The following is a 144179-nucleotide window of genomic DNA, read 5'->3' on the forward strand; positions in this document are numbered from 1 at the left end:
GCGCTAGCCGTTCTTAATTTTACCGTGTAAGATTAGAGGGAAGGCAGCTAGTCATCACCACCCACTCTTGTGGTACTCTTTTACCAACTAATAGTGGGATTGCTCGAAACATTATAACGTCTCCCCGGCTAAAAGGGCGAGCATGTTTGGTGCGACGGGGATTCAAACCCGCAACCCTCAGATCACAAGTAGAGGGCTCTAACCACCTGGCTATGCCGGGGCCATAATCTATCGTGGATTACTTGCTACCCTAGGTATGAAAAAGCTCATTCTAACGAATTATGAATGTGTTCAGATATGTGGGCTGTCGAGCACATTGGTTTAGCAGTTGCAGCTAATGTAGAAAAAGAAAAATAGATATTTCTGTGGTCCACTTTTTAAACGTCAAGACACTTTTGTACTCGATTACTGAACGTTTTTTTTCTTACTTATATCTCCTTTATCATGCTACCATACGCAATGGACAGGTCGCCATTTGCTGAAATATAATATTTAAGTTGATTTTTTTTAATTTTTTCCTTACCGAAGAAAATGTAGTGCGGAAGCTATTTACTTTTTAGTAATAAAAATAATGTCTCTTATAATTACCTGTAGTAACTGGGAAAATACAAAAAAAGCTTCATTTGTTATTAATTCCTTTTCTTTTAGGCCATGCATGACCAGGTGGTTAAGGCGTTAGACTCGTAATCCGATGGTCGAGGGTTCCAATCCCCGTCACACCAAACATGCTTGCCCTTTCAGCCGTGAGGGCGTTATAATGTGATGGTCAATCCCAGTATTCGTTGGTTTAAGAGTAGCCCAAGAGTTGGCGGTGGGTGGTGATGACTAACTGCCTTCCCTCTAGACTTACACTGCTAAATTAGGGATGACTCGCGCAAATAGCCCTCGTGTAGCTTTGCACGAAATTCACAAAGAAACAAACAATCCTTTTCTTTTTTCCTTCTTTCTCACAACCATCAAAACAAGGTAAGGTTTTACAGCATTCAAACTGAAAGACAATGTAATGAGATTATCACACAAAGAACAATGTAAGTATACTCTGTGAACGCTTCCCCGCTTGTAATGAGATTATCACACAAAGAACAATGTGAGTATACTCTGTGAGCGCACCCCCCGCTAGTACAGCGGTAAGTCTACGGATTTGCAACGCTAAAATCAGGGGGTTCGATACCCCTTTTTGGCTCGGCATGGCCAAGCGTGTAAAAGCGTGCGACTCGTAATATGAGGGTCGCGGGTTCACATCCCCGTCGCGGCAAACATGCTCGCCCTCCCAGCCGTGGGGACGTTATAAAGTGAGGTTAATCCCACTATTCGTTGGTAAAAGAGTAGCTCAAGAGTTGGCAGTGGGTAGTGATGACTAGCTGCCTTCCCTCTAGTCTTACACTGCTAAATTAGCACAGATAGCCCTCAAGTAGCTTTGTGCGAAATTTAAACAAACAAACAAACGATACCCCTCGGTGGGCTCAGCAGATAGCTCGATGTGGCTTTCCTATAAGAAAACACAAACTCTGTGAACACAGAAGTACTGCAACCTAAATAAAAACAAACAAACAGGAAGACATAAGAGAGATTCCGTTTCAGGTTACGGCAGAGACTGATTAACAATAGCTTGAAATAAAAACTGAATCAATCATGATACACTGAAATATAGTGCAATAATATCACTCGATGGTTTTGAAACCAAAACTAAAACTTAAATGAATGGGTTTTAAAAGACATAAAATCTGCGTGTCTAATACAATTTTTATTGTCATTTTTATTCTTCTGGACCAATGAAGAATGTCATGGGCGGATCTCACGAAAGGACTATAGACCATGTGCTAGCTTTTACATTTTGATTTCATCGAGAATCGTTTAAACTCCGGAATGGTTACAGTAGATTTAGTAAAGTTTATTAGATTTAGTCACGATTTCTGTATTGAACAGTCTAAAGACGAAACAAAACTTGTAGAGTCTAAGCAACATTAGTTGGTTTGTTTTTAATTTCGTGCAAAGCTACGCGAGGGCTATCTGTGCTAGCCGTCCCTAATTTAGAAGTGTAAGACTAGAGGGAAAACGGCTAGTCATCACCACCCACCGCCAATTGTTAGGCTACTCTTTTATCAACGAATGGTGGAATTGACCGTCACATTATAACGCCCCAAAGCTGAAAGGGCAAGCATGTTTGGTGTGACAAGGATTCGAACCCTAGACTTTCCGATTAGGAGTCGAGTGCTTTAACCACCTTGCCATGCCGAGTCCGCAACATCAGTTCTCACGAAGTCTGTTTTTTAAACGCAGATGTGGCTATATAGAGGAATTATACCTATTACCAAAGAGACGACATGAACAGGCGCATTTAAATTAAATCCGTGCATTTTAACTCGACAGTTAATAATAGGATAGAGGTAAACATATAAAAAGAAAACATCCTTATGAAAATTACATATTATATTTATATAATATTTATACATTATTTTCAATAACCTTGATACTGAAAAATTGACTGATTATGAGAGTAACAAACGATTTGCTGTTCGAGTGTGTGTTTTCCTCATAGCAAAGCCACATTGGGCTATCTGCTGAGTCCACCGTTGTAAGTACGTAGACTTACAGTTGTACCAGCGTGGACAATTTTTACTGCTCAAAATCTCCAGTTATTAATTGTTTTAGTCAATACCATCACTTCTTTTGTTTTAGTTTTTACTAAAATCTGGTGGACCCCGGCATGACCCTCGTAATCTGAGGGTCGCGGGTTCAATTCCCCGTCGCGCGAAACATGCTCGCCCCCCAGCCGTGGGGGTGTTATAAAGTGAGGTCAATCCCACTATTCGTCGGTAAAAGAAGCCCAGGAGTTGGCGGTAAGTAGTGATGACTAGCTGCCTTCCCTCTAGTCTTACACTGATAAATTAGGGACGGCTAGCACAGATAACTCTCGTGTAGTTTTGCGCGAAATTCAATCCATACCAAACCTATCGATCGTTCTAGGATCCATGAGAAACACACTGCTGGTATATAAACGGTTAGGGCCCGGCATGGCCAAGCGCGTAAGGCGCGCGACTCGTAATCCGAGGGTCGCGGGTTCGTGCCCGCGTCGCGCCAGACATGCTCGCCATCCCAGCCCTGGGGGCGTTATAATGTGACGGTCAATCCCACTATTCGTTGGTACAAGAGTAGCCCAAGAGTTGGTGGTGGGTGGTGATGACTAGCTGCCTTCCCTCTAGTCTTACACTGCTAAATTAGGGACGGCTAGCACAGATAGCCCTCGAGTAGCTTTTTGCTAAATTCCAAAACAAACAAATATAAACGGTTAACAGGCTACATGGCGTGTCATTTCTAGATGGTATTTGTTTGTACGTGAGCTTTGATATTGTTTGTGTTTTTCAGTATGATTTATTCGTCGCTATGACAATAAAAAGTTATGTAAATGATTCAGCATATTCTGTTATATTTGTGGTAAATCTTTTTGGGGCCTTATTTTAATACAAATAGGAAAGTTGATGTTTTTGTTTTGTTTGTTTGTTTTTGGAATTTCGCACAAAGCTACTCGAGTGCTATCTATGCTAGCCGTCCCTAATTTAGCAGTGTAAGACTAGAGGGAAGGCAACTAGTCATCACCACCCACCACCAACTCTTGGGCTACTCTTGTACCAACGAATAGTGGAATTGACCGTCACACTATAACGCCCCCACGGCTGTGAGGGCGAGCATGTTTAGCACGACGCGGGCGCGAACCCGCGATCCTCAAATTACGAGTCGCACGCCTTACGCGCTTGGCCATGCCAGGCCATGCATGGGGATGATTACAAGAAACAGTTAATCTAAATTCTATGGCGTTGATATAAAGGAAACTGTTAACATTATTTTAGAGACGGAAAACTACCACCTTATATTTTAAAGAATCCGATTGATTCTATAAAATAAGAATCTGTTTCAAATAACAGAGTTATGATCCTATAGCTGACGTGGGTTACAATAGAGGTTACTTTCTTATTTGTTGTGGTTTTTGGTGTGTATTAACAAAAAGCCATGTTATATATTTTGTTTTACCCACCATCATTCCCTAAGTTGAGTAAAAAAAATGTGCTGGCTAACTAACTAATGAATATTTGCTATAGAATTATTATCAGTGCCATAAGTGTAACCACCATTTTGTCCGACAATTTGGATTTAAATCCTTTTAAGTCGTACACTCAATCCATTTTTGGCCGCACCTTTTTCACACCTACGACATTTGTTATTAGACAATAAAAACACAACTTGTAGAAAAAGGAAAGTTATAAAAATACTAAACATGATATTTAAAATGATTATTAAAAAAAACGATGCAGCACCACATACCTGAAAGTGTTATATAATTGTTATTAGTTATACGTAATAAGAGTTTAGACTAACTGCACATCAAACACGCTAAAGTGTTTCACTATTATTTTATACTATATTCAAGAAACTAAAACGTAGGAGTGAATATTTTGAAGATAACGTGATAGAAACTGTAGCTAGTAAGAGCAATACGGTGAAATGTTCCACATAAAATTAACAAATTCGATTGTTAGTAACAGCAATATGGTGAAATGTTCCACATAAAATTAACAAATTCGATTGTTAGTAACAGCAATATGGTGAAATGTCCCACATAAAATTAACAAATTCGATTGTTAGTAACAGCAATATGATGAAATGTTCCACATAAAATTAACAAATTCGATTGTTAGTAACAGTAATATGGTGAAATGTTCCACATAAAGTTAACAAATTTGATTGTAGCATTAAACATTGTAATGTGACTTGATTGGAATACTCGTTTTAACAAAGTTTATGGCCTCAAATTTAAAAGATGTTTGCTTTATTGAAAACTTTGAGCTTTTACGTTTGTTTGGCAATGCTGATGTCAAATTCAAACATTGTGCATTTAATATAAGAACTTACTTCTAAAGGCCAACAGAACATACAGTTAGTTTTATACAAGAACACTGTTACTTCTTTTTGGATTAAGCTCAAACCAGTGATTCTCTACATGATGTGTCATAATTTATGATGATAAAAAACTTCAAACTACGAGATTCTGTAGAATCAAGGTTGTAACTTAAGTGTGTGAAAATTACTGATAAAATATGTTAGTGGAATAAATATTGTTAACAGATTCATTCAAGGAAAGCACATGGTACACGAACTGAGTGTTAGTGAAATAAATATTGTTAACAGATCCATTCAAGGAAAGCAAGAGTACACGAACTGAGTGTTAGTGAAATAAATATTGTTAACAGATCTATTCAAGGAAAGCACATTTGATGAACTATTTCAAAAATTTACTTTTTTCTTCTAAACAAAGGCACCAGTAATGTTTACAAATATAATAAAACTATTATTACCAAAGATACAACAACTAAAACACGAGTAAATAAATAATATATGTTATACACATTTTAGTTTCTAAAGTCAACAAAATAAAAACATTTGTTATTGTTAGTGGTATAGATGTTGTTTCGTGGATTTTTGTTACTGTTTTATATTACTTGTAAAAATTGTATTGTTGGTTTCTTTAAAATAGGAAGAAAGTAACAAGAGACAAATTAGTTGAATAGATTGTTGCCGACAAGAGCACCTTGTTCAGACATTAATAGTCGTAAACGAACAAATGAACGTTGAAGGGCGAAAAAACAGTTTTAAAAACTGTATATGAAAGCAGCTGGTTCTTGGTATCTACATTCACTGTTTTACCTCTCAAACGGGATATATCTTTATTTCATAAGCCTTTTAAGTATAGACAGTACAATTTGCTTATTTAGAAAACCCGTTAATACACTGAAAAAAAAAAAACGTAACCATCGGTTCCGATAAATATAACCTGCAACCTTCTTAAAAATCTAGGGATCATAGGTTCGATCCTTGATACCAAACACGACTGCTTTTTCAGCAGTAGGAACGTTAGAATATGACGTTAAATCCTACTGTTCATTGACACAGATTAGTCCAAAGAGATGACGGTGGGTGGCGTTGACTAGCTACTTTCCTTCAACTCTATCTCTTCAAAATTAGTGACGGCTGTTGCAGGTAGCTCTCGTGTAGCTTTTTGCGAAGTTAAACAAATAAACATTTCTTAAAATATCCTATCTTGCCCACATATATGTATTTATAAAGTTTCATAAACTGAAATAATTATGAAACAAATATAACAAAAATTGCTGGGAGAAAGCAATGGTGTCGAGTATCAAGTCGTGCCAGTTTTACAAACACCTGCTCTTAGTATAAGTACACTCTTGTCAGTAATATGTTTTACAAAAAGCTGCTCTTAGTATAAGTACACTCTTGTCAGTAATATGTTTTACAAAAACCTGCTCTTAGTATAAGTACACTCTTGTCAGTAATATGTTTTACAAAAAGCTGCTCTTAGTATAAGTACACTCTTGTCAGTAATATGTTTTACAAAAACCTGCTCTTAGTATAAGTACACTCTTGTCAGTAATATGTTTTACAAACACCTGCTCTTAGTATAAGTACACTTTTGCCAGTAATATGTTTTATGAAAAACCTGCTCTTAGTATAAGTACACTCTTGCCAGTAATATGTTTTATGAAAAACCTGCTCTTAGTATAAGTACCCTCTTGTCAGTAATATGTTTTATGAAAAACCTGCTCTTAGTATAAGTACACTCTTGTCAGTAATATGTTTTACAAAAACCTGCTCTTAGTATAAGTACACACTTGTCAGTAATATGTTTTACAAAAACCTGCTCTTAGTATAAGTACACTCTTGTCAGTAATATGTTTTACAAAACCTGCTCTTAGTATAAGTACACTCTTGTCAGTAATATGTTTTACAAAAACCTGCTCTTAGTATAAGTACACTCTTGTCAGTAATATGTTTTACAAAAAGCTGCTCTTAGTACAAGTACACTCTTGTCAGTAATATGTTTTACAAAAACCTGCTCTTAGTATAAGTACACTCTTGTCAGTAATATGTTTTACAAAAACCTGCTCTTAGTATAAGTACACTCTTGTCAGTAATATGTTTTACAAAAAGCTGCTCTTAGTATAAGTACACTCTTGTCAGTAATATGTTTTACAAAAACCTGCTCTTAGTATAAGTACACTCTTGTCAGTAATATGTTTTACAAAACCTGCTCTTAGTATAAGTAATAATCTTGTCAGTAATATGTTTTACAAAAACCTGCTCTTAGTATAAGTACACTCTTGTCAGTAATATGTTTTACAAACACCTGCTCTTAGTATAAGTACACTTTTGCCAGTAATATGTTTTATGAAAAACCTGCTCTTAGTATAAGTACACTCTTGCCAGTAATATGTTTTATGAAAAACCTGCTCTTAGTATAAGTACCCTCTTGTCAGTAATATGTTTTATGAAAAACCTGCTCTTAGTATAAGTACACTCTTGTCAGGAATATGTTTTACAAAAACCTGCTCTTAGTATAAGTACACACTTGTCAGTAATATGTTTTACAAAAACCTGCTCTTAGTATAAGTACACTCTTGTCAGTAATATGTTTTACAAAAACCTGCTCTCAGTATAAGTACACTCTTGTCAGTAATATGTTTTACAAAAACCTGCTCTTAGTATAAGTACACTCTTGTCAGTAATATGTTTTACAAAAAGCTGCTCTTAGTACAAGTACACTCTTGTCAGTAATATGTTTTACAAAAACCTGCTCTTAGTATAAGTACACTCTTGTCAGTAATATGTTTTACAAAAACCTGCTCTTAGTATAAGTACACTCTTGTCAGTAATATGTTTTACAAAAAGCTGCTCTTAGTATAAGTACACTCTTGTCAGTAATATGTTTTACAAAAACCTGCTCTTAGTATAAGTACACTCTTGTCAGTAATATGTTTTACAAAAACCTGCTCTTAGTATAAGTACAATCTTGTCAGTAATATGTTTTACAAAAACCTGCTCTTAGTATAAGTACACTCTTGTCAGTAATATGTTTTACAAACACCTGCTCTTAGTATAAGTACACTCTTGCCAGTAATATGTTTTATGAAAAACCTGCTCTTAGTATAAGTACACTCTTGCCAGTAATATGTTTTATGAAAAACCTGCTCTTAGTATAAGTACCCTCTTGTCAGTAATATGTTTTATGAAAAACCTGCTCTTAGTATAAGTACACTCTTGTCAGTAATATGTTTTACAAAAACCTGCTCTTAGTATAAGTACACACTTGTCAGTAATATGTTTTACAAAACCTGCTCTTAGTATAAGTACACTCTTGTCAGTAATATGTTTTACAAAACCTGCTCTTAGTATAAGTACACTCTTGTCAGTAATATGTTTTACAAAAACCTGCTCTTAGTATAAGTACACTCTTGTCAGTAATATGTTTTACAAAAAGCTGCTCTTAGTACAAGTACACTCTTGTCAGTAATATGTTTTACAAAAACCTGCTCTTAGTATAAGTACACTCTTGTCAGTAATATGTTTTACAAAAACCTGCTCTTAGTATAAGTACACTCTTGTCAGTAATATGTTTTACAAAAAGCTGCTCTTAGTATAAGTACACTCTTGTCAGTAATATGTTTTACAAAACCTGCTCTTAGTATAAGTACACTCTTGTCAGTAATATGTTTTACAAAAACCTGCTCTTAGTATAAGTACAATCTTGTCAGTAATATGTTTTACAAAAACCTGCTCTTAGTATAAGTACACTCTTGTCAGTAATATGTTTTACAAACACCTGCTCTTAGTATAAGTACACTTTTGCCAGTAATATGTTTTATGAAAAACCTGCTCTTAGTATAAGTACACTCTTGCCAGTAATATGTTTTATGAAAACCTGCTCTTAGTATAAGTACCCTCTTGTCAGTAATATGTTTTATGAAAACCTGCTCTTAGTATAAGTACACTCTTGTCAGGAATATGTTTTACAAAAACCTGCTCTTAGTATAAGTACACACTTGTCAGTAATATGTTTTACAAAAACCTGCTCTTAGTATAAGTACACTCTTGTCAGTAATATGTTTTACAAAAACCTGCTCTCAGTATAAGTACACTCTTGTCAGTAATATGTTTTACAAAAACCTGCTCTTAGTATAAGTACACTCTTGTCAGTAATATGTTTTACAAAAAGCTGCTCTTAGTATAAGTACACTCTTGTCAGTAATATGTTTTACAAAAACCTGCTCTTAGTATAAGTACACTCTTGTCAGTAATATGTTTTACAAAAACCTGCTCTTAGTATAAGTACACTCTTGTCAGTAATATGTTTTACAAAAAGCTGCTCTTAGTATAAGTACACTCTTGTCAGTAATATGTTTTACAAAACCTGCTCTTAGTATAAGTACACTCTTGTCAGTAATATGTTTTACAAAAACCTGCTCTTAGTATAAGTACAATCTTGTCAGTAATATGTTTTACAAAAACCTGCTCTTAGTATAAGTACACTCTTGTCAGTAATATGTTTTACAAACACCTGCTCTTAGTATAAGTACACTCTTGCCAGTAATATGTTTTATGAAAAACCTGCTCTTAGTATAAGTACACTCTTGCAGTAATATGTTTTATGAAAACCTGCTCTTAGTATAAGTACCCTCTTGTCAGTAATATGTTTTATGAAAAACCTGCTCTTAGTATAAGTACACTCTTGTCAGTAATATGTTTTACAAAAACCTGCTCTTAGTATAAGTACACTCTTGTCAGTAATATGTTTTACAAAAAGCTGCTCTTAGTATAAGTACACTCTTGTCAGTAATATGTTTTACAAAAACCTGCTCTTAGTATAAGTACACTCTTGTCAGTAATATGTTTTACAAACACCTGCTCTTAGTATAAGTACACTCTTGTCAGTAATATGTTTTACAAAAACCTGCTCTTAGTATAAGTACACTCTTGTCAGTAATATGTTTTACAAACACCTGCTCTTAGTATAAGTACACTTTTGCCAGTAATATGTTTTATGAAAAACCTGCTATCAGTATAAGTACACTCTTGTCAGTAATATGTTTTACAAAAACCTGCTCTTAGTATAAGTACACTCTTGTCAGTAATATGTTTTACAAAAAACTGCTCTTAGTATAAGTACACTCTTGTCAGTAATATGTTTTACAAAAACCTGCTCTTAGTATAAGTACACTCTTGTCAGTAATATGTTTTACAAAACCTGCTCTTAGTATAAGTACACCTTGTCAGTAATATGTTTTACAAAAACCTGCTCTTAGTATAAGTACACTCTTGTCAGTAATATGTTTTACAAAAAGCTGCTCTTAGTATAAGTACACTCTTGTCAGTAATATGTTTTACAAAAAGCTGCTCTTAGTATAAGTACACTCTTGTCAGTAATATGTTTTACAAAAAAGCTGCTCTTAGTATAAGTACACCTTGTCAGTAATATGTTTTACAAAAACCTGCTCTTAGTATAAGTACACTCTTGCCAGTAATATGTTTTACAAAAAGCTGCTCTTAGTATAAGTACACTCTTGTCAGTAATATGTTTTACAAAAACCTGCTCTTAGTATAAGTACACTCTTGCCAGTAATATGTTTTACAAACACCTGCTCTTAGTATAAGTACACTTTTGCCAGTAATATGTTTTATGAAAAACCTGCTCTTAGTATAAGTACACTCTTGCCAGTAATATGTTTTACAAACACCTGCTCTTAGTATAAGTACACTTTTGCCAGTAATATGTTTTATGAAAAACCTGCTCTTAGTATAAGTACCCTCTTGTCAGTAATATGTTTTATGAAAAACCTGCTCTTAGTATAAGTACACTCTTGCCAGTAATATGTTTTATGAAAAACCTGCTCTTAGTATAAGTACACTCTTGCCAGTAATATGTTTTATGAAAAAACTGCTCTTAGTATAAGTACACTCTTGTCAGTAATATGTTTTACAAAAACCTGCTCTTAGTATAAGTACACTCTTGCCAGTAATATGTTTTATGAAAAACCTGTTCTTAGTATAAGTACACTCTTGTCAGTAATGTTTTACAAAAACCTGCTCTTAGTATAAGTACACTCTTGTCAGTAATGTTTTACAATAATCTGCTCTTAGTATAAGTACACTCTTGCCAGTAATATGTTTTATGAAAAACCTGCTCTTAGTATAAGTACACTCTTGCCAGTAATATGTTTTATGAAAAACCTGCTATTAGTACAAGTACACTCTTGCCAGTAATATGTTTTACAAAAACCGTACCTGCTTTTAGTATAAGTACACTCTTGCCAGTAATATGTTTTACAAAACCTGTCTTTTAGTATTTATTTAAGAAACTTCCACATAGGTACACTCTTGCCAGTAATATGTTTTACAAAAACCTGCTCTTAGTATAAGTACACTCTTGCCAGTAATATGTTTTATGAAAAACCTGTTCTTAGTATAAGTACACTCTTGTCAGTAATGTTTTACAAAAACCTGCTCTTAGTATAAGTACACTCTTGTCAGTAATGTTTTACAATAATCTGCTCTTAGTATAAGTACACTCTTGCCAGTAATATGTTTTATGAAAACCTGCTCTTAGTATAAGTACACTCTTGCCAGTAATATGTTTTATGAAAAACCTGCTATTAGTACAAGTACACTCTTGCCAGTAATATGTTTTACAAAAACCGTACCTGCTTTTAGTATAAGTACACTCTTGCCAGTAATATGTTTTACAAAAACCTGCTCTTTTTAGTATTTATTTAAGAAACTTCCACATAGGTACACTCTTGCCAGTAATATGTTTTACAAAAACCTGCTCTTAGTATAAGTACACTCTTGCCAGTAATATGTTTTATGAAAAACCTGTTCTTAGTATAAGTACACTCTTGTCAGTAATGTTTTACAAAAACCTGCTCTTAGTATAAGTACACTCTTGTCAGTAATGTTTTACAATAATCTGCTCTTAGTATAAGTACACTCTTGCCAGTAATATGTTTTATGAAAAACCTGCTCTTAGTATAAGTACACTCTTGCCAGTAATATGTTTTATGAAAAACCTGCTATTAGTACAAGTACACTCTTGCCAGTAATATGTTTTACAAAAACCGTACCTGCTTTTAGTATAAGTACACTCTTGCCAGTAATATGTTTTACAAAAACCTGCTCTTTTTAGTATTTATTTAAGAAACTTCCACATAGGTACACTCTTGCCAGTAATATGTTTTACAAAAACCTGCTCTTTTTAGTATTTATTTAAGAAACTTCCACATAAGTACACTCTTGTCAAAGTCATGATTGTTGGAGTTTACTTTTTCATTCAGAATATTCACATCACAAAAAGTTGGAATGTTTTGTTTTTTTATCCTGATATCATACGTAAAAACAGCCAAATAAAAATCACATATATAAAAAGACAGCGATTATAAAAAAGTTTAAGAGACATTTCTTTGAGTTCAAACGTTTTACAGTAGATAACAGAAATGGAACGTTTTTTCTCAAGTTTTCTTTTATTAAATATTTAAACATTAGAGTTCAGATACATTTTATACATTTAAAATATTTATTATTATTTACTACTCTCAGTAGATTATTTAGTTTTTATTGGCTGTTTTTTTATACTTTATTTGAAGAAACTCGATAACTTACCTAACACACAGCAAAAAACTATATACAAACGTAACTTTAACATACAACAAAAACATTCTAAAAATTGTCAAAAGACCTAAATTATTTGTTGAAAATCATGCTATTTGCTAACTATTATTGTTTTTCTCCTAGTGATGCTCTTCATTGTCCATTTCTGGTTTTGAATTCTGAATGGATGAAATAAAACTAATTTGAAAAGAACATACTAAAAGTATTCATATAGCATGCTTTTTAACCACATATTTTAGGCTTACTGGGTTTCTTAATGGTTCGCTACGTATTGGTGTTAACCCTAATATACAAAAATAGCGTCAAAAATACCAACAATACCCATAAACATATTGTTGGTATGAGCGTTTTAGCCCAACAGGTAAAAAAAAACAAACAACTAGGTATTTATGTTACAGATTATATTTTTATTTTTAACTATAGTAAAAATATTGTATTTATAATAAATCTGTTAAGAAGCCAGAAATATCAAAAACACTTGCGCGTTAAGGAGGTACTTGGAATTATATTACTTGACACTATAACAAAAAAGATAAATATACATGGAGTGTGAAAGAAAACATTATTTCATTTTAATCTAATTTTTCATGATATTAGAACAGTTAGTTATTAAAATATACTACATGTTCTCACATCGTACGGAATAATAAAGTCAAATTAAAGAGAACCAAGTGATTCTAAAAACGCAAATCCAAAATACCGATGTTTTAGTGTTGTCGTTTAAATCTGTTATCTTAGTTTCAACAACTTCAAGGTTATAATATAATAAGGTGTAATCTCAGTAGCAGATCGTTCGACTGTAAATTGACAGTCGCTCAGTACTATTTTGGGCACTTAATAACATAATATGTCATTTAATAACAGAATATATTATTTAATAACATAATGTTGAAACTCAAGTAACTAAAATCATGTTCAAGATTATGCGCTATGTTCAATTAAGTGTTGTTGTTTTTTATAATAACGGAAAATGTAAGGATAACATTTTAATTCATACAATTAATCGAGGAATGACTTTTAACCCACATTTCTAGCCTACAGCTGGTCAAAAATTAATTTTAACCCACACTTATAGCCTAGAGCTAGTCAAGAAATGACTTTAACCCACATTTCTAGCCTACAGCTGGTCAAATATTGATTTTAACCCACATTTCTAACCTAGAGCTAGTCAAGAAATGACTTTAACTCACATTTTTAGCCTACAGCTGGTCAAATATTGATTTTAACCCACATTTCTAACCTAGAGCTAGTCAAGAAATGACTTTAACCCACATTTCTAGCCTACAGCTGGTCAAATATTGATTTTAACCCACATTTCTAACCTAGAGCTAGTCAAGAAATGACTTTAACCCACATTTCGAGCCTACAGCTGGTCAAATATTGATTTTAACCCACATTTCTAGCCTACAACTAATCGAAAAATTAGTTTTAACACATATTTAAGTCTACTAACGCATGTTTCCCTACATCTAGCAGCATTCAGTTTATAATGTTTTGTATAAAGTTACATAACATGCGTGTCATTGCTAATAACAATAATTTAATATTTTTGACGGAATAATTATAACAACTAAAAATTTATTTATATATATCACTAGGAGACTCTTTGGTATGGTTTTGTAAATGGTGCCACAAATTTCCTTGGCTATTCTATATAAGTAGCGTCTTCTGATAACTTACAGATAAGCTTTAAGGCTAATAATGTTGAAATCGAAGTTCGATCTTTGCTAATGATACGAAAACAAATACAGTAGTAAAAAATTAGTTAAGAGTTTCAGCCACACGAATTTAGAGCAATGTTATCACACGACTTACGTTAACTCGGTCATTAATTATTTTTCTTCCGTTAAAGTTGTGGAAAGCAACACACACTGATTCAGTCTACTGCTTATATCGTATTTCAGAGCTATATACGACTAGAATACAAATCACAATACATGAGCTGCGAAAGGAAATAAACGCCTCATAAATGACAGCTATGGCAAAAATGAATCATATTACATTCAAATGAAAAGGAAAGTTTATATAAATGTTCTTTTGGTCTTTCACATTTCTCTTTTTAGTCCCAAAGCCACAAATGATAAGCTGAATGGATGGTTCCTTTCTACTGTCAAACGGTGAAATAGTGTGGTCCATATGCTGTCCTCAAAATTCAAGAACCCGGTAGCCATAGGGTTAATATTTGGTGATAGTATGAGTAAGTCGATAACAATTGTTAACGAAACGAAAAGAACTAGAAACATAAGAGAGATTAGTAGCCACGGACCTTCTTTTCTTGACTGTTGGTAACTTCAAAGACACAGCATATGATGAGCAAAATAAAATCACACACACACACACACGAACTATTACTAAATTCTCGTCCTACGAGCGTTTATGTTTTTGAGGTTTAAAGTCCAAATAAATTATTTCGCGTCTGCTCCTGTATGTTTTAAAAAAACATTAATTTAACTAGTGCTTTAGAAAGAAAACACCAGAGGTCCTTTTCTCAGAAGTCACAAATTGCACACAGGTGGCAAGAAGAAATATTAATTCCTGCAGTACTTTGAGTGATTAGGCCAGTGTTTCGCCTGCAATAGAAGATAAAAACAAATTATATAGTTTACTAAATTAAAGAAAGACAACCAAAGTAACTGATATTTTTTTTAAAAACGTAAGTTAAAGTTAAATCCTCACGAAGGTCAAAACTAAGCAATGTAACTCATGAACTCCGAAACGATGTCATTTAAAAATGGTGAATATGTGAAAAAGAGTACGTGATAAAATGTTAAAAGTGAATTAAAAATACGCGCTTGCGCAATTTTCTTATCACATGATGCAAGTTGTACAATTACACCCTTGTGCAAATTAATTGAAACAAGGCGGAAAATTACGATTTTTTCAATTAGTTTGCGTTTTATATCTGAGAATTCAAAAATTACTCACAAATTAATACATGATATGACCGCCTTTATTTTTCAGAAGATCATTAATCCGCTTTAGCATCGAGTCCACAACTTGACTGCAATCTTTACTAATTTTTGTATCGCGGTACCACACCTCAATTATGGACTCAATTAGCTTATCTTTTATAGTACAGTCTTTTCCTCAAAGTCTTTCTTTACAAATCGCTCAAAGATTTTCAATAGGATTTAAGTCTGGAGAGTTTCCAGGCCAGTCCAGCACCTTTATTCGCGTTGTAGTCATAAAATTCTTCACAAGTTTCGATGTGTGGCACGGAGCCAGATCTTGCTGAAAAATGCCAGATTCATCTGGTAATATCTTTTTCAATTGTGGAACGACTCTTCTCTGCAAAACTTTGATGTACTGTGGTCCTCGCATCATACCTTCTACGATATGTAAGCCTCTGACGCCATATTAGCTGAAAAAGCCCCAAAACATCTTCTTCAAGGGATGTTTTACGAACTGATCGATGTGAAATTCTCGAATTTTTTCACCTGGAGATCTGCGAACATGCAGACTTCTTTAACCCTGTATGAAGAAATGAGTCTCGTCACTGAATAACACCTTCCTCCATTGTTCTTGCATCCAGTTCTTGTATTTCAGGCCCCATTGATACCGTTTTTTTTTCATTGAGTTGGAAAGAAGTTGCTTTTTGACTGGTCTCCTTGCCCTACTAACGCAATTTCGAATGACGTAATATTCCTCAAATTTTCGTCATATATCCCAAAAATAGATCGACCGTACTGCAAAACACAGCTAATGATGCCGTCTGTGTGAAAAAATGTCTGTTGAAGGAAATTAGCGGGTCCAGCGAGCCTACACCGGCCGCCATGTTGAAAATATTATAAAATGACCATTTGTTTCAATTAATTTGCACAAGGGTGTATATATTCCGAGGAAACTCTGACTAATTTAGCAGTGTAAGAATAGAGGGAAGATAGCTAGTCATCACAACCCACCGCCAACTCTTGGGTTACCAACGAATAGTGGGATTGACTATTACATTATCACACCCTCACGGCTGAAAGGACGAGCATGTTTGGGGTGACGGGGATTCGAATTCGTGACCCTCGGATTACGAGTCTAGTGCCTTAACCACCTGGCCATGCCGAGCCCTTCTTTATTGCTTCTTACAGTTCAAAGTAGAGTAGGGCCCGGCATGGCCGAGCGCATAAGGCGTGCGACTCGTAATCCGAGGGTCGCGGGTTCGCGCCCGCGTCGCGCTAAACATGCTCGCCCTCCCAGCCGTGGGGGTGTATAATGTGACGGTCAATCCCACTATTCGTTGGTAAAAGAGTAGCCCAAGAGTTGGCGGTGGGTGGTGATGACTAGCTGCCTTCCCTCTAGTCTTACACTGCTAAATTAGGGACGGCTAGCACAGATAGCCCTCGAGTAGCTTTGTGCGAAATTCCAAAACAAACAAACAAACAATCAAAGTAGAGCAAGATATGGACACGACCACTTGCCGAAAAAACTGTTCAATGATGGCTCGAATTTCGCGCGAAGCTACACAAAGGTTATTTAGGATAGCCGTCCCTAATTTAGCAGTGATAAACTAGAGGGAAGGCAGATAGATAACAACATCCACCGCCAACTCTTGGGTTATTATTTTATTAACGAATAATGGAGTTTACCGTTACACTATAATATCCAGACGGCTAGAAAGAAGAAAATGTTTAGCATCGAGCGGTCTGACCACCAAGTCCTACCAGTTCCCTGCATTATTTCGTACTAGCGCCTATTACGATAAAATGAAAACAGCGTTCATTTTTTTCATCACCTTGTCTAAAACGTTTAGAATTTAAACAAAAACAGATTATCGACGCAACACGAAACCACAAAGTTGCTGACAGCTATTTCCTGTTACGAATGATTCGCTGTTGTTTAATTAGTGATTCCCACTTCACGATAACTTCAACCGTTTTAAGCATAATACACATCTCGAAGGTTATTGCCTTTTGGTAATGTCTCCGTGCACGTAATATAACTATTATCAGTTTCAGGCTAGAAGCACAGCTCTCTTACCAAAGTTTTGATTGGCCTGAAGAATCACACTCAGAAGGGAAGAAAACGCCACCTATAAACTATTACATAACTACCAAGTGAGAATAATTACACCAGATATCTGAACTAAGCCTAAACACGTTTTACACGTTAGAATAATAGAAAATATGTAAGACGTGTCATAATGTATAAAAGATATAAATTATGTGAATAAAAATTTGAATAACTTTCTTCATAAAGCATGTTTTGTGTAAAACAGTAAACGTTAAAAACACTAAGGTTAGAAAGCTAGATGCGACACATGCACATGTACGAGGTTCCTTTTGCTAGGCCTAGCGCGTTAAGGCGTGTGCTTCGTAATCTGAGGGTTGCGGGTTCGCGCCCGAGTCGCTCCAAAAAAGCTCTCCCTCCCAGCCGTGGGGGCGTATAATGTGACGGTCAATCCCACTATTCGTTGGTAAAAGAGTAGCCCAAGAGTTGGCGGTGGGTGGTGATGACTAGCTGCCTTCCCTCTAGTCTTACACTGCTAAATTAGGGATGGCTAGCACAGATAGCCCTCGAGTAGCTTTGTGCGAAATTCCAAAACAAACAAACAATCCTTTTGCTAATACTAGCGCAACTTCTATTACTTTATCATAATTCGATAAATATATCAAATCTTCAGAGTTACTTAAGAAACCTTAGAACATTTTTATCAAAGTGATTTCCTGTTAACATTGTATTTAATATACCTTTGTAACGATGTATTTATGGAAGATACAGTGAGAATACATTATTACAGTATTTGTTGAGGATTCATACCTGACAGTCGTCTCCACAATACCAGCTTTGTTTACAACCAGAACACATAAAAATAGCTTTTTTACTGCACAACCCACAGTGAGGACTTGCTTTCTGGTTCTCTCTATTTTTGAGACTAAGATTTCTATCCATTGCCTGTTAAATAAGATACATTGTAATATTAACTGTTTGTTGCAGATATTCTCATAAACTTACACAAAATCTAGCTGTGTTAGCCGTCTTTAACTTTGAACTGATAGACGTTTTTGGACGTAAAGTGGAGACGTGAACCATAAACCCTTAGATTCATAGTCTGAAACACTGATATCATGCTCGGCAATATGATATGAACAAAACTCTGGTCTTACATCCTGGTGTCTTTAAACACGAAAGACTTTGGACTGGTGTTTAGCTCAGGTTAGCACAAGTGAACGAGAATTGTTACACACTACTGTCCGTGGACGAGATTAACTTCCAGTCCATCGTAGGGTAATTTCCAATCATTAGTATCAAGCGATAGGAAGACTAAAGCAAAAACATACTAACGAGAAAGCTTCTTATTCAAGAACACGACGGACAGCACGGTTCGAACCCAGATCTAAAACATTAACTGTTTCGTGAGAAACTAGTCTTGTAGAAATAAATGAGCAAAGGCACGACAGTAAAACATGGGCAATTGTAATTTGTAAATCTTTATATTTATAAAAATGAAGTTGAAAGAAAAGAAACTAATCATGTTGATTTTTTTTCCGCGAAAGTTAGTTCAAACTACTTCCAAATTTGAGTTATTTATTTTCAGCCGCGGCATAATAGCTCATATAATGATTCTGAGCTGTTTTTTTCAGGTATATCATTTTAGCCCTTAGTGACACAGCGGTATATTTGCAAACTTACAACGGTAAAAACCTGGTATTGATACACGTGGCAGGCAGAGTACAGTTAGCCCAGTACCTTTGTACTTAATTCAAAACAACAATAAAAATTTAGCCCATAACTTCATCTCTTGACAAATTTTAAATTTAATTACAACCACGACCATTGAAGGCTCTCTCTTGTTTATTTCTGAAGAACTCAATCTTATTTGCATGAATTGATAATAAGCGGTTAGAGTTTTGATTATATTTTTAAAAAAATTACAGAGACCTATACTCCGCTGGTTTTAGTTAAGACTGAAATTGGGTTGCAATACTCACCGTAGACATAGCACAGATGAGTTTATTGTGAAGCTTTCTGCATAATAAGAAACAAACCATTGCTTTCTTAACTGTGGTACTATAGTAATAATCAAATTGTTGTTGATACTATAATATAAAAACAATAGAAATAACAAATCCTCTTGTATGTTTTACCTGGTTTCCAAGATGATGATCACTCGGAAGACGCACCATCGACTGCGGAGGCGGGTAGTTAAGCATCACAGGTCTTTGCGTCCATGTGTCGTATGGTGAAGCTACAGTCGAAAGCGTTTGTGAATTTATAGATCTCGAAACGTTTCCGCGCTGTTGTACAACCTGATAAGGTTGTTGCTCTATTATTGGACGGACTTCCACTCTGTAGTGAGTGGGATCCACTAGTCGTCTGAAGAAAGGCTGAGAAGACAAGTCTGGTAATTTACAGTTTATCGTGGCTGCCTCGGGCCAATGTGATGAAGGTACCTGAGAAGCAAAGTTTTTAATTGGGGTAGTAAAGTTTGGATTAGGTAACCTGTGCAAAGCCTCAGGAGACGATCTAACCTGCAAAAGGTTATCATGTTTGAAAGGATATTTAGGTTCACTCGTTCCAGAGTAACCAGATAGTGAGGGCATTGCTAGAGGGTTTATAAGAGTTTGATGGGAAAGCGCATTTGGACGGACAGTATAAAAGGCTGTCGTCTTGTTCTGGCTGTTTTTAAATTCATTTGCCCGCTCTTGTGGTAAGCATCCGCTCTGTTTCTGGACAATATCTCTCGTAAAACATGTATTTGAATTAGGTTTAGGTACAGAACAACCTATTATCCTCTCACAAACGTCGCAATGGTCGTTTTTATGTTCCCTGGCGCAGTTGTGAAATTTCTGAAGTGACGGAGAAGAATTTGCGACTGAAGACAAATGGCCATCGTACAACGTTCGAAGATGAACGTTAGATGCACATGATTGTTTGTCGCAACATACTTCACCTGGCTGGCACGAGTTATTCATCACAGGGGCTACAGTAGCCACACTTGGTGAAATCATTTTCTTTTCCACAGCATTCTTTGGATTTTGTTTCTCTGGTGTTTGGTCGGATTTGTCACTGTATTGAATGACCCCTGTTGCTTTTATACTTTTGTTCAGAGGTGGTACAAACTGTAGCGATGAAAAACCAGAAGGATACGTTTGAATGAGTGGTGCTGGCAAAGACTTCAGGGGATTAACTGCGGCTGTAGGTATTGTGTGGCAATGAGAAGGCTTTGACTCACTTTTCCAAACTGGCCCAGAAAGCTTTGGAATGTTGGATATACTTTTGTCAGAATGTGTTTCTTGATTACCAATCATAGAAACTTTTTTCTCTGAATCTCTACAAGCACTTCCACTTGAGACATATACTTTTGCCAAAGTTCCTCCGGTATTATAAGCATCATTCTCTACCTGAGCTGAAGATCCCTCATCTAAATTGAAAGTGGTTGGTTTTGTTTCTGTGACAGGTTGGTCACTTTTGAAACTTGCGTTTAATTCAAACTTGTAATTCGTACTCATTGAAATAGTTTCTGCATTTATATTCTCGGACTTAAAAGGTTTCTTTTCATCATCTTCTATTTCAGGTGAATCTACCAATTTAGGGAAGCATTTTTCCAGCATATCAAGCAGCCTGTATTTTTCTTTACGAGTTTCTAGCAACTCTCTGTACTCCTTTTCACGCTGTTTGGCAAGTTGATCTAAAATAACAAGTTCTTTTTTTCTGTTTTCCATTTCTTCTGTTAGATTCCGGAAAGGGCGACTTTTTTCCTTAATTAATGAGTAGTCACTTTGATTGTCATTCTTATCAAGTGTTTCATAACTTTGAGTACAACTATGAAGGCCTGATAAGGTAGCTCTTCCAGGCATGACACCATTATTAATTAAAGTAAGGCCTGACGAGACAGTTTCTTTTGGTACGACACCAGAGCTCACCGAAGTGAGGCCTGACGAGACAGTTCCTTTCGGCACGACACCAGTGTCAATTGAAGTAAGGCTTGACGAAGTAGCTCCTTTCGTTAGGACGCCAAAGTTACTTAAAGAAGTACTACTTGACTCGACGTAAGTTACGGGTGGCATGCTCGAAGTGCGTCTTCTTGCAGGTTTTTCTCGTTTTTCTCGTTTTTCTTCTTCAGTCATGTGATGAGCTGTGTCTGTGTTAGTAAAGTCTTCCTTCTGTTGGTTGTGAACATTCTTGTCATTACCAGAAGATACAACATGCGAAGGTTCCTCGTGGAAACCTACTGAAGAAGACAAAACGTTGCTTTTACTGTTCTCTTTAGATTTAAGGGATTGTTCAGATTCATAAATTACCTGGATTTCATTTTCTTTGCTCGTGTTTGCAATCCCTTCAGTATCAAACCTAGTTTCAGCAGAAGTTCCGGAAACCGTTTTTTGTGCAGTAACCTCGTTTCCCGTATTTTCGAAATTTCGATCCTTCTCGCCTTGTTTTGAAAGATGTTTAGTGGTTACTTCTTTCTCTTTATCTATTGCATAACTCATAAGTCGTTTTCTCTTTAGTGACAAGTATCCTGCAGAATTAGACAAACTAAGTGAGTCATTCTCTAAGCGAGATGCGTGAGGTTTGTAAAGACCATGTTCTGTACATCCAAAATTATTTTTACTCGAATGATAATTGTAATTATCTAAAGACTTACAGTTTTTTTGTCGTAAAGGTATTCTGAATAAATTTGCTTTGGAAGTGAGTTCGTCGCTACAATGGACCATCCCACCACCACCTTTAAATCTTGTTGATGAGGTATTATTAATAACCACGGTTTCATCTGATGTCTGGGTTGATTGAGATTTTAATTCAGTAACCTTATTTGGCATAGTGAGGGTTGTGTCTTCAGTTCCCTTTGTTTTAAGAATCAACTTGGCAGTATTGTATTCTACTGAACGCTGAGATTCATCGGCTGAGCCCTGAGACAGTTGGTTAAATATTGGAGCCTCTTTACTTCGAATATTTGAGCTTTTCATGAGCTGTGGTTTAGAATAAGAGCCTTCTTGTTTTTCTGGCAGAGAAATATCCTTTATAAAACTAGCAACTGACTCATCCAAGTGTTTCGTGTATTGCTGAGAAGTCCATTGATCTCCCTGACTCGTCACTGGTGTACACTCTTTGTAGAACGGTTTCTTTTGACAATCACTTGGAGGAGTTTTTAATAAACGACTAGCATTCGTAGGTTGAAACATAATGTTTTGTTCTGTATAAGAGTTAACACACTGGGTGGATAAAGCACCTTCAAGGTTCATAGTTGGTGCATTGAATTTACTTGGCTTGATGAGATGACTAGTATTATGTTCCTTAGGTGACGAAGAAACTGAACAAAATCTTCTTTTCAAAGGCTCTAGGTCAGTAAGAGACATCTCATTGTGTTCTTTAAGACTCGGCATATCTAGGTTTAAATGGCTGTTAAGTTTGGCGGGTTCTTTTAGTTGCTCCAGAGACAAGTCTGTGACGTTTTCACACCCCTCATCAGGTTTAAGACAGTTTAAAGCAAATTTATTACTGAAACAATTCGAACGATCGCAAGTGTTTGCTTGAGTGTCGTCAAAACCCTTTGTCGATGGATTTGAAACTTGGAGGTTTAACGCTGAAGAATTTAAGTTCTTCATCTTGTAATCTTGGACTTTTCTAAAAGCTGATGTCTTTGATGCAAACTCATATAATTTCTCATTACCAATGTGAACGTTGTATTTCCGCTCCACGGTTGGTTCGTGAGCTGAAGTCACTGTGATGGGTTTTCCTGCACTCTCTAAGTCACGATACTCTTTTGATGATAATTCGGTAGTGTAGCATCTTTTTTCTGCTAGACTTGGGAGGGTTAAAGAAGAGTTCTTTGAAATAAGGCTAGGATCCATCTTAGGACAAGTCGATAGAAACTTAGAAAACGTGCTCCTCGATACTGCCAAATCTGTAAAATAATATACAGGTTCATTTTAGGTTTCCTCTTAAATGCCGCCTTTCTTCACTGCTAACAAAATGAGTTTGCTACTAGACATAATAAATGAGTACCACCCTTTTGGACAAAATCTTAACAATTGTTATAGACATGGGACTAATTATATTATGGTAAAAATAAAATGGTTATGAAGATTCAAATCAGCAAATCACAGATGACTTACGGTAGCGAAAGAATGGCATGTTTCAAAAATACATTTTTACATGTTTGGCATTCATGTGTAGTGTCTCGTCACCGAACATTGATTGTATTTTGTGGTAACATATACCAAACCTATACGAAAATGTGTTATTCATTCACACAGTTCATTAAGTTGTGTTTAGATCAGAGATTTAGAATTTCCAAGGTAAATATATCGCTTCTACTTAATGGCATTGGAAAATAAAATAATATGGATCAACTTGGGGACCCAGGACCATCCAGGAAAAGACGCGCAACAAACTCTACTCCATCTGCATTAAGTTAATATCCAATAACACAAAGGCCAGTAGTAAAAGCTTTCCATGTACCGAGGACAAAGGTACACAAGATCTTAGTAAGGATCTTCGTCTGTAAATACGACATAAGTCACGTGTGCACAAGTTGCTTTCACAACATATCCGTTACTGCAGCTGAAGAATGAGGTATTCGTGCTATTCTATAAAACTTCGATGAATTTCTGTGCAATTGGAATGTTGATATAGGTGCTGGGAGACTGTCGTCCTTGTACACTAGATGGAATATGGGAAACCTGCATGGAGTAGTGTATACTTGAAACAGAAAAACTTTACAATGAAGCCTTATGCAATAAAATAAAGGGTCCATTATATGAATGCAAAGCCAAGACCACTCTTTACTGCATTTTCTATCAAAATCCATTTAGTGCACCAAAATAATGGTTTTTCAATGTCCGTTTAAGTTTAAGCAGTCTGCTCACACAGAAACCCATATGTTCTGGGTCCCGTGACTTGGCTAGAATATTTTTGTATAAAATAAAATGAATACACGTTGCACCTGTTAAAAATACCACAGTTTATTTATGATTGCTAAGAAATGACTTGTTACAGGTTACTTTCTGGATGGTCCTCGTTTTCAAGATGATCCATATCATTTTCATTTAGCACAAATAATTGGTTTGGCTTGTTATGAAATGTGTGCAAAGCTACATGAGGGCTATTTACGCTAGCCATTCCTAATTTAGCAGTGAAAATCTAGAGGGAAGGCAGATAGTCATCTCCACCCACTGTCACCTTTGGGGTATTCCTTTTGCAACGAATAATGAGATTGACTGTACATTATAATGCCCCCACGGCTGAAAGGGCGAACATGTTTGGTGTATCAGGTATTCAAAGCCGTGACGTTTTAGATTACGAGTCGAGCACTCTGACCACCTGGCCATGTCTGAAAGGTCAAGCATGTTTGATGAGACGGGGATTCGAACTCGCGACCCTCAGATTGCGAGTCAAGTGCCCTAACCACCTGCCTAATACAAAGGCTAGCCCAGTCTTGAAAATTAAAGAACTTCGATACGAACACATCCTTATGATCTGAGTGCACGAATATTTATTTGGTATCGAAAAGAGCTGTTACGTATTTTTCGCAAAAGATATCCATTTCTGATGAAATCGCTTTACGTGCATGGCGCCAAGCAATGTCAAAATTCAACTCTATATTTTTTGAAACGAGATGTAAGAACAGAATATCATATTTATTCATTATTATTAGAAAATTATAATTTTAAACAGTCAAAATAATATGTTTTTATCTTATCCTAAAAAAAACATATGATAAGCATCGAATTATCGTCAAAGCTCCTGTTACCATTTACATTTTCGAAATGGATTTATTGGTCTGATAATTTAGCGCATCAAATTTATTCGTGCTATAAAAGAATGCTCAAAAAATGCGAGAAAAATAAACTCGATGTACCACGAATAACAATATGATATAGCAGAAACTTTGTTTGTTTGTTGTGGTTAAACACAAACAGTAAAATATTGTTGAGGCACCAACTGTTTTGCTATTTTTTATACATGCCTTATGAACCCATGTTACCACGTCCAGTCGTTTTCTCTCTGACGACACTGTTTCTGACGATAGCCCTGTTTTCTAAAATAGTTTTCTCTGGAATTTTGCAATTAAATTTATAAATACATCGATGTGGAACATAATGTTCAAAGTAGGTAAAACACTACCAAGAATGCGTACGAAATAAAATAAAAATCATCGCCACTAAACCCACAGATATAACTAACTCAAGTTGCGACATAGAGGGCGTGAAGAAAAAAAAAAAAGAGGACCGAGTTTGAAATATTTGTTTTTCTCTTTCATTATTCCTTTTAATCTTTATTCTTTGATCTGTTTTAGTATTCCAAGGCTAGGACTAGCTAGGTGCTGCTGTCCATTATTTTCAACTATTGACTGAAGGATAGACAAACACTCATAAGCACTCACCATCCAAACTTAGTAAAGTTATTGCTACTCTTATAATGTATCCACAACATAAAGCGGGAGGAGTGTTTTATGGTATTGCGTTGGAGCCCAATTTGCCAGCTCCATATTCCATAGCTTTACCACAGGGCCAACCCACAGCACATTTTTTTGGTGAAAATGTATACAAGTTGTTGACGTAAAACAACGTAAGGTTTATCTTTTATAAAATCTAAATAAAAATATTAATTAGACATTGTTTTCAAAACTGTTGTGTCTCTCAGTCAATATTACATTCTCAAAAAAATAACAACGATAAGGAAGATGAAATAAACCGTAATTACCTGTATACTGGTGGTGTTCTTCCAACGAGGAGGTTACTGGAGACTCTCCTGAGGAGTTCCTGTGTCAGAGAACCAGTTCAGTGTTAATGTTTGACAATATGCCCGACTATTTTCACTTTAGTTATTATCTAATGAGCTCGCTGCTTCCATTACACGTCCTCTAACGCCAGCTTTTGCAAAGATGCTTGCAATGGACTAATACAGACTGTGATATAAGTTGTGACAATATTTTAATATAAGAGAGAAGCCATTGTATAAACAAACAAGGAAGGGCCGTATGTTATTTACTTTCAATAAGTGGTAATAACGTGCCATGAACTGTACACAAGGAATCAGTTATAATAATTTAATATTTTCATCTGCAAGTTAATGAAAACATTTCCCTTTTAGTTCTTACATGGCCTGGTGGTTAGGGGGCGTTTGACATGCAAGTTGAGGGTCGCAGGTTCAAATCCACCGTCACACCGAACAAACTCGTCCTTTCAACCGTGGAGGCATTATAATGTTACGGTCAATCTCACTATAAAAGAGTTGCCCAAGAGTTGGCGGTGGATGATAATGACTCTAGTATTACACTGCTAAATTATGAACGATTAGCACAGATAGACCTCGGGTAACTTTCCGCGAAATTCACATATAAACACGTTCTCACTATAAAAAATACCAGTCGACAGTTATCTTATTACCTGCCTATCTAAAAATAAAACCTTTTATCGTGATTTCATCAAACCTAATGATATTAATAACACATTTTATATTATAAAATAATTTTATAATAAGTCCAGCAGATGATATGTGGTACAATAAGTGAATTTAGATATTCGTATCTGTTGACAGGGGATATCTTGAAACCGATTCGTTGTTCATGTTCTATAGAATAAAGAAGTGAAGGAAACCCTCAGGGATCCGGAATCGTGATTCTGGATTATTCGTGGGAGTAGCTTTGAAAGAAACTTGTTGTTCAAGTGTGTGTCCTGTAAAACACATGAGGCCATACTCCGCATCATGTCTACCTACACGACGTGATTACACAGACGTTCCCATATTCAAAGTGAATATTATCTTAAAATCCGCACCATTGTTTACATACACAAGAGTATATTTTGTGGATCTTTGATGGCAGACAAACAAACCGGCAAAGTGAAGGTTTGTTGAGTGATCAGAGTTCTTGATATGGAAGTGCAAAGACTTCTGTTGCGCTTCGAAGACACTTTCGAGGATTTAATGTTCGTAGATCTTTTACTATGATTATACTATGATTAAACGTATATCAAGAGAACATGGAAAACCGACAAATAATTCCAGAAGTAATTTTTACATCAAATGATCGTGATTTGGAGAAAGCATCTTGGTAAGGAATGGCTACTTGCATATGTTACATAAGTGCGCATTTTAATCACTGAGTTTTTTATAGAATTGAGTAAAAAAACAGTATGAGTACATTGTGTGTGTGTTTTCTTATAACAAAGCGTTGTAGCGTTGTAAGCCTGTAGACTTACCGTTGTCCCAGTGAGGGACTTGAATACAGAATTATATTGATTGTAACTAATGATAAAAAAACATTATAAGGTTATTAATTAAATACAGTTAAAACATTTAGAATATATTTTGTTTTCCATGTTGTATTATCTCAAATAATACAAAAGTTATTCAATTTCATTTTTGGTATATGTATTTTGTAAACACTGTATATTTTGACTTGTTAAAAACAACAACAACATCACGTGAACACTAATATTTCAACGTACAACATTTTTTTTCTTTTTTGGATAAAGACATTTTTTGTGTGTTATAATAAATTATCAAGAAAACAAAAAAGACAGTCTTATATTCTTACTCTCTCCTTACGTAATATTATGAACAAGGCATTTCCTATTTGTAAAAGTTTCTATTTGTAAACGCCACAAAGCATTTTGGGAGGAACATGGTACAGTTGTTTATTAAAACAGACTTGGAACAGTTTTTGATTAAACCAAACTTGGTACAAAGTAAACTAAAGTTGTGACATCACATCGCAATCGTACATAGACAGCGGTAAGTCTGTGAAATTTTAACGTTTAAATTCAAAGTTCGAATCCTCGCGGTGAAGAGGACAGATAAATAAATGTGGCTATAAATGGTAACTGGCTTCGTCTTGTCTACACACGAACTTTTTTTTTCTACAACAATGATTTATAGGAGAATGAGTTACGTCATGCGAACTTTATTTCACATACCTTCTCACGTTATTGGCTTCGATAAGAGTTGACGGTTTATTAGTTTCCATTATAGTTGCCACAGAAAACTTCTGTTGAGCCTGAAGAAAAACGAAAAACATGGTATTAGTTCAAATCATGAAATTTGCTTAGAACTGAATGAAATGAATTTTTAACTGTCGTTCCTTATCACATAGTCACTAAATCATGTACAGAAACTTCTATATTTTTATACATTATGTCCATCTCCAAAAGGCCCAGCATGGCCAAATGGTCAAGACATTCGACTCGTAATCCAAGAGTCGCAGATTCGAATCCCCGTCACATCAAACATGTCCCACCCTCTCAGCCGTTAGAACGTTAGCATGTTATAACCAGTCACATTGTTCGTGGGGGAAAAAGTAGCACAAGGGTTGACGATGGGTGGTGATGACTAGGTCCTATCCTTCTAGTCGTACACTACTCAATTAGGGACGGCTAGCACAGATAGCCCTTGAGTAGCTTTGCTCGAAATTCAAAACAAACAAACCAAAGCTAATAATTTAATTCCTAATTAATTTTGATTATATTCGATCTTGTGATGGATATTAGTACATATACTGGACATATTAATATCAATTATTACTTAATGAAACTAAAAATTCTAGGTAATATATTTTCTTATTTGAACTGTATTTATTGCATTCACGACAAAGTTAACAAAACTATCTGCCGCTGTTCTTAAGTTTGCTCTCCTGGCCAGATGTAAGGCATTCAGTAAGCATTGCCTTAACGTGAACTATTTACGCCAAGGGTTTTGACTGTAACGTAGCCATATCTTAAATTGTGAAGTACATTTTATGACATCACACACGTTTGAACCCGATTGGCCAGCTACGAACTGTTCTACGACAGGGAATTCCATTTATGGTCGTAATGATTTATATAACTAATGACCTCTCGTTTTTCTGTTGATTGTAACCATATTATACAAACGTCCTACTGAGGTTAAGGACAAGTAATAGGTATTTTATTTATAAAATTCGAGGTTCGATTACCACGGTAAGCACAGTGCAGATAAACTATTGTGTTAAAACTAAATATTTATTTACTTACTTCCAGCATACACATCTTGGAATGAAATATTCTTCTAAGTGGTTACTTCATTTAACAGACTCTCAGGACTAAGGTAGAAATGGAAAAGATTAAATGAAAGAGTTTTTTCACCCTACCTCTAACACTGAACTTTGTGGATGACAATAAAAAAATGAAGAAGGAGGGATCTCTGTTTTCTCTGGTTTCAGACCATGTTGATCTTTCGACGACATTGGCTGGGTAGAAAGTTCCTTCAAAGGATGGTGGGATGGAGATACGGTAATTTCTTGTCCTAAAGACGTTCCCATAGTGACAGGAACTTCTTCATAAAACGTAAAACGTGAGTTCTTGCCTTTCGACTCGTCTTCGTTTTCAACCCATTCTGATCTGTTATGGACATCTTCGGATTTACCCTTTTCTGTAGAAGTGACAAGACTGGGTTCTGACTGCTCCAATCGTTCTGTGTTCCGATTGTGGTTCTTTGCTACTTCATGATCTGTTTCTTCGTCCCAGTGATTACTGGTGTTAGAATCCATCATGTGTCCAGGGCCAACATTCCTAGTGTCCTTCAATGTTTCGGTTCTTGGTACTTGAACAGATTGGGAAATGTTTTTTATTTTGTCCTCGAGCCAGTTAAATCCAGGCAGCTCTCGAGCTAAGCGTTTTAATGGAGCTTCGTTGTCATTTTGTGGCTGTTTTGTTCTCTTTGAGGACCCACATTGTAGATCGTGGTTGTTATCTGAATCTGGAAGATAAGAAAACCAAATAGTTAATCAAGTAATCTTGGTTAAAGCAACGACGTCTACAAAAGTTTAGTTTTCTGATAAGAAACCTACAATGTGTTTGCTCGCTAGAGAAAACAACATGGTAGTTATCAAGGTTTAAGACTAGGTAGTGTTAAATCAAGTGTTCTCTGTACGTTCCTGAATTATGCATCACCGTTAAGAATTGTTAGTAGTTTTATATCACTGATAAACAACATAAGACTGAAATAATGTAGCGCTTCCCCTAATTATTTTGGGTTTTCTCAACTTTCCTATTAAAACGTCAGTCTTTTTAACCTCCTCACAACTAACATGTGAAATTGTGTATTGACCAAACCGGAAAAGTTGAGAAAATTTGTGTCAAAATGAATTAAAAATATACATTTAACAGCGAAATATGTTTTCAGCTAATAATTTATATTGGTGTGAAACAATATTTCTACACTGTAATAAGACCAGGAGGCACACACACACACACAGAAAGGCAAACTGGCAAATGTTTTCTCTGAATTTTCAATAATAATTAAATGTTTTTGGATATAAAGTGAATTACTCGCGGTACATATGTTCATCTAGGATTGTTAGTTAGGCTTAACATTTGTGCATGGTTATTTTGTAAATATACATATACATTTGTGATGTTTCTTAATAACTATTTTTGATAAAGTTACTCACGCAAATTTGTCTAGTCCTTAATTTTGAACAACTGACTCGTCAACATTCTTTTAGCCGTGGGGGCGTTATGATATGACGGTCAATCCCACTATTTGTTGGTAAAAGAGTATATTAATAGTTGGCGGTGGGTGGCGATGACTAGCTTCCTTTCCTCTAGTCTTACACTGCTAAATTATGAACGGCTATCGTAGACAGTCCTCGTGTAGCTTTGCGCGAAATTAAAAACAAACCAAACCTTCTTATTATTACCAATAATTACAAAATAATGCGAATGTAATTATTCACAGATCAATGCTTCACCAGTCAAAGAATTCGTAAGTCCAACAACAAATATCATTCATAGAAACAGTTATTATTTATTTTTTTTTAATTTTGCGCAAAGCTACACGAGGACTATTTACGCTAGCCGTCCATAATTTAGCAATGTAAGACTAGAGGGATGGCAGCTAGTCATCACTACCCACCGCCAACTCTTGGGCTACTCTTTTACAAACGAATAGTGGGATTGACCGTCACATTATAACGTCCCACGGCTGAAAGGGCGAGCATGTTTGGTGAGACGGGGATGCGAACCCGCGACCCTCAGATTACGAGTCGCACGCCTTAACCCACCTGGCCATGCCGGGCCATAGAAAGAGAATGGAAGTTTTGTTGATATCAGTTCGCCTCACATAATGAGAAATGTTTAAGATGTACCCACATACAGATCCACTGAACAGTGTACTTGTTTATCTTACAAAGCGGAAAATACAGTGAGTACGAGGCTCAAGGTTGGAAAAGGCTAGGACTAAACTGGAATGTGCAATATTATATTAAGTAATGTCAAGTTTTAGGTACTTTGCTTAGAGGTGTCATCAGAATAAAAATGGATAAATACTCGTTGTTGAATTTAGCAGAGCACAGGCCTCAGTTTTGACCAGTTATATATATAAATATATAGTGAAATTAAATAATTACATCCAGATGAAGCTAAATAAGTAAATAAAATCATGAGAAAGGACTGCGTTAAAAACAGCAAATTTCAACCTCTTATTAACTATATTATAACCATACATTTTTAAGCCATAAATAAAACACATTAAAATTCAGCAAAATTCATTGCATATTTTTAAAGAGATCCCAGAGTACAACGTGGGATTATAAAATGTATCCTTGGTTTTGGAGGTGACTGCAGAAGTAGAACGTACATCGTGGTGTGGATAAGGAAAATATGATACTACCATTTTTTATTTACATTTTTTAATTAGTTTATTTATTTTTATCTGTTCATGTTTATCTTTTTCTTATATCAACTTGGGAGAGCAGTCACCTTCCCACATCTGTCTGCAGGTAGTGAAGAACGATATAGATGTGGGACGTTGTGGGCTTGAGTACCCACATCTCACTCTCCTTATATCAACTTGGGAGAGCAGTCACCTTCCCACATCTGTCTGCAGGTAGTGAAGGATGATATAGATGTGGGACGTTGTGGGCTTGAGTACCACATCTCGCTCTCCTTATATCAACTTGGGAGAGCAGTCACCTTCCCACATCTGTCTGCAGGTAGTGAAGGACGATATAGATGTGGGACGTTGTGGGCTTGAGTACCACATCTCGCTCTCCTTATATCAACTTGGGAGAGCAGTCACCTTCCCACATCTGTCTGCAGGTAGTGAAGGATGATATAGATGTGGGACGTTGTGGGCTTGAGTACCACATCTCGCTCTCTTAATTTCTAACCTTCTTATGTGAGAAGGAATTGGAGGTTGAGGCTGAGAGACAGACGGTGGGGATACTTCCTTAGTCACCTCCAAAACATAGGGTACGTTTTATAATCCCACGTCGTAACTTGTTCCCTAGGTTTTTTTAAAAAAAATATGCAGCGTAGTTTGTTTAATTTTAATGTGTTTTGTTTATGACATAAAAATTAATGGTTATAATGTATACATACAACTCTGGTTATACATACGTTCACCCCTCCTTTTACAAAGAGGTCTGACATAGTCAAGTAGTAGAGTGCTCGACTCGTAATCTGAGAGGTTGAATTCCCGTCCCACCAAACATACTCACCCTTTCAGCCGTTAGAAAATTAGTATGTTACAATCAATCACACTATTCGTTGGAAAGAAACGTAGCAAAAGAGTTGGCGGTGGATGGTGTTAACTAGCTGCCTTCTCTCTAGTTTTTTACTGCTAAATTATGGACAGCTAGCATAGATAGACCTCTTGAAGCTTTGCGCGAAATTCAAAACAAACAAACAATGACTTAACAGAATTCATGACAGAATACTCAGACCGAACTCGAACAGGACAGAAATACTAATAACAATAAAAGATACAAACATATCTACCATGATAATTACATCGATTATGATTTCACTCCAAAATAAATAAATTCAAGGTACCACGTGTCAATGTCCAGGGTGTAATTGTTTCCAAGAAGCACGAGACTGAAGATATAACCAAAACTATTAAACCAGATATATTTGTAATTAGCGAAACCTTTTTGTATGTAAGTCGTAAATTCCAAATAGAAGGATACTCAACAATCAGAAAAGACTGAACACATAAGAATGACCTCAATATTTTGATGCTCTACAAATCGGAACTGATTGTAAAGGAAGTTCAAAAAAACTTCATCAAATAAATGTATTACTATATACATACGAACTGAAAATAACATCCAAGTTACATTAGCAGGAATAGACTGCTCACCAAATAAAGTACCAGATACAATTCTCTTAAGCTTCATAAATAATCATAACCTTAATATAATAATAACCAAATATTTTAACAGCAAACAATCTTACCTTTAACTGTAAACTAACAAATGCAAATGTCAAATTTTTATACAAGTACCTATCAGATACAAACATAGTTCTACTAAATGAAATTACTCCGACACAAATCTCAAACGCACATGGCACCAGTGATACTGTGCTCGTATAGTGTGATTCGAAAAGCTTTGATCAAGATATTAATAACGACCATTTATTAGTCTGATGTATCATCAATCTTACCCACCCAGACAAATAAATCAGAAGAAAAATGTAACTATAGGAAATCAAACTGGGTCGAACACCAGGAAATCCTATACAAAATTATATCGATAGAAACAGTTAATTACGTCACGGACGCATCCAATCTAGATAAATTTTGTCATACAAACAATGAGTGCGTAAAAATGCAACAAAAATATCTAACCTGAAACAATAACAACCCAAACATAACAACCTCATACAGAAAAAGTAGAATTTATAAAAGACAGAAGATATAATTCATACAAAGTAGAGATCCCGTACCAAAAACACAAATAAACACACAAAGAAATGAAGTATAACAACCAAAATGCGACACTTAGATCAATTTTTGTTCACGACGTAACGACAAAACCGACATGTGAACAAAGTTGGATGAAACAAAAATCCAATCACATACCAGCTCACTAAAACTATCACGGAAATGGAAGTTAAACTAGCAATAGAAGCTACATATAAAGGCATCAGGAGAAGATGGCATACAAGTCATTCTTCTCAAAGAAGACACTCAGAGACTGTACGAACCCTTAACAGCGCTTTCTAATTTATCACCCAGTTCTGGATACTTCTCGGTTTGTTGGAAACAAGTAATTGATCCATAAAGAAGAAAAGTCAACAAATAAACACACAACTACTGCCTGGTCAGTATGACCTGCTGGGTCGATAAAATTCTGGAAAGAATAATTTGCCAGAGACTTTCAAGTTACTAAAAAATAAATTCAAAATTATCAGTAATTCAAAACATATTTAGGAAACTCAGGCAACAGATCATCTGTTAAGATTAATAGAAACAATTTTAATAAAAACTAAGGCACTGTCGCCTGCCTTTTCAATATCGAGAAATCTTTCGACTCAGTGTGGCATAATGGATTAAATAACCGCATGATAAAAATGGACTTACCCCAGAGAATTATTTGCTGGCTATCCAACTTCCTGAAAGGTAGAAGCTATAAAATAAGAGTCAGGGGAACTTCTCAGAGTCGTTTACCCCAGAGGCTGACGTCCCCCAATGAGGGGTAGCTAGCCCTGTTCTATTTATCATGTATTTGAGCTATTATAATATGCCATTAAAAGACTTAAATTTTGGGAACTCATCGCAATGTGTGAACGATGTTGCGGTTTGGAAAAGCGTCCCAACCCCATCCATAGCAGCGACAAGTCTACAACCAGTATTAAATAACTTGGAAAAATACTGCCAATAATATCAAATAAAAATAAATATGTCTAAAAATCAAGTAATATTATTCACAAGACAAACCAAACATAAAAAAACAAACTCCCCCTAAATTGTATACGAACAGGACACTTCTATAAACCACTACTACAGAAAAGTTCCTAGGTTTAGCCTACGATACAAGCTAACGTGGGTTAAAACACAAATAATGCACTTACTAGAATTTAGAAACACACAAATTATGCAAGAACACTAACCGTTAAAAACCAAGGAACTTCACCAGACATTATAATTAAAATATACAAAACCTATATAAGATCAAATATAGAATATGCATGGCCAAATATGGCACCTAAACACCTAAACAAAATAGAGACAATACAAAATTCAATTATTACTACAGCATACAAAGATAGTTAGGGTATTCGAATCATAATCTGAGGGTCGCGGGTTCGAATCCCCGTAATACCAAATACCTTTTCAGACGTGAAAGCATTATAGTCAATAGTCAATCCCACTATTTGTTGCTAAAAGAGAAGCCCAAGAATTTGCAGTGATGACTAACTGTCTTCCCTCTAATCTTACAGTGTTTAATTAGGGACGACTAGCGCAGATAGCCCTCGTGTTGCTTTGTACGAAATTCAATAATAAACAAACGATATGTACGTTGTGCCTACTACGATTATCGAAACCCAGTATTTAGCGTAACATATATTCAGACTTACGGCTGAACTACCGTAAAGAAGGGGAGCCGGGTCCTAAATACATTTTTCTAAACTTTTAAATATCAAATTCTTTAGATATTCTTAAATCTTTTTTTTTTCTTTTGGCAACAGGGTCGCTTATAACACACCAGTCACTAAGGGAACGTAAACAAAAGTAATAAAATTCGACTATGTACCGCTAGTTTCCCGTACGTATTTTTTATATATATAATTTTTATATTTATGAACAAAGCTATACAATAGGTTGTCTGTACTCTGTCCACCACGGCTATCGAAACCATATTTCTATCTTTTTATTTTCGAAGACATACTGCTGTGTCACTAGGGGGATATTTTATATATAAAAGTAGGGTTTTAACGAACACTTTTGGTCATCTTTTTTAAACAATATTAAAAAGAACATAGCAATGTAAGGTTACTCAATATGTTGACCTCACCGGTAGAAGGCGTTATAAAAATAATTCGGTAATTTGAGGTTTAATTTGATTTTAATTAATAAAAATGTAACTTATAATTAAAAAGGCTTATCGGTACCAACAATGACAATTATTTTTAATTAGCTAAAGTTTATTATATTTTAGAAAGAAAATGGCGTATAATTGATAATGCCATTTTTTAAATTATGATCAAGTCCAAATTTTACACACTTGAACGTTTTCAGTTCAAGGCTAGAGAACTGGCATATACACTGGGAAGAATTATCGAAATAATTAATTGCCTAACACAGACAACTTTAATCACTACTTATGTGTAAACGTTATGATTAATTATACAATGATTATTTCTTCATGACAAATTAAGAACAACCTAGAAGTAAACTAATGATATGTTAATTAATTCAGTACTTAACTAATTCAGTTAGGGTTTTGCCTGTGCTAGTAATACTTTGTTAGGCACTTTGTACGATAACGTATTAAAATCTAAGAAAAGTACTAAAAGAAGTCTGATGTGAGGTCGTATAATGTCATTAAAAGATTATTTAATTATTATATTAGGTTCGGTAAAGTTTAACCACAACTAAACTAAAGCAAAAAACGGTCGTATCTTACAATGTTAACTTACCTCTTTATCGAATATTGGTTGTTCTTAATATAGGGTTAACAGATTTTAGGCCTAAGATAAGTGGATTTAACACATTTCGGTTCCTGTGATTAAAAGCTTTTTGTAAACTATTCTAGAAATCCTGTACTTAGAGAGCTCTTACAATAATAAAAAGACTAATATGAATAATAATAATAATAAGACTCATAATTCAAAATACTAAAAACTGTCACCGGTAGTAGGTAATTGTAAGTAATAAAAAAGAAGACGGATAAAAGAAAACATTTTAGGTTTGTAGGATTCTGCTCAGATATCACAACGTTTGTTTGTTGATTTTTGAATTTCGTGCAAAGCTACACGAGGGCTATCTGCGCTAGCCGTTCCTAATTTAGCAGTGTAAAATGAGAGGGAAGGCAGCTAGTCATCACCATCCACAAACAATTCTTGGGCTACTCTTTTAGCAACGAATAGTAGGACTGATCGTCATATTATAACACCCTCATGGCTGAAAGGGTGAGCATGTTTGGTGTGACGGAGATTCGAACTCATGGCCCTCAGATGAAGAGTCGAGTGCCTTAAGCACCTGGCCATGCCGGGCCCTCAGTATCACCACCAATAGACCCAGTTTAATAATTGGTATTTATTGTTCTTAAAATAACATATTTGAGATCGCCTTGTTTACAAATATTTCTCATCTATATTGAATTATACCAAAATCTGGTATCGAAACTCAAATCTGAGCGTCACAAGCCTGAAGACTTATTGTTCAGCTACTGAGGGGAAGAACCTGTGCAATAAATTTGTTTGGGTGAAACTCAGTCTTTTGCATCGGAAGCCAGGGGAGAGAGGGGGGATATCATCATAAGATTTAATATATAAAACAAAACTAAGAAATTAGTGTTTGTGACAGATTATGAATATTTTAATAAATACTGTATCCTCTAAATTAGTTCATAAGTTGTAACAAAATAAAAATATTTTATTTAGTCGTGACTGTTAGAATGATTTAAGAAAAAGGGTGGTAGGTTTCTTACATAGGAGCATAATACTATTTATTGGAACAGCCTTATTAAATATCAACTTCCAAATGGTGTAATTTTAAATATTAAACCACCTCTAATTTAACAAAATATCATTTTAAACTCCTGTATGAGTAGTCTTAGCTCCAGACATTTGTACTTCAGCTACTATCACAACAAGTTACAAGAATTTCACTAAAATATTTACTCCTAGAACCTTTTTAGATAACAAAGTGATTTACACTTAAGATTATCTTTACCTCTGATCAAGTTTAATTTTACAATATAAACATCTAAACGCCTGATTAGATTTCCGCTGAAAAAGCGTGTTTGATGATACATTTGTATTTTTAAGAAGTAAACTCATAAGTACCCGTGTCATCATAAGTACCCGTGTCACAGGAAAACGAAATGGGCCTCTTTTAACATTCACTGAGTAATAGATTACAGTTTTATGTAAGTTGTTTTGCGAAAACACTGAAGTCTTATTTTCAAATGGTCCCGGTGTTGCCAGGTGGTTAGGGCGTTTGACTCGCAATCTGACGGGTCGAAGGTTTGAGTTCCCGTCCCTTTCAGCCGATGGGACGATATAATTTGACTCTCAGTCCTGCTACTAAATTAGGAACGGCTATCTCAAATAGCCCTAGAGTAGCTTTGCACGAAGCTCAAAAGACAAAGAACAACAACTTATTTTCAGACTCCAGATTTACCATACGTCATTTAAAAACAAAAATCTAATAAATTTAAGACGAATTACTTTTAAAAATCAGATCAGATCAACACGCTTAGTCAAGACAGACTCTCGTATATGACAGCAATGTCGTGTTGTCCTGTAAGATAAATATGAGATCGGTGCGTGCTATTTGTATTAACCCATCAACCCTTATTTGACATTAAAAATCAATAACGTATCAGACAAAAAAATTTGTTTATGACTCATAAATATAATATTTTTTCTTAATTTCAGTTTTAACTTTCTGGTCCCTTTGTTGTTTTTAATGCTTCAGTTCGATATATTAGTCTCAAGAGAAGACTTATTCCTTTTTGTCCGTTAGTATAGGCCTCCTGGTGGCACAGCAGCATTAACTTTACACACTTACAAACCCAGAGTTAGAGTCTCATGCCCTTAGATGTTGTACATCATGAGATCAGAAGACAGATAATGATATTATTAAAAAGTATTTCACATCATCCCTAAAAGGCTAGATTGTCTGCGAAATCTGTTAGTGTGGTTGACCGTCACATTATAACGCTCTCACGGTTAAAATGGCAAGCATGCTGTATGATGGGATTTGAACCCATCGGTCGAGTGTCCTGACTACCAGGATGTATCGTATTTAATCCACTAACCAGCTTGGTGTTTGTTTGTTTTTTCATGACATCCTAATGTTTATTGACTTATGAGCTTCTTAATTTGTTTTTATTAAAATGTTCAAGTTTATATTTACAAAACTGTTCTAGCTTACTTCGTTGGTTAGGATGGATTTGTAATAACTTTCACCATTTTCACCATTCACATTCACCATGTTTCCAATTATCCCTGATGTCATTCTGGTGGTGCAACTTTATTCGTTAACCATGTCGACATTAAATGCAATCTATTCCTCAATACGTACGTTTACCAGAGCTTTGCTATTGGATAAGTCCTATCGTTTAATTCGTAAGCCTCGTAAAAGTTATCAGAGAGCTGAATTAATTAGATATATGCGTAAGTTAAATTCCCGTGGAACTATATCGAGATTGTTGATTATCGGTAAGCTGGAGTCTAACCATAAAATTAACACCTGTCCTCTTAGTTCTCCAAGTAACTGATTTACTCTCACCGTATTTTTCCTTTTTTATGGTTTTTATGCGTCGGAAATCATGCATGTAATGTTCATTCCTAATAAAAACCAATCATAACACTTTATAATTGTTGTCATGGCGATCTATTACATGTACGAATAACGTCACTAAAGATTAGTTTACTAACTTTCACACTTTACATTTGTTACTCATTAGCTGTTGTCATGGTGATGTGCTATATATATGAATGACGTCATTGAAGGCCAAATTACATCTGTTACTCAATCCACTCCAAAAGCAGGAAGACCTACTCATGAACATATTGGAGACATCTGGAATATTATTTTGTTAATCTTCTCAGTAAATTATCCGGTAATGTAGAGGTGTTTTTATCTTTAAAAGGAATCACGTGTAGCTAATAATCCACACAAGTCTGAAACATTCGATAAAATGAACATTCTGTAACTACTGATGTAATCAACAGCCCGTAACGTATAACAAACAGCCTTAAAGAAACAGTTACCGTATACAATAATATATTTCGGTGTATGGGGCATTACTGTAAGTCGTGTATGCTATTTAGTTACGTGGACTGTGCAAGTTTTGTTCACATACGTTACTCTGCCTCAAGAGTGTCATTATAACGAGATGGACAAGAACAGACTCTCTATTAACTGGTCATTACAGGACATCCATCAGTCATTTGTTATTACAGGAATAATTACCACACAACTACCAGGTGCGAAAGGGTGTCTTATGAGACAAAAGCTATAAAAACACTCGATAAATGATGGGATTCAAAAACTTTCAGACCGGGTTTACAGAGTAAGGAACCACCTCGTCATTCAAGGCTTTGTTATACCCCTCTACACACATACACACCCCGCAAAAAGTAAACACTTTAACCAATTCTTTACTGTTCAGAGAATCCTCAACTTTCCACTCGAACTCCTGTAATGTGCTTCGTCAGCAATAACTTATTTTATAAACCAAACACCTCGTTGAAAAATAAAGATATTAACAGGAGCCCTGGAATATATTTTTCCAAATTTAAGCGTGTATTTACCACCTCTCTTCAGAATTATCACAAGTTGATGCCTTATCAATCCCTGGAATTACCAAGTAAACTTCAATAATACCACCCTTTCATTGATTAAAAAAAGGTCAAATACATCATCCTGTTATTCCCTTTAAACACTTTAAAATAAGTCAATATCCTTTCTTCGATAAAAAAAAAACCGAAACTGTGTACAGTTTTCCGAGTGAGGCCTAACTAGTGATTTGTGTATACAGAGTGTTTTAGTTTGTGTTTAAATTTCACTCAAAGCTACACGAGGGCTATCTGCGCTAACCGTCCCTAATTTAGCAGTGTAAGACTAGAGGAAAGACAGCTAGTCACCAACTCTTGGGCTACTCTTTTACCAACGAATAGTAGGATTGACCGTCACATTATAACGTCCTCATGACTGAAAAGGTGAACATGTTTGGTGTGACGAGGATTCGAACTCGCGACCCTCGAATTACAGGTCGAGTGCCTTAACCACCTGACCATGCCGAGCCTAGTATACGGAGATAACTGTCTCTTCTGAGGTTTAATCAGTAGGCGTATATGTACACCATAAAATTATATTGGAATATTTCTTTTACAACTAAAACTGAAGTGTGAGACAAAATTAAGCGTTCTGTGACAAACTAGAACAACTAGTAATATCTGAACCTCTTTTTACATTTTTTCTTATATTATTCTACTGATTAGGGCTTTTAATATATTCATTTAAAAAATGGGTAAAACACTGTCTATTGTACCATTTTACAAAGAAATATTGTGAACTTTCCCTGGTACACTTTTACAGTTAAATATATTATAGTTGGGGTACATTTTTACAGTTAAATATCGTATATGGTACACTCTTATAGTTAAATATAGTATATGGTATACTCTTTGGCCATTTTTTAACATTAGATTTTATGTAGGATACACTTGCTATTAACAGCTACTGGATAAACATTCAGTTCAGTTATGTATGTTTCCAGGGCGACTGTTCAGTTGATCATGTGTTATAAATAACATGCTGGACTACCGGTCCGCTGGACGGAAGTTATGTAAATTTATGATTAATGAAAGGTTATCTTAGAATATGATAAGTTGTTTCCCTTATAAGCAGCCCCACGCTAGTACAGCGGTATGTCTCCGGATTTACAACGCTAAAATCAGGGGTTCGATTGCCCTCGGTGGGCTGAGCAGATAGCCCTTTGTGGCTTTGCTATACGGAAAAACACACACGCCCTTATAAGTAACTGTAAAAAAAACAAAAAATGTGAAACCAAACTGTTGTATGTATGTATGCACGGACCCAAAAAACATTCATGTCAAATTTGGTAAAGATCCATTAACAAGTGACGAATTGGTGGTTAAAAACGTAAAAACCGTCCACAAAAACAATGAGACGCAAAATATAAAACAGGAGGTTTGTGTTATATTCCCCTGGATCCAATGAATCCCCATACTAAATTTGGTAAAGATCAATCTAAAAGAGGAAAGTAGAGGTAAAAAAAAAACACGCAAAAATCACCCATAAAATCCGTGAACCGCAAATGCGGAGTCCAGATAACCCCCATGGACCAATTAAACCTCCATACCAATTTTTGGTAACTATTCATCAACACCATATAAAGTAGTCACACAGGTATACAACAGATAATACTATGTTTATATAGAAATGTACATTTTCACAACGCTTTGACATCAGTAACTACTTGAAAAATAAAATGGGTGTTGTATAATCTACCTCACCTTACACGAATGAAGACAATTTACTTTCTTTTTTACTAACTACTTATGAATTTCACTAACCAAGTTTTTGATGCTTCTAACTAGGAAGTGTCCATTTTTGCAATAGTGAGGATGCGAGATAAGTGTTTCTCTTTTGTTTTGTTTTTCACGTACTTCCGAAAGCAATTCAACGATTTTGTTTCTTTGTTTTGCATTTCGAGCAAAGCTATGCGGGGCTATCTGCGCTAGCCATCTCTAATTTATCAGTGTAAGCCTAGAGGGTTTGTTTGTTTTGTTTTATATGGCGGAACTTTTCTCGAGGGCTATATGCACTGACCGTCTCTAATGTAAGACTAAAGGGAAGGCAACTAGTTATTACCACCCACCACCAACTCTTGGGCTACACTTTTACTAACATATAGTGGGATCGACCGTGACATAATAACATCTTCACGGCTGAAAGTGCGAGTATGTTTGGTATGACGGGGATTCGAGCCTGTGACCCACAGACTGCGAGTCAAGCGCTCTAACCACTTGGCCATGTCGGGCCTATATACAATAGGAACCTGCGCTATTCGTCATAATTTTGATATTTTATACTAAAGGGAACAAGTTTGTCAACGGCACCCACCGCCATCCTTTGGGCTCTTCTAGTAGAATTTGAATATCACCTTTATAATACATCTACGTCCCCAACGTGTGATCCCAATTTTGTTTTGGGGAGTAATTGGACGCAAAGAAAGACCAATCGTATCCATATTCAGTCACCACACAAACTGCTCTTCAAATAGGACGTCCTTATTATAGAACTTTGAGGATTTTTTCGATATTTTCGAGGCTTGTTTATTAGCATTAATAATTTAGCGTGTTTCAACAGAGAGCTGCAAATTACGAACATAAATATGGTAGAAGTATTTTCAATGTAGGGCACATTGTCTATATTTCTAAACTAATGTCTTTGTGTGTCCATTGTTAACTAAAGAATCGCTAATCCAATTGGCGTGAGCCTTAGAAATCTCGTGGGATTTACTAAGGGAGATTAGCATTGAAAACTAACCAAGGTCCGGCATGTTCGGATGGTCAAGAAACTCAACTCGTAATCTGAGGGTCGAGGATTCGAATCGCTGTCACACCAAACGTACTCGCTCTTTCAGCCGTGAGGGCGTTATAATGTGAAGGTTAATCCACTATTTGTTGGTAAAAGAGTAACCCAAGATTTGACGGTGGGTGCTGATGACTAGCTGCTTTCCCTCTAATCTTACATTGCTAAAGTATGGACGGCTAGCGCAGATAGCCCTCGTGTAGCTTTGCGCGAAATTCAAAACAAACCAAAACTAACCATTTACCTGTTTGTTATACTAATCTAATAAATTTAGCCAATCTTAGCATCCACCTTCACGATCGCCCCCCCCCCCTCATCCCGGAGAAGCGACACAGAGGGTTAACATCAGAATCTTCTTTTTTTATCTCTCTCTCCAGAAATTTCTCTTTTTCTTCCGTGCATCAAACGGATATGCCAGGTAGCACACTCCTAAATAATCAGTTAAGAGCTAACCTAAAGTTTTCTAAGTAACACTTTATACTAACCTCTTAATACACATGAATACGTGTAACCAGAAAAAAGTTAAAATAATGGTAGATTATTTAAACTGATCTATTTCACAAACCACATATCTAAAACTTAGGTGTCTCAGGGGCCATGACAGAAGAGGTCCACACCCAGAACCAGTTACCATTTAAATATTTAGAGTCGAACTGTCAACATTAGTCATCAGTATGGTATCCAAAATATTTTCGATGTAATTATTGGGAAATACAACATCTAAAGGTTGTAAGATAATATTCACACCCGAATACTAATTATCGTTATATTTTAGAAGTAATATATATATATATAAGTATATAAAGACGAAATGTGTGTTTGTTTCCACCCTACCTCCTTCGTGCCTATTGGGCTAATCTCAATGTAAGTTTGTGTGTATACACTATGAACTACGGATAATATGCTAGGAGGGTCAAAATTGAACGTAACCCTATTTCTATTCTGTAAAGCCTGTTAGTTAATTACTACACCCTATTGAGTGAATTTGAAATAATCTTAAAAGGTCGATGTTTCAGATAATGTTAAATATTCTAAAGAGATTCAAGGTCAAAGTGTGGAAGTTGCTGGAATGTTTTCTAAACTACCATTAGTTTCTCATGGTCAATGAGGTGTAAGATTTTGAAGGAGAAGTCACCTCACAATATTTATTTGTTGGTAGACAGTTATTAAACTGTAAATGTTGTTTATGAAGAAGATACGTTATAATTTAAACATTTAGAGATAAGTTCAGGTTCAAGTTATTACTTTAAAACAAATTATTGCTGTTAAAATTACTTTGTATTAATTAAGTTCATATATTCCCCACCAGAGGCATGTATTTCAGCTTGGATATATATCACAACCAGAAACACTCCCTAAGACGGCAGTCGAAAAGTAGGGCTAAAATCATAAATATAATTATTGTTTTCATATTAGTTACAAACATGCGATGTTTTGTCTTTGGTTTTCATAATATTTTTATCGCGAAGAAATAACTGACCTAGAGAAGAAGGAAATGGAAAAGACAGTTTTCTTCTCTTGCGAGGCTTCTCTTCATTTGGATAACTTTGTAAAGGTCTCTGGACGGGTTCGGAAACACTACCTGGACTAACCTTTGCTTTAGTTGGCTTTGATAGTCCGAATGATGATGTCTCGGGTTTAGTTTCTTGAAAATAGGAGCTGGATTTAGACTCCATCTTCACTGCTGTCGTATCTTCTTCCTTAACCTGTTGATTCACCGTAATTGAGGATGCTGCATATGAGCCAACACCAAGTTCCTTTTCCAATTTAGCAAACACCGAAGACATCTGAGATTTTTTTGTTGTACTCTTTCTCTGAGGTTTTACGTCTCTGACCGACGTATTGACAGACTCCAAAATAGTTTTATCAAATTTGTTCTTCCTTTGACCTCTAACCCGTTTTAATTCCGATTTTTGTCCATATAAACATATCTTTACAGAGTGAACAGTTTCTTGTTGGGTGACACCAGCTGTTGAGGAATCGGAGGTACCATTTGTTGATATATTTCTAGCACTCTTTACATCAGAATTTTGCGAACAAGAAATACTTGAATCTGATTTCCGTTGTTGTTTAGAGCACAGTTTTGGTTTTTTTCGTATTTTTTTCATAAGTGGCGATACTAGCTTAAAATGTTTTTTCAGTTCCTTTTTGTTCTGTTTTTCCATGCTGTCCAGTAGAGAATCAATCAGCGAATCGTCAGAGTAACTCACCACGCGCTGACATTTTCGCCTCTTTTTCAAGTACCTCTGGTTATTTGTTTCAAGCAAGTTATAGTTGGAACTTACTGAGGGGTCATCGTTATATTTTTGGTTGCTTGACGCCGAACTGGTTGTAACTGTGGACTTCTCTTCTTCAACACACTCACGTTTATTACCACTGGTCAGAGCAGCAGCATCCGAAGAATCTGGGAAAACTCCATCATCTCCAATATCATCACAGACAAAATCTTCTGGTCCAGTTACATCATCACCCATTAATGAAACTACTCCTTCGCTATTCATTTTGGTTGGAGATGAATTCCGATAAACTGAGCTTGCTGTGTCCTTGTTGCTTTCTATTGCTTCTAATAATGTATAAAAAGACTCAACAACATTATTGCCAACAAGGCTTGAGTCAAAAGAGTTTGAATTCTCAGAATAATTGTACTTAATTGGATTTTTTTCATTAAACACATCTTTGGCATCACCTCGTACGTCCGCAATAACTAAAGGTAAAGTCTGGTCATTGTCTATTGAAGTTGTTGTTGGTAAACAGGTTTTGTTCGTATATTTTACGTCCGAAACAACCGCAGAAATCGTTTCCATTTGAACCGTTTGAGTATCTTTTGTTACATTTTCAAATAACTGCCCTTTGTCCGTAGGGGGCGTGTAAATATTTACACTATCACTAATACTTTCACTATTCAAAAAAGGCTTATTAAAATACATTTGATATTGCCGAAAATTGCAAGTATTCAAAGGAGTTAGTAAAACAAATGGATATTTTTGAAGGCACTCAGAAATCTGTGCAACTTCACTTTGCGTATCCAGGGTTTCTGTATTTGTCACAAAAAGCATTCTCGTGGAATTACCATCTTGGTTGAGGCAGTTCGTCGTAAAGTTGTTTTCGTTCTTTTCTCCATTAACGGTCTTGTACAAACGGCCATCTTCAGTCTGCGGTGTTGAATTAATGCTCATACTACGAATCAAGTCACTAAAAACACAGATAGGTCCATCTTTCTTTGGTGAAAGTCGAAGGTAGCACCTGTCGACGTTCTCTTGAATCATTCCGTTTGGAGATTCTAGTTGAGTGTCGCTTTTCTCTATCATATGCACCAAACCTCGAAACCTGAAATATAAAAAAAATAAGTACTCATACATCAATGAATAAAAAGATGCCATTAAGTTAAAAAAAACTTATAGACACTTCTTAATCACAAAGCTATATAGAATTGGCTATCTAAGCTCTGTCCACCACGGGTATCGACAACCGATTTTTAGGGTCGATAGTTCAACTATTAGTGGTACGAGATATATTTAAAAGAAAAAATCCATATGACAAGCACTACAATAATGTATTCATAAAGCTAGAGTTCGATATATATCCAGTACTTTAAAAGTAACCTTGTGGTTACATTCTGGGTCAAACACTCGGCTACTCGAATACAAAACTTCTTTCTATGGCAGGTTTGTTTGTTTGCTTTTTGAATTTCGTGGTAAGCTACACGAGGGCAATCTGCGCTAGCCGTCCCTAATTTAGCAGAGAAGGGGCAGCTAGTCAACGCCACACATCGCCAACTCTTTTACTCACGAATAGTGGGATTAACCGTCACTTTATGTTGCGCCCACGACTGAAAGGGCGAGCATCTTTGGTGCGACGGGGATTCGAACTCGCAATCCTCAGATTGCGACTCATGCGCTTTAACCACTTGGCCATCCCAGGCCTGCAGGAGAGACGACAACATTTGCAAAAAATATTAAAGATAAAAAAGTTAAACGTTAAATTCATATAAAATTCAAGTTCTTTAATCTTGCTATACAGAGAAATAAATAATAATGAAATCCATGATATGACTGCTGCGTATCTGAAGTTGAAATACATACGGGATAACGGACACCTTTTTAAAAACACGTTCCGTTTACAAAGAAAATATTTACCAAAGTGACTTATTAAAGTTACCGTTAATTTTTCTCGGTCTGAACAATTTTGACAAGTATTTCTGAGACGTGAAGCTCAAAGCTTCGTGTTTCGTTTTTTCCTTCGTAAACTATTGCTTTGCTTTCTACTTTCACAAATAAATAACGACTCGAAGTGTACAAAACGGTAACTACGACGTATACATTACGTATTGTAATGTAGGTCGTAGCGTTTCTATCTTTATGGATAATATCTAATGTTAGGCCTAAGGCGGAAAAATTATGTATTAGGCCTAAGGCGGAAAAATTATGTATTAGGCCTAAAGCCGAAAAGTTGTGTTAGAAACGAAATTTGTGGAGCTTGTTTCTGAGAAACTGCCTTTTTTCTTTCTTTGTGTTTTTATTTTCAAGTTCTATTAATTACTAAACTTATATTTCATTCTTATTCGTCATTCTAATTACTTCCAAACGACAGAAGGCATTTAATTCATCACTACACAGCCGTTTCTACGAGAAACAGTAACGACAGTAAACTACTTGTCACTTGTATACTTTTCACTCAACTTGCACACACTTCTTTCCGAACATTTATTACACTGTCACGCAGTCTTCGATTTGGAACGTTTTCATTTATATATATATATATTTATCTGTAGTAAACGGTCCGGCATGGCCAGGTGGTTAAGGCACTCGACTCGTAATCTGGAGGCTGCCGATTCAAATCCCGGCACATCAAACACGCTCGCCATTTCGAAAAGCCGTGGGTATGCTATAATGGGACGGTCAATCCCACTATTCGTTGGTAAAAGAGTTGGCTGCGGGTGGCGATGACCTGCTGCCTTCCCTGTAGTCTTACACTGCTAAATTAGAGACAGCTATCTCAGATAGCTTCGTGTAGCTTTGCGCGAAATTCCAAAAGAACCAAATCAGTAGTAAGCCTCTTGGTGGTTTGACCTACAATATTTTTCTTTTCATCTCTTTTATTAAAATAGCTAGATTAAGTCCACTTCACAACAATACATTAGTTGCTAGACCAACACCTGGTTCGTGACGTTTTCGTATATTGATCTGTCACGGATTATTGTTGTTGGCTTTTAGTTAATTACATCTCTTGGACCTTCGACATTGATCTATCGATTTGTTGGTTTCTTGGATTTCACGCAAAGCTATTCGAGGGCTACCTGCGCTAGCTATCCCTAATCTTAACCATCACAACCTACCACCAACTCTTCGGTGACTCTTTATCTATGAATATCAGGACTCATTGTCGCATTATAACTCTCCCCCCTCCCTGCTGAAAGCACGAGCTTGTTTAGTGATGAGATTCAAACCCGTGACCTGCAGGTTAGGAGTCGAAACTTTTAAGATTTTTCTCTTGGTCACTAGGCTGAGTAACGTAACGAGTCTTCAGTGTGTCTCCACGTGGTTTAGTATAGGGAAATTAAGCACAAAGTATATGTTTTTCATAACTGTAATATAATGTAAAAATACATTCATCTAGTCTTCTCGCCATTATTAGAAATTCATACATATAGGTCACTCTTTATACGGCATTTCCTGCCCTAAAAATTAGGCAGCGTCGTTGTGAAAAACTTCGGTGTATTTCACTAACCAGCTGGACATCCATGTCACAACACGCGTTCTCGTAGAGCCTTGCTCTACAACAAAAAGACGTTGGCACGATCAGACCTGCTCATCAGATAAGACTGATTAAGACAGCAAACCGCTAACTAGTATGTTCACACGACCTGAGACCAGATCTAATCAAAACTTTCACGATTACATGTCATTTTATGAATAAAGCTTAGCAGAGAAATCAATTTATTATCTATGGTACAGTCTGTTCGCACAAAAATTGTAACATTAAAAAACATAAGTTAGGCTTAGTTCAGTCTTGTAGCCACTTAATTCAACAAGAAAGTTCCTATAGAAACTACGAAATACTAATAACATAAAGAGTACCAGTCTCATCAAGCTATACTTTAAAAAAACAAAAACATTTTCCTGTCTCTAGAGAAAAAAAACAGAAAATCATAGTACAAACGGAAATATATTTAGAAACCTTAAAGATCCGTGTAGAAATTGTTACTAAAAATTATTTAGACTGTTGTTTCAAAGAAAACAAAAGTTACAGACTTATTTTTTAAATTATTTCTGTCCCTCTTTATATATGATATGTTTGTTTGTAATTAAACACAGAGATGCACGATGGATACCGAACCCGGATTCTAGCATTGTAAGTTCACAGATATACCGCTCTGTCACTAGGGTAGGGGTAACATTGGTGGAGCAATAAACAATTATATGTCTCCCACGGTCTCCACTTTCACAAGTATACCACATATACTTTCTTTAAAAATGTTAATAAAAAACCTGCATTTTTGCAGTTCTAAAAGTATGGCAGCTCATATTTTCTAATTAAATTTTACCTCGATTACTTTTTTTATCTTGTATATAATAATGACTTTAATTAGTTTGTTTTGAATTTCGCGCAAAGATACACGAGGGCTGTCTGCGCTAGCCGTCCCTAATTTAGCAGTGTAAGACTAGGGTGAAGGCAGCTAGTTATCACTAAATACCGCCAACACTTGGGCTACTTCGACAACGAATAAATTATATAACGACCCCATGTCTAAAAGGGCGAACGTCTTTGTTACGATGGAAATTCGAACCGGCGACCCTCACATTAAAAGTCGAGTGCCCTGACCACCTGGCCAGATGATTTTAGTGAAGAAATAACGTAAAGCTAAAATCTTGGAGGGATTTCATGAAGGTAACTAAAATCGTTAAACATACATTCCAAAACAAAGTTGCATTGAGAATATATTTTTCAGTGAAACCGTACGATTAAAGAAATCGGTCAAAAAAGAGGGAAAAAAACGTATTGTTATATTAATCATTACTGAAAACTAAACTACATGATAGTTTATCCACCGGCTATTGCCGTACAAGTATATTAGTACAGAACTTCAACCTGGTAGAGGTACCGATGGGCCACACCCGTCACGCTAATTGGATCATTTATACCCTGAAAAAGTGTGTTAACACAGAGGATGTCGAGTACGAGAAAAGCTAGAGGCCAGAAAAAATGAAAAATGTAATCACTAGTTCCTTCCTTTTTCTTTATATTTTATTACACAAACACTCACATATACATACTTAGATATATAAAAAGACGATGTACTACGCACACACAGGTGTCAAATACAGGTCAAAGTCCAAACATGCAATTACTGAAATTCGCAAATTATGCCTTTCGTTAATTTACAATAGTGACTGCAAATTATTCAATTTGAGTCTCAAACCAGTACCTAGATTTGTACGAACTACTTACGTATTTAGAATTTTAGCTTTTTTACAGAAATTTATTATGTTATCAGATATTTATTATAAATCGACAAAGTATAAAAATATATATTTCCTGCTGCCACCTACCGGGAATATTTTCTCTTTCTTTATTTTCCTCTTAAGCTTAATTTAATATACATAAATAAGAAATCACAGAAACGAGTCTCTCAAAATAAATGTACGAAAATGTCAAACACAGCGATTATGAAATTTTTAAAGAGACCAATATTTCAAAGACGCCACTAACAATTTGATTTTCATGGGAACAAACGGCAGATAATAACAAAAACGTTTGTTACGAGTGAATCTGAACGTACGACAATAAATACATAAATGTATTTTATTTCGCTTGTTGCGAAGATATCACATTAATATTCTCACAATTATTACCAGATCTATATTTTTTCTATTTTTTTAATCCACATGTATTCGTTCACTCAAAAGTTAATCGAAAGCTTCTTACCTGCTGGAGTCATAGTAGTCATAGTAACACTTTCTTTCTTTCTTTAGTCAGTTGGAATAAACTAATTTTTTCACAACTCAGGTTATGTAAGATACATGTATTAAGCACGCACGTATAACGCAGCGGCGCCTTCGAGAGTTTCTGCTCGATGCTTATATAGTGTGACGTCAATACTTTTAGACCAATCAACGTTCTTTACGTGTTTATGCCTGTCTGTTGTGCCAGGGCTCTAGATTGCGATTGCAAAAGCTACTAACTTTGAAACACTCCCAAACCAGACTTGTTTATAAGTATTTTTATTTTTCAGATAGAATTTTCTTGTTTGTACATCGGTTTTATCCATAAACAGACTCTCAAGCCTGTAAAATTTGGACTATTTGAATAATATATTTTACCGGAATGATAAAGTGAGTCGTAAAACACATTTTCGAACGGTGTTCGAAATAATTCACAAAATTCGGAACTTGGTGTCCGAATTCCCGCGATAGGCAAGGTGCAAAAGTGCAAATAGTGCAACGAGTAGTTGTGCATAATTATAAGAACAACCAAATTACAAACCATAACTGTTTTAATTTATGTGTGTTTGTGGTATCTTTAATACGACAAACGTGACCTCTTTCGAAGGAACTCCTACAGTGGCTCTTCTGTATAAATGCTTGTAACGCGAAAAACCAGGTTTCGACACCCGTGGTTGATACAGCACAGATAGGTCATTGTGTAGGTTTTCACGTAACAACAAACATACAAATAAAATAACAAATATTATTTATATTCTCTAAACGTTTCATTTTCGTCAATTTTTGTTAATATTGTAACATGTCTGTAACATTTAGAGTTAAATTTAACAGCTACATTCTTATAAGTTACAACAAAAACGCCACGAACTAACACGAACGCTTATCATTTTCCGGGAGCGAACATGTACCTAGTTCACGTGGTTTGTTTGTTACTTTGGACACATGATGACATAGGTATAAACTATCCTCTTTTTTTTTTTTGTTTGTAAATGTTATCCACGGGCTACCAAAGTTTGGTGTTGTGATTGTAAACCTTTGGTTAATGGTTGGATGTTTTTTGTTGTTTTTTTGCATATAAAAAGCTGTTTCATACTCATTGCTAGAACTACTTTATATTTAAATAACATATGCGATGCTTAGAAAGTTATTAAATTGAGGCATCATGGGAAATGTTTTAATAGGATTTGTTTGTTTGTTTTGGAATTTCGCTACTCGAGGGCTATCTGTGCTAGCCGTCCCTAATTTAGCAGTGTATGACTAGAGGAAAGACAGCTAGTTATCACCACCCACCGCCAACTCATGGGCTATTCTTCTACCAACGAATAGTGGGATTGACCGAAACATTATACGCCCCCACGGCTGGGAGGGCGAGCATGTTTAGCGCGACGCGGGCACGAACCCGCGACCCTCGGATTACGAGTCGCACCCCTTACGCGCTTGGCCATGCCAGGCCTCTTTAATAGGAACCTTTGCGGTTATGTTTTGTTTTTTTTATGACGTGGGGGCAGGGACATCGATCGTTTAATAGGTATGAAACCAGTGACAATGGAAAAATGACTATGAAAATGATCCGGGTTCTTTAATCACTTCATTCAGCTTGAAACTGTGTTTTTAATAATAAAAACTATGAGATATTTTCGTTTCAAGATATATTGTTGTTCGATAGCTAACAACGAAAACGTAAACACTGGTGGTTTCTTAACATCTATGTTATGTTATATCTAAAAACCTCTTAAGTACTTCAAGAAAAGAAAGATGATCGTCGAGCGCTTTCGATTGCAGGATTCTACGCAGTTAACCCTAATTAGGGTAAGCGATAAAATAGTTTTTGTTTTGTTAATTTCGCGCAAAGCTACACAAGGGCTATCTGTGCTAGCCGTCTCTAATTTAGCAGTGTAAGACTAGAGGGAAGGCAGCTAGTCATCACCACCCTCCGCTAACTTTTGAGCTACTATTTTACAAATGAATCTTGTAATTGATCATAACATGTAACAACACGCACCCTGTCTTAAAGGACGAGAATGTTCAGTGACGAGATTCAATTCTGAGTCCGACAGGCTGTGAGACCACTAACTGTCACTCATGTAGAGTGATAGAATAGAAGGAAGCCAGCTAGTCAATACCGCCTACCGCCAACGTCATACCACACCCTGAATGTTTCAGAAATGAATATTAGAATTGAAAGTAACATTATAACGACCCCACAGCTGAAAGAGTGGGTATATTCGAACGGGATTCGATCTCACAACCCGAATGGTGCCTTAAACCATGAGGCTAAGCCAGACTCTCCCTGTTAATGGAAGATGATGAGTCAATTTTAAATATGAGTTGAGTATTTTAACGTTTGTTTGTAATTAAGCGCAAAGATACACAATGAGTTATCTATGCTTGGACCATCACGGGTATCGAAACCCGGTTTCTGGCGTTTCGAGTCCATCCATTTCTTTTCTCAAAATGCATATATTTTGGAACTCCAATATGTTTTACAACGATTTAGAGCCATACTACTCACCTAAGAGTTGCCCGGCTAAGGTTGGAGTCGCGAGCGCAGTGAAGGGGCACCATTCTTTTCAGTTGTGGGAACACACATTCTTATTAGTAGTTTAAAACCTAATTCAAGTACGAAAGCGACATTTTAAAAACATATAACATTAAGTTTCGGCAAGCGTCTGAAACGTGCTACACAAAAAAACAAAAAGAAAACAACAACAAGGAAAATGTTGGACTTCATGCCGGAACAAAGCTTCGCACGTGCGTTAAAATGTTACATGTAAGAAAAAACAAACAAACAACAACAACAAAATAAATGTTGAAATTCGGTATTTGAACTTTATCTCTGACAAATAAATCTACATAGGTTTGTTTAAAAGACTGTTAACTATAATGTGACGTATGGAAAACATATGATTATTCCTAAAGTCCTGCTACCTTGCTTAGCAACCATCGATTTTCCTGACGCTTCGCTGAAAGACGAGTCCGTATATTAGCTTAAACACGCACATAAATTCTATACAGAATTATTTATTTATTTTTATTTTGTGATACACGTGGATAGCCCCCCAGTGGCATGTATGTCTGCGGGCTCATACGGCTAAACACCGAGTTTTGATACCCGTGATGGGCAGAGCACGGACAGTTGTGTGGCTTCGTGATTAAATCGAAACAAACAAATACATGGCTAATATATTTCTGTGGTCAGATAATGAAATAAATATAATGTTTACCCTTTTATTAATCGTTAGTGAATGACTGAAAAAAAAAAATTTTTCTCTGACCACTAGAACAGTTTTAACATAGCTTTAAAGAAACAGACACAGGCTTAGAAACGTATTTTGAATCTTTTGGTATTCGAAGAACGTCATGATTCGTCATGAAAACAAATGCAATAAATAAAAATCAACAACTAAACGTTTGGTTACAGTCTGATGTTCAGATTGTCATAGTTCCGAGGGTTTGGTTTGTTTCGCGCAGAACTACACGAGGGCTGTCTGCGCTAATCGTCCATAATTTAGCAGTAAAACAATTACACCTACCACCAACTTTTTTACCAACGAATAGTGGAGCTAGTCACGACATTATAACGTCCTCCCTATGTTTGTTAAGACGGGGATTAGAACTAGCGACCTTCAAATTGCAAGTCGAGCTCCCTAACCACCTGGCTGTGCCGGGGCCCGTAGTTTCTAAGGGCCAGTGTTCCGAAAATTGAACGTCAAAGTAATTACATACGTAGGTTTGGTATTCAATCAGTTTGGCATATTACACAGATTCAGTTTGGTATATTACACAGATAGTAGTATATGCATAATGTTGCATGAGAGTCATAAGCCTATAACATTACGAGGTATATTTGTAATCGTTCTAGAGAGTTAGATTGTTATTACCCGTTATGAAGACTTTGTAGTCTCACAGAACAGCGGTAAGTTTACGGATTTACAACGCTAAAATCAGGGATTCGATTCCCCTCGGTGGACTCAGCACATAGCTTGATGTGGCTTCGCTATTAGAAAAACACTCACTCTCAGAATGAAAAGTTGAAAACACAACAAGAAAAATGATGAAATTCCAGTATTAATGGCGGGAATGTTTAAATAATGTTTTGTTTTTCTAACTTAAATATCTTTGAAAAAACGTGTTAATATGTTATAGTGAGACATTTTAAAAGTGGAATCATTTGTTGCCAAGTCATTTTAGACGAAGAAAGAACCACATAAGGAAATACCTAAAAACTACGGTGTTAAAGTTAGAACTAGATGAACAGAAGCAATGAATATATGTTTTAATGCTTTTCTGTAAGTGCCTTTTTTATAATCAGTTACGAAGAAACTCAACACATTGTTTTCAGTTACATTAATGAACTATTTTGGAATGAGAATTCGAAGGTCAGTTTTTACGAAGAGGATGGTATATATTTATACATTAATTGATAATTGTTAATTCAATATCATTTTTGTGTAAGTTTAATGTTATTTTAATAAAATGGTGTGAACTACCATGGACAATTCGACTTGTTAATAGCTGGTTTGTTTGTTTTGAATATCGCGCAAAGCTGCACGACGACTAGCGCAGATAGCCGTCTCTAATTTAACAGTGTAAGACTAGAGGGAAGGCAACTAGTCATCACCACCCACCGCCAACTCCTGGGCTACCCTTTAACCAACGAATACTGGGATTAACGGATGAATTATAATGCCTCCACAGTTGAAAGGACGAGCATGTTTGGTGTGCTGGGCCTAATGTATATTTATTTATCTCGTAACAATTCATAAACAAAAATAAATGATAAAGAAATAAATTCAAGTAGTTCTTATTGGCGGAGGAATGAGAAATCGTTAAACAACTATTTTTAAAACCTGTTTTACTAAGAATCAATTTGCTTAATAACACAGGACGTTCTAATCAGGCTTAGTTTACACTTTGTCTGAGCAATATGGCATTAGCGCGTGATATCACACATGCAGGAGCGTGACACGAGATTTCAAATTTTCTTTTGGTGCTGCGTGAGTAACTTAAATAAGCATTGTCTTGAAATCACGTAAACTTAAAGACGTTTATTTGAAATGTCGCCGAAATTTGCTGAATAAAAAAAAAAGTTTTAAAATAAATCTAGAAACTTCTTTATTTACTTACCACCTCGCAAGTAGCTTAGTATGTTTCTCTTTAACTTAATAACTACAAAACAAAAGATTAATGCCCTTATCTTCTGTTATAAATTTGTTACATCATAATAGATATTGTTTTAACATTTATAGCTGATTTTATCTTCCATTTTCAACAGAATCCTCACTTATATTGTTAAGCATGATTCAAGAAATCGATTGCGGTAAAGTTTGATTTCTTTCTTACTAAGGTCAAAGTTACACAATAAGCTATCCACTACGGATATCATAACCCGATTTTTCGCGTCTGAGCTTACAAAGTTGAGCCAGTAGAGGGCGTTGGAATAAGTAACATTTATTTATTCGTGGGTTTGCTTTTATGTGAGTTTACCTGATTTATAAGCATTTAATTAGTTAGTGTTGGCATAAAAATGAGAATTAAAGTAAATAGATATCCAGTGAGGCGAGACGTTTTGTTTTGTATATTAGGCCTAAGGACTTTCATGGTTTCTCCAACGGTGGTATAACGTACTTGTACAATGAGAAAGAGGATAGAGTGTTTGATGCTGGGTTGGTAAATTAACAATTCCTCTATGTTTATGCAAGAGGATATAATTTGTCAATACGGACCCCCACCTTCTACCCTTACATCCCAATAATGAATTTTACGATCGAATGTTAAGAGGTTTTCCCACCGATTTTCCACGAGATTCTTTGTGACAACGTGAAACAAAGGGAAAGACCACCAGTCAAACCACTCCTTAAAATTTTGACACGACGTTTAGCTTTACTTTACTGTTATCTGTGTTTCTTAGCGCTATTTGTAACGCAAAGATATTTCCTGTTAAAATTTGTGTCAATGTTAATTGATAGGTTATGCTTCACTCAAAAGTTATTGATAACTTGTCGTGATACAGTGTTATAAAGAGCTGAGGACGTTATATTAAAACAATTCTGGTGCCTCACCACATCGTTACCGTCCATGTCGCCACGTCTGATCACTTTCCATCTGGCAACCGTTTATCTTGATCATTAGCCCACAACGTAGTTTTTCTAATTAATATTTTCGATCTTCAACTTCAATTAGTCGTTTAAATAACTTATGTGCTAAATCAATATATATTACTAACATGACCAAGTATGAGCAAACTCAACGTAATTTGAAATAGTGCATTATTGATTGTTTGTTTGTTTATTTTGAATTTCGCCCAAAGCTACACAAGTACTATCTGCACTAGCCGTCACTAATGTAGCAGTGAAAGACCACAAGGAAGGCAGCTAGTCATCACTACCCACCGTCAACAATTGGGCTACTCGTTTACCAATGAATAATGGTATTGACCATCAAATTGTAATCAACGCTTCACGGCTGAAAGCACAAGTATGTTTGGTGTGACGGGGATTCAATTCAGCGACCCTAGAAACAGTAGTATAAAGCCATAATTCTAAACGAACCTAATACAGTAAGTGACCTTACTATCGGATAATTTATCGAAATTTTGTGTTATAAATGTGTATTAAAGAATCATTTGTTAAATAGAGATGAAGGGCTGGCTGTCGGTAGTGTTAAACTCTGAATAAAAATATTGACTTTATGCGTGCAGTTTTCATGTCACCCCGGTGTATTACAGGGACCATTCTTATATAAAAACCCGCTGTTCGCGAAGAGTTTTACTCATTTTTAATTTTTAAAGATTTTATTTGTAATTTAAACTTTTTTTCCCTATATTTTCAAATACCAGCCTTTTGTTTTCAAATATATACGGTAGCTTGTAAAAGTTTGGCTTTTAATCGTGAATATTTTCGTGTCTTTTCTTATAGCAAAGCCACAGCGGGTTGTGTCCACCGAGTGGAATCGTACCTCTAATTTTAGCGTTGTAAATCCGAAGACTTACCACTCACTGTTCCATTGTTTATTTTCTCCATTTCGATTATTTTCGGAGCAGAAAGGGTTTGTATTGTTGCAGATGAATACATTGTTCAGGATTGTGTTTTTGGAGCTAGTTACTAGCAACAGCTTTCGATTCCACAAAGGCTTTTTTTCACCGAAGTATAGATTCCTTTGAAAATACGTCATTAAAAAATGTCATTAAAATTTCCTTCCTAGAAAAGGGTTATGACAAATATCTCTAGGTATAAGGCGGCGTCAGACGGATGGAACAGAAATAGTGGTGAATCAAACATACAGGCGCCAACTGTGTCACACCCCGCTGCATGGTTTGTATCTGTGACGACACGCTCGGAAATGTAAAAAAAAGAAAGAAAAAAGACTGTTGTTATGTAAATGGAACTGTGTTTCTACTATTATTAGTAGAAGTGTATAAGTGTGGAAACCTAAACTTAGATCGCCTTCTATAATACGCATGTATGGCTGGAAAGTCACTGATGTACAGGTTCAATTTATTTCTTATTTTCAATATTTTTTTTGCTACTTCGTATGATATTATAACCAGTATATTAAAAAGGCTGCTTTAGTGTCCTTGCGTTAAAACACTGGGTCATTTAATTTACCTTTTTAATTTAAAAACTTTCGGAACATCTCGTTTTCTTTCGGTTCTCAGTTACAACCTGCAGAGATGTTTACATATTACAACTGCTTCAAATTATAAAATGTAAAAAACTGTACACCTACAAGTCGACTTTTCTGAATTCTGCGCATAATTGAAAAATGTTGCCGTTATGGAAACCAGATCACAATGTACTGGTTGATGTAAGTTGTTTGTTTGAAACTGATCACTACGTCACCAGTAAGGGGTCTGATAAAACCTCCAGAACCTGACTCATACTCTTGTTTTACCACTGCTGCTCTACATGTACACTCTCCTGTGTATTCCACTTTTCACAGATGTTCGTTTAATGCAATTTTTAAACGCCAGTTGAAATTACATTCATAGAGAAGTTCTGGTGATATAGCAAAGCTATCAAACATACTATCAACAACAACTACATCTCTATAGTAACAACAAGCTAATCATATTATTGTTGCAAAATTGTTGACCTTTTTCCATTGATTATTTTGTCTGTTATCAATAGCATGAGAATTGACATAGACTTGAAAAATATTTAACTGTCATAAGGCGGAAGAAAAATTGCAAGGGTGTCAAGATGAAAGCACTTTCTTTGTTCTCACAAGTTTAATGCATGACATACTAAAACGCTTTGTTTGTTTGTTCTCACAAGTTTAATCTATGAAATATTAAAATATTCTCTTTGTGTGTTCTTACAGGTTTAATGTACCAAATATTAAAATGCTTTGTTTCATCTCACAAGATTAATGTGAAATATTAGAACAATTTCTTTGTTTGTTCTCACACATTTAATGTATGGACTATTAAAACATTTTGTTTGTTCTCACAAGTTTATTATATGGAATATTGAAACACTTTCTGTGTTTCTTCTCACAAGTTTAATGTATAGAATATTAAAACGCTTTCTTTGCTTGTTCTCACAAGTTAAAAGTCTGAAATATGAAAACACTTTATTTCTTTTTGCAAGATTAATGTATAAAATATTAAAAATCTTTCTTTTTTTGTTGTGACAAATTTAATATATTGAATATTAAAACTCTTTCTTTGTTTGTTCTCACAATTTTAATATATGGAGTATTCAAACACTTTATTTGTTTCTTTTCTCAAATTTAAGGCATGGAATAATAAAACGCTTTTTTGTTTGTTCTCACAAGTTTAACGTATAGAATATTAAAACGCTTTCTTTGTTTGTTGTCACAAGTTTAAAGTCTGATATATGAAAATACTATTTGTTTTTACAAATTTAATGTACCAAATATTTCCACTCTTGCTTTCTTGTTTCTCACATGTTTAACACATGGAATATTGAAACACATTATTTGGTTATTCTCACAAGTTTAACGAATGACATATTAAAAACCTTTATTTATTTGTTCTCATAAATTTAATATATGGAATACCAAAATCCACTTTGTTTGTTTGTTCTCACAAATTTAATGTATGATATATTAAAACACTTTGTTTTTTTGTTCTCACAAGTTTAATGTTTAAATATTAAAATACTTTCTTTGTTTTCACAAGTTTGATGTATAGAATATTAAAATACTTTCTTAGTTTGTTCTCACAAGTTTAAAGTTTGAAATATGAAAAATTTAGTTGTTCTTACAAGTTTAATATATAAAATATTAACACTCTTTGTTTCTTGTCACAAATTTAATGTATTGAATATTAAAACTCTTTCTTCGTTTGTTCTCACAAGTTTGATATATGGAATACTGAAACGCATTCTTTGTTTGTTCTCACAAGATCAATGTATGGAATATTAAAACGCTTTCTTTTCTTGTTTCCACAAGTTTAAAGTCTGAAATATGAAAACATTTTATTTTTCTTACAAGTTTAATGCATAAATTATTAACACTTTTTCTTTGTTTATTGTCACAATTTTAATGTATTGAATATTAAAACTGTTTCTTTGTTTGTTCTTACAAGATTAATATATGTAATATTGAAACACTTTGTTTGGTTGTTCTTACAAGTTTAATGTATGACATTCTAAAAATATTTCTATGTTTGTTCTCACAAAATTAATGAAAGGAATATCAACACACTTTGTTTGTTCTCACAAATTTAATGAAAAGAATATTAAAACTCTTTCTTCGTTTGTTCTCACAAGTTTAATATATGGAATATTGAAACACTTTGTTTGGTTTTTCTCACAAGTTTAATGTGTGATATATTAAAAGTCTTTCTTTGATCTCACAAATTTAATGTATGGAATATTAAAACACTTTGTTTGTACTCACAAATTTAATGGTTGAAATATTAAAACACTTTCTTTGTTCTCACATGTTTAACGTATAGAATATTAAAAGGCTTTCTTTGTATCTTCTCACAAGTTAAAGTCTGAAATATGAAAACACTTTATTTCTTCTTACAAGTTTAATGTATAAAATATTAACACTCTTTGTTTGTTATCGCTAATTTAATATATGCAATGTTAAAACGCTTTCTTTATTTGTTCTCACAAGTTTAATGCATGGAATATTAAAACACATTGTTTGGTTTTTCTCACAAATTTGATGTATGACATAAAAATCGTTCTTTGTTTCTTCTCACAAATTTTATGTATGGAATACTAAAACACTTTGTTTGTTTATTTTTAAAAATTAAATGTATGGAATATTAAAACAATTTGTTTCTTTGTTCTCACAAGTTTAATGTTTAAATATTAAGACACATTCCTTGTTCACACAAGTTTAATGTATAGAATATTAAAACGCTTTCTTTGTTTGTTCTCACAAGTTAAAAGTCTGAAATACAAAAACACTTTATTTGTTCTTACTATTTTAATGTATAAAATATTAACACTCTTTCTTTGTTGTCACAAATTTAATAAATGGAATATTAAAACGCTTTCTTTATTTGTTTACATAAGTTTAATGTATGGAATATTAAAATTCTTTCTTTGTTTCTTCTCACAAGTTTAATATATAGAATATTCAAACACTTTGTTTGGTTGTTCTCACAAATTTAAAGTCTGAAATATGAAAAACTTTATTTGTTCTCACAAGTTTAATGTATGGAATATTGAAACACTTTGTTTGGTTGTCCAAACAAGTTTAATATATGACATATTTAAAATTTTTCTTTTTTGTTCTCACAAAGTTAATATATGGAATAAAAAAACACTTTCTTTGTTTGTACTCACAAATTTAATGTATGGAATATTAAAACACTTTGTTTTCACAATTTAAACATATAGAATATTGAAACACTTTGTTTGGTTGTTCTCACAAATTTGATATATGGAATATTAAAACACTTTGGTTGTTTGTTCTCACAAGTTCTAAGAAAAGGTTTACAATACGCCGTCCCCTGGTTATTTATGTATTTTATCGTTTCATTTCCGGGTTGCAGATTAACGGGCTTATGGCTCGATATGGGCGCGTTATCAGTTTTCGAACTGGGGTGAAATATGAAGTTACATGAATCCTTTATTCGGTTCAATGTATCAAATTACAAATATACATAAAATATTTTAACAATTTGACCTGAAACTTTATTAACTCTTCTTAGGTCTGCATGAACAATATAGCTGTCAGTAGTACCAACTTGTTGCCTTACTTCTAGTCACCTGGTGCTATCAGTATTGTTAACTTGTTGTCTTACCTCTAGTTGCCTGGTGCTGTCAGTAGTGTTAAATTGTTGCCTCACCTCTAGTCACTTGGTGCTATCAGTATTGTTAACTTGTTGCCTTACCTCTAGTCGCCTGGTGTTGTCAGTAGTGTTAACTTGTTGCCTTACCTCTAGTCGCCTGGTGAAATCTGAGGGTCCCTTTCGTCGAACATGCTCGTCCTATCAACCGTGACGGCCAATCTCACTATTCGTTCATGAAAGAGTAGTGAAACGTTATCGGTGGGTGGTGGTGATTAGCTGCCTTCCTTCTATCCAGTCTTACACTGCTAAATTAGGGACGGCAAGCATAGATAGCCCTCGTGTGATTTTGCGCGAAATTGAAACCAAATCAAACTATAATCTGTACTTCCTTTTTTACTAGACATTTTACGTAAATTAGTTTACTGTAGTCACTAATGCATTAGTTCATCAATATAATGTTATTTCACTGAAGATAGAATAAACGTATTCCGAAACGTTCAATATTTATGTAAATTATCAACTATTTTCATCTTCAGAATGGTGAGTTTACTTCCTGTTTTCACTAACTCCTCTCTTCCTTCCTCTTTACTAAATCCTGTAAACCTCATTAATTATTTCCCTATTGTAAACAGTATCTAAACCAAAGAAACATCTGAAACAACTACCAACCAAAATACAGTGTGCATATTATTCTATGCTTTCACTTGGGGTTCTTAGAGTTTATTCCAAGTTTTAATAAAGTTAGTTAAGCAAACACGCCCTCTATAGATCTGGCAATAAAAGCATGAACGATATTGATTAACTTAATTAATTTATAGTTTGATTTAAAATACTGTGACATCAGAGTGATAGTGTTTTTTAGTACACACCACACAAAAACAAATATCTTGATAATCTAATTTGTAGTTTACACCACAATGAATATTATAAATAAAGTTACAACCATTTCGTTTACATGTCCTCCGATAAGTTAACGTAATCACAACGCTAACATCCGAGGTTTGATTGCTTCGCGGTGAACACAGCAGGGAACCTAAGGTTGGTTCGCTACAGAAAGAAACGAATAGGAAATTAATTAATAATACAGCTTGTCAGGTGTTCATGTTTTTATTAGCTTCAAAACGAAAAGCATATCTGTCTTTCAGCTTCAGCAAAAAATACAAGTTTAACTTTTATCCATAATAATTATCGTCCAGCTGGCTTTTATAATTTAAATGCTTTAACATACATTCTACACAAAGTTATTTTGCTTCAGCTGAATTCTTACCGTGAAACTTGTTCTTCCATCGGTTCAGCGGTACGTTTACGGACTAACAGTGTTAAGATTCAGAGTGCGATCCCCTCTGTGGCCAGAACGAAGGCAGCCCATTTTATAGGACTAATAAAATAATGGTAACAAACATGACATTCAAACCAACTGTCTTATCACCAAGCTATAATTTTATATATAAACATAAAGAAGTGAAGGTTTACTTTGAAGGTTATGATAATTTAAATAAGCTGTTTTCTATTCTTTGTTGTTGTTTTCTAATGTTAAAGCAAAACTTGTACACAAACAGGTTTCGCGTTCGTTTCATTAGTTGCTTTTTTTTTTTTTTGCTTGTTAAAATCACGTGACATTTCCTTGTAGGAGGATATCTGAAGGTCTCTTGGGGTACGAATGATAATGAATTAATGTTCTGAAGTACGAACGCTCTTAGTCTGGAATCGCCTGTGAACTAGGGGGCGCTCGACTTGCCATCAGCGGGTCGTAAGTTAGAATATCGTCACCGTTCAACTTACGGCACTCGATCTGCAAATCACGAGCCGCGGGTTCGAATCCCGTCACCGACAATATTTGCTGGTGGGCTTTATAACGTTATAGATAATTGCATTTTTAGTTGGTAAATGATTAGTATAATTATTTGTCAATAGCTGGTATCTGACTTCACTCTAATCTATTATGGATGCCTAGGGCAGATAGCTCTCAAGAATATTTACGAGAATTTCAACAGGTAAAGGCTTGACGTTTCCCCCAAATATTTAATAATAATTTTATAATGATACTGACCTTTCCGATTATGGATTGGTTTATTCTGTCTTTAATTAAGCACTGAAAGACTAAAGAGAAAGTAGCTAGTCATCACCACCAGTCCCCGCTGGTACAGCGGTAAGTCTACGGATTTACAACGTTAAGACCAGCGGTTCGATTCTTCTTGGTGAACTCAGCAGATAGCGCGATGTGGCTTTGCTATAAGAAAATACACACATCACCGCCAACTTTTAACCAAAAAAACGTGGGATTGACTGTAACATTATAATGTCTCCACGACTGAAAGAGCGAGCATGTTTGATGGGATGGAGATTCGAACACGCGACCCTCAAATTAAGAGTCCAGCGCCCTAACCATCTGGCCAAAGGAAAAAGAGTATTTATGTTAATAAAAGAATGATACCTTTGCAGAAAAACATTAGTTGAATATCGACATTTTTTTTCATTTCTTTTACTTTGCCAAAACTATTCTTTCGAACTTAAACGCCTTTTTAGCAGTTGAGTGGTAAGTCTAATGGCTTACAAGTCTAAAATCCAGGTTTCGATACCAGTGGCAGTCACAGCACGGGTAGCTCATTCAGTGGTTTTGTGCTTAATTATAAGCATCTTACAAGGTCCATTGGCCAGGAGATTAAACAACTTGACTCATAGGGTCGCGGGTTCGAATCCCGTCACACCAAAAATATTTGTCCTTTCAACCGTAGGAGCAGTATAATGTTACAGTCAATCCCAATAATCGTTGATGAAAGAGTAGCCCCAGAGTTTGCGGTTGGTGATGATGACTAACTGCCTTCCCTCCATCTAGTCTTACACTATTAAATTAGGGACGGCTAGCACAGGTAGCCCTTGTGTAGCTTTGCGCGAAATTCAAAAACAAACAAGGTCCATAAGAATCACAACAATTAAATAAAAATACTGTCAATACTGAAATTAATTCAACTAATTATTGTAGTTGTCTGTACATTTCACTCAGCGTATATTTTAAATTTTATAGTACATATTAAGAGATTAATTGTATAGCCACATACTCCAAGGTTTAGCTGTGATTATAAAATAAATAGCCGTTCATATAACCCTCGATGTAGATTTGATTCTCCTATATATGTATTATAAAATCACATCAGATATAATAGTACATATATATATATGTCTGCTGGTTTGCAATATTACAATGCTAGAAAGCGAGTTTCGATATTTGTAGTGTTCAGGGCACAAATAGTCCATTGTGTAAATTTATGATTAAATTCAGACAAACCTTCTTATTGTTTTCGGTCCAAAATTATGTACAGTCTGTTTTTTAATGTGGTCGAGCTCGGAGATTTCGGATAGAAATAAAGAAAATGAGCAAAAATTGAAATGAAATCAGAAAAATAATGGAATTACTTTAGTTTTTCTTATGACACTGGAAGTCAGATGTTGTGTTATATCTTATGACACTGGAAGTTAAATGTTGTGTTGTATCTTATGACACTAGAAGTGTTGTGCTATATCTTATGACACTGGAAGTTAAATGTTGTGTTATATCTTATGACACTGGAAGTTAAATGTTGTGATATATATTATGACACTGGAAGTTAGATGTTGTGTTATATCTTATGACACTGGAAGTTAAATGTTGTGTTATATCTTATGACACTGGAAGTTAGATGTTGTGTTATATCTTATGACACTGGAAGTTAAATGTTGTGTTGTATCTTATGACACTAGAAGTGTTGTGCTATATCTTATGACACTGGAAGTGTTGTACTATATCTTATGACACTGGAAGTTAGATGTTGTGTTATATCTTATGACACTGGAAGTTAAATGTTGTGTTATATCTTATGACACTGGAAGTTAGATGTTGTGTTATATCTTATGGCACTGGAAGTTAGATGTTGTGTTATATCTTATGACACTGGAAATGTTGTGTTATATCTTATGACACTAGAAATGTTGTGTTAGATGTTGAGTTATATCTTATGGCACTGGAAGTTAGATGTTGTGTTATATCTTATGACACTGGAAGTTAGATGTTGTGTTATATCTTATGACACTGGAAGTTAAATGTTGTGTTATATCTTATGACACTGGAAGTTAGATGTTGTGTTATATCTTATGACACTGGAAATGTTGTGTTATATCTTATGACACTGGAAATGTTGTGTTATATCTTATGACACTGGAAATGTTGTGTTATATCTTATGACACTGGAAGTTAGATGTTGAGTTATATCTTATGACACTGGAAATGTTGTGTTATATCTTATGACACTGGAAATGTTGTGTTATATCTTATGACACTGGAAGTGTTGTGCTATATCTTATGACACTGGAAATGTTGTGTTATATCTTATGACACTGAAAGTTAGATGTTGAGTTATATCTTATGACACTGGAAGTCAGATGTTGTGTTATATCTTATGACACTGGAAGTTAGATGTTGTGTTATATCTTATGACACTGGAAGTTAAATGTTGTGTTATATCTTATGACACTGGAAGTTAGATGTTGTGTTATATCTTATGGCACTGGAAGCTAGATGTTGTGTTATATCTTATGACACTGGAAATGTTGTGTTTTATCTTATGACACTGGAAATGTTGTGTTATATCTTATGACACTGAAAATGTTGTGTTATATCTTATGACACAGAAAATGTTGTGTTATATCTTATGACACTGGAAGTTAAATGTTGTGTTATATCTTATGACACTGGAAGTTAGATGTTGTGTTATATCTTATGGCACCGGAAGTTAGATGTTGTGTTATATCTTATGACACTGGAAATGTTGTGCTATATCTTATGACACTGGAAATGTTGTGTTATATCTTATGACACTGGAATATAAAATATGCAGTTTAAACATTAATTTAGGACCTCGAAGAGGAGAATTTGACGCGCTATAAATCACCTGCCGCGTATCTTTTCATAGCTGACGAGGTAGAAGTTTCCACGTGACTATGGAGATAAAACGTTTAGTACAGTGTTATGGTAATGTTTAAATATAGGTATAAATCTGATATCATGTCTCTTTACTTATTAATACAAAGGTTGATTACTGCATTATTGTATAGTGTGTAAGATATATAAAAACATAGTGTCTTTTATCTTTTCAAGTTTGTTTGTTTGGAAATAAGCACAAAGCTACTCAATGAGCTATCTGTGCTCTGCCCACGACGAGTATCTAAACCCGGTTTATAGCGGTGTGAGTCCGCAGATATATCGCTGTGCTACTGAAAGGGGGCCTTTTAAAGTGAAAATTTAATATTCCAGTATACTAAAGTCATTATAATTAGGGTTACAAGCACTGTCAAAATTATATTATTTATTCTATTTTGAAAATTAGATCAACGCGAAATTTGTTTCTTTTGGTGGAAAGACGTAAATTCAGTCACGCTTATTTTAATCTCACCCCCGTGGGTCAGCGGTATGTTTACGTTAAAATACGGGATTCGATTTCCTGTGTTAGACAAACTGCAGATAGCAGAATGGGTGGTTTTGTGATAAACATTACAAACAAATAGACACTGACTTTACCACCTGGTGAGTATTTTTATCAATTATCAATGTTTTCCTCATCGATCAGTATTGACTGATATTTGATAGAAACATTCCTGTCTCTCTCAGTTGTTAAGTAACATTATCCGTTTATTAAACAGCTTAGAATGCATGACCTCCCTCATAACAGGTTTGAATAATCTTGTCATTGTGAACATTGGCTGTTTGTTTCCCTTGAGATACATATATTCTAAGTCTTGTATACCCATGACAGTTTCGTTCGATGTTTCCCCTCTTAGTCTCCGTACTTCTGTCTTATTTGTGTTATTAGTAAAGTCAGATAATAATAAGTAAAATATGTGAATCACATATCGAATGCCGAAGATACCTTTCCCTATTCCAGGGCTCGTCACGCAGGTAGGACATATTTCTTGTACACTTCTAGTGTTACCATGTGGACATATCAACTAGCAATGCATATCTCGATCCATATCCTGACGTTGTGATTATTAGGACGCGTTACTACTGAAGGTGGTGTGTTGATTTACCCCTAGCGGACTGAGATGAAATAATACTGTTGTTGTTTTAATTTACGAATTGTTTGTCTTGTTTTGTTTTTAGATTTCACGCAAAGCTACACAGAGGGTTATTTGCACTAGTCATCCCTAATTTAAGTGTAAGACTAAATAGAGGGAAGGCAGCTGGTCATCACCAACCGCTAACTCTGGGGCCCATAATTTTTTGAACTGCTAGACCAGAGGATTGTTTGTTTGAAGTTAAGCACAAAATAACACAATGAGCTATCCGTGCTCTGCCAACCACGGATATCGAAAAGCGATTTCTAACATTATAAATCCGTAAATATATTGCTGTGTTACAGAGAGTGGAAGGATAAACTTGAGGAAAGGCGGTTAGTCAATTATCCATCTGCAACTCTTGAGCTATTCTTGTTTGACTGAATAGTAGGAGTTCACCGCCACTTCATAACAGAATGGAAATGTAATGGCTGATTTCTTTTTTTACACAACTTAACTCAAACCAGGGAACCGCACCTTCCTAATTAAGCATGTTAGCCACTGGTGATGCCGGTAGGCCCCAAGAAAGAGAGAAAACATTTAAGGGTAGTTTCACTGTAAGAAAGACCACAAAGAATGTCTAAATATTAACCTCAGAAAAGTAAAACGTTGACCTTCGTTTTCTTTATTGCCGTCCAGACACCTGAAACATTTGTAGCAGTAAGTGATAAGTCTACTGGACAATGATATGTAAGGGCAAAAAAAACGCTAATCATTTGCACATTTGTAAATATAAAAACCTGCCGTAACTCCCCATTAGATCTCTATTTTAAAACATTCCATTCTGTTATAATGTTTTAACATGTAGTAGAAATCTTTTTACCCTTATCTAATCCTTCACTGCCTGAATTATTATCTACTTAACACCCTTCATAGCAGCCTAGATGAGGGTTACTGACGAGAGATGGTGTTCCCTGACACTTTTCAAATCCAGACTAAGGGTCAGGTGTATTTGTTTTTGGGGGGATACATTAACTTAAAGTCTGTTTGTTTATTCTAAAATCAAAGCTGCAGAATTAGCTTCTTGTTGTACTCGCCAAGGGTATGGAATCCAAAATTTCAGCTTTATTAACTCTCGAGAATAGTAGCGAGTCAAGAAGGGCCAGAAATGTAGGGATTTGATAATAACAACAGCGATATTTAAAACATCTTGTAATATTAACTGTTTATTATGTAACTGTTTTTTATATCAAATTCAGACACTAGAACAAGAAATAATATGCATATAAAAACATTAAAAGTTTACAGAATGCTGCGATCGAGTTGTTACTTTTTACGTTTGTTTTATTTGTTTGTTGCTAAGCCTAAAGTTACGCAATGAGATATCGAAACTCCATTTTTAGGGCTAAAAACCTCCTGGCTTACCGCTGATCTACTGGTGGGCTTTTATGCCTAGAAACATTAAACACTACGTGTATATGTGGTATTTTGTGACCTGATATTAAGAGAACAATAACTCGTTTCATCTAAGAGCATTCTAGGTGAACATGAATTATTAGATTGCCCACAAAATGGCTTCTTGTATAAAGAAAAACTAATACTTATAGCACGCATCAGGTAGTTGTTTTGATTAGGGATTTTCCATCTCTTCTTTACTTTTATTTATTGTTTGTGTAAACTGATACGTTCTTACCCGACTTATCGAAACGAGTTGTATTTCGTTTCTAATAAAGCATTCAAAGAACACTTCGCTTGCTCCTGATGGCATAATAAATTTCATGGGCTGATAAACAATGTTGAAAGTTAATTGGAACGTCTCCAATTATTTCTATCTCGCCAAACCAAGTGAATCGAGTTTGGGGTTAGTTTTATTATCGTTTTTGTTTGTTTTATGAATTTCGCGTAAAACTACACGAGGGCTGTCTGCGCTAGCCGTCCATAATTTAAAAATGTAAAACCAGAGGAAAGGCAGCTAGTTATCACCACCCACCGCCATCTCTTGGGCTATTCTTTTACCAGCGAACAGTGGGATTGGCCGAAACATTATAGCGCCTCACGACTGAAAGGGCAAGCATGTTTGGTGCGACGGTGATTGAACCAGCGACCGTCGGATTACGAGTCAAATGCCTAAACCACTTAGCCATGCCGGGCTCCATCTTGTTCAGTGAATTAAGGCTTGGGAAAGTGTTAAGCTTGACCGTGTTTACCATAAAAACAGTAACAATAAAGAAATAAAAATATTCTATGATCGTATGGGAATACCAGCGTGGAAATGTAAGGACTTATTAAGTTTTAGAAAGTTTTATAATAACACTACAAAACTGCATGGTTCTCATAAAAAACGACGCACTGCAAGGAGTTATAATGTTGCTGGTTTTTTTTTCTATTTTTCTCTCTCTCCACAGTTATACAAACATATTTATTGCAATAAACTCGTAATAAGCTTATGCTAAGCCAATTTCTACTAATGTTATCAGCGACAGGTTATGCCTCTTTTCATCAGTCAACACTATCAATCCGAGCCAATTACAATCATATTCTTTTAAACAAAGACACTGGTGTAACAAACATATGACAAAATGACTTTACCTGTACATTGTACAAACACAGAAGCTCATTTTAGTGTACTTCAGAACGAGCTCGAGAAGTGTCCTGTGACAGAACTGCATTTGTCATCTGCACACATTAGAAAATATACTCTCGTGTCAATGAACTCTACCGCCAACTCGGTGTTTTTATTACGTTGTGAATTCGCACACAAAGTTTGGCTATTTTGTAGTAGAAAAGAGAGGTAGGCCTTACATATAGGCCTAACATTTGAGGTAATAATAACGCAAAATCCATTTAATATTCTAGATCAGAAGTGTTCTGCTATTGTTCAAAAGACTTCTTCGGCAATGATCTTTCTAGAAACAAACAATTTATCTGAAACGCTTTTTTTGATACAATTCTAATTTGGAATCAGAAATGAGAAAAAAAATATCTGTAATTTATTTAATTGTGTTAGAAATGGTGGATCTTTTGCTTTCTAATACTTCTCCAGTTTTAGGATGCGAAATCGTAACTTTAAAAAATTGATCTTATAAAAATAATAGATAAAATATAAAGTATATCTTCAAAATAAATACCAGAAAATGATTTCCGGGCTATTTCGAATCATCTTGAAAACCAACACATGCCTTTATGAAAAATCAATCAAACTTGAATTTACTATATATATTATCTCTCCAGACTAAATGTTCTACGTCACGTTTTATTTTCCGCCTTATGAACACGTGCGAGTACACATTTCCCCAGAAGGGATAAGTAAATAAACAGAAGGCAGAATGCGGCGTTCGTCGTATGTTCCGGAAATGACAATTAAAAAATAGCAATTATTGTTTTTGTTATACACTAAATTAAAATTATTTATATGTTTTTGGTTTTCTTCTGTTTCAATTCTAGAGAAATTGAAATCTTTTAATTTTAGTATTTATCATACAAGTTAAGTCTTCATGAGTGTGTTTGTTTTGTTTGTTTGTTTCTGAATTTCGCACAAAGCTACTCGAGGGCTATCTGTGCTAGCCGTCCCTAATTTAGCAGTGTAAGACTAGAGGGAAGGCAGCTAGTCATCACCACCCACCGCCAACTCTTGGGCTACTCCTTTACCAACGAATAGTGGGATTGACCGTCACATTATAATGCCCCCACGGCTGAAAGGGCGAGCATGTTTGGCGCGAAGGGGATATGAACCAGTGATCCTCAAATTACGAGTCGCACGCCTTAACACGCTTGGCCATGCCGGGCCTCATGAGTGTGTGTGTGTTTTGTTATAACAAAGCCACATCGGGCTATCTGATGAGTCCACCGAAAGAAATCGAACGACTGATTTTAGCGTTGTAAATCCGTACGTAAACTTACCGCTGTATCAGTGTGGGACGTCTTCATGAGACCCTAAACAGCTATTTTATCACAATGACGTGCGCTAAAAACTACGTACACATCAGTTTCACTTCTTGTAAGGCCCAGCATGGCCAGGTGGTTAAAGCGCTCGACTCGTAGTCTGAGGGTCGTGGGTTCCAATCCCCGTCACACCAAACATGCTCGCCCTTTCAGCCATTGGGTTGTTATAAAGTTACAGTCAATCCCATTATTCGTTGGTAAAATAGTAGCCCAAGACATGGCGATGCGTGATGATGACTAGCTGCCTTCCCTCTAGCCTTACACCCCTATATTAGGGACGGCTAGACAGAAAGCCATCGTGTAGCTATGCGCGAAATTCAAAAACAAACGAACAAACAGTTCTTGTAACTGGCTCATTTTTATTGGAAGACATACACTAATTTAACTGTACCATTTAATTGAAATACTGACGCGTAAAAAATAAACATAATTAATACTGGGAGATTAACATGTAAAAAACAACTGAGATAAAAGAAATACTTGGATTTGAAAGTAAAATTCGCAAGTATATAAATAAAAGTGTGAATTATTGTATTTCTTTGTTGAACTAAGCCAAGATAATTCAGTTTGGGTATTACTTTTTTCTTACACTCTCCTTGTGTGGTGGTTAAGACACTCGAATACCAGTTTGCTAGTCTCGAGTTCAGGTACCCTCATTTAATATATTCATCTCTTCAGCTATTGGAAGCGTTACAGAGTGGCTGCTAATCTCGTTATTTGTTAGTAAAATATTAATCATAGGGCTGGCGGTAGGTAGTGTTGACTAGCTGCCTTCCTTCTATTTTTCATTTCAAAATTATGGAAATCTAGCAGAAATAGCTTTCGGGTAGCTTTGCAACAATTTCAACAAGTATGGTAATAACTTGTGTGTTATGGCACTGGAAAACAAAGAAATGTTGATCAACTTCGAGAATTAGGAACGTCCAGAAAGAGACTTGCAAAATTCGCACCTCATCTATAGGCAATGTGCTATGTTTTGTAATAGAAGAGAACCGTAGAACACGAAAGTCAATGGCAAACTCGTCAAGTTCCCTAGACAACGGTAAGCAAGACAATTAAAAATAATCTGTGTTTGTGAAAGCAACATATGCCACGTACACACTGGTTACTCTTATAGTTTATGTATTAGACACTCGTTACTTCCATAGTATATCCCTTAAATACCGATTACTTCCAAAAAATATCCCTTCAAGAGCTGCATTCCTCAAGCAACTGGAGAATGAAACGTGTATTCGTGTTATTTCATATACTCGTACACTAAGTTGAATATGGAAAGCATGCAGGGAACAGCGGTATGCTTTTAACATGACAACCTTATAACATGGGATTTCAAAATGGAAACTACCCTGAAAGAATATTGTCACAGATTCACTGTCATCAGATACAGCACGTCTAGACTTGGTAGCATAAACTGTAAACACGTGATTCCAAAATCAGTGTAATCCGATGTACTCAAGTTCTTTTTTTGTCCAAATAAATCTAATAGCATCTCAAGATAAGTTAAAGAACACTGACTATTTTTTGGTTGATCCATTAAAAATCTAAGCGATATATATATTTTTTGTGCCCCTCGCTCGTACAGCGGTAAGTCTACGGATTTACAACGCTAAAATCAGGGGTTCAGTTCCCCTCGGTGGGCTCAGCAGACAGCCCGATGTGGCTTTGTTATAAGAAAACACACACACGTCTTCCTTTCATTTCGAAAGAGACGACAAATATAACTGTTAATGTGTTTTTGCATCAAGCTATTTCCTTCCGTAAATATTTTAACAAATTAGAAGGATGTTGAAGTTTTGATAAGTGCTGTAGAACCATGAGGTGAAAAGTGAGAAAGACCCACTACCAAATGTTTCTCCAGAATCCCTGAGATTTATCTCTCGACCCCTGGTGATTTATGAGCCGCTGTTTGGGAAACGTTGTCCTAATATTGTTTGTCTGTAGTTAAACATACAGGTAGACAATGGGCTATCTGTGCTCTGCCAACCACAGGTATCGTAACCAAGTTTCTAGAGTTGTAAGTTCATAGATATATCGCTGTGCCTTTGGAGATGCTGTCCTAGCATAACTCGCCCCAGTGTATTAAATATTTCGAGAAGAAAAAAAAACAAAAATTCAGTCATGATTATTATCTTGTAAATCGTGAGTAGAGGGGTTTATACCTTATATGATTATGAACCAGAAGTATTCTGGTCCTCACCGATTACACACTAATGAGTAGATGAATGTCTTGTCAACAGGTAGATACGAAGCTAACTGTTTTAAGCATTACATTATACATTGAAGTTATAAGTAGTGATAAAATATGCCTTTTCTTCGATACACAAACAGGAAGTAAAATAAAAATTATTCGTAATGTAAACAGATTTGTAATCTGAGAAGACTCACTCAGTTTTGACATTCTTTCATAGCGCCAGTTCGTTCCTTATTTTAAACTGACTAATAGTGAAAAACACGCGCTGCCAAATCTCGGAACGATTTTTCTTCCAACGAAAAGTGGAATTGGCTATCACCTTTTAACACCTTCACGGCTAAAAAGACGAAAATATTTAGTGACGGGGCTCTAACACACGACCCTAAGTGACAGACTTAGTAGGAAGGCAGTTAGTCACCATTACTCATCACTAGCCCTATGGATACTCTTTTATCGACAAAAAAATTGGATTGAACATCATATTATAACGTCCTCCCTGCTGAAAAGGCAAGTATGTTCGATGACGAAATTTGAACGAAATTTCAAGCCATTTTTTTTAGTAAAACACAAAGCTACACAGCTGGCTATCTGTGAGTTGCCAACCAGAGGTATTGATACCTGGTTTATAACATTGTAAATACTCAAACTTAGACATGCCACTTGGGAGCGATAAAAAGAGATATTAATCTTAAAGAAAAATAATACGTTTTTGGTATATTTTAACTTACGTAAACAATCATCTTACCAACATTCTTTTATTCCATTTGTTGTGCTAAATACGAGAGAACTGTGAATTAATATTTAAACTACCCTTCAGCAAAATAAAGCACGAAAACCGTAAGAAATCACACCTTAGGTGTCCAAAACTGATTATATCTAAATTCGAGCGTATATATACGTCTCATAAATGACAGTGGTTAAAGGTAAAAAAAAAAAGATAGGATACGTATCTATTGTGGAAGACCAGAGAAGACTACATAGGATGTGTGCTATACATATTTATAAGTCATCTACTTCCATAGTAAAGCTCAACCTGGATAAACAGTGTCCTTTCTCTTCGTTGGTTTGTTTACCGAGGTCGAAAACTGGTGATGAAGATAAATTCGTTTTGGCTTTTCAAAACTATGACTCGAGATATTAATACTTTATATCTATATGACTGGCTAAACATTTCGAAGTAACAATAAAAATTAAAATATTAACCAAAGGTCTGTTGAAAAGTCTTTCGTAATTTGATTATAGGTATATGTCTGTTATTATTGTGACGTGTTCCGACCCTTCAGTGCGTTGATAAAATATTTGGCCCTTCAACAAAACGATGGAATATTTGACTCTTCATTGAAATCATGGAATGTTTGTCCTTTAGTAAGGGACCGACATAGCCAGGTAGTTGAAGCACTCGACTCCTAATCTGAGGATCGCGGGTTCGAATCTCAGTCACACCAAACATGTTTGCCCTTTCAGCCGTGGCAGCGTTATAATGTGACCGTCAATCCCACTATTCGTTGGTAAAAGAGTAGTCCAAAAGTGGTGATGACTAGCTGCCTTCCCTCTGTCTAGTCTTACACTGCTAAAGTAGGGACGGCTAGCACAGGTAGCCCTTGTGTAGCTTTGCGCGAAATTCAAAACAAAACAAAGAAACAAACGTTTAGTGATACTTAATGACGAGAAATCCACTAGAAATAAAAATATATCTCAGAATTGCTGGTATGGGTATTAACACTGTTATTGTTATCTTCTTATCAATAAAAGTGTTAATACCCACACTAGCGGTTCTGAGATACATAAACCTTTAGTGAGTTAATACAATATTTGACCCTTCAGTGAATTAGTATAATATCAGACACTTTGTTTAAATTGATCGAATGTGTGAACCTTCAGTAAGTTGGTTGAATATTTACCCTTTTGTAAAATAGTGGAATATTTATCCTTTCAGTAAATTGTTATAGTATGTTATTTTTCAGTGAAGTAAGAAAACAGTGTTACGTCAGGTTTGGTTTACCCTTTAACAACTGTCTTTTTATAATAATTTTGCATCTTTTGTTTGTTTCGCGAGTGTAAAATAAAATGTCAGTAATAAGATCGTGTTGGAAAAACACATGATCTTTCAGAACTTTTCTGAAACAAAAGAACGTAGTGAGTGTTCTACTTAGAATCTTAGATTGTGTTATATCCGGTGTTTCATCATACATCCTTTGAACCTCTTGACTTCGAAGATAACGTCTACAAAAGTTATCACATCGGAGATAGCTTGCAAAAGAATGATTGGTTCATACATAAAGCGTTATATTGTTTCTTACATAAAAACATTGACATTGTTATAAAAATATTATATTTTGGTCAGTAACGCCTGAAGTATATATTAAGAACGAAAGTAGTTTGGATTTGAAAACATTTCAGAAGTAGACGTATTTGCTGTTACTGTTTTAATTTAGTCTAAATGCAGTGGTCTTACAGAAATGTCACGTGCTATTGTCACCATTTTAGTTCAGGGTTAGTGACAGCACTGGTCTTACAGAAGTGTCACATGTTATTTCCGGTGGTACCAAAAAGACAAAATACCGATAACTTCTTTTCGTAACTTTCTGTCCGTTGATCATTTCGACTATGATAAGTTTTAAAGAAAATGAAACTACGATTTTCGTGTTCAGAAGACATCGCTTTTTCAAATCAATTATTTGAAGATAGTGATACATATATAGTCCTGAAAAACTGTCGAAACTACATTACATTTTTAAAATTTTAAGCCGTTGTATAAAGTTCGTTCGGTTGCTTTAAAAATATTTACATAGTTGCAACAATTTTTCTTCAGAAAGCACGTGCATCTGTGCAACTATGAACTCGGTAGATATTTAAATACAATTTGAAGTGTATGTAAGCCTTAAGCCTAATAATACTCTGTAGGTATGTTGAGCAGCTTTCTTGCTCAAGTAATACCTATACACACTCACATTTTTTATTGTTTCCTCTTATAAGTCGTACCACATTGCTATAACTTGCATTCTCATGTAAGAAACTAGGCTTAGTATTTTTCTAAGGTTCGCATATCGTTACCGTCATAAAACAAACTATACTCACACTTTTCGGCTAAGCGTTCGTTAACAGAGTTATGGTCGAGTCCCAATATTTGATCTAACAAGAATAGCCCGAGAGTTGACAATGGATTGTGTTGAGTATCTATCAGCCCAGCATGCCATAGTTTAGGATGCATGACTCGAAATCTGTGGATCGTGGGTTCAAATATCCCTTTACCAAACATCCTTGCACTTTAAGCCAAGAGGATGTCATAGCGTGATGGTCAATCCCACTATTCGTTAGCAAAGAGTAGCCCATGAGCTGATGGTGCTTGATATTAACTAGGTGCTTTCTTTCAAGTCTATCACATCAAACGTAGGGGAAGCTGGTACTTCTTTGCAAATTTAGAAAAGCTAAATTAGATATTTGTGCTATTTGGGGAGCTGATTAAAAGCACATCATTATTTGACTGCCTTTAATTTACTTAACCGTGTTTGTCTGTCCGTGCAGTTATGTGCCCTTTCATTGATCTAGTTCCAATGTCTCTCTGTAACCACCTAGCTCAGTGTCTATTTCCGTCTTTCTCACCATCTGTTTGATTTTCCAAATTTTCTTTCATTCAACATACAGTTCTCATGCCACTGACTTAGATCCCAAACTTAAAGGATTCTTGGTAACCAAACAATTGTCTGTTGGTGACTCAGAGTGGTCGTAGATCCATAACTTGATTAATTAGCTTTAGTCAGTTTCTTCTTTTTCTATCCTCGTTAATTTATCCTCTATTAGTTTCCAACTAATTTATCACACAATCTGTGATTTCTATTGTCTATCTTTCCTTTCTTTTGTATATCATTTTAATGACTTATTTCATACGTTCTCGTGTTATGTGTTCGTCGACTTATTTTACGTACCTTCCTCGTCCCACACAATACAAATATCACAATCTTGACAAATAACTAATACCTTGAGTATACTGTAGTGTACGATCTGGTTGTGTTTGATTGAACAGGTATCGAAAAGAGTCACAAAACCAAACACGTTAGTCTGCCAGCCAAGGCTATCAGTATATTGTGCCAAGTGCTTCTAACTTTTCTTTTCTATTTGACAAGATATTAATAAACACTCCACTAAACATTCAATTTGTATTTGCTAGAATGTAGACTTTTGCGCCATCTATTGAATATAGGATAGAACTAATGAAAAAATAACTTGCGGTGTAAATTCATTATAAAATAATCAAAACAAATATTTTTGGTGTCAAATGTTTAAAGAATGTCATGTGAGCCAATTGTCAATTAAAGACTTATTTACACTTCTTAATAGTACAAATATATAATGTGTTGTTGTTATTGTTGGGTTAATAATTCTTTAATAGTAGGTGTCTGTAATACCTTGGTGATAAATTCAAAGATGAACGAACTCTCAAACTGCTTTCAATATAATAATTATATTCAAGTTCTTAAACGTGTGTACAGATTCTTTGCACTATAGAGATAATAGGTATATCAAAAATTGCTTAGGCAATTTATTATGCCTAAGAATTTCAGCTGACAAGCTGAACTATTTTCACATTAAGTAATTTATTAATGTAATCACGTTTTATAGTGTTTTTTAAATTAATGCACAATATTTCGGATCAATTACCTAAGCCTTTTACAGGTGCGAAATGTTTGTAGAAGGCTTAGGTAACTGAGCCCAAAATTTGTGCATGAAATAAAAAACACACTACAAACACCTGGTGATAATCCATATAAATTACTTGATACAAATATGAGTATTCGCGTTAAAGTCCTGAAAATTCATTTTATTTATATCGCACTAGTGGTGTGTATAATTCATTGACAATTGTTACGCAAGTTACTGCAGTCTTATACTGCTCTTCCAACAGTCGTTTGGTCTTCTTCCTTCAAAATATCTTCTGCTCCATTTTTCAAAGTGCACACAGACTGATTGTTTGTTTTTGTATTGTGAATTAGGCACAAAGCTACACGAGGGCTATCTGCGCTAGCCGTCCCTAACTTAAAACTTTAAGACTAGAGGTAAGACAGCTAGTCATCACCACCCACCGCCAACTCTTTTACCAACGAATAGTGGGATTGACCGTTACCTTATAATGCCCCCACGGCTGAAAGGGGTGTTTGGTTTAACGGGGATTCGAACCCGCGACCCTCAGATTACGAGTCGAGTGTCTTAAACACCTGGTCACGCTGAGCCTGTTAGGAAAATAAATCCTTATTTAAAATTATACGAACTTGTGAATCTAAACTAAACACAGAAACTTAGTGTTTTAAGTCCGTAAACATGTTACTATCCTACAGAAGTTGGTGGAAACGTTTAAAGCGAATGTAAATTTTTGTCTCAAGAAGTTTTGGTGTTTCAGCGATAAGTCTGAGGGCTGAAGTCACTCAGACCGGGTTTCGATACTCTGATGGGCACATTACAGAAAGCCCACTGTATAGCTTTGCGATTAAGAAAAAATAAATAAGTCGACTAAATGTGCAAAACTTTTATTTTCTGTTTAGCGTCATTACATTTTCTGTTGTCCCCCGCTGATACAGCGGTAAGTCTACGGATTTACAACGCTAAAATCAGCAGTTCGATTCCTCTAGGTGGACTAAGCAGATAGCACGATGTGGCTTTGCTATAAGAAAACATACACACACGTTTTCTGTTTTTATCATTACAATTTCTCTTTGGCATCAGTTTTCAAATTTACTCTGATATTTTGCCACAGTTTAATCAGTAGCAAGTCTAAGGGTTAACGCTATAACGTTAAAAATGAGGTTTCGATACCAGAAGTGGTCAGAGCATAGACAGATTACTGTGTAGCTTTGTGAAACATGGTGTTTAAGCTACAACTTTATCTTGTATGTATTGCTTCTTTGTTTACTTTTACTTTTACCTTGTATGGTTGTATACGTACGTGAAAATGCAGCTTCAACCAAGATGGCGTACGTATTACTATCAGTAATGCTGCACAGTCTACCCAGTTGGTAGCCACGCAAGTGTTCAATAAAGCTGCCACGCATGTGCAAACTATTCGAAAGCAATTAAAGCCGTGACTTGTATCATTGTCTTTGTAGGAAGGAGTAAGAACTCCAGAATCTGGGTTTCAATAACTGTGGCGAACAAAGCACAGATAGCCTATTGTGTAGCTTAATTACAAACAAACAATAACAATCAAAATTCAGGAACCTAAATCGACATATAAATATTTTGTAGAACTGACTGATCTACAAACAGCCCCTTAAACACAAACCGCAGCTTTAGCGACGTGCCGCGGCATTAACATTAAGCAAATGTTTTTGTCGTTATTTTTACAAAGTGAGTTATGGACATATTACAAATAGAATAATATGATATTTCAGAAGAAACACGGCCCAGAAAAAACGAGATATAGAGCACATGTGAGAATAAAACGTCAAGTGAACTGATAATAAAGTCAGTAAACAAGTCACGAAAGTTTGTGTGGATATCCTTTTTACAGTTTAAACAGTTGATTGTGCCCTGGTGTCCGATGCCGGTATTTCCATCGTAATAAGTTCCTGGAAAGATGGTGAGGCCAATATTGGAATTTAGATCTTGACCAACGTTTCACATACTTTCCCTTTATTGTTTCCATTGTAACGAGCTCCTGGAAAGATGGTGAGGTCAATATTGGAATTTAGATCTTGACCAACGTTTCACATACTTTCCCTTTATTGTTTCCATTGTAACGAGCTCCTGGAAAGATGGTGAGGTCAATATTGGAATTTAGATCTTGACCAACGTTTCACATACTTTCCCTTTATTGTTTCCATTGTAACGAGCTCCTGGAAAGATGGTGAGGTCAATATTGGAATTTAGATCTTGACCAACGTTTCACATACTTTCCCTTTATTGTTTCCATTGTAACGAGCTCCTGGAAAGATGGTGAGGTCAATATTGGAATTTAGATCTTGATCAACATTTCACATACTTTCCCTTTATTGTTTCCATTGTAACGAGCTCCTGGAAAGATGGTGAGGTCAATATTGGAATTTAGATCTTGATCAACATTTCACATACCTTCCCTTTATTGTTTCCATTGTAACGAGCTCCTGGAAAGATGGTGAGGTCAATATTGGAATTTAGATCTTGATCAACATTTCACATACCTTCCCTTTATTGTTTCCATTGTAACGAGCTCCTGCAAAAATGGTGAGTTCAATATTAAACTTTACATCTTGACCAAGGTTTTCTAACCCTTCCCTTTATTGTATTTCAAGATTGGCTTTCAAGGTCATATTTAATAAGACCAAAACCATTTATATCAGCACCGAAAGATAAGACAGTCATATAGCAAAATACCCATAAGTTCAATCAGCCATTAACTTTTGGAACTTTCGGATCCTTGTTGTTAATTAAGTTTTAAATATCAATAATTGGACATTTGTAAATACTTTTGGGATGGGTGTCGTTTTTGTAACCACTGCCTGTGTGAATGTTGCCTCCACTCCAGATTAGCCTCTGACGCTGCTCTAAAGTCTATGTTGTACATGTTTTTTCGGTTCCATAGTGGTCACTGAAGGTTCCCCTTTTCTTATCGTTATGTTATCTTAGAATATCGCTGGCATTTCTATATTTGAAGGTGCTTTTTTTTATATATTCCGAAAGCCTTAAGGCTACGTGTGATGACAGTGCATACTTTCGAACAGGTTTTGCCTTTGGCAACACATATCGCATCTTAAGCGACGTGCCGCTGCATTAACATAAGCAAATATTTTTGTTGTTGTTTTCATAAAGTGAATAAATGACATATTACAAATAACACGTAGGAGATTATAGTATTTCAGAAGAAATGCACATGTCTTGGAATAATGATGAAAAATTCTGATGATGAAAACTATCATTTCACTTCCCCCTCTAAAAAATGAAGATTGTTCTAGGACGCAATAATAATAAAATCAAATGGGGAATTTAGTCCCGTATTTTAGCGTTATAAACCAATAAACTTTGGTTTATTATTTAATATAAGTAACAGAGTAAAAAGAGAGAGAGAGAGAATTGTAAAATAGCCAGAAATTATTCCTATTTCAATAAAATAATTTCTTTGGCTAAGCACAAGATCTGCCCCTATGGACTAACACTATTAAAAACCGGGTTTCGATACCTGTGGTGAGCAGAGCACAGATAGTGTATTATTTTTGGTTTGAATTTCGCGCAAAACTACATGATGGCTATCTGCGCTAGCCGTTACTAATTTAGCAGCGTAAAACTAGAGAGAAGGCAGTGAGTCATCACCACTCACCGCCAAATCTTTGGTTACTCTTTTACCAACGAATAGTGGGATTGACCATCAGATTATAAAGCGTCCATGGCTGAAAGGGCGAGCATATTTGGCATAACGGAGATTCGAACCCGCGACCCGAAGATTACGAGTCGAGTGCCTTAACCATCTGGCTATGCTGGGTCGTAACGACACCTAACTGAACAAATAACTTTGAAAACATTTGCAGAGCTTCTATAGAAGAGTTGTGTTGATTCTTTGCTTGTTTATCGCTAAACGCAAAACTATACAATGTACAAATAGTGTTTGATCTAATTGAAATATGACTTTTTTTGTTATAAACTCTCAGACATAAATCTGAATCAGCGAGCGAGGAAAGAAGGGAGAATTGTACTATTTAACATCTGTCGGTTATTAGAGAACTGTTGGTAAAATTAATAAAATTCTGTTTCGAGGAAAATCCGATTTTAAAACACGTTTTCTTTTATTTTTGTATTCGTAATAGTTTTAACAAGAATTAATTTTTAACACGTTATTCACTGATTAGTTTACAGTACCTGTCCGTGGTGACAAAAAAAAACGTTTTATTAAGCCACTTCAATAATATACTAGAGGTTAGTGTTTCACACATATTCTACAGTCATACTTTTGACACTTCAATAACGTACGAGTGGTTAGTGTTTCACACATATTATACTCTAATACTTCTAACGCTTCAATAATGTACGAGAGGTTAGTGTTTCACACATATTATACTGTAATACTTTTAACGCTTCAATAACGTACGAGTGGTTAGTGTTTCACACATATTATACTGTAATACTTTTAACGCTTCTATAACGTACGAGTGGTTAGTGTTTCACACATATTATACTCCCATACTTTTCACGCTTCAATAACGTACGAGTGGTTAGTGTTTCACACATATTATACTCTAATACTTTTAACGCTTCTATAACGTACGAGTGGTTAGTGTTTCACACATATTATACTCTAATACTTCTAACGCTTCAATAATGTACGAGAGGTTAGTGTTTCACACATATTATACTGTAATACTTTTAACGCTTCAATAACGTACGAGTGGTTAGTGTTTCACACATATTATACTGTAATACTTTTAACGCTTCTATAACGTACGAGTGGTTAATGTTTCACACATATTATACTCCCATACTTTTCACGCTTCAATAACATACGAGTGGTTAGTGTTTCACACATATTATACTCCCATACTTTTAACGCTTCTATAACGTACGAGTGGTTAGTGTTTCACACATATTATACTCCCATACTTTTCACGCTTCAATAAAGTACTAGTGGTTAGTGTTTCACACATATTCTACAGCCATACTTTTGACACTTCAATAATATACGATAGGTTAGTGTTTCACACTTATTCTACTGCCATACTTTTGACGCTTCAATAAGGTACTAGTGGTTAGTGTTTCAAACATATTCTACTGCCATACTTTTGAAACTTCAATAATGTACGAGTGGTTAGTGTTTCACACATATTCTATTGCAATACTTTTGACGCTTTAATAATGTGCTAGAGGTTAGTGTTTCACACATATTCTGCTGCCGTACTTTTGACGCTTCAATAATGTATTAGAAGTTAGTGTTTCACATGTTCTGTTGCCAAATTTTTAACGCTTCAATAATGTACTAGAGGTTAGTGTTCCACACATTATATTGCCATACTTTTCTGCGTTTTCACTCTTTTTAAACCTTGAACGCTACCTAGAGTTGAAAATGTTTACATAAAAAAACAACGACTTTATAATGTACTTCATTTAAACAAGAAAAACATGTTTCATGCGTTTATTTTCTTTTTACAATAAAATAGAGAAACATGAATGAGAAATGAGAACATTGATTACTGTGTATCTCCAGTAATACAAAGATATAACTTAACCAATGGCAAGGTTGGTTACATTATTCCCGATAGTATAAAAATACAAACTAAATTACCGACCATTACTGTAGGTGTCACGAGTGTATTTTCAATTTAGTATCAGTAACTGTTTTCTTGATTATCTCTTTAGATCCGTAAAGGCTACAAATTATTAAGTATGACTTATTACACAGACCACACCTACTGTAATTCAATAACATCAAGTCAGTAATTTTAGGATTAAGATCAGGTTTTTGTGTAGCCGTTTCTTTCAGCTAACTACCTGAACAGCAAATAAGGCTCCAAGTTTTCTGACCTTCATTTTAATCCTTTATCTACCTTTTTTTAAACATTAAATGAACAGCAGAGTACATCTGGTGCCTTAGCTTCTAGTCACGTGACTTGGTTATCTGCGGCTGGAAAGTTTCCTACTAGCTAACAACACAGCTGGAATGATGGATTGCAGCTAACGAAAATATTATCTGTTATAGTGCAGTAAACAATAAACATTGACGTCATAAATATGGGTGGAGGTGACTCGGAAGAAACCAGGTAATGAGACTTATACTTAATGATGTAATCGAAATATTGCATATTTAATAGCATTTTGATATATGAAGAAAAATCATTGAATTTCTAATCAACACAGTATTTAACGTTTTGTTTCCATATTGATTTCGCAATTTGCACGTATGCATAGGCAACACTTTAAAGCTTTGACTAGCCAACGAATGCACTATATGTTTACCACTAGGTGGCGCTAACAACACAAACATTGAAACCTCCTTCAGTGCGAACACACCTACGATGAAGTAGTGCATCCGGGTTGTCGAACCATCCGGATTCACGAATTAGCACTTTCATTACAATGGACACTTCGCGATTCAATCGGTAATGTAAGAGTTGGTGTGCAAAGTAGTAAATGAAAAGCAATTCTTGAATATCTTATGTAAACATTTGGTTTGAATTTCAAGCAAAGCTATACGAGGGCTATCTGCGCAAGCCTTCCCTAATTTAGCAATGAAGGACTAGAGAGAATGCATCTAGCTAACACCACCCACCGCCAACTCTTGGATTGCTCTTTTACCAAAGAATAGCGGAATTGACTGACACATTATAACGCCATCACGGCTGAAAGGACACACATTTTGATGGGACAAGGATTGCGATTCACCTAATATCTTACGAGTGAAAGAAAAGAGTACACTTTATCTATTTATATATAATAATAACGAAATGTCATTCCGTCCAGTTCCGTATATAAAGAGTATATATCAAAATCTTCCATTCACAACAGGAAAATTATTCCATTTTTTGCAATTTCTAAAGCTTCATATCGAACAGAATCGGTTTTTATGTGACGAACAGTCAATTGGATAAAGACGTATTAATTAAGAATAATATATTTCTATTTGTGAGGGAATTTTCATGTAAAAACGGGACTTTCTCCATCGACTGATTGAAATAAATATTTTCAAGTTAGGAATATGAACGGAAAAAACGTATAAAGAGAGGATAGTATTTGAGCATATATTCGTTGTTTTTCGGTTTATATATATATATTTTTAAAATCATATCGGTATTATTTAATTTTAGCATATAAAATACGGTGTAAAATAGGTTTATTTGAATTGAACTGAATATAATATCTGCCAATTAATACTTTTTAAAGAAATGGCATCTTTAAAGAAAGTGTTTCTATTCAGTAGCCGTCTTTTCTGGCGCTCAGTTAAATGACAAGGTACTGTGGCATCCAGTGGTGAGAAAAAAAAACCTCCGTGGCTTCTCAGTGAATCTAAATACCTTAATATATTGGATACACCCACTGTTTCGAAACGCAAACATTTTTGGCAACAATTAATTTCACCCTCATATGTTTAAACATAAACGTAATGCAATTTTCTTTATTTATTTCAAGCGTGCGACTCGTAATCTGAGGGTCGCGGGTTCGCATCCCCGTCGCGCCAAACATGCTCGCCCTCCCAGCCGTGGGGGCGTTATAATGTGACGACCAATTCCACTATTCGTTGGTAAAAGAGTAGCCCAAGAGTTGGCGGTGGGTTGTGATGACTAGCTGCCTTCCCTCTAGTCTTACACTGCTAAATTAGGGACGGCTAGCGCAGATAGCCCTCGAGTAACTTTGTGCGAAATTCAAAAACAAACAAGACAAATAAAATAATTTATTTCAATAATTTATGACATCAAAAAATACTGTTGTTAATAATAGTCCACTAGACAATGATATCGTATATACTCTATGATCCAAAGACTTGAGATGATTGCACTTTTTTTTAAATTTTTCAACTCTGCTTTTTTCGGAAATCTCCTGTTGTATTCTTTCAATGGCTGCCTGTTAGCATATATATCAGGGACTTCCAACCGGCGGCCCGCAGCATGGAATTGCATGGCCCGCAAAGGTCTATTGAAAGATAAATTACTTTTATAATATTTCTGTTGTAATGAAGAAATGAAAAATTCTGACTTGTGAGGTACAAGAACGCTCCAACTGTCATTCACTAATGAAATTTTAAAATTTATTTTGTATGTAACTATATGTTTATTATTTATAATTCTATAATTTTGATGTAGTAACCTAATAGTAACAGCTTTTAAATTATATAACATACACTTCGGCCTATTATACCATCATTTCCCCTACTAGACAAAGTGGACTCGGTCAGCTATATACTCCCTCCCCTCTGCTAGACAAAGTGAACTTGCCCGGCTGTTGCCAGTCTGTCCATTTATTGTTGTGGGCCAGATTCCTTTATACTACTTTCAAAAAATCGATTTCCAAATCTGCGTACTTTTGGACAGAAAAGGACATCAATGTTTGGTAGCACATACATATGTGAAAGTGTGTTGTTCTCCACAATGAAATTCATTAAGAACCACAACAGAAGTCGCCTCACGGATTCTTCTCTGCTTCATCTCCTCAGACAAGCAACGACATTCTCGCTTTGGTTAATGCTGCTGAGCGATCTTAAAGTTCACATTGAAAATTTTATGTCCTTACTATATTAAATATCATAGATATGTTTGCTATTCTAGTTTCTTTTATATGCAGCATTTTTTCATTAAATTTATTTATCATGTAATTGAACATGTTTAAATTACATTTTCCTTTTATTTTCACAATGAAATACATCTTTTTTCACAAATATGCCCATCCAAATATCATGTAACGTAAAGTAAGTCACATTCATATTAACTCCTTCCCCATTCGTAACTCATTTTACTGTGTTGAAAGGACATAAATTAACCTTACCATGGATCTATTTACTCTTTAATTTGCATTACGTAATACACCAACAAGCCCTAATTTGACAAAAATATAATGCCGCTCGCCAGTAGACTCGTGAATATAGTTGTGGCTCTCGAGCATTTTAAGGTGGAAACACCTGGATTATACAATATTTCAATCGTCTATACTTACCGACGGTACATTTAGCTCAATACCATGGCTCACCAGACTGGAATCAATTCGACAGTCTATTATTCTGTGTTGTCAATAATTGCGCAAATTACGTAACCAAAGTTCAGTATTATTTATTTGTATTTGAATTTCGTGCAAAGCTACAAGAGGGCTACCTGCTCTAGCCATCCCTAATTTATCAGTGTAAGACTAGAGAGAAGGCAGCTAGTCATCTCCTCCCACCGCCAACTCTTAGGCTACTCTTTTACCAACGAATAGTGGGACTGACTGGCATATTACAATTCCCCCTCCGCTGATAGGGTGAACATATTTGGTGTGACGGGGATTCGAATCCGTGACCCTCAGATTGCGAGTCGACTGCCCTAACCACCTGGCTACGCCGGACATAATAATAAAAGAGTCTGTCTGTATGTCTGTGTGACTGTCATAGTTCCTAGGACAAAAAACTTAGAAACATGAAACCAAAGGGGATTCTAGATATTAATATTTAAGACTCTTTTTGACCAAATTTTGAATTCTGTTTATCTCAGACTTACATTGGTATCCTTGAAAGATGTGGTTGTGGTAGTAGACAGGTTTGTGCATTTTCTTTCTAAATCAGTGTTTACATACCACTGCTTCTTTTAAACTGGAAATGAATAGAAGAGATATCTGGTGGTGGAAAGCTACAGTGCATCCAAAATTCTTTCTTCCGAAACAAATTTGACATCTAACTTGCCCACTGAGAGCAATCGAAACCTTAATTTTAGCATTCTAAATCCGAAGACGTACCACTGTCTCACCGGTAGTGACGTCATGACAGTAAAACGTGCTCAAACCATGAATTACAAGAAGAAGTATGCATTCTTTAGATTACAACACAGCATGCCATATGAACTTCAAAAGTAAGAAATAAAGGTATTTGCTAACCTTAATTTTGATTTTATTTACCTTGGAAACAGAACACTTTTAGGCTATGTTGCATACAAAAAAACACCTTTCCGACTTTAAACTCCAAAATGGAGGTTATTCTCAGGAAAGAAAAAAAAAAGATGGACTTTGTTTTATGGATTCGTTTGATGGACTCCTTCTTCAGGCTACTTCCAACATCATGGACAATTTTGAGCCAAGAAAAATTTGGGAGTCCTGCCTTAGAGGATTAATTATAGTCAAGATTACACCATGACATCCTCCACTAAGGTAATGACTGGTAGTATTACATGAGGTATGTCCAGCAGTCATACTCCAGGTTGTCGTCTGTGGTAGGTTCAATATCTCATCAAGCCACAATAAACTTGAATTATATTATATGGACATCATATTCACTTCCCGTGACCCGAACTCAGAATTTTAATATACTGTTCCATTATTTATACTGTAGAGAAGACAGCCTTTGTGTAACTTTGCGCGAAATTCAGAAACAAACAAACAAACTATAAATAAGATTTTGGTGCACGAGTTCTGTGCACTAACAACAGCGTTAGAAACACTTTGGATACGTCAAGTCACTTGTGGTCTGACTGTCACTATCATTAGGAACACTTTGGATACGTCAAGTCACTTGTAATCCATCACTAGCGTATTCATACTTCCCAACACAACAAGTTAAATAGGATGTTTTTTCTCTTCATGGTTTGGGATGCACTTGTTTCGTGCAAAGCAAGTTTTAAGCAGCGTTATGCTCTGTTAACTCAACGAAATTTATTTCTTTGTTTGGTTTACGCAGTTCTATATTAAAAATATTTACACTACCAATTAATAGTTCGAGCTAACATACTAGATTGAAGGTTAATTAGTGAACTGTATCTAGCGCGGAATTTTGCGTTAATATACTGATAATTTGTACAAATAATTTTGTGTGTGTGTGTGTATTAGTTTGTTATAACTTAAAAAACAAGTCGAAACAAAAATAAATTGAACAAAGACGCTGCACGATTTGAAAATATCAAAGGGTATAAGCTATAATGTGGGAATATAAAATGTACCCTACGTTTTGGAGGTGACTGAAGAAGTAGGACCTACATTGTGGTGGGGGATACACCGTCTATCAGTCTTAACCTCCATTCGCCAGTCTCACATAAGAAAGAAAAAGTAGCAATAGATACAGAAATAGAAATTAGGAGAGCGAGATGTGGTACTCAAGCCCACAACGTCCCACATCTATATTATCCTTCACTACCTGCAGACAGATGTGGAAATATGGAAATAAAAAGAAAAAAGAAAATAAGGAAATAAAGTACTACCATTTGGAGGAAAGTAAGCTTAAAACTTACCTCTTGAAGTTAGCATACCCAATATGGTAGAAAAGCATTAACTGATAGCACAGTAGACGAATTATATTAGTATAAATAGTCCCCTCCAGCTATCCAACCAATCAAACTAGTATAGCTCCAAACCACCACCCATTCACCCAGTCTACTGTGACTATCATGCTCTAAATAAGCCTTTATAGGCAGCAAGGTGTACATCCGCATAAAGTAGTGCCAAGTTGTTAAATTACCTTATTCATAGCTTAAAATAGTTATTAGAAATTGTAAGTAAAATTTCTATAATTTTTTTTACTCCATATTTATTTAATACATTCTTATATTTGTTGCAGAATAGTTTAATAATTTTATTAAAATTTCTTTATTAAATCCATTAACTATTAAATTTTAGTATCAGTATATCAACACTACTGATAAAAACGGTAATATATTACAAGTTTTACAATATCTGGATAACTATGAAATTATAATGTTTATAACAGAAGGATATGCAACATTACTATGTAAGAAGGCTAAACCACAGATTGGAAAACCAAAATATTTTCTTTTATCAAAAATATTTATATTGATATCCTTATCAATTATTTTAATTCCTAAATCTAAATACTGTACTTCTGTATTAGATATTGAAGTATTTTTTTTATTTCTAATTCTGCTGGATAGTGTTAATAACATTATTTATTTTAGTATTATTTATACTAATTAAATAATCTACGTATCTGTAAGTTCAGGTAAAAATATTTAATTTGTGCAGTTTTTAATAAATCTATTCTCATAACAGTAAAGATATAAATTTTCTGTACAAGTAGAATAGTCAGCTTCCATTGAAACTCCTATTACTTGTTTAAAATCCCGGTTATTAAAAAATATATAATTATTGCAAATACAGAAACATAATGTAACTTTTATGTTTTTGGAGATAAATTTTCTTTCTTCCATTTCTGTAAAAGGATAACAGAACTTTTCTATATCTTTTAATGGAATTGTAGTGAAATCAAATGTTTGAATATAATTTATTTGTTTACAATTTTTTTTGGATATTTTAAAATGGGATGATTATTTTTATTATGTTTTTATTATTAACATTTATATTTTTAACTTTATCAAGTAAAATATAAAGTAATATATTTAATAATTGTTCTTATTGAATTAGAAATAATTCTAAATTTAATTGGTGATTTATGGTGTTTGGGAATAACATAAAGAAACTGTAAATATACATAAGGATTTTGTTTAGAATTTTGTTAAATATAAAATTTGAGCTAAACAGAGTAAAACTATTAACCTTGTGTTTCAGATATTTTAACATTATCGTTAAGCCTATTAACATATGAATGTAACTTTTCTTACTATCAAAGTCTAATCCTTTATTTGCTCTGCATTATCATTACTGATAAACAGGTTTTCGTTTGTTTGTTTTGAATTTCACGCACAGCTACACGAGCAGTAAAAGAGTAGAGGAAAGGCAACTAGTCATCACCACGCACCGCCTACTCTTGGGCTACTCTTTTACCAACGAATAATGGGCCTGACCGTCATTTATAACGTCCTCCGGCTGGAAGGGCGAGCAGGTTTGGTAGGATAGGGATTCGAGCCCACGATTCTTGGATTTCTCTGATATCCTTTAAAATACTGATTTTAAAACTGGTTCTATGGAAGATACCATTACTGCTTAATTATTTTTATCTACTCTCATTTTAAGTCACAAAATTTCGAAAATATTGGAATAAGAAGTGTAGATGGTTAAGCCTATCTCTATCCTTTTTAAATATTAACAAATTATTTTAACGCTAAAACTTGTGGTTCGACCCACTCGCGGACGCAGCGCAGGCAGCCCATTTTGTTTGTTTGTTTGGGATTAAGCACAAAGCTAAACAATGAGTTATCTGTGCTCTGCCTACTACGGGTATCGAAACCAGATTTTTTAGTGGTGTGAGTCCACAGACATGCCGCTGTGCATTAGGGGACGCCTATTTTATAGGTGTCTGTTTTATTGCTAAGTCAATCGGGTTATCTACTATATCTACCGAGGGGAATCGAACCTCTGATTTTAGTGTTGTAAATCCGTAGACTTGTCGCCGTCCTGTCGGGGAAATGTTTTTGTTTAGCTTTGTGTCAAATAATTCACACAGAGTTACAATAACTGATCTTAAGTGCGAAAGAAAAAGTCGACATTTCATTTCCCAATTCAGTTTTGTTTGTTTTGAATTTCGCGCAAAGCTACACGAGGGATATCTGCGCCAGCCGTCCCTAATTTAGCAGTGTAAAACTAGAGAGAAGGCAGCTAGTCATCACCATGTACCGACAACTCATGGACTACTCTTTTATAAACGAATAGTGAGTTTAACTGTGACCTTATAACGTCCTTCACGGCTGAAAGGGCAAGCATGTTTCGTGTGACGGGAATTCGAACCCGCGAACCTCGGATTAGGAGTCGAGTGCCTTAACCACCTAGTCATGCGGGGCTTCCCAGTTTAGAAGAATTATGAAATATCTCGCAATTCCTTTACAAATTAATATTTTCTTACGTTATCTTGTTAGTTTCATTTATTTCAAATTCAAAAAATTGAATTGAGAAAACAAACTACGTGATATCACATGTTTCACCCATCTTACAATAGCATCAGAGACAGTTTGAATATGTAAAGTCACATGAAGTCCACTTTCCAATAGTATTAGAAACAGTTTCAATACGTCGACTCACATGTGGGCCATCTTTCCCTAGCATTCGAGACATTTTGAATACATTAAACTTTGTTTTAGAGACAGTAATAAAAACAAAATGAATACTAAATGAACCACTGTTACCAGTTCATCAGCGATACTGTCCATCGCCAATTTACTAATAAAACGACCACTTCTAATGACCATACAGTTGTGACCGAAGAAATATTATGAGTTATATTAAAAAGGGGAAAGTGAATGAAACATTCATGAAGCTAACCACCTGTTTCTTACATGTCTGTCTGTCAGGACAAGTGCCAAACGTCAGGTTGGCATAATCTCTAAACACTTGTATGCTTGTACATGTATACATACGCACATATTTCGTCTATAAATACATTTGTCAATCTACGCGTATTGAACTGCACATAGAAACTGAACTCGAACATCTGAAACAATTTCTTGGCGTTTTTTCTTTTATCCTATTTCGCACCTGTACAATATTGTATGTCTGCCCATCGTAGATTATAACTGGTTTGTAACTTTTCGTTTATTAATATATAATCTTATTTTTTCACAAACTCGTTTCACACAAATATAAACCAGTTTTGAAACTACTTTCATTTGTGTATTGTTAAAATAAAACTACTTTCCTTGTATATTGTTAAAATAAACTACTTTTATTTGTGTATTCTTAAAATAAAACTATTTTCATTTGTGTATTGTTAAAATAAACCTACTTTCATTTGTGTATTGTTAAAATAAAACTGCTTTTTTGTATATTGTTAAAATAAAATTACTTTCATTTGTGTATTGTTAAAATAAAACTACTTTCATTTGCGTATTGTTAAAATAAAATTACTTTCATTTGTGTATTGTTAAAGTAAAATTACTTTCGTCTGTGCATTTTTATTACTTTAGGTTTTCTATTTCCTCAATTAACTATCCTTATAAATAATATCCTTGTGTTAATCTGTCCAGAACTTTCCTCACAAATTTCTCGATCAAATGATATAAAATCTCATATACCTAGAAAGGTCTTTGTCCGAAAAGTCTGAACAGCATATTGGATTTTTAATTAAGAATTGCCTTACCCGTATTTTACTTGGTGAGTTTTTTTTAATCCAACGAGTATGCTAAACGATGGCATAATGACGTTGTTATTATATGATGACTGGCTTCCATCTCAACAACAGTTTTTGTTTTCTTTTGTTTGCAAAACACTTCACAAACAGCACTCAATTTGTGTGTAATTTCCTAAAAATACGAACATTACACTAAATATAATTACTAGGGTCTTTCTCAATTTATTTAGATCTAAAATGCACATGCGCAATTTGTTCAAAACCATGTGCTCACCACTTTTGAACATGAATTCAGACGTTTCTGCATTAACTGCTAAGTTTGCCATCATAACAACTTAACATTTACCATATTTTCCAACATCTCAGCTCCAGTTAATTTAATAGACTGGTATAAACACCTTTAAACTTTTTTTTTCTTCACTACGGGTTTTATTATTCGTCTCTTGTGAATTTCTTTCTTTCGTCTCGTAAAACTGTGTTATACTTCCGTACACTATTATAAATATCATTATTTTGTTTACTTTATGTGTAGTTTTATAAAATAAAGTTACGTAATTTAGTTTTATTAAATAAAGTCACATATATGTAACTGCGTAAAAGTTTATCAAATAGACTAAGATTTATTGATTTAACACACAATTCCTGTATAAAAGTGTAGCTTAAGTTCCGTGCGGCAAAATGGTATAATATTAAAACATTTTAAAAGCGTTCGACTATTTCACCAGATATTTCCGAAAGTGTTAGTTACGAAAAAAAAATCTACAATTCGCTCGAATCTCAGGTTTGATCTAGTCGTTTCAGGTATCTAATAAATTTTGTTTTTGTTTATTTACTGAATTTCGCTGAAAGCTACACGAGGGCTATCTGCGCTAGCCATCCCTAATTTAGCATTGTAAAACTAGAGGGAAGGCAGCTAGTCATATCCACCCAGCGCCAACTCTTGGGCTACTCTTTTACTAACGAATAGTGGGATTGACCATCACATTATAACGCCCTCATGGCTGAAAGGGCGAGCATGTTTGGTGTGACGGGGATTCAAAACTGCGATCCTCAGATTGCAAGTTGAGTGTCCTAACCACCTGTCCATGCCGGATCGCTACTAAAAAGCTGTCTGCTCTAGCACCTTTAGCTGTATACTGCGCTATCTGTGCTCTTCCCACCTGTGAGGGTATCAAAACCAGGTTTCTAACGTTGTATGTCAGCAGACGTACTGCTGTGCCTCTGGTGGGGAGGTGTTGAAGTGATAGACTAGAGAAGAGGCAGCTATTCAACACCTTCTACAGTCAAATTTTGGAATACTCATGGAGTAATACCGTGACAGTATAAAGCCCTAGCTGCTAAAAGGAGAAACACGTTCGGTGACGGTTTCGAACCCACGACCAGCAGATTGCAGGTCTAACTCCCAACTACAGACTATATCAATTTAATAAATACATCAGGAACTGAACATTAAAAGAATGACTACTGTATTCACATTTGAATGAAATATAATTTGAGACTTGAAGATATCATCAGTCTGGATGTAATAAGTAATGGAAATAAATAAACTCTGTCATAAATAACAAAATAATTCAACGTCATCTTCTGTGCACAAGTGGTCAGCGCACGGTACTCATAAGTTAGCATTCGTGAGAAATGCCGAGGTTGTGAATTCGATCCTCACCTGCAAAACGTAATTTTAGCACCACGTAATCTAGTTATACCCCACAACGGTATGCTTGTGGATTTACAACGCTAGATATCTAGTTTCGATTGCTGTGGTGGGCAGAGCACAGATAAACCGTTGTGTAGGCTTGTGATTAATTACAAACAAACTAAACCATACCAAGATGCTACGTCAGGTAATATTTTTGTGGATATGTAACACTTACGTGTCTTTAAAATACTGAATGTACTCCTACAAACTTGAATTCCAAAAACATATTTAATCAAGAATTACAAAACTTGTAACTTTCTAACAGAAACGTTAGTGATGTGGAGGTGGAGGAGACGGTCCAGTCGGTTGCTGTTCTTGGTTTGGATCTACTTATCCGGATAGTCACAACCAAAAGGTCTTTTTCCCACTCTTGAACCCAATAATGGGACAGACTGTCATTTCTATAACGTGCCCACAGATGTAAGTGAGTATCATGCTCAAAAGCATCAAGTATCGAAAAACTGAACTCTTTGGTTAGCAGTCCAATATAATAAACTTCAAGCCACGCCTGGTCTCATGAGTTATAGATTCTCAAAGAAAAACAAAGTTATATGTATTGTTCGTTTTGGTACCCTTAGGCTCAGTTAATTAGTTTTTACTTTTTTTTAATGAAGTTATGAAGTTTGAACAGTCTCTCGAATCAACAACAGAATTATCATAAGCGAAGTTACTTCCTTCTGCGCATTAAAATAAAAAATCCTTTTATATGTTTCAAATTCCTTTGCTAGACAAAAAAAAAGTATTTCGTTGCTTTATTATCCGGCGCTTGATTTGTAAAAAAAGAAACAAATAATAATAGATACAACACCTGAACATCTTGACCAGTATGTTGGTTGTATTAAACTCAGTCAGCCATTTCCATCTCTTTTATCATTGACTGTGAAAAGTTTCTTCTTGAACCACTTTGAGTTTCATCTTGGCTAGAGTTTTGATTAACTCAACCTTTTTCGTTTTCCATATCATTATTTCTAAAAGCATCTTCGTAAACTAGTCTGAGTCTAAATCTGATTTTGCAAAGAATGTCAGTTTTAGTAAAAAAGATCAATCAGGTTCATTGGACCCTTTACTCTTCAATATCCAGATCCTTTTTAAGTTTAGATTTTGCAGTAGATAAAATAACGTAATGCAAGAACTTCATCACTGGTGCTGCAACTCGATGTTAAAATATATTATTTTATTCAACTGTATTTATGATCTAAACACCTTTTAAGTTATTATCTCTGCAGTACAAAGATGAAAAAACTGAATGGTTTTTATAACTCTTTTGGGCCACTCCTAAACTCTGCTATTGATTTTAATGGTTGCCTTTATATCTTTCGGGGTTCAACTCATTGATCAAAAAAAAGTCAGTCGATCCTTATAGAAGAATGGTACAGCGCTAAATCTAAGGATTTACTACGCTAAAATCGGGAGTTCGATTCTTCCTTTCAGCAGACACAGGAGATAGCCTTATGTGGCTTGGCTATAGGAAAAACATAAAAAACGCACACCTTTTATAGAAACAAGCGCCATTTGCTTTTGACGTAATGTGTCGAAAACGAAATCACACGAGCCAAGCATATTAACAATCGATATTATTCATTCCTCAGGTATTTAGTTCAATTACTCACACATAAATATAAATAAATGAACATATAGCATCGAAGTAAAGGCATAAATAATTATAATTACCGTTTAGTTACTATTTACATATAATTGTAAAGATTGTAATAGCGTCGTGCTGAAAATTTAGTTGAAATAAGAACATACCATCAATTACTGAACTAAGACATACAATAGCATCGCCAACAAGTATTTTAATCAAAAAGCATAAACTATTTACATACAACAAAAGTTTATCTGCAAGATATGTTGATAGATGTCGCTTCTTCTACCTTCTCCACACAGGAAAAATATTGCAATCTTCCATTTCAAAGATCTGGTTTGGTTTATTTTAAATTTCGCGCAAAGCTGCTCAAGGGCTATCCGTGCTAGTCTTTCCTAATTTAGCAGTGTAAGACTAGAGGGACTTTTTTACCAACGAATAGTGGGGTTGACCGTCCAGTTATAACGCCCCTACGGCTGAAAGAACAAGCATGTTTGATGTGACGTGGACTCGAATCCGCAACGCTCAGATTACGAGTCGAGAGTCTTAAGTACCTGGCCATGCTGGGCCTCATTTCGAAGAAACAAAACTTTAGACTTGGTACACGGACATTCTTTGACCTGCAAAGTTTATTGATTTATAAAGAAATAAATCTTCTAATGTTACAGCAAGTTGTAAATTACAATATTTTACGTTCGGGAGTTCGAGTAAATTCTACTTTTAGTTGCATATCCAGACAATAAATCCAGGAATTCATGGTTCACGACCCGTCGTTGTAAAATCAAATTCTGCACTTTTGATCTATGGGTGGGCTACTTTTTACTCAAAAAAGAATTGCATGAGATTTCACGGTGGATCTTATGTTTTATCTTATTTTTTCCCCTTAGCCTGTCAGTTTCAAAATTAGAAACGACTACAAACGTGTGGCCTTTGTGTATCTTTGAACAAAAACTCTAAATACATCAACAACCATGAATGCGCATTCATTAGTAAAATGAAACATTAAGCAATGTGTCAACACGATTAGTTTAAAGCACTTGTGAAAAACGTAATGCAACGAGTCGCCAATATCTCGTTTTGTGAAATGAAAATGACGAAAAATAGATAAAGCTGCGTAAATACGAAGTTTTCTTGGCTCGTCTCTACTAAAGCATCTATTGATTTTAAATTCGTTGTTAGACAATAGTTTCTCTCCGAACGGACCAAACAAACAGTGCATGCTCTATGAACAGAAGAAATATTGATCTGACCTTAATTTAACAAATTATAACATTAGATGGAAATTAGAATAGAACGTTCAATGTCATTTAAATGTTAATAGATAATTAACAAAAGATTAAACCAAGCCACACTGTTACATTTAAATAGGGTACAAATATAAATTAAAACAAGAACTGCCCTTCATTATTACTGGCAATAATTATATAATTATAATTATATAAATTCATGGCGTCTTCTGATACTTTTTGTGTCGTGTTTTATATTTCTCGCTGTCAGTACCAACTATTCTAATCAGGGGCTTTAAATTTTCCATTTTCAATTAATTCTCAATAATGTAATAATCCATACATTGAAGGTTCATTGTTAATATGAATAAGCGTTGAAAATTTCATTGTCAATACGAACAAAGGTTGAAGGTTCATTGTCATTATCTTTGTTTGTTTTTATTTCGTGCAGAGCTACACGAGGGCTATCTGCGCTAGCCGTCCCTAATTCAGCAGTGTAAAACTAGAGAAAAGACAGCCGGTCATCGCAACTCATAGCCAACTCTTGTGCTACTCTTTTATCGATGAATAGTGAGATTGACCGTCACATTATAACGCCCCACGTATGAAGGAGCAAGTATATTTGGTTGTGACGGGAGATTCGGACTCGTGATCCTCAGATTACTAGTCAAGCGCCCTAACCACCTAGCCATGCCAGGCCTTCATCGTTAGTATGAACAAAAGTTGCAGGTTCCTTGTTTATTGTTTAATTTTTAAAGCTCTTAGTAGCACAGCAGTAAGTCTCCGGATTTATAACTGGTTAAGATACCCATAGTGGGCACAGCACAGTTATAGGTATTGCATAACTTTGTGCTTAAGTAAAAAGAAACGGCAAAAAAGGAAACAATTTTTAAATAAAACTGATTCTTTAGCATTGTCCTGACATCTGCCGGCACCCACCCACACTATCACCGCATTATCGTGAATTAAACAAAATTAAAAGTCAGTCATATGTTTTGGTGTGTATGTGTGCGTCTGAAGCTAAGCTAGCAGTTGAGAAACTTTAAATCATAATGGTGTCAGAATATGTAGATTCACATGTACAGCTACAAGTTGTTGTTGGACTATCAACACAATGGATTTTATGTTCTTTGTCCATGGCGAGGCATTAAACCTAGAATTTTTATGCTGTAGGTCTGAAAATTTCCAACGAATTCACAGGAGCGTTGTCTGATGAATTATAACTCCTTTCGCAACATGTTTTTTATCTCTCTCTCTTCTGTTTCCATTATTGTTCCGCTTTGGAAAACAGATCATTAATATTGAAATTTTATTTTTTTAATTGATTGATTGATTATTTGGAATTAAGCACAAAACTACACAATGGACTATCTGTGCTCTCACCACCACAGGCCCAGCACGGCCAAGTGTGTTAAGGCGTGCGACTCGTAATCTGAGGGTCGCGGGTTCACATCCCCGTCGCGCCAAACATGCCCGCCCTTTCAGCCGTGGAGGCGTTATAATGTAACGGTCAATCCCATTATTCGTTGGTAAAAGAGTAGCCCAAAAGTTGGCGGTGGGTGGTGATGACTAGCTGCCTTCCCTCTAGTCTTACACTGCTAAATTAGGGACGGCTAGCACAGATAGCCCTCGAGTAACTTTGCGCGAAATTAAAAAAAAAAAACAACCAAACTCACCACCACGGGTATAGAAACCCAGTTTCTAGCAATGCACTCGCATTGCATATCGCTGTGCCACGAGAGGGTTTTTTTTATATTATTATTATTATTATGGTTTGTTTCGAATTTCACGCAAAGCTACACAAAAGCTATCTGCGCTAGCCGCCCCTAATTTTGCAGTGTAAGACTAGAGGGAAGGCAGTTAGTCATCACCACCCACCGCCAACTCTTGAACTACTCTTTTACCAACGAATAGTGGGATTGACCATCACATTATAACGCCCCCACGGCTGAAAGGGCGAGCATGTTTGGTGTGACGGGGTTTCGAACCTATGACCCTCGGATTACAAGTCGAGTGCCTTATCCACCTGGTCATGCCAGGTCCTTACTATCATGGATAATTTTAGCTGCATACTAATATCTCTAAGTTTATATCACATTTTGGTACAGTAAAGAAATATTTAACTAGATGTACTGAAATCAATAATGTTGTTAAGAGTGACGGTCAAATCCCACCATGCAGGTTAATAAGACCAATCACAGATTTGGCGGCGTGCTTTGTTGTTTAACAGTCATCCTCTAATCTATCAATTTAATGTAAAGGCTATGTGCATATTGCCCTCGTATAGATATGCGCGAAATTCTGAACAAAAGTCACATGAATTTAATTTATAAGAATGAATATTGTGTTGTGGTGACTATTTCTACTTCTTGAATTAAATATTCACATTTGAATCTTACAAATTCGCGTGGTTGGTGAGGAGTGAGTTTTCACCCCAAACATGGAACGAAATGTAGTTTCAATAAAAATGTTTTCAACTGACTCAGTACAGATTATTGATTTGAAATTTTTGAGTATCAGACTTCAGAATTCCTTTGTTCGCCGTAGTAGATTGTTGGCCAAATCCTTGTTGTTGTTGTTGGGTACACTATGTTGTTGTTTCCTTCAACAGTGAATAAAACTCCATGAAAATAAAGGAAAAGTTGAGTTAGGTGATATATACCTGGCACCGCCAAAGTATAGCAGTCCGTTATGTTTATTGTTCGAGATACGTCTACAAACACAATATGTGTGGTATGGTTCTACAAACACAATCTGTTTGATTTCTGTTTCCTGCCTTGAAGCTCTTTTAACAGTTAACTTCTCACTGTCACTTTCTTTTAACTATGTTGTTAGGTTGTCCTCCTATTCGTTTCCTTTTACAAACCAGATTGGAGTAGTTTAGTAATTTGATAAATCAGACAGAAACAGTTTACTAATTTTATGTATCGTATTACGATTCTCTAGTAATTTGCAAATCAGATTGTAGTGCCCTAGGGTTTTACAACTCAGATTAGAATGTTCTGGTATTTTACAAATCAGATTGAAATAGTCTAGTAATTTACAAATCAGATTGGAGTACATTAATACGATGGAACACTTCTAATGTGATAGATGGGATCCACAATACGGGGTCGCGTTATTTCGGAGTACCAAGAAATGGTACTTTTTTCACATCCCTTGCATTGTTATTCGGCACATGAGATGTTTACTCATTGACGTGAAAGCTTCTAACACCTATATTATCACTCAGTTCCCGTCACTCATATCTTCTGTTATAATTTCTTTTTATCTAATATCCCAGCCATTATGCTTATTAATTGCAATGTTGACACGATTAAACGCAGAACGACTGTTGTTATTTTGCACAAACAAACATTAAAATAAAATGTTGAACCGCACTAACATTTCTTAGGCCTAACTTTAAAGAACAGAAATCAAGAGCACGCGATACTTCAGTCAATAAAAATAACAAAGTTAGATTTTTTGAAAATTTAATATTCTCTAAATTGTGTTTTTGTTTCGTTACATTTCTTCAACTATTCATATAATGTTGATTTCTCACTCTGGTTGAATTCTGGCCAAGAACCAAGTCAAGTTCGTTTCTTAGACACGTTTGTTGATAACATCTTAGTTTTGTAGCCAACGGAGACGAGCTTCGAGATGTTTTATTGCTTCACTGGCCTTGGTAGGTGGGGTTAGCAAGTTGTCATTGTGATCACCTTCGGTAAAGTATAGTTCTAGTAGTTCATCATGGCCAGGTGGTTAAGACGCTTAACTCGCCCACCAAGGATCGCGGGTTCGAATCCCCCTTCACACCACACATGCTCGCCCTTGCAGCCATGGGAGCGTTATAATGTGACGGTCAAGCTTACTATTCGTTGAGTGGTGATAACTAGCTGCCTTACACTACCAAATTAGGGACGACTAGTGCAGATAGCCCTCGTGTAGCTTTGAGCGAAATTAAAAAAAATGGTTCTGGTTCTATTGCTACTTCTAGTCACATTATGAGCAGTCTCTTCATCAAAACTGTGCTCATGGGTTCGTCAATCGTTATCTGCAGACAGCCACTGGTGAGAAAATTGGAAACTAAACAATGATCACGTAATATTCAAATCTCGTTTCATGGGAGCGCTCTCTAACGTGAGTCTCTGTATTTTACATGTCATATTTGAAGTGCCGCAGAGATACATTTATATACTCTTCAAAAAAAGAAACGCAAAAGGCAAAATTTGAGACAAATTGTTAACAAGTTTATTCCGGTAGTTCTGTATGACATGTGTGAAACTTTGCACATTCACTGCTGAACATCCAAAGTCTGCAAAGTTTACTAGGTGAAGTTTAACGTCACTCAACGTGAGCATCAATAACTGCTTGGCATCTCCTGCCCATGGAAGCGATGAGATGACGAATCACATCCTGTGGAATGGCTGCCCACTCAGCCTGCAAAGCTGCTGCAAGCTGAGGTAGAGTCTGCGGTTGAGGTTGTCGCCATCGCAGACGTCGGTCCAACTCGTCCCAAAGATGTTCGATGGGGTTTAAATCTGGTGATCTGGAGGGCCAGGGAAGAACGTTGATGTTGTGGTGTCTCAAGAAGATAGTGGTGAGTCGGGCTGGGTGAGGACGGGCGTTGTCATGTTGAAAAACGTCGTTGACGTTCACCATGATGGGTTGCACATGGGGCCTAAGAATCTCGTCGACGGTTGCATACGGTCTGTTCGGAAATCCTACGCAGCCCTGGTATGGTTGAGGCAGTAGACGTCGCAGTGGTGGTCCTATCCCGAAGGTGACGTAACCGGATGTAGCGATCTTGTGCGAGCGTGGTCACACGAGGTCTGCCAGATCGTGCACGGTCACGAGTTGATCCATGTTGTTGGTGACGATTCCATAGCCTTGTGATGGTGCTTGGGTGGACATTCACAGCTCTGGCAACATCTGATCGAGATTCGCCTGCTTCCAATCAACCAATGGCGTTGTTGCGTTGTGCTTCAGTCAGTCTTGGCGTAGCTGTATTGCGTGTCGGTGGCTTAACACTGAGCTATGGAAACCGAGAACCCGTTACTTTTATAGGGATTTTGCACATGTTGCACTTGCAGAACATGCAGATCTCTCAAACAAATTTATTGGACATGAATGCGTTTTGGCAAAAAATCCGATGTTTTCCTCCGTTTTCAAAGTGCACAACTTTTATTGTCATTTTGGTCTGACAATCAGTGCCTTAACACGTGTAACATCACATACTCTGAGCTTGTAACGTTATTACATATATTTCTCTTTAAAATAAAAAATATCCCTTTTGTGTTTCTTGTTTTGAAGAGTATATTTAAATGTCTGGTTTTCTTAAAACCTCATGCTTAATAAAACAGAAAATAATTTCCTAGCCAATTCAGTTACTTGTCTCTTTCCATGTAAAATTAAATACGTGTATTTAGTTGTATATCTATAATAATAAAAGTTTTGGTTAGAATTTCATTCAAAACTAAATGAGACCTGCCTGCGTTATCCGTTCTTAACTTAATTGAAGTTACAACAGTCACACACACACACAGTCAGGCTCCTTCATTATTATAGATATATATGATCTTATATATCTTTAAACAAATTGATTCAACTAATGATTATTGTTAGGCTTAAAGTAATTTTAATGTCAGAGTGAAAACGATTTTTAAAAACTAGTCGAGCTTATTGAGTTTTCATTTATTTGTTTTAAACATTTTACCTTTTGAATAGATTTTTGTTTGGAATTAAGCACAAAGCTACACAATGGGCTATCTATGCTCTACCCACCACAGGTATCGAAACCCGGTTTCTCGCGGTGTGAGTCTGAAGACATACTGCTGTGCCACTGTGTAGCTTTTTAAATATAATACGGCTAAATGGGTTGTGGAGACAGTAAATACAAGCTACTCTGAGGGCTTGAAAAGTACATGAATGAAAAGGGCTGACGTGGCTTTAAGATTTAATTTATCTATTAATAATTTCTAGATCAGTTGAGAAGAAATGAACGAATAGATCCGAAGAGATTTTGTTATGTCAGTTAGTATTATTCCCCAATCATGTCGAATCTTCTGAGAAAGAAAAAAATATTTTAATGAAAGTAAGACTTCACATTAACAGCATCCAATCACTAGTCTCGTGCCTGCTCGAGATATAAGTACATAAGGATATGCATAAACAAAAACCTCATGATTTGGTTTGGTTTTGGTTTTGTTGAATTTTGCGCAAAGCTGCACGAGGGCTATTTGCGATCGCTGTCCCTAATTTTGCAGTGTAAGACTAGAGGGAAACCATCTAGTCATCACCACCCACTACCAAATCTTGAGCTACTCTTTAACCAACGGATTGACCGACACATTATAACGCTTCAGCGGCTAAAAGGGCATGTTCGGTGTGACGGGGATTCGAACACGCGATCCGTAGATCGCTTGTCAATGCCCTAACCTACGTGTAAAATTGAATTGATAAAGTATACCCTTATGCAAATTAATTGAAACAAGACGGAAAATTACGATTTTTTCAACTTTTTGCGTTTTATATCCAAAAATTACTCACAAATTAATACATGATATGACCGCCTTTATTTTTCAGAAGATCATTAATCCGCTTTAACATCGAGTCCACGAGTTGACTGCAATCTTTACTAATTTTTGGACGTGGTACCACACCTCAATTATGGACTCAATTAGCTTATCTTTCGTAGTACAGTCTCTTCCCTGAAGTCTTTCTTTACAAATCGCCCACAATTTGTCAATAGGATTTAAGTCCGGAGAGTTTCCAGGCCAGTCCAGCACCTTTATTCGCGTTGTAGTTATAAAATTCTTCACAAGTTTCGGTGTGTGGCACGGAGCCAGATCTTACTGAAAAATGCCAGATTCATCTGGAAATCTCTTTTTCAATTCTAGAACGACTCTTCTCTGCAAAACTTCGATGTACTGTGGTCCTCGGATCATACCTTCTAGGATATATAAGCCTTCCTCGCCATAGTAGCTGAAAAAGCCCCAAAACATCTTCTTCAAGGGATGTTTTACGAACTGATTGATGTGAGTTTCTCACCTGGAGATCTGCGAACATACATACTTCTTTGACCCTGTACGAAGAAATGAATCTCGTAGCTGAATTACACCTTCATCCATTGTTTTTGCGTCCAGTTTTTGTATTTCAGACCCAATTGATACCGTTTTTTATTCATTGAATTGGTAAAAAGCTTTTTGACTGGTCTCCTTGCCCTTCTAACGTAATTTCGAATGACGTAATATTCCTCAAATTTTCATCATATATCCCAAAAATAGATCGACCGTACTGCAAAACACAGCTAGTGACGCCGTCTGTGTGAAAAAATGACTATTAAAGGAAATCAGCGGGTCCAGCAAGCCTACACCGGCTGCCATGCTGAAAATATTGTAAAATGACCATTTGTTTCAATTAATTTGCACAAGGGTGTATGTACAGCATAAAAACAAATAGATTAAAGGATATCTGTTTTTGTTCTAAATAAATGGATTGGCAAACACTTCAGTATTTCACTTATTGCTTTTGTTTGTCACGTGACATGACATCATATCCGCTATAGTGAATTTAACACAAGATTAAGGACGGGAAAAGCCACGTTTCGAACAGTGTTGCCAGCCTCCTATGTAACTGTGTGCTTAAAGCCAAGCTATCAAAAATCGTGTTACTATTACAGACCTCTAACTTGAAAGCCATAATACAAATTTATAAGGGGGTCGAAAGGGATTCTGGTCTGATTACAATAATCTCGTAAAAAAATTTTATGCTCTTTTTGCTTGTTTTTTCTTTTTTCCACTTTCTTTTTGTTTGAGAAATCCGAAAGAGTTCGAAAGGAGAAATCACCAGTATTTCTTGTATTGTGGTTAAACTTGGTTCTATGAAAAAAAAAAAACGATTATTTTTATCGTTATAAAAAATTGGATGGATTAAAGGCTTAAATCAATCACGAAGCTCCTAGATACTGTGTACAGATTACTTTTAACGAGTTTGTTACCTTACGTCGTGTGGTAAACGACCGTCACGAAAAGGATCCAAAATCAACAACAACAAATGTCGTTCACCCTTTTTTTCAATCTCTGTATCTGCGATGAATCAAGATCAGATCCAGTCTTACCTGTTGTCTAACACCAGTTCTTATGTGGAATTATTTAATTAATTATTTAATAGTAATGTTTATTCTCATTCCCCATTATGCAGACGGTACAACTTTATTGCTTCTATATAAAATATTTATGTACTACTTTCAATGTTTTTAACAACTCAAAAATTCAAAAACCTTCGTGTGTGTGTAAGTGGTGAAACAATCAAGTTATTATATTTTAAATTGTTCATCCGCTACAACCTATAATATAAATTAAAAATTTTGAGGATAGAAAGTTGAATAATTTAGCATTAATTTTGTTTCTTTGAAGTTAAGCACAAAGCTACACAATGGGCTATTTGTGCTCTACCCACCACGGGTATCGAAACTCCGTTTCTAGCGGTATAAGTCCAAAGACACAGCTGTACCATTGTGTGTGGGGGAATATTACTTTTGATGGGTTCGGTTTGGTTTGTTTGTTATTTCACGCAAAGCTACATGAGAGCTACTTGCGCTAGCAGACTCTAATTTAGGAGTGTAAGACAAGAGAGAATGCAGTTAGTCATCACCACCGACCGCCAACTCTTGGGCTAATCTTTTACCAATGAGTAATGATATTGACTGTCACTTTATAACGCCTCCACGGCTGAAAGGGCGAGCATGATTGGTGTGAATTTTGATGGGAAAAGTGACAGTTAATAAACTAAACCTAATGTAGCGGGCGTAATGTAAATAACAGCTTATCCCGCTATTGAGTTAAAAGTGATCCGGCATGTCCAGGTGGTTAAGGCGCTCGACTCATAATCTGCGGGTCGCGGGTTCGAATCCCCGTCGCATTCAATATGCTCGTCCTCGTTTTTTCGTTGGTAAAAGAGTAGCCCAAGAGTTGGCGGTAGGTGGTGTTGACTAGCTGCCTTCCCTTTAGTCTTACACTGCTACATTAATGACAGCTAGCGCAGATATCCCTTATGCAGCTTTCCCCGAAATTCAAAAGCAAAAAAAAAAAAAAGTTAAAAGTAGCCCTTAGGGGACCTTCTTACCTGCTATTTATCCGATTAAAAGTTACTGAATAGTTTGATATTTGTACGAAAGTTACTGTAATGAAAAGAGGAGAGCACAGTAATACAAAGTTTCGGTTCTAAAAATAAGTTGAATTCGCTATATACATACTTTAATTTCAACAGATATTTTTGTTATTGAGGTTAAATAGGAAGAATTATTCAAAAGCACTTCTCTAGCTTTCATTCCACCCCTTAATGACCTTGACTTCCAGCATCCTCTTCAGGTTTTCCGACATGTTTTAAAGTGTTGAGCCCAATTCTGAAACTGAAAAATAAAACAAATGATTCTGTTTATTTTCCACATAACTAATTAATCTTTTCGTTCATAATATCAATTGTTTTGTAATTTTTCAATTAAAAATGAATTCAAGCGCGCTGAAAAAATCTGTCAAATATCAAAATAAATAAAAACAACTGAAACCTGCAACCAACCGTTTGTTTTTTGAGTGGGACTTAAAGTGGTTTCACTCAAGAAACAACTTAATACAATAAATGTTTTTTGTGTGTGTCTGTGTTTCTAGAAAAAAGCCACAATGGGCTATCTGCTGTGTCCACCGCATTTTAGCAATGTGAGCCCATAAACTTGCCGCTAACCTACCGGGGGAACTTTCAATAAACTTATGAAACAAAATGAATAAACATGTAATTTTTAATGAATACTCAAATTTCTGGTTGCCTTACATAATAAAACATATTTTAAAGGTTTTTTTCTTTTATCTTTTCAGCGTTACGAAATAAATTTTCGGGTTAAACTGTTGTTGTTTCATAAAAAAAAATCTTAAAACTGTATAATGTGAGATTTCTCTGTCTCCATTTATATGCGGAAAAATTTCTTGAATTTAAATATATGAAATAAATAAGTGACTTTGTGATGACGATAAATCCACTTGAAGTTAAAATGTATCTTAGAACGACTGGTATGGATATTAACATTTTCACTGTTAAGGAGAGAACAACGTTCGACCTTCCTAGGTCATCTTCTGGTTAACAAAGAGAGAGTTTGCAACTCACCCTTACCAGTCACATGTCTTAGGGACGAGAGTATAAACGAGTACAGGGTTGTAGAGGGCGTTGCAGTTGTATGTCAGGTTATTAATTAGTTTAGGTATAAGGGGCTCCTTTATATTGGTTTAATTTTGGTTTTAGTTCTTGTGTAAATAGGGCTTCTTTGATTTTGCATTTATTTATATTTGTTTCCCTACTTAGTAGGGTGTTTCCTATGGTTATGTTGTGTTTATTTGATTTGCAGTGTTCAAAAACGTATGAAGGTGGGTTTTTTTTTGTTCTTTGAATCTAGATTCCATTTTTCTGCTTGTTTCTTCAATTTTGTTTGCAGTAGTTTTTTGCTTACATTTATCCATGCAGGAGCTGCATAGTCAATGACGGGTCTAATGTATGTTTTATATATTTTCATAATGTTGTCTGCCGTAGCTCCACTGTTTTTGCCAGTTAGACTCCTAGCATAGTTTGTGACCGCAGTGTCTCTCTCTCTCTCTCTGGTATTTGGGTGTATTTATTTGTATACTCAGGAGGGTCAGGAACACTAGACCTCTTCCTCCTTCCATGAATTTGTTCGAGTGGCCAGATTATTATATTTATAGTAAATACAGAATGGCTGGAGTGATATCATAAGTTTAAATCTGGTCCTTTTCAGGGCAATGTACATTTATATTGTTTTTTCATCTTACTTTTGTTAATAAATCTAGAACGTAGGTGGCCTGTTTTATTTTAGCACTATTTTATTATTACTATTATTATTTTAAATAATTTTATCTTAGTGATCTAATGTTTTGATTTAACGGGGAGAGGTGTTTAGGTCTCTCTTCATCATATATGCAATATCTGTCTAGTTCGCATAACAACTCATTTTTTCGCCAATTTTTATCAAATATTTTATTGTACTATGTAGAAGTCTATCTGGTATTGTTTGTGTACTTGAGTAATAGTGCATGAACTTTGATGAAGTGGTTTTAGGTACTCTGTATGCTGATGTAATTAGTGTATTCTGTAATGTGTGGAGTTTGGTTTGTATTTGTTTTTCACTTATATTGATCCATGCAGGAGCTGCATAGTCTATTACAAGTCTAATGTATGTCTTGTGTATTTTAATGATGTCTCCTGGTGTTGTTCCGTAGTTTTTACCAGTTAGACTCCTAGTCTAGTATATTCTTCGCCAATTTTAGTTTTTATGTTATTTACATGTTTTATCCATGAAAGTTTCGAATCATATGCTAACCCTAAACATTTTGCAGATGTAGCAGTTTGGAGAAGCTTTTCGTTCATGTAGATCTGAGGTTGAACTTTTTGATGTTTCGTTGATTTTGAAAATATTACTAATTGTGCCCTCGCTGTATTTATTTTAACTCTATATTTTTCGCAATATTCACATAATCTATTTAGTTGTGGTTGTAGGTTAGTGGCTGCTATTTCTGGTGTAGGGGCAATTTTCCTAATTGCTACATCATCTGCGAACTGTGACGCGTATCTATAGTTTGGGTCTTTGAGTGGTATATTATTTACAAACATCATGAAGAGAATAGGACTTACCACCCCTCCTTGAGGGACGCCAGCTTCTGGAGTGAAGAACTCCGTGCAAGTTCCTTCTAGGTTTATTCTACATTTTCTATTTTCCAAAAACTTAGATAACCAGCGAATAATTCCTCGTGGTAGTCCCATTTCATACATATGGAACAGAAGACCATTGTGTCATACAGTGTCGAATGCTTTCTCCATATCAAGGAAGCAAGCGACAGTACATTCTTTTTTATTAAAGTTGTTTATTATTGTTTTAGTTAATCTAATTAAGTAATCTGTTGTTTGTCTATATTTTCTAAATCCGTTTTGTTCTTCTGGTAATTTTGAATTAATCTTCAAAAATGTGGAGAGTCTGTTGCTTATTATTCTTTCTAGAATTTTGCCTACACAGCTGGTCAGGCTGATCGGTCGATAACTGTTTGGTTCATTGGCTGGTTTTCCGGCTTTGTGGAACATTAAAATGTTAGCTTGCTTCCAAGAAACAGGGATGTAACCAGATAAATTAAATATGGTTAATAGGCGGTCAAATTATTTTGGAGTGCCTTTTTTGAGAAGCATTGTTTGTATTCCATCATTTCCCGGCGCTTTGTTTTTTTGTATTTTTGATTGCTTGTTCAAGTTCATTTAGTATGATTTTTCTGGTGAGTAGTTGTGTATTGTAGTCATATGTATTGTTAGTGTCGCTGTTCATAATGTTGACTGGAAAGTGTGGTTTATATAATTTTATGTTATTTGTTACGTGTTTGTTATTTTATTGTAGTAATGGTTGTTCATGTCCGTGTCATTGTGTGTTTTAAATGTGTTTTGTAATTGATGTTTGAAGGCTTTTTCTTTGTTGGTTTGTGCTAAGGTGTTGTTATATTCCAGTGTTGGGTATTTTCTTGTCATGGGTTCATTTGTGAATCTTCTTAAGTGTAGCCAGAACTTACTAGGGTCGGTTTGTTCGTTTAGTTGGGAGCAGAAGTTGTCCCATTTTTCTTGTTTAAGTTGTTTAATTTCTGCTCTAATTTTATTTCTAATGTTGTTAATTTGTGTTTTTATTTCTTGTTCTCTTGTTTCCATGAATAGTCTCTTAATTGTCTTCGTTGTTTTATCATTGTTAATAGTTGTTTGGTTGGTTTCCATGCATTGTTTGTGGTTATACATTATTGTTTTGTTATCGTGTCCGTAGCTACTTTTAGAAGGCACTCCATGATTATTTGACAGTATGAATCAATTTCAGATTCGTTGTTCACTGTATGTTTAATTTTTTCTGGTAGTTTGTTGTCTAATGTTTTTTGAAATTCTTGCCAATTAGCTTTTTTGTAATCAAATTTGTCTTGCCTACTGATATTATCTTTATGGGGGTTGAGATCAAAGACACACCATATTGGGAGATGGTCGCTGTTAGCATCTTTTTCCACATTAAAATTTATTAGCTTTTGCCTAATATTAAAAGAGGTGAGACAGATGTCTAGGATATCATTTGAATTTGTTGTATAGGTGGTATTGGTAGGTGTATTATCTTTAATAAGGGATATGCTATTATTATCTATGAATTGTAATAGGTGTCTGCCATTGCAGTTTGTGGATTTGCATCCAAAGTTCTTATCTTTGGAATTCAGATCACCTATTACTATTGTACTTTGGTTGTGAGAAAAGATGTTGTATATTAGATTTATGTCTATACACTTATTTAGATAACAGTATAATTCTGCTGTTTTTATTATTAAGTGGTTTTCTAAGAGGATATTAACCACTGTATTTTCATTGCTGCTGTTCATTTGGATTTCAGTAACAGATGGTTTTTATATAATAACATAATTCCTCTGTTGATGTCTTGATTATTTCTTCTGTCTTTTCTTATTGAAGTATAGTTACATATTTTGAATCTATTCTTAGGATAAATGAGTGTTTAACTTATGATAACAATATCAGGGTTAATATCTGTTATTAAGTCTTCGATCTCATGTTTCTTGGAAGCAAGTGCACCTTGGATGTTGATACTTAGAACTGTGAATTTTTAAGATTTTAGCATGTATCCTGTAATTGTTGTTATTAGTTGTGGTATGTGTTTTTTAGCTATGTTTATGGAAAGGTCGATGCTATTTTTCGATTGATTCCGTTTTGTAAATTCTGTAATGAACTCTGTAGGAATGTTTTTAATAAAGTTTACTATTAGCCTTGTTTCATCGTTTGTGTTTCACAGTAAGATTGTTGTTTTCTTGGTTGTTTGTTGTAAAGTCGTTACTGTTTTCGTTTAATTTTGTTGTTCTTTAGTAGGTGGTTTTGGTTGTGTATTGTTTTCTTTCAACTTTTATGCATATGTAATTGGTCCTGTGGTTGTGTGTGTTTGGTGTGTTATCTTGTGTTGTTTTCGTTGTTTTTATTTCATAGATGCGTTGTTTAACCTGTTTATATTTGTCGCATCCTTTATAATTTGCTGTATGTGTTTCACCACAATTACAGCATTTTGGTGTGGCTTGTTCTTTTTTACAAGCCGATATATGGTGTTCACCGCCACATCTGCAACACCTCGGTGTTGCTATACATGCCGCTGAGACGTGTCGTTGGCAATTATAACATTGTGTTATTACTACTGCTGGTGTTTTTAGTTGTTCCACTTGGTATTTTTGGTACCACAAAATGATACCATTGTTTATCAGTTCCAAGATATTGTAATATTGTTCCATGTCTACACTTACTAAATTTGTTGCTTTATTTGTGACCTTGGATATAATTCTTTCCACTTTGGTGTAAGGTAGTGTTGAAATTGTTTAATCCTTGTTCAATATCCTGTTTGGATCAGTGATGTCGAGAAAACCCACTTGTAAAGAAATATATGTGTAAATATGGCTCGTTTGGGTTGAGAAAATATTTTACGATGAGGAGCAAACAACGTTTCAACCTTCTTCAGTCATATGTTTGGTTTGATTTGAATTTCGCGCTCGCCGTCCCTAATCTAGTAGTGTAAGACTCTAGGAAAGGCAGCTAGTCGTCACCAGTCATCGCCAACTCTTGGACTACTCTTTTACCAACGAATAATGGGATTGACCGTAACATTACAACGACCCCAAAGCTGAAAGGGTGAACATGTTTGGTGTAACAGGGATTCGAACCCGCGACTCTCAGATTACAAGTCAAATGCCTTAACCACCTGACCATCTCGGTTATTAATTAGTACCGGTGTAAAGCTGTTCCTTTATATTGGTTTAATTTTGGTTTTAGTTGCTGTATAAGTAGGGCGTCTTTATGTTTGTTTGTATTTGTTTCCCTACATAGTATCTGATATCAGTACCTTGTTAAATTTTTCTTTCGGTTCAACAGTAACATTAACTAGACAAAAAACATAAACCTAATCATAATAAAAAGAGAGAGAAAGGGAAGTTGTGAATACATTGTGATATCGGGGCGAGAAAAGTGCGTGAACTGTACCCTTCATTATTAATGTAGTCAAGCTAAGTACGAGAGAAAGTGTAGGGCTGAGGTTCCCTGTAAGTATGACCATGGGCGCATTTAACAGTCAGCTGGGTCAACTAAAACTGACCAGGCCCCATTTGCTCTAGCTTGATGTATAATATTGGTATGAACAGAGCCCAATAGACTCCTTTTGGTTTTTGTAAAGTTGACCAGGTACTTAGTCTTAAACCCATCCTTGCGTATAGCGTAATACTAATATTAGAACGTCAGTCCTCCTTTTATTAACCGCCATTTTAAAAAAGTACGAAACTCGTTGTGTGACCACATCCATCGTTCTACTGATTCTATTTCAACGGTTGCCCTACCTAACCGGTCAGATTCAACCGTCTTTGTAATATTTCTGTAGCCTTAGCCACAGCAGGGGCATCAGGCAACATACAAGCCACTGCAGGGGCTTCAGACATCATACATCCAGCTGCTAACAAACATATATATATATATATTTAGGTCTTACTGAGCCTGATGGCTAGTAGTAGTCTGCAGGTCGCGAAATCAAAACTCGTCTTTAAAATTCCTTGTTCTTTATCTAAGGAGGACACTATAAATAATGGTCAATCCTATTTCTTTAGAAAGAACAGTCTGTGAGTTGGCGGCGTGTAGTGATGACTAACTGCCTTCCCTCTAGTCTCATACTGCTAAATTAGGAACGGCTAGTGCAGATAGTCCTCTTGCAGCTTTGCGTGAAATTCAAATAAGCAAGCGTTTACGAGCTGCTCTGAGACTCTGTATAAACGTTTTTTGTCTTTAGCTATATGTTGCTACAGAATAGCTTGCTTAACTTCTGTTTGTTTGTTTTGTTTTTGTTTTATTTCAAAGCTACACGAGAGGTATCTGCACTGGCCATCCCTAATTTAGCAGTGTAAGACTAGAGGGAAGGCAGCGAGTAATCACCACCCAGCGCCAACTATTTGGCTACTCTTTTACCAAAGAATAGTGGAATGGAACGTTTCTTTACAGCTCCTCCACGGCTCAAAGGGCAAGTATGTTTTGTGTGACGAGAAGTCGAAATCACGACCCACAGATTACAAGTCGAACGCCCTAACCACCTGGGCCACTTAATTTATTTGTGTACTGACAAATTTATGTTGAGTAACTTAACAAATAAAAAAATAATAGTAATAATAACCTATAGGAATCGAATCAAAACTATAATTGTAACATTGTGAAAACTTAACTACATCCAGCGTGGCCCTGGAATAATGTGATATATCACGAGCTGCGCTAGAATATAATACTGTAATTACTGTAATTTTTATAATCTATAGCTAGCTGAAGGAATAAATAATATCATTTAAATAAATTAAACCTGAATTTCTACAATAAAAAATCTGCGAAAATCAAGGCAATTCTTCCTGCTTGTTTTGTACCTCTACTGATGATGTCGAAAACTGTTGGCATCCGTTCTGTGTACGTTTGTTTGTTTGTTTTGAATTTCACGCAAAGCTGAACGACGTTTAGCTGCGCTAGCCGTCCCTAATTTAGCAGTGTAAGACTAGAGGAAAGGCAGCTAGTCATAACCACCCACCGCCAACTCTTGGACTATTATTTTGCCAATGAATAGTGGGATTGACCGACACATTGTGACGCCCTCACGGCTAAAGGGCGAGCATTTTTGGTGTGACGTCGATTTAAACCTGCGACCCTCGAATTACGAGTCGGGTGCCTTAACCACCTAGCCATATTGGGCCCTGTTCACAGTCAACTTCACTTTTGAATGTGTGGATCCAAAGCGTTGCGTGCAGACGTTACGTTATTGTTATAAATAAAATAATGTTTTTATGCATTGAAGCGACATATTTAGAAAAGAAAAAAACGTACAACATATTCTCATTACGAAGAAAAAAAATAGTTTTACGTGTTAACCGTTTTGCTTCGTAAGAAACAGTTCTTTCGGTAACGTTATGAACATCGGGTCTCAGTTGCTGTTATAACACAGACATGCGAATTTCAACTTCATAAAAGTTACTTCAGTTTTAATAACGGATTTTCCATACTTCAGTGACGTAGTTTTCGAAAATAATATTTTCTTTCTTTTACGCAATCCTGATTTTCTTTCTAAGTAAGAAATTATTAACAGTCGTTAGGTTTTTTCCAATTAGCTCTGGGTTTACAAAATAATTAGGTTTAGCATTAAACACAAACACTAAAAAGATATAATTCGCACTTAACAAAGCATACTATAGTATCGTGACTACATATCTAGCAAACAAAGCATACTATAGTATCGTGACTACATATCTAGCAAACAAAGCATACTATAGTATCGTGACTACATATCTAGCAAACAAAGCATACTATAGTATCGTGACTACATATACTATAGCGTGAACATATCTAAATCGTGACTACATATCTAGCAAACAAATCATACTATAGTATCGTGACTACATATCTAGCAAACAAATCATACTATAGTATCGTGACTACATATCTAGCAAACAAATCATACTATAGTATCGTGACTACATATCTAGCAAACAAATCATACTATAGTATCGTGACTACATATCTAGCAAACAAAGCATACTATAGTATCGTGACTACATATCTAGCAAACAAATCATACTATAGTATCGTGACTACATATCTAGCAAACAAATCATACATATCTATCGTGACTACATATCTAGCAAACAAATCATACTATAGTATCGTGACTACATATCTAGCAAACAAATCATACTATAGTATCGTGACTACATATCTAGCAAACAAATCATACTATAGTATCGTGACTACATATCTAGCAAACAAATCATACTATAGTATCGTGACTACATATCTAGCAAACAAATCATACTATAGTATCGTGACTACATATCTAGCAAACAAATCATACTATAGTATCGTGACTACATATCTAGCAAACAAATCATACTATAGTATCGTGACTACATATCTAGCAAACAAATCATACTATAGTATCGTGACTACATATCTAGCAAACAAATCATACTATAGTATCGTGACTACATATCTAGCAAACAAATCATACTATAGTATCGTGACTACATATCTAGCAAACAAATCATACTATAGTATCGTGACTACATATCTAGCAAACAAATCATACTATAGTATCGTGACTACATATCTAGCAAACAAATCATACTATAGTATCGTGACTACATATCTAGCAAACAAATCATACTACACTACCTTGTTTACATTCCGAACTTAACATACTACTTTACCTTAGTTACATACTTGACATAACATACTACTTTACCTTAATTACATACCTGACACAACATACTACAGTACCATTCTTTTTGGCACCCCGAACATATGTAACATGGATCTTTAGCACCGCATGTACCACACACAGAAGAGTTCGATAAAATGATGCTGTTGTTGGAACCACCGGACACTGTAGAAACAGTTGAAAGAACTGTTGTCTGTCCAGTTGTTGTAGAAACGGCAGAAACAATTCTTGTTTGTCTGAGTGGTGTAGAAGCAGCAGGGACAAACGTTGTTTGTCCAAATGGTGTGAAAACAGCTGTTGGCTGTCCAGATGCTGTTGGAGCAGGATAAACAAGTTTTGTCTGTCCAGATGTTGTAGAAGCACTAGAGACAAACGTTGTTTGTCCAGATGTTAAAGAAGCAGCAGAAGCAAACGTTGTTTGTCCAGATGATGTAGAAACAGCAGAAAAAACTAGTTTTGTCTGTTCAGATGTTTTAGGAGCACTAGAGACAAACGTTGTTTGTCCAGATGGTGTGGAAACAGCAGAAACAGCTGTTGGCTGTCCAGATGCTGTTAGAGCAGGAGAAACAAGTGTTGTATGTCCAGATGTTGTAGAAGCAGCAGAGACAAACGTTGTTTGTCCAAATGGTGTGAAAACAGCTGTTGGCTGTCCAGATGCTGTTGAAGCAGGATAAACAAGTTTTGTCTGTCCAGATGTTGTAGAAGCACTAGAGACAAACGTTGTTTGTCCAGATGTTAAAGAAGCAGCAGAAGCAAACGTTGTTTGTCCAGATGATGTAGAAACAGCAGAAAAAACTAGTTTTGTCTGTTCAGATGTTTTAGGAGCACTAGAGACAAACGTTGTTTGTCCAGATGGTGTGGAAACAGCAGAGACAAACGTTGTTTGTTCAGATGGTGTAGAATTATCCAATTCTGTAGTTGGTCGCTTCGTTTTTAAATTCTGTATTAAAACCAAATGAAATAAGACTGGAAAAGTCTGTAACTTTCTACAATCGTGAAACCGGAAACATTAAATTCATGGAAGACAAAACTAAACCCAAAGTAAAGTGTAATGTTATAACAACTCATTTTGTGTCGGATTAATCATTTGTATATACATACATATGATCGTTGTTTGTGTGTATATCCACACTCATAATGATTAACAAAAATATATATAAGAATATCTATGCAATTAATTTTCTCAATGAAGAAATATATTTAAGAATATTTATATAGTTAGTTTCCTAAATAAATATTTACCTGTCCCGGTTCTAAAAAACACCAGTAATAATTACGTTCTATAACCGTTTGGATTCGCCTCAGTTCAATTACAACAGGAAAAATAAGTTCAAAAAATAATAATTATTAAAAAATGTCTCACTCGTTAACGATCGCAGAAAAATATAATATAAACTGTCGTACAAACAGTTTTCCACAATAGAGGTAATTACCTATTCTTCACCATTATGTTTTTTTAATCGTCATTAATGAGAGAAAATAAAATTATAAATAACATCCCATCTATTGGACATATTCACGTAAATAGGGTATTTATATACCAAAAGGAAATCTTGTTACCTAAACAAACATACTTTAAAACATAGGCTTAATGCATTTGATGCAACATTTAATTTTTCACAAAGTTTATCAGTACAGTTTTTCGATATATTTTCTTTGTGTTTCAAAGCAAAACATCATCTCCAAGGTTTCGCTGATTGATTACTGTAACACAGTGTGATAAACCATAAACACATATAACACTCAGTTCATGTTAATAACCTCCCAGTGTCGCTGAAATATTAAGTCTCCGATTACCATGATTTATTTTAAGAAGGATGGTTAAAGATGGGAAAATTTAAGAATTTGCTCCATCATCCATCTTATCTACTTACTCATTTAATTTTCAAAATGAATAAATAAACTTAAAAACGTATTTTTCACACCTAAACTTGTGTCTTAAATTTAAATTACTTCATATAAATTAATATGTATAAATATTTCTTCCGTAGACATACAAATGCACATGTAATGTAAGACTACAATGGACGAATATGTCTATCAAATATTTTCACCATGTCTCCGTAATTTTTTAGAGGGAAAATATGTGCAGTAATACTTACAATTTAATTGACTTAAGCCTACATGATGAGACTTGAATAATGTTTCACATTGACCCTCCCACAAGAAAACGGTTTGAACGAAAATCAATATTTACAGGTACTCATTGAAGATGGATGTTGATCAGTATAAATAAGATCACAAATAATGGTCAAAGTAATTACATAGTTAAGCTAGTTAATATTATTTTGTGGGATCTTGTAATTCGCTCTCCTTCACAATACTTTTACCACACTGTTCTGTACCTGAATTAGGTAAAATCCTTTTATATTTCCACAGTAAACTTATATATATATATTTATTTTAACTCAAAACGAAAGGAAATAAACGTCTCAATTTATTTATTTCTCAAGATTATGTGAATTCGTTGGCGACATGACCAACGAGCAAAAGATGAAACCGTTTATCTTACCTCATTCGTTTTCTGAGAAAAAATTGTATCAAACGACACATCCTGAGCTAATGCGGAACTCATCTCACTCAGAGCTTCTTGATTAGAGATAATCTGCCCAAATAACGAGTTTTTAGAGCCGATGGCTTGGTTCAGGTTGGCAAATATATTAGCCAGATTTTCAGTTAGAAGAGGATTCTGATCAGCCATTAGGGGACTAAGGAAGGAATGTTTGTTTGTCATGGCTTGAACACATGCTATGAGCAGCTTCCAGCACTGAAGTTCAGTGGGCATATTAAGAAATTCACTGCTTGTCGATACGTTATTGTTTTTTTCTCCAATTGGTTGGTTATTAGAATTTGAAGAACTTCCTTGAACCAAGAAATCTCGATTTGAAGAAATGGTTGGTTTTTCCTTAACCAGATGTACGTGTTGCAGATCACTAGTGTAGGTACCTTGAGATAGTGGAACTTGCTGTTGGGTATTAATCTTTGGCAAGGGGTACCTCTGTGGAACACCAGTGCAGGTCCTCTGAGATAATGAAACTTTCTGTTGGGCATTGGTGTCGTTCATCTCTGACGAAGGGTACCTCTGTGGAACTCCAGTGCAGGTTCCCTGAGATAGTGGAACTTGCTGTTGGACATTGGAATTGTTAATCTCTGACGAAGGGTACCTCTGTGAAACACCAGTGCAGGTCCCCTGAGATAATGAAACTTGCCCTTGTACATTAGTGTCGTTAATCTCTGACGAGAGGTGTCTCTGGGGAACACCAGTGCAGGTCCCCGGAGATAATGAAACTTGCTGTTGGACATTGGTATCGTTCATCTCTGACAAAGAGTACCTCTGTGGAACACCAGTGCAGGTTCCCTGAGATAGTGGAGCTTGCTGTTGGACATTGGAATTGTTAATCTCTGACGAAGGGTACCTCTGTGGAACTCCAGTGCATGTTCCCTGAGATAGTGGAACTTGCTGTTGGACATTGGAATTGTTAATCTCTGACGAAGGGTACCTCTGTGGAACACCAGTGCAGGTCCCCTGAGATAATGAAACTTGCCCTTGTACATTAGTGTCGTTAATCTCTGACGATAGGTACCTCTGGGGAACACCAGTGCAAGCCCCCGGAGATAATGAAACTTGCTGTTGGACATTGGTGTCGTTCATCTCTGACGACGGATACCTCTGTGGAACACCAGTGCAGGTTCCCTGAGATAGTGGAGCTTGCTGTTGGACATTGGTGTTGTTCATCTCTGACAAAGGGTACCTCTGTGGAACTCCAGTGCAGGTTCCCTGAGATAGTGGAACTTGCTGTTGGACATTGGAATTGTTAATCTCTGACGAAGGGTGCCTCTGTGGAACACCAATGCAGGTTCCCTGAGATAGTGGAACTTGCTGTTGGACATTGGAATTGTTAATCTCTGACGAAGGGTGCCTCTGTGGAACACCAGTGCAGGTCTCCTGAGATAATGAGACTTGCTGTTGAACAGTAACAGCGTTAATTTCTGGAGCATAAGTAAAGTCTCTTTGAAGCAATGGAACTTGATAAGAGTTATTTGTTAAACACCCCTGAGAAAATAGTACTTGTGGAATGCTAATAGAATTCCTCTGAACTAGTGGTACTGTCTGTGGATCACCAGTACGAATATTTTCTGAGAGTGACAGTGACTGTGCAACATTAGAGAAGTTCCCTTGGGGAAGCTGTCCTTGATAAGGGATATTACTGGGACTCTCATGAGAATGTGTTACTCGCTGTAATCCACTTTTGGTAATACTTTCTGAGAGTGGCACACTTTGTGGAATACTGATGGAATTCCTCTGAAATAAAGGTACCTGCTGTAAGACCTTAGGTTGACTTCCTTGTGTTGACAGGGTCGAAATTTCATTATTTGGGGTCTTCTGTGCAGATGACGTTTCTGCGATAGCTGGTACCTTTGGACGTATTTTTCTATATCTTCTTTGGACCACGTTTTGTCTGGAAGAACTATTGTAACCATCTGCCATTTTGTTCAAAAACGCAAACGTGGTTTGTCCTAAGGATTTCGCTTGATCACCATTGGGGTCTAAAGGTACTGCGTTTGTAGAGCTATTAATTATTTCAACTCTCTGAGGTGGATTAAGAAATTGTTTGTTTTGAAACTGATTGCCCGGAACAAGTATGGTTCCACTTGTTACGTAACTAAAAGAAGTATTCGATAGATCAATCACAGAGCCTTTATTGAACAGTATTTGGTTTTGTTGTTCAGTACTACCTGCCTGTTCTCTTTGAGAAAACTTTTTCGAATCGTTAGACAGAAAGTCATTTTGTACAAGATTTCTGTAAGAACTTTGGTTCATCTGGAGACATGAAATCGATTTAGGTTGGCCAACTTGTTCAATTGTACCAGAAACATGGTGAACTGGAGTCTCTTCTGTGCAAGAAGTTTTCTTAACACTTTCATCTTTTTCTAGTGCTACAGATAAAAGACTAGCTTCTCCTTTTTTATATTTTCGCATCTTTCTTTTAGTTAAGTGTGTAATTAACGCTTGCTTGTGGTATATACGTTTTAACTTTTCTTCCTTCTGCTCCTTGAATTGTTGAATCAACGATTTTTCTTTTTCCTTTTGATCTGCCATCAAATCCAAGTAAAAAATCTCTCTTTTCAACCTTTCCATCTTATCCTTTATTGATGTAATTTCAATTTCTTGTTTCTCAAAAATGTTTTCAAAGTGTTTTTCCTTTAAAACGTTTTCCTCAAGTGAAATCGTCCTTTCATCTGAAAGGCCAAAGGAGTCATTTTCTAAACAAAGAGAAACATCACTGATAGAAAATTTTTCGAACCCTCTAACAGGCAAAGATTCTGTTTTATTTGGACGTAAAACGGGCAGATATTCAGTGTTCTTTTTTAAAATGTTTGATTTGGTTAAAGCCGAGTTATTATTTACAATATTCCGTTCACTAGATGACGCTAACAGTTTTCTATTGTTTAGGAGTTTTAAAAGGACTGATTCTCTTAAGATATCTTTTGGAAGAAGAGACTGTTTGGAATGTTTGGAACCATGCCCCATTAAGCCTCTGGGCTCTTCGTGGTTAGCCATCCAGGTTTGTCCTGCGCTGTGTCTTGAATGATTAGTTTTTTCTTCACCTCCAAACCGGCCACTTTTTTCATTTATTTCAGAATTAGTTTTAAGCACTGTTTCCTCTCTTGAGCCCTTTGGTGTCACCGATTCTAGGTGAATACAATGAAAGGTTTTAACGTAATTTAACACACATTTAAAACTTAATTTCATTTGAAACTTATAATTTATTTTAAACTTAAATTCACAGAAAACATTTAGGCAGCTAGACGAAGTATGAAATAAATTAATTTTGTTAAGATAAAAATATACCAGCTTTACCGTGAACACTGAATGTTAGCCTATCTTTTAATATGGTGTTTAGGCTAATTCTCGTTATTCAAGTAATAGCTGTTACTTTTGACTTAACAGCCTCGTCTAACGAGTACAGCTTAATTACTTATTTAATCACTTCTGACCACCGGGCCGGCATGAACAGGTAGTTAAGGTACTCGACTCGTAATCTGAAAGTCGCGGATTCGAATCCCCGTCACACCAAAAATGCTCGCCCTTTCAACCATGTGGCCGTGATAATGTTACGGTCAATCCCACTATGAGTTGGTAAAAGAATAGCCCAAGAGTTGGCGGAGGTTGGTGATGACTAGTTGCCTTCCCTGTAGTCTTCCACTGCTAAATTAGGGACGGCTAGCGCATATAGCCCTCGAGTAGCTTTGTGCGAAATCCAAAACAAACCAAGCCAATCTATTCACCGTCAATCTTTTTTACTTGAATTACTAAGGACACTGCAACAGGTTTATGGCAAAAAACTCATATTTGTTCTCTATGGCAGAGTATGAGTTTTCTTCTTAGAATAGGTATTTTAACTATCGAAATGTCCACTAAAACAAATTAATCTCTCTCGGAGAAACGTGGGACCAAGACCTAGTTACAAAAAGGGTTGCTAGTAACTCTATTTTCAAACAAAACAGTCATACAATCTTACTCGAGTACAGTTCTCGAAGGTTGTGAAAAGTAAAACACGAATTCCACTCTGCTCTGTTTAATGTGATAACAACTTAACTTTTAAACCCTCCTGTTGAATATAAGTGTTCTGTTTACAAGGCGTAAATTCATTCTTTCAACAGATAACTTTTGTTTTTGGAGGAAAGGAAAGAAAATTATTTTTAACGAGACGAAATAAATCAATTATAGGGATACAATTTAAAAGCAGTTTTTTGTATCTAACGCCCAAACAAACAAGTTAATTTGTCTGTTTTAAATTGAATTCGTCTGAAACATTATCAGTTTCGATAGGAGAGAGTGATATATAATTCGTTGAGTGAGGCAATGGTGCGTCATCAGAACTGATGTGGTTGAAGGATAAGCCATCAACGGATTCATAAGTTGGGTTATTTTAAATTTATTGGTTTGGATCTAAAAAAACTGTTTCTCAGGACTTTTGCTATAGATGGAATGCTCTTTGAAGAGTCATATTTTTATCGTTTCTTTAATACTCTAAAGTACGTCACACTTACTTGGAGTCCCATTCTTCCTTAAGTCTATGAGACATTTTGTCTTCACGTGAGCTATTTCCTCAGGATGATTGACCTCTGTGTGTGTCACCTTGGCTATTTCACATCCACTCTTTATTAAAACATTTTTAGAATGTTTCCTTAAACTGCCTATTTCTTCAACCTCTGGCGTAGGCTCCAACGCGCTAGGTCTGCCGAAAGTAAAAGTGAAATAGGTAAAGATTTATTAATATATTAATTAGGAAACTATTTCAACAGAACACGTGTAAATGTTACAGTTTTCTTCATATGTTATTCTTTTTAATGTGTTTGGTTAAAATATGGTTCTTTCAAGATACTACCTTCACGTAACACCTTGTTCACCTTACCCTCTACGAGCAACAATTTCTTTTATATTGCCCCTGCACTTCTACTAACTCAAGAATGAACTCAAGGGTTATAACGAGATTCAGACCTTGCGATGAACACAGAACAGGCATATCATTGTGTAAACCTTACGCCAGATAACAATTATTTTAATATTGACATAACGGAGTCTGATAATTAATTAATTTTGCTTCCTGAGTTTCTTAAATAAATATTACCAAGAAGGCAACAATACATTATTCCCATTTCTTCTATAAAACTGTGTATGCTTGTAGCAATGGTTAATTTGTCAATAATTCGTCTAGTCTTGCCAAAGGTTTCCCGCTAATTATTTAATTTTAATTTAATGTGACTACAGAAAGTTTTCGGATTTACAACGCTAAAATCAAGGGTTCGATTCTCCTTCGATGGACACAGCTATAATAAAACACGGCCCACCCCACTCTACTGCAATCATCAATCTCTTCTACCATCTTCTTCACCAGGATTCGAACCATGTTAACACTAGGAGGGTCAGGTTCAGTGTAGACCTCTTCTTTCCTATCTGGAATTGTTATTTTATTTTTACTCTTACTAAATCCTAGGTAATAATCCTTGTTACGTTGATGTTCCATTACCCACAACATGTTACATTTTGTCCACTGTTTTTAATTAACATACCTTCTCCGTGCCATGTCCAGTTCGTAGGGTTTGAAAAAAAGCAGATAAATATTTGTTTTAATACATTTGATTTAACGTAAGGATAAAAATAACAGTAAAAAATATGTCGTTCTCAGTTATACTCTCTTGTCAGTCACATATCAGTATCATAATTTCATCAATCTGAAAAGGTTTTGTGACCGCCTCTGTGAATTCCGTGCCACGCACGTGTGATGTCATCTGACGGTGCACGCGAGATACTTTCGCTTCTCAATTTATCTTCAGTTTCTTCAAACTACGGTAGCCCTATATGTCCAATATATTAAATGACTGTTTATGTCAAGGTTTCAAATGATGACTGTTGATAGTTTACTTACTGGCTGTTGTTTTTAAGTGAAAGTTTGTTTTTATTATTAATGAAATAATTCTCGCTTCTTTATCTGAGCAAATTGAAAGTTTTTAAATCATTTTCAATTGTCGTATTAAAATTCAGTTTATAATTTCATTAATTCATTAAAATCCTTTTCGTTGCCGCAATCTGAAGGTCGCGGGTTCGAATCCATATCACACCAAATATTCTCGCCCTTCAGCCGTGGGGGCGTTATAATGTTTCGTTCAATCCGACTATTTATTGGTAAATGAGTTGCCCAAGAGTTGGCGGAAGGCTGTGATAACTAGTTGTCTTCCCTTTAGTCTTACACTGCCAATTAGGGGTGTAAATTTCTCGCAACGATTTTACTTTCCTTCATCCAAACAAATTTGAATTTTTTTAGAATGTTTTGCCTTGTATAATAATAGTTCCTCAGTGACACAGCGATAAATCTGCGGACATAAAATACAAGAAACCGGGTTTCGATACCAGTGATAGGCAAAGCACAGATAGCCCTTTGTGTACCTTTGTGCTTAATTTCAAATTTCAAACAACCAAAAGTACAATAATAACTGGTTTGACGCGGGTTTTAGCTCTTCATTTAAATTTGTTTTTAGCTGCTTTGAACGTGAATCTACGTCAGTACTTCTTATGACTTAATTTCAGTTTCGCTTGTCATTAGCCAGTTATGTTTCACAATTTTGAGATAATTCTTAAAATTTACTGGTAAAGTTTCATTTTTCTCATTGTTACTATGCGCAGAAGAAAGACGCTGGGTTTTTATTTTATGTTGGGTGCTGTCATGCACTCTGGGCAGTGCTCATATTTTAATACGACGTTTTTTTTTACTGATTGGTTACCATGTGAACTTGTATCATTGCTGATTGGTCAACCTATGAACTTATAGCTTTGCTGATTGGTCCTATGGTTATTCGCTTCTTAGTCTTGATCTTTACGGAAAGTTATTTACATAATAAAGTGGCCCGGCATGGACAGGTAGTTAAGGTACTCGACTCGTAATCTGAGGTTCGTGGGGTTCGAATCCCCGTCACACCAAAAATGCTCGCCCTTTCAACCATGGGGGCGTTATAAAGTTACGGTCAATTCCACTATTCGTTGGTAAAAGAGTAGCCCAAGAGTTAGCGTGGGTGGTGATGACTAGCTGTCTTCTCTCTAGTCTTACACTGCTAAATTAGGGACGGCTAGCCCAGATAACCCTCGAGTAGCTTTGTGGGAAATTCAAAACAAAACAAACCACACATAATGAAGTAAGTCGTTGAATTCAAACAATGAAGTGGCATTATTTATACCATGAAACTATGATATTTACACAGTGTTAGTTACACGGTGAAACCATGGTACTTATACAGTGTTATTTACACGGTGAAACCATGGTACTTGCACCGAGTTATTACGGTGAAACCATGGTACTTACACAGCGTTATTTACATGGTGAAACCATGGTACTTAAACAGTGAAATTTTAGGATTCTACTACGAAGAACGAAGAAGACCTAGTGTGTCGTTGTATATCAACCTCAGAAAATGATTTTCATCGATTCTCGAAACAGACGTTGAAAGAGTACGAAATTCACCTAGTCTATTGTTTTAAATTACAATGCACAATAAAATGTGACAGATCTAACAGTCATAATGTGAAATATTTAGAAATGTAGTGTGTTTTTACTTTTTCTTTTAGAACTCCCTCAGTGGCTCAGCGGTGAGCTTCATGTCATATAACGCTGCAATTCGGTGTTCGATCCTCATGACACAGGCAACCCACAGCATAAAATACCTGTGCTATGCTGGGGTTTATAACGAGGATCCTATGTATCTCCATTACTTACAATTACGTACTTCAATAACTACTCTAAAGGAGCTCATACCCAGTACAAAAACCCATTATGATACCCACCTGTGCTATGTGAGAAGGTGTGCTAAGTTTGCTCTCGCTAGCTCATGAGTGAGATACAAAAAACACAAAATCCAATACCTGTTTCGGGTTCATTCAATTAAACTATCAGTTATTACAAGGAGATGGCTACTTGCCAAACATGGTCATCATTCATGTCAGTGATGACCTCCATTATTGAAATAACATAATAACGATCTCAACGAAAATATCTATTATTTAATACGAAAAGCCTGATATATATATATATATATATTGCTGGACCTTATAGACGGTATCTAACAGCATATAACCGTGATGATGACCATCTCCTGGCAACACGTAGTCTTGTTTCTCAAGAAATCCTTTGTATATCTACAATGCTCTATTATGAATATTTTACTGATGTTATAACACGTCAAGAAACCTTACAACAACTCTTCGATATTCATGAATAAATACCATTAAAGCAATGCTCAGACTAATTATAAGTGATTCCATAATTATATATAAAGGTCATCTATTGCGACCAAGTGTACAAGTCTAATTTATTTAGTTGTTTATTGGAATTTCGCGCATGGCTACTCGAATACTTATTCACAAGCCGTCCCTATTCCTCTAGAAATAGATTATTGGGAAGGCAGCTAAGTCAACGCCATCCATCATCAAGTCTTGAATTGTTCTTTAACCAACGAATAGTGGAATATACCACAACATTATAACGCCCTCAAGACTGAAAAGAGAGAGCATGTTGGATGACAATTCGCGACCAACAGATTTGGAGTCGAGCTCCTTAACTATATCATTAAAATACAAGTTTGTTTGTTTAGAATTAAGCACACAGCTACACAATGGGCTATCTATGCTCTGCCAACCTCGGGTATCGACACTCGGTTTCTAGCAGTGTACGTCCGCAAGCATACCGCTGTGCTATTGAGGTCCCAAATGTAAGTTTTCATTTTATTTTCGTGCTAATACACGGTTAACTCCTTCCTTCCAACGAGTAGTTATAGTGAGAATCAATATTTATAAAGACACCAAAGAAACTCCATAATATTTTCTTAACAAGAACACTTTGTCATTAGAGTTTCTTCGCTTACGAGAAAATCGTGGACGTTGCATCTTATTCACGTTGCACAAACGCAACTTCTCCTGTGACTGAAGAGGATAGTGCTGGACTTCCAGAATTGCTTACAGTTGTTACACCTAATGACAGAGGATAAATCCGAATGCGTTCGATGTCCTCTGTTTCTATATTTTCCTCTGGCTGACAGTGACATTCTTTGTCATGCTCCTCGGTACCGCGAAGAAGAAGGGAGCGCCTCTTCTGTCTGCTATTAATAGTCTGGGGATAGCTGGTACGGAAGACAATGTGTTGTCCAAGTGTCAATGTCCTTCAAATGAAGATAGGAAGTCTTTCAGTGCAAACAAAGGTCTCCCAACTGCTCTCTTTTTAGGGCTCCACTCCTAAAACGCCTGCTCACCAACGCTGGAAAACCCAGTTTGCCCTACCCCTTATCCTTCCTCACACTCTCTAAGTTCTATGTAGGTTTAAAAATTGCTGTCCAGTCTTCCGTAGTACCATGTATTCTAAGTACGGTGGCAATCCCCATTGTCACAGTGATAAGTCTACAACCTAACAGTTAAATGCAAATCCAAGGTTCGATTCCCGCAGTGGACAGGTCAGATAGCCCAATGTGACTTTATATTGTACGATACCATGAATAAATTAACCTGATGATGGCAACAGGACAGGTAAGGTATATTAAATATTTATATATAAGGAAAACAAGTGGAACGAAAAACAAATGATTACATTCAACATGGCGAGATACAAAATTCTTTCCTTACGATTAATAACCTAATTTTTTAGAGAATAATTCACAAATAACTTAATAACTAGTTGACTGGAACTTTACTAAGTTGTTCCTTTTTCTTTAGTATGTATACTCTTCAAAAAAAAGAAACGCAAAAGGCAAAATATGAGACAAATTGTTAACAAGTTTATTCCGGGTAGTTCTGTATGACATGTGTGAAACTTTGCACATTCACTGCTGAACATCCAAAGGCTGCAAAGGCGAAGTCCACGCTCACTAGGTGAAGTTTAACGTCACTCAACGTCAATAACGAGTATGCCCCCGTGACCATCAATAACTGTTTGGCATCTCCTGCCCATGGAAGCGATGAGATGACGAATCACATCCTGTGGAATGGCTGTCCACTCAGCCTGCAAAGCTGCTGCAAGCTGAGGTAGAGTCTGCGGTTGAGGTTGTCGCATACGTCGGTCCAACTCGTCCCAAAGATGTTCGATGGGGTTTAAATCTGGTGATCTGGAGGGCCAGGGAAGAACGTTGATGTTGTGGTGTCTCAAGAAGACAGTGGTGAGTCGGGCTGTGTGAGGACGGGCGTTGTCATGTTGAAAAACGTCGTTGATGTTCACCATGATGGGTTGCACATGAGGCCTAAGAATCGCGTCGACGTATCGTTGAGCCGTAAGATTCCCTCGAATGTGCAAAAGGTCTGTTCTGGCATTGTAGGCGATGGCAGCCCACATCATGACGCTGCCACCACCAAATCTGTCAACATCCTGCACACAGTTTGCTGCAAAACGTTCACCTCGGCGACGGTAAACACGGGTCCTTCCATCCTGCCTACGAAGCATAAAACGTGATTCATCACTGAACCAAACATGTCTCCATCGTTGATGAGGCCATACCCGATGTGCCCGAGTCCACTGCAGCCGTGCTTGACGATGTTGCTGGGTGAGGATGACGCCTCTAACTGGACGTCGAGGTCGGATTCCTGCATCTCGTAGACGGTTGCGTACGGTCTGATCGGAAATCCTACGCAGCCCTGGTATGGTTGAGGCAGTAGACGTCGCAGTGGTGGTTCTATCCCGAAGGTGACGAAACCGGATGTAGCGATCTTGTGCGGGCGTGGTCACACGAGGTCTGCCAGATCGTGGACGGTCACGAGTTGATTCATGTTGTTGGTGACGATTTCATAGCCTTGTGATGGTGCTTGGGTGGACATTCACAGCTCTGGCAACATCTGATCGAGATTCGCCTGCTTCAAGCGACCAATGGTGTTGTTGCGTTGTGCTTCAATCAGTCTTGGCGTAACTGTATTGCGTGTCGGTGGCTTAACACTGAGCTATAGAAACCGAGAACCCGTCACTTTTATAGGGATTTTGCACATGTTGCACTTGCAGAACATGCAGATCTCTCAAACAAATTTATTGGACACGAATGAGTTTTGGCGAAAAATCCGATGTTTTCCTCCGTTTTCAAAGTACACAACTTTTATTGTCATTTTGGTCTGACAATCAGTGCCTTAACACGTGTAACATCACATACTCTGAGCTTGTAACGTTATTACATATATTTCTCTTTAAAATAAAAAAATATCCCTTTTGCGTTTCTTGTTTTGAAAAGTATATATACAGGTATAGATATTAGAAAATGGCATATATATATGCTTCAAACCAGAAACAAGACTGTCGGTAAATTGCATTAACTAACAGACTTGTTTCTATATAGAACAGGAGAAGTTTCTCGAAACATTGCCAAGTAAATAAATTACTGCATGTAAATAAATAAATTACTGACAAGTAAATAAATTACTGCCAAGTAAATAAATTACTGACATGTAAATAAATTACTGCCAAGTAAATAAATTACTGACATGTAAATAACTTACTGACATGTAAATAAATTACTGACATGGTTTTCAAAAGTTGTTGTTTTTTTTGCTAAAAGTGTCATTTATTTATTTTATTGCCTAGACACTTTACTACTTATTTTGTTTAATTCCCCCAACGGTATGTCTACGGTTTTATAACGCTAGAAACCAAGTTTCGATACTCGTGGTGAGCAGAACACAGACAGCCCATTGTATAGGTATCTGTTTAACTACAAACAAACAATCAAATATTTTGTTAATCATTTATTTATGAATCAAAATTTGAGCAATCGAAGTAAAATATGTTGTTGTTTTGTTTTAACTAATCTAAAAGTGTTTTTAATTGTTTTCGGACATTGGTACAAAGTTACTTAAGGGCTAACTGTGACGCCAGACGTACCGCTTAGCTACCACGAAGCTGATACATTTTGTATTTGATGATTAGCGGAATAGTAGTTAGTCTAAAGCACCACTGAATAGACTGTCACTCCTCCAACACAACTGGGACAGGTACGTTAAACCCGCAGATCCATAGACTGGCATGCAATTAACGTCCAGATCAAAATAAATATAGATTATTTGTTATTTTTATTATTATTCAATGATGTATAACGAAATGTCAGCGGCGATCTCTCCGCCACGGGAAATCAAACTCCTAATTTTAGCGTTTTAAGTCCGTTAACTTGACTCTGATACACCTTTTGTAAATAATTGTATAAAAAGAGAAAAAAATATGTTTTTTAAAAGAAATTTATAGATATATTTACAGATTATATATTACACAGTGTTATTTTCTATTACTGTAAAAATAATTGGTTGTTACGATAATAACATATCTAAATCCTTTGTTTTAGGTTCGTTGTAAAAATAATTAATTAGTTGTCACAGTAATAGTATATCTTAATCCTTTGTTTCACGTTAATTGTAAAAATAATAATTAATTAGTTGTCACGGTAATAGTATATCTTAATCCTTTGTTTCACGTTAATTGTAAAAATAATAATTAATTAGTTGTCACGGTATTAGTATATCTTAATCTTTTGTTTTACATTAACTGTAAAAATAATAATTAATTAGTTGTCACGGTATTAGTATATCTTAATCTTTTGTTTCACGTTAACTGTAAAAATAATAATTAATTAGTTGTCACGGTATTAGTATATCTTAATCCTTTGTTTCACGTTAACTGTAAAAATAATAATTAATTAGTTGTCACGGTATTAGTATATCTTAATCTTTTGTTTTACATTAACTGCCACTCTTCTATGTAAAGAGGGTTCGCTACTTTGACAGCGTGATCGCTATACACGTTTCAAAAATAATACTCTTTTTAAAAAAATTGACATTGTAAAGTCAAATACGACGTACCTAGAGTTACTTGTAGTCTGTGTCATATAAGGTTTGCCATCCTCACTGTTGCTATCAGACAAGATTATTTCATAATCATCGATTGACCTCAGACAAACGTTGCGTGGAGATACTGGATTTCTTTCAGTATTAAGCGAACGTTGCCCTTGTGGAATTTTGTCTTCTTTTTGATCATTCAAAAGCAGCTCGCTGTCACTCAGATTATTTCTTCTTTCTCTCTTATTTAATGTTACCTGACTGTCAAGTGTTTTTTCTCTTAGATCTTTGTACTTGATACCGTGAATATCCGAATCCTGGCAGCTAGTAATATTCTCACTTTTACTGTTTTTTAACGATGCTTCTTGTCTTTCGTCATAAACTTCCGGCTCAAGTGACAGTTGTTGCACGGTTTTATTCTGAATATTCCTTCTGGTGTAGAAACTTCATATGAAGAATCACCTTCCATTGTCGTATTTTTAGTGGTGTTTATTTCTATGCTATTTTCAAAATGTACTTCAGCTGTACCAACTTTGTTCAAAGATATGTCAACAGCTTCAACCTCAGCATCACCAGTATTGATTCCTGTTTTATCACGTGATAAAATTTCTTGGTAAGGTTTCATCTTACACTGGCAGTTGTCAACATTGAAGGATGTTCGTCCAGAAGCAAAGATTTCCAACTTATTCGAAGGCGTACAATTATCATTTTGCCATGAAGTTTCTGTATTTCGTAAGCTTGAGTTTGCAGCTTTATAGCAGTTGTACAAAGCTCCAGTAAAACGTTTTTGGAAATGAGCTTCGTTCGGGTTCCATTTAATTAATCTTTCAAAATTCTTACTCACTGCTTTAGACGTGTCGGTATGAGAAAAGGTAACATCTCGGTAGGGTTGTTCTTCAAAAGAAAAGCTGCAGCCTTCTGGTGCCTGATATTCTGAAGAAGTTAGGTTTGTCACATATCTATTTGTTAGATTACCCGCTAACCCACAACCCTCTGGTTTCAGGTTAGTGTTGTTCACGTGTGTTAGAAGTGTTTTTGAACTTTCTGAACAATCTTCGAATAATTTTTCAGTGATGTTTAAACAATGAACTTCACCACTATCTAAGCTGCTCCTAGTGACATCGCTAGTTACAATATTCGATGTATTATCAGTTGTGTACGATATGCTTTTTCCTGAATACGGTTTCTTTATCAGGAAATCATTTACACCAATATTTTTTAATGTTTTTCTCCTATATTTTCCAAATTTTCTTGTTTTCACAAGTTTTTTCTTTCGCAATAAATTTTCGGCGGAAACGGGAATTGCGTCATCTCCATCTGGTGACAATATTTGAGGATTTAGAACTTGTTCAATATTTAAAAAATCTGTTTCATCAAACCCATAATTATTGCAGAATTCGGTAAAAAGATTGATTTCTCTTGAAGATGGATTAATGAAGTTGATGTCCTCTTCTTCAGGAAGTACTCTCTGAATCATATCACTCATCACATCTTTTACCACTTCTTCGTCGCTTCTGTTCGCGGATTGGTTAGAAATTTGAGATGTTGGATGGCATTCCTTCGTATCGTTAGTCGTGTATCGTGAACTGCAACTTTTATCGAGCTTTCTTTTACTAGATTTCCTCTTAAAACGTTTGCATGTTACCGAGGAAATGACGTTATCAAAGATGGTTGTATAAACCGATAATGGGGATATTTTTTTCCCTTTTTTGGGAAGAGCTCCAACATTCTGCAACTGGTAGTAACCATCGTGACCATATATCTCTTTTGACATGGCTACAAGATCGGTATTCTGACTAGCTTCTTTTGGAACGTTATATTTGTATGACGCCTTCAAAACGCCCGCAAGCGTTGGAATGCTTGATTCCAAAAAATCAAAAGTGGGATCATTGGAATTATTGCCAAACAATTCTTTTGTAAAGTCATCTTTTCTTGGACTAGAAATTGTGATCAGATTGTTATCTTCCGATGAGGAAACATAAAGCAATGGTTCACCTTCAATAGCCGAACCTTCCCTTGGACCTCTCACGTCCGAGTTTTCACACTCTTGTTTTACAGTCTGACATTTACCCTTTAATGTCCATTTATTTTTGACTGTCTTGTTCTCGCACTTCTTAGACTTAATTAACAGTTTTGTTTCACTTCCATTGGAAGTAACTACGAACCCTTTATCTAGATTATCTGAATATGTTTCTGTTTCTTGTAAACACATTTGCCATTTCTTTCGAAGTTCATTCTTTCTCCTCTCATTTGGGAAACACTTTGTCGAGTTGGAGACCACGTGTTCATTGCTTGCCGTTTTATTTTTTTTTACATCTGGGTCATGTTTTAAATACGTCAACTGCGTCGGATGGAAATAAGAACCGTAGCCTGGATCCAGGGTTGGAGGATCCGGGTAAATTTTCGAAAGTTCTTTGACATCCTTTAAAGTTGAAAAATCTATGTCCAAACTTTGCATTGGACATTCCATTTCAGTCTGTCGTATTTCAAAATAATCCCTCTTCAAACCACTGACTTCACACTCTGTAAGACTTTCGTCAATATTATGATGTTCTAATTGTTGGGGCGTTGTTATTGTAACTTTATCTGACATAAAGGTAGGTAATTTGGGCAACACCACAAAGCATACTTTGGTTTCTGGAACATTACTAGAATTAGACATGACGTGCTAGCCACCACACAGATCTTCATAAGATCCAATTGGAGGTGGGGGAATCCCTTGGAAAACGTACTCAGAAAAGTTGTTAATCTGAATATAAGCTGAGGTCCAAGTTTCAGATTGTTAACAGATCAGTATCACGGCTTCAGGGGTACGTAAACAACACACAAAGTCGAAGACATTGCTCTTTTGATTCAAGAATAAGGACTCAGGCTAAAACAAAAAAAAAATAAATTTCAGTTCCAGACGTACTACTAAACTGTATATTATTATCTAAATAACTCTATTCTACTAAGTTTTCACTTGTTATCGCTGTTAACAGAATGTGACTTTAGTTGTTTCTTTTAATTTAATTTTTTTATCCCCTAAAACGTATTTTGATCCTGATGAACATATCATCGTTAAACACACATCTGTCCACTTTAATCAATTTCTTAACAACATAGTTCCTTTTGTGTATTTATAATTTATTTCATAATTTCTAGTTCGTGTTTTAAATATTAAATCTGGCTGCCTCAGATATAGTTCATATAAATTAGGAGGATACGCGGTTCTATGCACCTCTCAAGAATCGAACCCAGAATTTTAAGGTTATAAGCCTCCAAACTTACATGTGTCCATCGTAGAGGGAGTATGTAGGGACAGACGAAACAAGAACATTGTATCTGGTAGCTCACACCACTGTTGTCTGTCGAAACCACTTCGAGAAATGAAAGTGGCAGTTAAATAGGTTCTCTCATTCAGTTACACCTGTGGATAGGCTTAACCTTCCGCGACGAAAGGTTTCACCATTTAATCCTCAAGTCTATAAGATAGCATGATTTCTTTGCCAAAGACAGCATTTCATCAAAAGACACTGAAACACGTTAAGGAGTCGCCGGCATGTAACAAATGATTTGTTTGTTTTGGAATTTCGCACAAAGCTACTCGAGGGCTATCTGTGCTAGCCGTCCCTAATTTAGCAGTGTAAGACTAGAGGGAAGGCAGCTAGTCATCACCACCCACCGCCAACTCTTGGGCTACTCTTTTACCAACGAATAGTGGGATTGACCGTCACATTATAACGCCCTCACGGTTGGGAGGGCGAGCATGTTTGGCGCGACGCGGGCGCGAACCCGCGACCCTCGGATTACGAGTCGCACGCCTTATGCGCTAGGCCATGCCAGGCCCCTGTAACAAATGAAAGAAAGTATATCAACATTAAAGTCTGTATGTAAATAAATGCAAAGTGGCTTTTTTTTTCAATTATACATACCTAGAAGGAAAGCACATGATTCATGTCTGCAATTTTCTTGTATGTCAGATGGTTGGATGATCAGTCTTGGAAGACAATAGATCAGAAGTGGTTAACATTCCGAGATAGAGGAAAGCCCAATATTCAATCTTCGGTATGCCATTGAAGATCCCCCTGGGAGTTCAGCTGTTATGAAAATGACAATAAATCTTTTTTGTTTGTTTGTTTAAAGAGCCTAACAAAGACCGTGTTACAGAAGATATGTTACCTTCCCTCTAGCCAATAGCTCCAAATTAAGGACGATCATATCTGATTAGCCCTAAAGATATCAGCCCATTTAGCCTAAGATGTGTTAATGACTTCTCATTCAAGTTGTAAGTTTCAATTACATTCACTCACGTTCAACAAGTTTTCACGTTTCCACTAACTGAACAGTAGTTCAGTTAAAACCTTCATTAAACCTTCATTAAAACTACTTTATTGGGTAATTATACAAACATTTATGTTATCACTCGTCACGTTACCATCTTGGTCAACGTTATCACTCGTCACGTTACATCTTGATTAACATTATCACTCGTCACGTTACCACCTTGATTAACGTTATCACTCTTCACGCTACCACCTTGAATAACGTTATCACTCGTCACGTTACCACCTTGAATAACGTTATCACTCGTCACGTTAACACCTTGATTATCGTTATCACTCGTCACGTTATCACCTTGATTAACGTTATCTCTCTTCACGTTACCACCTTGAATAACGTTATCACTCGTCACGTTACACCCTTGATTAACATTATCACTCTTCACATTACCATCTTGATTAACGTTATCACTCGTCACATTAACACTTTGATTAATGTTATCACTCGTTACGTTACACCCTTGATTAACATTATCACTCTTCACGTTACCACCTTGATTAACGTTATCACTCTTCACGTTACCACCTTGATTAATGTTATCACTCTTCACGTTACCACCTTGATTAACGTTATCACTCTTCACGTTACCACCTTGATTAATGTTATCACTCTTCACGCTACCACCTTGATTAACGTTATCACTCTTCACGTTACCACCTTGATTAACGTTATCACTCGTCACGTTAACACCTTGATTATCGTTATCACTCTTCACGTTACCACCTTGATTAATGTTATCACTCTTCACGCTACCACCTTGATTAACGTTATCACTCTTCACGTTACCACCTTGATTAACGTTATCACTCTTCACGTTACCACCTTGATTAATGTTATCACTCTTCACGCTACCACCTTGAATAACGTTATCACTCGTCACGTTAACACCTTGATTATCGTTATCACTCTTAAAGACTTAGTTGATACTTCCGTCTGTTCGTTTGTTGCTAATCCTAAAACTAAACTAGAAGCTATATGTGCTATGCCCATTGCGTGTATCTAATCTCGATTTTTACCCTCATAAGACATCAGACTTAGCGATGATTCACGAGGGGACTGATACTTCTATTTATTGTCTTAAACTGTCACAAAATTTAAATATTAATTTCACGTAGAGTCTTATATAAAAATATTTGGCGGTGAAGGTCGCAGAATCTAATCCCGTCATCATGGTAGCCGGAAGGAAGCATTATAATGTTACAGTGAATTCCATTTGTCGTTGGTAAAGAGTATTCCAAAGGTTGGCGGTGGGTATTGTTTGAATAATTCATGTTTCAATTCAATTTCTTTAAAAAATATTAAAATCTAAGCTGTACTGCGTTTTAAGATGATATTAGTAAAATTATACTGAAGACAAAAAAATCTTCAATTTTCAATTCCTTCTCGAACGGAAGTGTAAAGTTTGCAGGTTTTTTCACTTCCTTAACTACCCTCTCCTCTTACTCAGTGGCACAGCTGAATATCTACAGACACAACGCTAAAAATCGGGTTTCGATAGCCGAGATGGGCAGCGCACATTCTGTAGCTTTGTGCTTAAATTCAAGCAAACAAACACTGGTGACTCAATAGTGATTCTACGGACTTAGACGATAAGAGCCTGAGCTATTAGTCCAGTGTGGCTCAAAAACAGAACTGACCGTTGCCCCTGGTGGGTCAGCAGTAGGATCGAGGGCTTATACGCTAAAATTCGGGAATCGATTGCAGCAGAGGGCAGAAAGTAGCGACTTCATTGTTTAATTACGTAAGTTAACTGTTACATCTCTTCTGAAAACTTTTGGTTGTCTAGAAATAAATGTCGTTTTTGAACAGCAAAGTTTGTAAAAGTATAAACCAATGTTATAAATCATGCTTTAATCAAAGTAAGCACCATTTGCTTGAACATAAGTTTTCCAACATGTAACGATGCTGTTTATGCCCCTGATATAAGAATCAGAGTTTCTGGTTTTGAAAGCGCTTATTGTTCAAAACGTTGTCAAAGTGTTAAAAAAAATGAAAATCTGTATGAGAGAGGTCTGGAAAATAAGATGGATGAGGCCTCGATTCCCAATTTGTTCAATTTTTGGAGCGTCATCCTTGACAGGTCTCATAACGCTCATTTTGTTGATCTTTAGTCAGCTCATGTGGAACCCACTTATCCAACTTTTTAATCTTTTCAATCACACTCAGGTGGTTGACAATGCTTGATTTGCTTGTGCCTAGCTTTTCTGCAAGCTCACGTACTGTTGTGCGAGGGTCTGTCTCAACTGCTTCTCTTAATGTCGAAACATTTGGAACCAACGCTGAACTGTACGTTCAGTAGCAGATCCGTGGACGAATGCCTGGTTGATGTTCTGTGTATTTTCGGTAGCTTTTCGTCCAAATTTGAAGTCGTAGAGAAAAATGAGACGAAAGTCCTTCTTGTCTATGCTGCCTTAGAGGTTATGAAACTTACTCTGAGTAGAGTTCAAACAGCAGACAATTACGATAACAAGTGACAAACGTTGGAGTAAACCAACCAACAATAAGTTACTCAATATCCAGCTTCTAAATGTCATCGTGAGAATTCCGACACCTATTTCTGGACAACCTCATAAGTAGCGACAATTTATGTCAATACTATTTGACAATAACATTTTTTTACAAATTGCAAATAAAAAAATGAAACGAAGAGAAACGTTTTGCACACATATATATGTATTCTTCCATTTATCGCATGACAACTTCATAATATTCCTAAACCAAGTACTATAAAAAATAAATGGATTTTCCTGTACGTGAAACTCATCTTATATTTATAAGCGATCCTTTTAGTGAGTATTGATGGAAGTAATTCCTTATGCAGAGCTGCTTTATGATACAGCTGCTCTTTACCTGCACTGAACACCATTATTTTCCAATACAAGATAAGCTACTATTCAGAAGATCTCAATGCATCAATACTTTATATCTTGATTTATATGAGGTTAACGAATCACTGTGAGATACGACAAGGAAAGCTGATAACCTCTCTGTGCAATGCTCTATTTAAAATATGGCCTCCTATCTGTTGCTACTGAAGCTTTGAAGTTCACATACACGAACTTACGACTGAAATTGTGCCCAAGTTTAATGAACAATAACGTGAATAAAAAAAGCAAGCCCCAATACAGCGTGGTCTAAATAACTTAATACAGAAAAACAAGCCTACGGGATATTATCTGTGATAGCAGTATAATCATTTCCTAAAACATAAGAGAATATTTGTGGTGCTGTCCGGCCCTAATGATGAAAACTGTGTTACCGAAACTACACGGTTAAAATATCTAATAAAAATGTCACCTTTCGCTATGCTTCCTTTTTATTTTGTACTATTAGAGTTTCTGTGATGCTTACAGTAGTATTTCATAATGCTTGTTGCTTCGTCTTTATCAATTAGATTCATCTAAATAATCTAGAACAGTAAATATTTCCAGTTCTAAATTTACACTGCTGGCCAAAATCTTAAGGCCAATGAACTTAAAGAAAAATATGCATTTTGTGTTGTTAGACTCAACCACATATTTGAGTACCGCTTCACAAGATGAAAATAAGAAAAGGTAAAATAAAAATTAAAAAAAAAAACTTTTAGCATTTAATAGCGAAAATGTAAACACTATGAAATTTGCCGAAATACGAGCTGGTCAAAAGTTTAAGACCATACCAAAAAGAAGTCCTAAACAGGATAGGACTGAGTTATTCCAAACGGTGAAGATGGCTTCACAAAGATCATTCATTGTTTGGAATTGACGTCCATTTCTATAAACTTCCTTTGCCATCCACCCCCAAACATTTTCAATGGGGTTCAGTTCAGGCGAACACACTGGATGGTCCAAAAGAATCATTCACGTTATTCGCTATGAAAAAGTCCTTTGATCTGTGGGCATTGTAGATTGCAGCGTTGTCCTGCTGAAGGATCCAGTCATTTCCACACAAGCAAGGGCCTTCAATCAATAAGGATGCTCTCTCCAACATGCCAATGTTCCCAGCTGCTGTTTGACGCCCCTGTATAACCTGAAATTCCATTATTCCATGGAAGAAGAAAGCACCCCAGATCATGGTAGAACCTCCACCACTGTGATGTGAAGAGAATGTCTCCGGTGGGATATCCTTATCGTGCCAGTAACGTTGGAAGCCATATGAACCATCCAAGTTAAATGTTTTTCTCCTCAGAGAACAAAACCTTCGTCTACTTTTCTACTTCCTATGTTTGATGCTTCTCAGCAAAGTTTAACTGAGCTATTTCGTGGTGTGGGAGGAGGCGTGACCTTTAAAGACCTTTACGCTTTTAAAACCTTTCTCTCGCAGATGCGTCCATAAGGGCCTTAATCTGGTTCGACGATCGCCTGGTGTCTTGCCGAACAATCCGTCGAATCTTCCTGCTCAACGCCGGCGAAATTTTCTTGAGCCGACCACTTGAAATTCTCGTTCCGTATCCCCCAGGGTCTTTTATGAAATTTGCAAAGCAGTTTTACTACGCCCAATCTCACCAGCAATGGCACATTGAGAGAGACCTTGGTTTTGCAGCTCGACACTTCTGCCACGTTCAAACTCTGTCAGCCTTTTAGCCTTTGCCATGTTTTTACCCAATGTAAAACAGAAGATGTCAGTGGGAGATGTTGACAATGCTAATGCTTGAACACAAATGACTAAATTTCGTTACCTGTTTACCGATTAACGCTTCGTTTCAGTATGGTCTTAAACTTTTGACCAGCTAGTATTTAGGCTAATTTCATAGAGTTCACATTTTCCCTATTAAATTCCCTATTATTTTTTCCCTTTTCTTATTTTCATCTTTCGAAGCTTCACTCAAATAAGTGGTTGAGTCTAATAATGCAAAGTGCATATTTTTTCTTCATGTTCATTGGCTTTAAGATTTTGGCCAGCAGTGTACGTAAGTTAGTTAAAGAATAATAGTATTTGTACGTCACGGAGGCCTGTAAGTAAACGTGTGTTTTTTTTCTTAGAGCAAAGCCACACCTCGCTATCTGCTGTGTCAACCGAGAGGAATCTAACTCCTAGTTTTAGCATTGTAAATCCGAAGACTTACCATTGTCCCAGACGGGGACTCTAAGAAAGCATTTTATGATCCACATATCACGACACAACAACATACCTTACACTACACGATGTGATGTGAACGACACAGCTACATATGTTAAACTACACGATGTGAAGTGAACGACACAAATACATATGTTACACTACACGATGTGTTGTGAACGACACAACTACATATGTTACACTACACGAGGTGATGTGAACGACACAACTACATATCTTACGTTACACGATGTGAAGTGAACGACACAGCTACATATCTTACACAACACGATATGATGTGAACGACACAACTACATAACTTACACTACACGATGTGAAGTGAACAACACAACTACATATCTTTCACTACACGATGTGAAGTGAACGACACAACTAGATACCTTACACTACACCATGTGATGTGAACGACACAACTACATACCTTACACTATACCATGTGATGTGAACGACACAACTACATACCTTACACTACACGATGTGAAGTGAACGACACAACTACATATCTTGCAGTAGACGATGTGTTGTGAACGACACAACTACATACCTTACACTATACCATGTGATGTGAACGACACAACTACATACCTTACACTACACGATGTGAAGTGAACGACACAACTACATATCTTACACTACACGATGTGATGTGAATAATGGTTAAAACTGCAACACAAAGTCAACACTGACCTTACAGTAGGTTTGACCACTTTTAGGTACTTGCTTACGTATAAACTTTGACATTATAGTTGTTTTAAGACTTATTTTTATTTTCATACGCGGTCAACATTGGCCTTGCAATAGTTTCACTCATTTCTTTGTAGTTTCAGCAACAACAATTATTCACACTAACGTCGATAAATTAATAATCTGCTTGTGTATCGTTAAAGGTAAAACTACATATTGGGCTATCTACGCTGTGTCCAACGTGACTTTTGGTGTTTTAATCCGCCAAGCTGCGATGTGCACCACGTAAGCCAGTGGTTCTTAACCTTTTTCAGTGTTTGCACCCCTTTCAAATCAGTAATCATTTCTCGCACCCCCTGGAAACTTAAATATAAAAAAAGCTAAAAATATAAAGCATACTCTTATGTAAAAATATAGATTTGCATTAATTATTCATGGGCATCCTCGCACCCCTTGGGAATCATCTTCGCACCCCCTAGGGGTGCGGGCACCCCTGGTTAAGAACCCCTGACGTAAGCAATGGCACGCGTTTAAAGACAGCCCTGAAAAGACGTACAAAGCCAAAGTTTTCAATCTCGTGAGTATGTTTTTATTTTTCGTATGTAGACCAATTAAGAATATGCACGTGACAAAGGCACTGTTTGTGACACCTAAATTATAACCTATCAAAGAAAGACAAAATCACAAGTTCGATATCTAGCACTAACGTCCAATCAGAACGTGTTTCACACAGGGTACACTTTTTAGTTGAAATAGCTTAATTTTACATAATTTTAAATATATATATGTTTGTTCATATATTGGCAGACCCTTATACAGTTAACAAAAAGTAATGGATAACACCGTGTGGTAAACTAAATGAAAATGCAGAAATGTAGGTTAACACAACAAAAAGTCTGTAAAACACAACATAAAGTCTGTATAACACAACAAAAAGTCTGTACTTTACAATAATGTTTCTTAGGCTTCAGTCGGTCCCGATCCAAAAGGGTTTTCGTAAGGATATCATAGGTATGATGGAGTAAGCGGCATTTGAGATGATAAATATCATTGCGGTTAGGGATATATTAGGGTGCAGAAATTTGTTATCGCTCTGTGTGCGCGCGAAAGGATCGTCATATCCTGAAATATTTTCAAAGTTAGGTTTAAAAAGTTTGAGATTCGATTAGCATTCGCCCCCGCTAGTACAGCGGTATGTCTCCAGATTTACAACGTTAAAATAAGGGGTTCGATTCTCCCCGGTGGGCTGTGCAGATAGCCGTATGTGGCTTTGTTATAAGAAACACAAACTCACAAAACACTCGATTAACATTTAAAAATATATATGTAGTTTTTCACTGAGAATCGGAAGCTTCATACTGTAGTTATGTAAAACTTCCTTCTTGTAAGTTTTCAAATATAATATCAGTACAATTAACGAAGTAAGTTTAAGGATTTACAGATGATTTGAAAGCGTTATGTGAACCCTTGTTGAAGAAACATTAAATTATTGTATTTATTCTAAACAACTTCACAATTCCTTGTCGTCCT

At 35.7% G+C, this 144179-nt stretch overlaps 2 protein-coding genes and 1 long non-coding RNA gene across 6 annotated transcripts in view; all 3 read right to left on the reverse strand.

Annotated features, from left to right (window-relative positions):
* Nucleotides 1-12018: 12018 nt before the first annotated feature.
* LOC143244189 (uncharacterized) lies at nt 12019-51553 on the reverse strand. 2 transcript variants are annotated; one of them, XM_076488420.1, is made up of 8 exons: nt 51418-51553; nt 44972-46818; nt 29555-30162; nt 28365-28444; nt 26149-26207; nt 19587-23347; nt 18259-18393; nt 12019-15080 (listed from the first exon to the last, which is right to left on the reverse strand). In XM_076488420.1, exons 2-8 carry the CDS (start codon nt 46797-46799, stop codon nt 15039-15041), a joined length of 6513 nt encoding a protein of 2170 aa, XP_076344535.1. In that variant the 5' UTR covers nt 46800-46818; nt 51418-51553; the 3' UTR covers nt 12019-15038. The 2 variants fall into 2 exon arrangements, with proteins under 2 accessions (XP_076344535.1, XP_076344537.1); XM_076488422.1 differs by lacking the exon at nt 18259-18393.
* A 9553-nt stretch (nt 51554-61106) lies between these two features.
* LOC143244190 (uncharacterized) lies at nt 61107-64179 on the reverse strand. Its single transcript, XR_013024942.1, has 2 exons — nt 63923-64179; nt 61107-63702 (listed from the first exon to the last, which is right to left on the reverse strand). It is a non-coding gene; the product is annotated as an uncharacterized LOC143244190 (long non-coding RNA).
* A 43948-nt stretch (nt 64180-108127) lies between these two features.
* LOC143244191 (uncharacterized) overlaps nt 108128-144179 on the reverse strand; it is a 38589-nt gene continuing 2537 nt past the window's right edge. The window contains exons 2-7 of one of the 3 annotated variants that reach the window (XM_076488423.1): nt 132609-135456; nt 124298-124485; nt 119754-122935; nt 117279-118181; nt 116031-116091; nt 108128-108307 (exon numbers count right to left, since the gene is read on the reverse strand). In XM_076488423.1, coding sequence (XP_076344538.1) covers nt 116032-116091; nt 117279-118181; nt 119754-122935; nt 124298-124485; nt 132609-132634 — 4359 coding nt within the window. In that variant the 5' untranslated portion in view covers nt 132635-135456 and the 3' untranslated portion in view covers nt 108128-108307; nt 116031. Of the gene's footprint in view, nt 108308-116030; nt 116092-117265; nt 118182-119753; nt 122936-124297; nt 124486-132608; nt 135457-144179 lie in introns of all 3 variants that reach the window. The other 2 variants (XM_076488424.1, XM_076488425.1) reach the window with 2 other exon arrangements.

Source organism: Tachypleus tridentatus, chromosome 2 (assembly GCF_004210375.1).
Source record: "Tachypleus tridentatus isolate NWPU-2018 chromosome 2, ASM421037v1, whole genome shotgun sequence".
Classification (NCBI taxonomy): Eukaryota; Metazoa; Arthropoda; class Merostomata; order Xiphosura; family Limulidae; genus Tachypleus; species Tachypleus tridentatus.

Excerpts from the sequence above, each read along its gene's own strand:
- LOC143244189 (XM_076488420.1), bottom strand. The coding sequence starts at position 46,799 with ATGATAGAGAAAAGCGACACTCAACTAGAATCTCCAAACGGAATGATT. Across the intron at positions 23,348-26,148 it reads AGAACACCACCAGTATACAG|ATTTGGCAGTATCGAGGAGC; the intron begins GTAATTACGGTT and ends ATTATTTTACAG. Across the intron at positions 18,394-19,586 it reads ATCATCATCTTGGAAACCAG|GCAATGGATAGAAATCTTAG; the intron begins GTAAAACATACA and ends CTTATTTAACAG.